Genomic DNA, 140,736 nt, shown 5'->3' with positions numbered 1-140,736 from the left:
CACCACCATGCCCACTAAACCATGTCCCTAAGCGCCTCATCTACACATCTTTTAAATACTTCCAGGGATGGTGACTCAACCACTTCCCTGGGCAGCCTGTTCCCAGGCTTGACCACTCTTTCAGTAAAGAAATTTCTCCTAATGTCCAATCTAAACCTCCCTTGGCACAACTTGAGGCCATTTCCTCTCGTCCTATCGCTTGTTACTTGGGAGAAGAGACCAACACCCACCTCACTACGACCTCCTTTCAGGTAGTTGTAGAGTGTGATGAGGTCTCCCCTCAGCCTCCTCTTCTCCAGGCTAAACAACCCCAGTTCCCTCAGCCGCTCCTCATAAGACTTGTGCTCCAGACCCTTCACCAGCTTCGTTGCCCTTCTCTGGACACGCTCCAGCACCTCCATGTCCTTCTTGTAGTGAGGGGCCCAAAACTGAACACAGGATTCGAGGTGCGGCCTCACCTGTGCCGAGCACAGGGGCACGATCACCTCCCTACTCCTGCTGGCCGCACTATTTCTGATACAGGCCAGGATGCCATTGGCCTTCTTGGCCACCTGGGCACACTGCCAGGTCATGTTCAGCCGGCTGTTGACCAGCACCCCCAGGTCCTTTTCCTCCGGGCAGCTTTCCAGCCACTCTTCCCCAAGCCTGTAGCGTTGCCTGGGACCCGGCACTTGGCCTTGTTGAACCTCATACAGTTGGCCTTGGCCCATCGATCCAGCCTGTCCAGGTCCCTCTGCAGAGCCTTCCTACCCTCGAGCAGATCAACGCTCCCACCCAACTTGGTGTCATCTGCAAACTGACTGAGGGTGCACTCGATCCCCTCATCCAGATCGTTGATAAAGATGTTGAACAGGACCGGCCCCAAAACTGAGCCCTGGGGAACACCGCTTGTGACCGGCCGCCAACTGGATTTAACTCCATTCACCACAACTCTCTGGGCTCGGCCGTCCAGCCAGTTTTTACCTAGCTTCTGTACCAAGCTCCACACAAAACTGACCACAAGTAAGCTTTAGTTCTTCACTTTGATTTCCAGGGAGTGTGAATCTAGGTGCCAATGTCTCAGCCTGTTCCCAAACTGCCCAGAAGCCAACTTCAGCACCCAAATCGGAAGACTTCCTGGCAGAAGAGCTGCTCTCACTGCAGGTCACAGAAAGGCACTTGTCCTGCCCAGAGCTTAAAGACAATGTTCCTTAAAGACAACAAATAGCTCAATCAAAAAGGAGCTGCACTGAGTTCTGACCAGGGGGAAAGAGTAATTTCTAACCTTGATGTTCAGTGTGGGTCTAACCTTGAAAACAGTGCACCCCTTGAAACCAGCTGCAAAAGGGAGCAGGACTCAGAAGTGCTTCTGGAAGTCCTTTTTTGGACTCTGAAGCATCTATTCCCAAAAACCAATGGGCATTATTAGCTAACTGCCATCATTAGCCAGCAGAACAGATTCCTTTAGGTCAGAAAACAAAACAGCTCTCTACCACACCATGCTCAGAAGATGTCCACATGCCATGAGCGGTGCTCAGATAAGCACAAGCCAAAGCAGCAGGTTCCAAGAAAGTAGGCCAAGACACAGCAGCAGCAGGAAGGACCTCTAACACTACTGAAAAAGGAAAGAACACAGTGGGGGGGGAAGGGAGTAAACAGAGACTAGAAGTTTTTAATAATATAGGTAGGGTAAAATACAAAGAACATTCTACAAGCTGTAATCCATCACCCTGAGGATGATGTACATAGCTTCTGATTATGAACAACAATTACTACATCATCAGCTGATGTCACTCCCTTACATCATCCAAGTAATTGCTAGAAGCGTAGCGTAAGTGCATTAGGAGCTGGTGTGTGGAATAAAGACCAAAGCAAGCCCAACCTTTGAGCAAGCACAATCAGTTTAATTACATAAAATTATTGATCAAATGTTTTTGAGATTAATCAGCCAGTATTATATTAATAAAGGAAAAAGCACTAACAAAGTCATAAAAGTACCAAAACAAGGGAGTAGTTTTGCAATTACTTGCAACTAAGCCAAAAATTACTATGGAAGAAAGTCATGGATGGAGGTAACCATCAGAGGAAGGTCCTTCTGAGCACCAGCATTGGCTTGGTAGAGTACCACCAGCTTTCTTCTGCTCTATTCTTCATAAACATCTATATACACCTCTTAACATTAAGAAGGGTCTTGATATTGACTTTAATGGTAGTTGTACCTGACCCAAACAGCTCAACTCCCAATTTTAGTTTTCTGTGAGGTACTGAGTACCCTGAGCTCCTCAAAGTCTAGGGAAGCTGGAGGTTGTTCTCAGTCCTTGCAGCATAATGCTTTGTTTTCAGGGCTAGCTTTCAGACCCTCTGAACCCCACCACAGACTTCTAGTTACTCAGTTTAGTAAATAACTTTCACCTCTTCTGCCAGGTGGGGACAGGGAGGAAGGTATCTGAAGTCAGGTTATTATAAAAGCTTAGACTTTCATGTAAGAAGAGAAAATATGAAAATAAGCTGCCGAATGGAGCTACTTAAGCACTAGCCCCTTTTTGACTTGATTAAAAAAGGTAATTATATGCATTTGGAATGCTTCACACAAGGGTAAAAAAACCCCACGGCAGAGGCGGGAAGGAGCTTCCTGCTGGCAGCTCAGCCCTCCTAAGAGCCAGATGCTCAATAAAGAATGGGCTATTTATCTTAAAATCCTATTTGCTATTTCCTACAATAAAAAACTATTAGCTCATCACTACTCTACAGCCATCAGGGCTGAGTAACATATTCTTTATCTGCTATTACAAGAAATCACAGCAGACTGACCTCTGCTGAGGTCCAAATCCCTGGAGGCAATTTCTTTGCCTTATTCCTACCATGCAAGAACCATTTCTAGAGCACTGAACTCTGCCCTCAGACCCTGCAGCCCTCTAAGATGCCCACTAAGAAGGCTATTCAATGCCAACTGACACCCATCAAAATCCTAAGCATGTGCCAGGCTGCTCCAGTGTCCATAAGGTAAGGGACAGGCAGAACCTTGGGCAAAGATTTATCTTGTATCCAGCTCCAACACTTTTCCCACTTTGCCTGTGTTTACGCTGTTCATTTTAATGCTCTGTTTTCCAGAACATTAGAAAATAACAAATGCAATAAAACCTGCAGAGCCAAGACCGTTAGCATCAGTGTATTTGTAGTGTGGCTTTCCCATGCCTCAGGGAATCAGATCTTTCTGTGATAATTCAAGCTGAAACTCAGAGTTTGTCCAAATACAAGAGTCAGATAAGTGCTGCTTGATACCAGCACCACTGACAGGCATTTGACTGGACCAGTTCAGTGCTTGAGTTCCTCTTGGCAGATACCATGAAAAATATTGAGAACAAAAGTGGAATTCAATTAAAAGTGAGATATGTAATAGAAAACAAGGGAAAGAGGAGTGAAGAAGGAAGAATGATAAAAGCAGAGGGCAATCCTAACTGAGCTAGCTCACCCTCAGCTGCCAAGATGGGAAGACCAACCCTTTATGTGAAGTTAGTTATCTCCACATTAGATGGTTACATCAGGCAGTGACACAAACCTTAAGCATTTGAACAGCTGTAGTAAAGGCAAAAAAAAAATATTGACATGCTTAACCTGAAGTACAAACTCATGCATTTTGCTGGGAGAAATTGAGAAAAAAGCTGGCTCAGTTCTCCCCCAAAAATCAAATCCACACGAACAGACAGCATCCATAAAGCAGCTTCATCCCTGACATGAAAGGCTGCAAGCTAAGGAGACAGCTCTTCACACCTGTAGGAGAAACTTGATCCCCAAAGAGAATATTCTAAGTTCTACCTTGCCTGGGTGAAGCCTGACCCCTAAAGCCATTTTAACCCAACACCAGCTTCCAGCAGCTCTGTAGTACAAAGAGATGCTGCTGCTTTCTGCTCCAGTGTCTTCTAAGTGGAATATAAATTATGTGGTATATAAACTTGTGGCTTGTGGCAAGCTGCAAGGACAACACTTCCCTTGGAGGTAGAGTTGTCTGGAACCGACAGAAAAGCAGCAGTCAGGCCCAGAATATGCACGATGGATCTAATTTAAAGCTCAGGGAACGCTGGTTTCCAAGCAGCACAATATCTAGAAGTGGGCTTGACCTGCCACTTGTCCCAAATCTGCTGGACACTAGGCACAGGCAGTCTTCAATGGCTTATTTAATAAGCCTGCCAAGATACTGCCTGCCTCTGCTCTTCTCTGCTGAGGTTTTACTTATAGAAAAGCTTGGTTGGTTTGTTTGCTTTACTTATATACATAAATAGCAATTTCTTTAAGCCTTGCTTTCCTTGATTGATGGGATCTCATTGAATCCATCCCAGAAGTTTGGGCTGCAACCAACCCAAACAGTATGAAAATCAGCATGCCTGACCCTGAAAGGCTGAACACCATTTGGAGGCTCTTGCTTGCTCCCCCCTTGGCAGCTGTGGCCACAGCATAGCCCAGAGGTGCAGGGGAGTTCAGCTGCATCACCAATCTGCCCAACCAAACCACACACCTTTAACCCAAGACTTGCAAAGCATGACTGCTCTACCTGGTGCGTACAACCCTCCTTCTTGCCATAGGTGGAGTAGACATAGCAACCTATAGTATTTTTTAAACATTGCAGTAGCATCTTCCAAGTGACAGTTAAATATAAATGTAGAAAATAGTGGAGATTCACGGAAGAATCTGGGATTACACTCAGTGTAGCCAGCAAGCTACTTAAATCCTCTTCACTCCAGAGCAGTTCTCCATCTCTACTCTTGTTGCAGACCTTTCAGCAAAGGATGAAGCAAGACTGAGATTACGGGCAGCATTTGTAACCTGCTGCCAGTTAGATGTTCAAATGGACTGCAGCAAGCGTAGCACTGAGTTGGAAGAACCACATGCTCCTGTGCAGATTCTTCCTTTATTCTACAGAGTCCAACACATCTTAAGTATAAGAGGTTGTTTTTTCCCCCATCATGGACAGCTGTCCAGGTTGTGTTTCAGAGGTCTTTTCAAGAACCAAGTCCAGAAAGCACTCAACTTACCACATAGATGGGATCAGAAAGACTCATGTTCTCTGCCCATCTTCCAGCATTGCCCTTGGAGATCCTGCTGGGGCCCAGAAGCCCAGGAATAGCAGAACTTTCTAGCTGTGTCAGTGCTGCACACATCTGCCATGCAGACCAGAGCTGGCCATGACAGTCATCTGAGAGGATACGTCAAAGAGCACAGTCCTGCCACTACCCATTCCAGCCATGCCCAAAGCTGATCTCCGTGTGCTTCAGGAGGGTCAGAATGGATCACCATTGCTCTTCCCCTTCAAAGCCCTTTCCGAGGTTCTCGTTTTCTACTGCATATAAAATTAGTCTTTCCTCCCCGGCATTTCTAGAACTTTTTTCTTAGCTGACTGATGAGGCAAAAGGGTATTTCTGTTTCTTAGTGAAAGTGGTTATCTTTCAAAACTAAAATACCAGAACCAAGCAGCAGTTCTAGCAAACAGTGTTAAGAGGACATTCCCCTCTTGTCAGAGGAGCAGCTGCACAGATAATGAATGGTGGGAAGAAAAAAACATCTCCTTGGGCAGTTTTACATTGCTGCATTAGTGGTTGGCTTTGCAGGAACACCAACTCCAAGAGGTATTTTCCTGAGCTAGGGAAAGGACCACCTTGGAAGCAACATTCAACATAGACAGGAGGAGCCTGAGATCACTCCCATCAAGGGGGGAAAAAACTGTGTCAATAATGGAAAAGATGCCAGGGAGGGTTTGTGTTGTGTGGGAGAAGGAACCTTACACAGTAATATGCATTAAAATAGCTGTGACCTGAGAATCCAGTGACATATCCAAGGCAAGTGACATGCAGATTGAGGGCCTGACGGCAATGTCCATTGTCACTGGGAAAGCAGGGAGCAGGAACAGACTGAGGTGAGGGGAAAATGAAGAGCTCTGCTCTAGACTGATTGAAGCAGATTGTGCAGATCTGCAGAGAGATCTTCAGGACAGACCTGTCTCCTCCTGTTCTCAGCCTGAGAAGAGGTGACAAGGCATCTACAAAGACAACTTACTGCTTGGATGAGATCAGTCAAATAAGATGTATAAGAAAGAGAGAAAGGGACCAAGGACAGAGTGATATGGGACACTTGCACAAATTTAGACTGGAAAAGGCCAAAGGGAAGAACAGCATCCTCCAAGGGACTTTGTGGAAAACAGTCTAGGGAGGGAAGGGAAGAGCAGAGGAGGAATGTCCCAGGTGATAAGAGTAAGGACATCAGAGGAAAGAAGGGCTGACTGCTGAAGGCATTTTGCAAGTCAAGAGATAGGCTGTATTTAGAGAAACATGTGGGGCCTTGAATAGCAAGTTTGTTTTGTAAGGAAGAGCTGCCAGAGAGAGGGTGGGCTGAAGGGAAAGAATAACAGCATGGATAGGAATAGATACAGGGAGTCTGGGAGATGAGAGAAGGTGCCTGTGCTTACATCCAGGAGACAAGGATGAGAAAGGAGAGCACATCATCTTGCATTTCTTTTTAAGCTTAAAGAAGTAAAAGAGATTTTGGTCAAAAAAAAAGAAATGAAGGCAGAGGAGGAAGGTTTGGACTGACTCAAGGTGGCAAGAAGCCAGTTGTGACTAAATCCAATGCCAACAAGCAAGCTAGAGAAGGAAAACCATTTAGTCAGCAAGGTGGCAAAACTGGAAAAGTTATAGCACAATCAGCATGGCAATAGGGTTTGAGACCCTTCAAGTAACAGGAGCTGAGGAAGCCAAGGCTGGAGTCAACCAGGAGCAGGAATGAACAAGCTCCACATTGCAGTGGGATAAGAAGGCAAGAGGTTCAGGGTGACAGGGGACCAGCTGTAGCAATCAAAAGGACAGAAAGCAAGGAAACAAGATGATGCAATGCCAAGGCTAAGAGCACAGAAACACCAAGTGATGGGATGTGCAGCCAACTGGCAGCAGCAAAAAAAGCCAGTAGCAACAGCAAGTGGGAAAAGCAATAGGGTTGTTTTCCAGTGGGATGTTTTCCTGCCAGCACCAGGAAAGCACCAACTGGCAAAGAGCTCCAAAATAAAAGCATTTGCTGGACACACTTACTGCTTGATCCTAAAAATTCCCCATGTCATGAATATCTAAGCAACAAAATTACATCCTCAGTGCAGTGCTCAGGGTGCCACCTCTGAGGGTACAGCACCGGGTAGGAGTCATGCTGAACCAAAACACCCTGGACCAGTGCATGCAGACTCCTTCCCAAGGCAGCCCTGCAGTCTGTGAGCTCCAGCTAAGCCATCTCCCCCATTCCCTGGGTGCAGGCTTCCTACACATTCAAGGCATCGCAATGCCGGCATCTGCACACAGACACCAGCCACGTTTGCCACATGGAGGAAAGCTCCCAGCTCCCTCCCAGCACCCAGGCTTGCCATTGCCACCTGCTATTACTCCCTTTCCTGCAGCACCCATTCTCTCCCTTAGTTTTTTCATTCCTCCTTCCCCTGCTTTCAGCATCTTCTCGCTGCTGCTCATCCCTGTGCTAGGATGAGCCTCCTTCCCCAGAGGTGGCTGAGCATTTGCTCTCCTCGCAGCTGCCCCATGCTTCCTCCAATGTCATGATCTAGGAGGGGAAACATCACCTCAGCTGTAAGCGCTCAGCCCCTTGGCAGTGATCGTTAAAAACCGTCATTAAGTATCAGCAGCCTCCCGAGGCCACACATGGTTGTGTATGAACCTCTGCCCTCTCCTGGCTGGAACAAGAAATGTCGAGCTCGGTTTTTTCCCCATCCCCTGCACTGTATACAGCAGGAGCACTTCCCGAGAGTTAGTATTTACACTCTAGGCTTATTTTAAGAGTCTTTGCAAAGTTACGAGTCTGCACAGGATACATATTTTATACCTCTAAGCATATTAGCATTGCTCAAATGCCTTCCCGTATATGCCCTGTGGTAAAAGCCCTACATAAATTGTGACGCTCGGCTATGCATGGAGCTGCTCCAAGTGCACCCATTATCCGCTAGCCTGTATCTTGCAGCATGCATCCCAAATCCTAAGGCACTACCAATCATCCTTGGATAAGACTCTGCTTAGCTACTAGGGTCAGGTTCATAGGGTACATGGAGAAAGTTGCCTTTTATATTCTCTTTAGCAGTTCTTATTCCCATGTGCACAGGCTTAGGTGGGTCTCACAATAAGGTCTTAATTCATTTGAGGTTTGGGGAAGCTGGATACATTGGGTACCGGTTTTTCTGTAAGACCTGGTGCTCCAGGTGTCAAGAAGTCTAAATCACTGCCTTTTGGACCAAATTAGATAACATGAACACAGCCCCCCCTCAGGCACTTCTACAAACACATACCCAAGCAGTTTCATTCCCAACGCACACCAGGGGAGCCTTGGCCAGAGGTGGGATCAGGACATGGATCACTTCACCCAGCCCTCCCATAGCAGTAGGCAAGGAGCCCTGCCTTTATCCAACAGGCAGGTTAACACCATCTGTTCTTCTTACTGGACTGGATCATTCTCTTTGCCATCCCAATTTTTTTAAATTGGCATCACATATCAGTCCCCTCACACACACACTTTGTGAGAATTCAAAGAAAGCAAATGCAGGAATCTGTGTCACCCCAAGCCATTCAAGAACTGACTTCTCACCTACAAACAGTGAGAAACAACAGGAGACCTCAGTTGCAATGCCAATGGCAACACAGCACTACCACACAGGTATATTTATTTAAATGCATTACAGATATTGCCACAACCAAGAAGTTCCAAGTACTTCAGATACACAAGGGGGCAATCACCCATTACTTCTGCCAGATCCTGGCCCTGCAATCCCCATCCTGATTAAATTACTGAGGGTAGAATTATCAGCAAGATAATCAGATGCGGCATCTAATCTGGATAACCCGGCATTACTGGACCTCACAACACAGGATTTCACTGACCACCCAGCCAGGGCATTCCAGAGGATTACATCTCATTTCCACCACTTAAAGGATTCAAACATCCAAGGAACTTGTGCAGAGGGGAAGGATAAGGAACATATTCACAATTTCAGTCAAATGCAATAGTTTGCTTAACTGCTGTGGTTCTGAGAATGCCCAGATCCAGCACAAACAGGACTTAAGAGGAATCACTTATCTGAGCATCTCATTGTATATTTAGAGGCTTCAGAACCTACATCTTTGGTTTTTTTAATAAAGCCTCAAGATCTCAACCCATCTGTCAGGAACAGTTAGATGCAGCTTCATCTGTTTCAAAGCAATGACATAGCCCAAATAGCTCTTTTTGGTCTGGACACCTCCCTTGACCCTTCTCTGAGCTTTCCACTTCCTTGGCCTTAGCCTTGCCAAACAATGTGCGTGCTTGTAGGAACCTGAGGAGACCCTTGACAGGGTCAAGATCTGCAAGTAAGGATTATCTTGCACTTGGAGGACTTTAATATCTCAATAAAGGCAAGAAATTTTGACAATTCTTATCACCTGCATGTAAGTGCTCACCCCCCACTCTTGCTTCCCCTCAGCTGAGGCTTTCTCCCCCATGTTTCTACAAGTTTGTCATTCTGGAACAAAAGGTAGGAGCTCAGTGATGCTCTGAAAAGAAGGTCCAGCTTTGGGCATCTGAACCTTGGCTAGCTGCTGCATCACACAGCAAGTGGGGTTTTGTTCAGAAACAAAATGGCCTGGATAGGGCACAAAGGCAGAAAACGCACCTGATCTTTCACCAAGTCTTCTATTGTTCCCAGACAGCATGAGAAGGTATTTTAAAATCTCTTCTACAGACCTGCACAGCCTGAACTCCTGTTCTGCTCGAAAAATGAATCACTTAGAGGCTTTCATCACCTTATCAAAGTCCCTAGTGGCCCCTGCCTGCCCTCCCGTGAAGAGTTTGATCTCCTTTTAGGAAGAGGATAAAGTTGTCCTTGAGCAAAGCTGCTTTTCAGTGAAGTATTGTGCTGGTTTTGTGAGAACATCAGACATCTCCAGGTGTCCCTCAAACATGTACCTATCAATAGTTGCAGCTCAGATTTTTTCCAAGCAGTTCACAGAAAACAGACTGTAGGCATCTGACTTCTGTGAATCGCATTTCTAACGTACCCTTCAAACAGAAGAGATGTCTAGATTACATTTCTCATACTGCATAACTATGTGGGTCCAGCTTATCTCCAATTACAAGGGCAAACAAGGAGGAGAGTACTGGGAAGGAAGAAGTTGAGCTGAGAACAGATGAAAATGTTGCTGGCTGCCATCAGTTCATACTCGGTGCCAAAAGCAAGGTCATGCAATACTACCTTTCTGCATTGTTAAAAATCTCAAAGGTAAAAGGGCACTATCATTTCGAGAATATAAATGGCTGCATGAAACAATCTTATCTCCTACCAGATACAATGACTTGTTACCCAAGATAACCAAATCCTTCAGCAATTACAAAAATCCACAAGATCTGGAGCATCGCTGCTGATTTAGCCCATCTCCATATGGAAATCAACAGCCCTTATTCACTAAGCATCAGGGATGGGAAACAGGAACAGCAGCTGGCTGGAGTCAGACACTGAGAAGTGAGCCATTCACATCTATAGTAAGACTGTTCATCATGCACTTATACATATCAGGTAAAACAAGAACAGATAAAGAAACACCCTTTCCATTAGATTTTCAGGTTCAGCCAGAGGTTGGAATCCTGAAAAGAGAAACACCCATTCTACCACGTATAACGAAAACCAGTAGGTAAGAGAATATCCATAAGGAAGAATAAAAATTCACCAAAAAATGTCTAGAGGCAGTAACTAAAGCCTCATGGGAGTAGGGGTACAGGAGAAAGAAGGTGGTGGCTTTTCTTTTCATACTCTATCTTTAAAACTTTGAAGTTGAGAACTCCGACTCCTGCCCATTTCCAGTGATGTGCTAATCAGGCTGTGCAGAGAGCAAGGACAACGCACCTACCACCTGTGGCCGAGAGACCTGCCTGAAATTCTTATTTCGGTACCAACAGAACCAGGCTCTCCAGCACTTGGTGGATTTACTTCTCTGGGGTTTTGTTTGCATTTTTAACAAGTCACATACCCATAGGGAAGCTCTCCCTTGGGTCCACACCCTCAAGACAGCTCAAACAAAGGCTTCACTAAGAAATCAGTCAGCAACTGCTCTCATCTCCATGTCTAGAGTCAGTAGAGATGGATAGTATAATCATACCCCTTAGCTATGCTCACAGGCAAGCAGAGCTGTAACAATATAACAATGGGATAGAAATTGTGGTCTAAACAATACTCCTTCTCAAGAGCAGGATACTGTTTTTCCAGGGTACATTTCTTACTTTAGAAAGGTAGAGAAATGAGGTGGTGCAGCATGGTGAGGAATTATGACCTTTAAAACACAATAAGCCAAAAGCAGGCTGCACTGGGTAAGCACTCACGGTGGTGGTACACTGGAGAGCATATCTTTGCACAGTTTCTGCTTTTGACAAGCTGGAAACTTTGTGGCAGCAATAAGGACTTTGGGAACACAGCCTGGGACACTCACGCATTAGCATTAAAAAAGTACAGCTGCACTCTGCTGATGACTCTCACACTGTTTGGGTCAGTGAAGTCACTACTGCAAACATTTTAGGCAGGGATAATCCAGAAGCAACAGGCAGACAACACACTCCTCAAGCTACTGAGTTTGCTTGATCAAGAGAGCTCAGCTGTCCTCCCAGCTGGGACAACCTCCTGGCTTCACAGCAGTCACCCCTGCAAGGCTAACAGTGCTGCAGCCCAATGCACCCAGCAACAGCAGAAACAGGGCTCTTCTGCCATACCTGCACCCAAACTGTTCAGATGAGCACCCCGTAGAACAGACACAAAGCACATGGACCACAAGGCTCAGCAGCTTATGCTCTCTCAACGCACAGTGTAAAAGAATGCATCCTTCCTAGCAATTTGTCACATAAGCCGAGGAAACATTTCACCTTCCCTCCCTGACACCTCACAAGGGTTTACAACCACTGATAAATACCTGCTGGTGTCCAGCTCTCTAGGGACGGTAGTAAACAAAGCTGACTGTGTGCCAGGATACGTCCTTCCTTTACAGTCTGGCCACATATTTCCCCGCAGATGAATGTGTGCGGGCGCTGCTGGCTGGGGCAGCGTTATCACACAAGGCACCAACAGCTTCAGACAGCTTGAGCCCAGCAGCATTTCCAAGGCTCCTTGCCTTCATGATCAAGCAGATCTCTCCTGCTCAGCTCTTCCCAAAACAAACTCCTCCAGAGAGCACATCTGCAAGGCAGTCACACTAACAACTTCTCCTTGTTTTGTTACCTTGATCCTTTCCTAGGGAAAGAGCAGGCAGCAGGACACTTGCTGCTTCAAACACCCATAACATTGCCTCAGGCTCTCTAGGCACCCCAGCCCCAGGCATACACAAGCAAACCTCGGCCTTTAATCTTACTCAGCTCACAAGTTTGCTTGCAGCTTTGCTGTTGTCTCTAGATAATAAGAAGGAACAGAAAGGTGAGAAAGTATGCACACATCCTCTGAAATGAGGGCTCACCATTTCACAGCTCAGGATCTAGCCCCCCCCCGACCACAGGGTCTGCCCAAAGCTCCTCAAGGGGCCAGACCCAAGATGCAGAGCTGCTTCCTACTTTATGTACAGATTCATATAGTCCTACACCAAGTCTCACTTACTTTCAGTCCATCGCTGGCCTTCCTCTGACTGCAGTCCCCATCCAATCATCCCTCAGAGCACAGAGACCCACCAGCATCACCTTCCTAGCAGCCCCCTTTCCTCCCTTATAGCCTTGCTCTGCCAAATGGCCACTAACGCACATCCCCCTCACCTGGGCTGCTGCTGTACCCAGCCCTGCTGAGCAGTCAGTTAGCTGTGCGGGGGCCAGCTGGGCAGTATAAACCTTCCCAGACACAGCAACGGCCAGGTGGGCCATAAAGGTCAGGTTATTGTGCAGAAAGAAATAAGAAAACTCAGTTCTTTTTCTCCTTCTCCTATTCCATTTTTCTGTGTGTTACAGAGGGGGAAGGAGGTCAGTACCGCCATGAAGCTCAGTCATCACTGCAATTACTCCAGATGGAGTAAGAAAGTGATCCCAGACCCTCAGGGCCTGCCTGTCAGAACAGTGGTCTCCCTCCATGTATCAGCTGTGTGTTCAGAGCAAACGAATCGGCTTTTACCATGAGGAAATTCCAGGTCCAGCCCCTGGCAACCCTGAGGACACGCAGCTCCTGTTAATCTGGTGCGAGCAGCAGGTGCTCAGCTACTTGGGCAATCAGGTCCAGCTTCAGGCTGAGCGGCTGGTTAGTGGATAACAATGTTGGAGAGGGCATGGGGGTGCCCAGGAGCTACGCAGAAGGATGTAACACCAATGCAGTGGTTCTGCTCGAGAGCCGACTCAGGGACACGTGTGCCTGCTTTGGTCTGCATCAGGATAGGGATCGGTAGGCTCTAAGCAGATGAGGGGGGCAGAACCCAGCTAGCTGTGCCCTGATGTGCTTGGAGGTAGCCCAGGATAGCCCACCTGCCTCGAGTGTGTGGGCAACACACATTTGTCCCAAGAAGAGAAGTGCTCTTTTCTTAATTTTAGCTGGTACTACCCTCTGCAGTTTCAGCAACTGTTTTTTTCATAAGATATGCAAACCACAAAAAATATTTCCCATCAGGAAATATTGGGAATCATTTAGCAAATAGAGCAGTCAATCTTATTTCTTTGCTCATTTGAGCAGGCATGCTCTCTGGTGAGTGTTAACGTTTGCATAAGGAACATTAGAGCTGCACTTAGAAGTGTGAGCCGCTGCATTTCCCACTATTGACTGCTGCCGTTCAAGCCCAGCTCTAATGCCTGTCAGCAGACATAAGCTAGGAGGCAGCTATGTCCCCACTGGGAGCAACGATATATTATTACTCTCTTCAAATGAACCTGGAGAAATACTAGATATATATTTAACAGAAATTCCTGCTCTAACAGACTGCAAAGGAATTTCAGCGGTTGCAGAAGTGCAAATCAACATAACCTTTCTGTGACTAGACTGAGAATTAGGTACTAAAAGTGAGTTATGCATACAAGAGATTATTTTACAAACACTTTCACAGATTTGTGTTGCTATTCTATCCTCACACCCCTCCCCTCGTCTTTCGAATTCAGGCTGGCAGATGTGGACATTTGCTGAAGTATGTAAAATTGAGAACAGCAGAAATCTTCCCCATCGACACCCTGACCCTCAAAACAACGTTTTATCTTGCCAGATGTGTGAAGGGACAAGGCCACAGGCAGACAACACCAGAAGGTTATTGCCAGTAAGAACTGGGAGGCTGCAATACTGCAGTGAGACATCATTTAGCTTTCTAAGCAGAGTGGATATTTCCAAACTGGTGAATGCTGTGCAGTTGAGAGATACCTGAGCTGGCTCTAAAAGAGCTCTTCCCAGAAGCAGGAGCTGCATGTGGTCTAATTAGTGCCACTGAAGGGAAGAGCAGATCAGCTTGCGTGCAGAGCTGCCTCGCCTGCGCGTGCTGGGCTGGTCCCGTGCGGGGCTGTGCTGTGCAGGCGCATCAGCTCTGCTTGCTGGATGTCGCAGTAAAAGACCTGGGTCTTATTTCCAAACCAGGCACAGGGCGCTGGGAAGGGGGGGCAAGGTGCACCCCGTCTCTTCCCGGCCGGCGACAGTCCTTGGCTGTATTACAGCCAGTCAGAGCTCTTTGGGTACGCAAATGTGAACAAGTTGGAAGGAGGAACAAGTTGCTGATGCACTTGTTGAGGGAAGTGCTCAGTGAGAGAGTGGTAACTATTGAAAGAGAAACAGCATTTGGATCTGAAGGACCTTTTTGCAGTCAGGTCAGAGGAGTACATGTGGTTACATGTGGACCCAGCCAGCCTTGGGCGAGTTATTATCTGATGATGGCATCATGCCACTAAACAAGCATTCGGGGGATCAGGTCTGTGCCAGCAAGCACCAGCGATGCATGAGGGGCATGACTCAGATGTCTAAATACCTTGCTGGTCCCTTAGACCTCAGATCTGGTTGCACAAATAGTCAAATTAACTCAGTTCTTTGTGATAAAAAAATCCCAACCCCAGTCATAAACCTCAGCAATTCATAAACGCCCCAGCTTTGTACAAAGATACGTTTAGTTCTTCAAGGTATATGCAGCTGTACAGCCGGGGTTATTCATGCCTGAAATAAAAGGTGAGCAGTTAACAAGATTTAGCCAGTGGGACAGCTGGGCTCTGAACAGACATGATCATCCAGACCTACCAATTGCTCTGCCGGGCTGAACCGAGAGCTGGTCGGTCAGGAAGGGAGAGCTGTAGCTGTCCCCAACGCCTCCAGCCCACACCTGAGACCTCTCCTGTGGGTGCAAGGGTGTGATGGCACAGAGGGGCAGGAAAGGCAAACCAGGCAGGACCCTGTTCAAACACCATGAAGATCCCCTGGCACATTGTATGGAAATTGCCTAACAAGCCTCGTCCTCGCACTGTTGCACTGTACTGTTTTTAGACCGAAGTATCAAGGTGGGAAACATTTCCTGGAGATCTTCACTGTTCAGGAGAACTTCTAAGACTCTGATGTAGCAAGAAACTAGAAGACTAAAAGGTCAAGTATCTGACAAATGCAGCCACACGCAAACTACCGCTGTGCCTGATGCTCAGTATTGAGCTGGAACGGTGGGACACGGGTTTGCATTTGCCTCCAAGACTGCATCTTTCCAAAGTTATCAGAGCTGTCTATCTAGAACAAATCCCCTTCCAGGCAGAGCACAATACAGTAAGGTTCCTCGTGAGTTGGCAACTGGGCAGGAAATCCAAGCCTACCACAAAATTAAAACTGATTACATGAAGTTCCTTTTCCCTCTCAGCTCTGCTCTGTGGAAGGGCTGTGCATGATGCACTGCTTTTTAGGTGGTTGGAGTTTTTTCCGAGAGAAAGGAGATATTTTTGTGAGTGTATTTTTTAAGCACCCACAGTTGTGTGGGCTTACATCAGAGAGCAGGCAGGAGAACTGCACTTTGTCTTGAGAAGGGAAGTGACAGGATCTGAGCTGATCCTCAGCTTTCGCAGCGCAGCCTGTTTCCCAAGAAACCCAACGGCCCCGTTCGTGCCATGCAGCTGTGAGGCTGATTGCAGGGATGGGCAAAATAATCCTCATTACTCTTTTGCACTGTTCCAGCGCTGCCCAGATATGCCCGGGTCTGGGCTTCCTACAGCCTTTCGTCTCCCGCAATAGGGTCCAAACTCACTCAGCTGCTTCAAGGACAGAGCTATGGTGTCCCTCCTGCGGTAAGAAGCAGAAGAGGAAAACTCCAGGGATGCATGAAGGGTGTAAAGGCTACAGCTAGGATCCTGCCTGGCTTTCACATGTGGAGAGCTTGCTTTCTTCCCAGCACAGATTTCTTTTATTCATTAACATATAACTTCTCTGGGCTGGGAAACAGGCTGTGTGACAGGCCATGTCCTTTGGGAGGAGCCCAGCCTGGAAGCCACCCATGTCTATTACGTTCGAATATTTAGCTTAATTCATAAATCAGCCCCCATCGGCATTTGTTGGTCTACCCCTATTCCCGGTGATTTCAAAGGAAGATACAGATTCTTTTCAACCACAGAGCACGGTAGGCTACGAAGAGCTAAAGCAGGCTGCTGGCTTATTTTGATCACATCTCTCTTCTCTAGAAGTCACCGTAAATATTCCTTCTTTTTTTTTTTGGCAGTTTATTTCTTGAGCTGTTATTCAGAAATGGCTTTCAGACTCAAGCACTGTCTCTATTCAGTCAGTTGCACAGCGATGTGTAGTAGTGCAACCGCAGGTGCCCCTGTGCAGGTACAGCAGCACCAGCCGAAGAGCCCACCCGCCTGCGCGTACTGACGCTGCTCTCACACCCTGCAGCCTCACTCCAGCCCTCCACACAGTCACACTGCTGGGTTTCCACCCGCTCAATGAGCTGGAAAGTTAACAGGCTGGAGGATTCGCTCAGTTTTCTCCATAGCTTGCTTTTACTTGGGAAAGGATGATTTCTGTGCGTGCCGGACCAGTATGCCCTGGCCGCCCTGGGTAGCACTGTGTATTAGAACGACAAGCCAGCGCCTCTAAATTATTTACTCCAACTCATATGAACTTGTATTTCTCTTCCTTTTTTGCACAGTCACCATGATGCTTGCTGCTCCACGAGTAAGCTCGAGAGACAGATGACACAGGCGATGAGGTTGCTCTAGGTGATTATAACAAAATATGACAAGGCATTTATCCAGCTCCTTTCAGCAGCATTTTATTTCATTTTAATTCATTACTGTGTAGCAGAACACCTCCGGAGAGTTTATTTAAAGACGCTGTGGAGAGGGGCATCGGGCAGGCTGGGTGCAAGAGAGAAACAGACTGGGGAAACCAGTTAAGCAGCACTTGCTTTCCATGCCTCCTGGCAGGCTGGGTTTCACATTCTGCGTTCAGAGGGGTTTGATGCTGGATAGAGCCATGCCGTGGGGAAAGGACAAGTGAGGAACTAGCTTTGTACTACCGACCTGGTAACATATGCCTTGGTGGACCTATCAGTCTTTTGGTCACAACAGGCTGGTGGGATTCAGGACTGTTGAGTTCATTTAATTGATGGGCTTGTGCTTTTTCTGGAGGCTTTCTGTAACGACTTCCCACCATCGTTGCCTCCATTTTAATTAGTAGCAGAGATGATGTTAGTGCAACCAGTTCAAGTATTCAGCAGGATAACATTTATATGTACCTATAGCAGTACAGGGGTTAAAGATAACACTTGACAATCCCAGTTTTGCCACCAGTGGTTAACAAAATAACGTACATCAACCAAGACTAGCCAGAACCATCAGCTAATAGAGGGAACATCTGAGGGAACCTGAATGAAGGTTGCAGCTTTGGTTTTTTTCTTGCTACAGCCCTTTTGCCTGTTACAGAGCATTAAGAAGTGCGGGGCTGGGAGTGGACTAGACACTCTCTGGAGCCTAAATATCAAAAACACCAGTATAGGCATTTTTGACTATAGTGGTGGCTGAACTCCATGACTGAAGTGGCTCCTCTGAGCCCTGTATCAACAATTAATAGTGGAGGAAGATTTGGAGGATCCTCACAGGACAATCACAGCTGAATGTGCACATACTGGACACCATGGGAGGTAAAGGGGAAACATGTCCTTCTCTGATTCTTGTTCCTCACTGCCCCAACTCTTCTGCATTAGTTTACATGGCTGCAAAGGAGGTGTAAGGCACAATGAAGGGCCTTGCACGCACTGAGCACTTCCCTGAGTGAGTAGGGAGGCACAGGAATCACTGGGCTCGCTGCAGGCTTTCCCTGAGAGCCATCTTTGCCGGGTAAGATCCAACCTCTCTTCCTGAAAGTTCCACAAATGGTATCTTGTCATAGAAGCTGCAACCAGTTGCTGCAGCTATGGTGGTGTTGCAGAGATTGGGGGTCAGAGTGAGGGGAGAGTGTGTCCTCAACCACCCCAGCTCCCCCTCTGCCGTCCTTGCCTAAGACAGTCCTGGTCTTGGTCCCACGTCGGGGCAGGAGGCAGAAGAGCCCCAGCACCTCTCAGGGATAGTGGCTGCTGCATGACACTCATAAGCTGTTAGACACAAGGGTGCCTTTATGGTAGCACCGGTCATGGAGTCTTTTCCTGGTCACTACAGAAGTCACGGTGCTGGTGGGAAAGGTTAGACTTTGCAGTGCTCTCCCTGGAGGAAGGATTTTCTCCTCTGTGCTGTTTCAGATCAGCCAAGTGGAGTTATCTCTTGGTGTGGCAGTTGTGGGAAGCTGTCCCCTGGCCTGCCATCATCTGCGGATGCAGGCCCGGCCTCTACCCTGCAAACACAAACAGCCAAAGTCTGCTGTGAGAGCACAGACTTCAGATAGGAGCTGACTTGCCCTGCAAGGGATGCCGAAGGCCAGGAAGGGAGCTGGCTGGTTTGCACAGAGGCACCTTGGCCTTTATTCTCCCATCAGCTGAAGCCCTGAAGTGGCTATTAACATATCGTGTGGGAGCCATGGCACACAGGAGGCAGGAGAAGGACACAAGGTCGCTAGCCCTTCATGAAAAAAGCCCATTTCTTTCTTTGCACAGTTCTGTTGTGAACTGGCTGAACAGATCATAAAACCCTCTCCCTGGTCCGCCCATGTCGTAAAGCAATAGGGAGCCCTGGAGACAGAGCCATTAATGAATGAAGTGTCTAACATCCTAAGCCAAAGCTATGATTTGTACCCACTGAAGTGGACAAAAGCTGCTCATCTCTCTCCTCTCCACCTCCCCAAAAGAAAGCTAGAACAAAGGGGTCAGAGGGAGAATCAGAGAGAAAAGTGGCCGTTCGGGCTCAATTTTCACTTTGCACTAGAGCTTGCTTGACTTCAGAATCACGTATCATGTCTTCTCTGCACCTAGCAAGACCTCAGTCATGTCTTCCATGTTGATATTCCTAACACACAAAAACTGAGAGGGAAAGACAGGGCCGAGTCAGTTTAAAGAGAGCCTGATGCCCCCGATATGCACCCACATCCCTCTGCTTGGCAAATCAGGCTGTCTGGAGACTGAATGAGAGTGTGTTCCTCTACCACAGAAGGTCAGGAAGATAAAAATAACCCCCAAAAGCTGACATTCAGCTTGGAAGCACAGTGCTGAGCCACGGACAATGATAATAGGAAAACACAATAGTTTCTCAGAACAGCCCTAAAATAATAGATTATAAATGGGCAAAGGGGGAGGAGAAGGCATGGAGGGCTATTTTATCACTATTCTAAAAGTATTCAGAGGAAATAAATTGGGATCCGTTTGACAGACAGTTGTCAAAAGCCAAAATGTGCTAACTATAACGCGGAATTTCCCTAAACACAAAACATGTCAGCAAGAGTCCCTTGGCCAGCAACTTTTTAATATCTGTGCTTTTTTGCCCCCTTCCCCTTGTTTAGCCTTTGCCCCATGATGGTTATTTGCCTTTCCGGAGAGCTTAATCAGGAGCTATTAGAGACAGTCACTCTCCAAGCTGTATAATGTTAAAAGTCCATTAGCTCACCCCAAGCAAGGCTGGCAGGAGGGAGATGATGTACTTGCTGAAGTTGAACGAGCTATTTGCATGCTGAATATTTCTAATCACTGAGCAATGCCAGGAGAATCTGAACATTATTGCACTCAGCTGCCCAGTGACCTTTCAAACATATTCACTTTAATACAAAAGAGTGGCAAAACATATCCAACACTGAACCCGCAAACAGGTACAGATGGATGTTTTTAAGCAATTCTAGGCACCAACTACGCATACCTTTAAAAAAAAAATCGAGAAATAATCATTAGCAAAGCCTATCTTCCCCTTTCCCTCTGCCACATTCACTTGCATTATGCATGGGTTGATAAAATATGACAGACGTCTGCTTACTTTTGGTCTGATCACAATCACCTTGATCCAGCAAAGCGCACACACTTAGTTTCAAGCACATTTTCAAGTCCCAATGGACTTTAATGGGATTTGGTCCCTGTCCTGTGACCCTCCAGCCCCGGCCACCACCTCCTGGACACTTTTGGTCCGATTATCCAGCTGCCATCTGCATTCACACAGCAAGCAGATTGGCGAGACACTTAAATAAACCTTCTTTACAGAAATGTTTTCAGAGGCTGCAGCTGAGTGGGGCCAGGTCTGGGCACCAGTCACAGCCTCCGGAGAGCTGAGTGTGCGACCTTCAGAAATCTCTGGCCTTCTAAGGCTTTTAAGCAGTCATTTTTCCCTGCGACCCCAGATTTACCAGAAAATTTAACCAATTGATTGGAGACTGCTCAATACGGGTGGACGCTTGGCACCAGGACAGCACCTTGCATGAAGCCAGCCACCCTATACCTTAGAGGGTATAGCTTTAGAGCACAGTGCCCACAGAGAGAGTTTGGAGATCATTTCATATGGCCCACAACACTGGCCAACAGAAGTTGAGCTGAGGGCACATCTCACATCAAGAGTGACTGCTGTCATTCAGTGCCTGTTTCAGTCACTGACCTGTCAATCTGTAGCAGACACAAGCCTGTCTCACAGGATACTATCACCCTCCATAAGGAGGCCAAGAAGTGGAAAGGCACAGAGCTCAGATGTCCCTGTCGAGCCCAGAACCACCATAGCTGCCAAAGCAAGGTTGCTCTCCACTGGAACAAGGCAATCAGGGAAAGTCCAAGAATTTCAATCAAAATTTGAGCTATTTCTCACAGTGACAGAAGGACAACAGAAAAGACATATCGTTATAAAACAGCTCTTTCAATGGCTTTTGGGGACTGGCTTCTATTCTGGGCAGTGGATGGTTAAACGTCTGCCAGTATTTTGCTGAATCTCCTGCAAAGAATGACTCTGATGCTCAGTTGTAGTTTTCTGGTTACAGCACCAACATTTCTCCAGGCTAGAGTATTGGAAAACATGGATAAACTGATTTATCACAGCCAGCCAGAAGTGACTGAGGCTTCACATAACATGCTTGAAGGAGCAGAGACTGCAGGCTTTCACAAAGCTCTTGGGCTATTTGTTGTTCCCCTCTGCTCCGAGTCCTTTCCCCAACATAGCACAGAGCGTAGCCCCCCACTGCCTGCTGTTTCTGGCAGTTCTGCAGCAGCTCAGGTGTCCCCCTGAAGTCAAATTAGCTGCTCCTCCCATTGTGCTACTGGCCACAAGCCCTATGGAAAGAGCAAAGGCAAAAGCTTGTCCCAATAGTAGGACCACAGCCAGGATGCCCAAGGAGGCCCACACTGAGAAATGGAAGTGGAGCCTCTGAAGGGTACTTTTTCTTCCTCCCCACCTTTCTGATGCCTCAAGGCCAGACCCTCTTGGCTGGAACTCTACTCCGTTTTAGCAGTGTAGGAGGCAGTAATATGCAGATAAGTAAATGAGACCTCCTACGTTCTTACACATGCGGCCAGCCCCCCCCCAACTGTCCCAGTCCTTTTGCAACATCACCTGCCAACAAAGAGAAGCCAGCAGGAAGGTAGCTAATGGGCAAAAGCAAAATAAATCTTTCTTATCCCCCATAGCAGTGGGTGCAGAACTGAAACTCCCATTGAGACACGGGCTCACAGCACTGACTTGTCTCCTCTTGACGTCAGTAGGGAAGATGACTACATTGCTAGTTTAAAGCAAATCCCCTCTTACTCCAGCGTTTGTCAGATTGGCCAAGTCTTAAACCCCATGGGGTTGGGTGCTCTAAAATGCTTGTGTGAAGGACTTTCAAGAAATCCCCAATAGGAAAAGCACTGCAGTTCCCTTGAAAGTTGCAGGGGGTAGTGAAGATAATAGGTCGTTGGTATCTAAATTCACTCACTACTTTGAAATCCCACATAGAGACCTATGCATTTGGCAAATCTGTCCCAGCATATACTCAAAGGCAAGAGGGGACAATAGGGGAGGGAGAAAATAGTGTCTTTGATGTTCTCTGATATACAAAGCACACATCACCTCTCTGGGCTGGCAACCTGCTTCATTAAGTCGAGCTATAGTATGTGGAAAGGAGAAACACTAGACTGAGATTCAAAATCTACTGGAGATTAGGATTCTGCCTCCCTAGAAAACAGACAGTCCGGGCAGAGGATATAACGTTCTCTCAGACCTACCTGGGAAATTGCTTTCCAGTCCAGTAAAAAACCAAGTCTCCTCTCCCCATAAAAAAACCCAACACACACACATTTTCCTCATAATGCAGGAAGAACAAGATGGATACTTTTCAAAATGTTTTTTAATTAAAACCAAAAAAAAGGAGCACACACCAGAGCTTGACATGGGCTACTGAAACTGCTGGTCATCGGGACGTTGAACTGGCATGAGGAAGGCTGTGTTTCTGTATAACTCAGGAGCACCAGCATGGACACTGGGACTCCTGGGAAAGTACTCTGCCTGCCAGGCTACTGCTGCTTTGTGCTGAGCAGATCTCTCTCATGTGGAGATGGGAAACTTCATCCTGGAGCCCAGACTCTTTTTCCAACAGACAGACAGAAGTCCCGGAGACTGGGGAAAAGACCATTTCAACGAATCTGCATCTTCCAAGCACTTCTGAAGAGGATTCCCAGTTGGTTCTCCTGCCTCCCCCGGCAGGTTACACAGGTTTAAATGGAGACACATCTTTGGCAATAGCCACACTGGTAGGATCCAGTTCTGCTTCCGCTGAAGTCAATACATGTCCTTCCCCGGACCGTCACCGCAGTGCACCGGGGCTCATGATCACTAGCCAATTGTGCTTTAAAGTTAAATCCTCATCCACTCCATCTAGCCAGCAACTTCTAAGAGCTCCTTCAGGCTCATGTAAGTGTGTACCAGTAAATTCAGGTAAATGTGAACATCTTGACTACAGCGATGGGGTGACGTTTTCAAATATGCCCAAGAGACGGAGGAGCCAAAGTTTCATTTTAAGACATGACTTGGGCACTAGATCAGGTATCGAAACCTCCCTGCCACCTAATAAAGCAGTTTCCAAAGCTGCTGGTGTGTTGCTCCACCAGCCTGGTTTCTTTACCAGAAAGGCTGGGCTAAAAAAGTGACACATTTTTCATACACAATTTTTATCTGTTAGAATTTACTAGATATGTGCCTCATTTGTCTGTCAAATATTTTAAAAATACTTCAACCTGCTCTAATAATCACATTTTAAAACATGCATCAAGTTTGGATCAGAACAGCTTCTCTGGGATAATCAGTAAGCCCAAATTGCTGATTTAAGGCCTAAATATCCGTCACTGGCCAGCCAGCCACAAAAAGTCACTCTATCCTTGAACTCTTGGAATTATTTTTGGCTCAGACTAACCCTTGTTACCATACATCTTATCCTACACACAAAGGGAAAGCGTATGTGTTTTTCAAGGCTACTGTTGCACCACAAGTTTACATACAAACACCACTTCTGCAAACATGAGACCAAAGTAAGATCTCATATGTCCCAGGGTAAGTCAGAAAGTCCGCAGGAGTCAAGGGAATGGTAACTGCCATAAAGGATCAGGCCCAATACATGCATTACAGAAGCAAGGTAGCTCCTTTGCTCGAGGTCTGGCTGATTCACTTTGCACATACCACTGCTTTAGCATTACATCCTTATCTAATGGTAAACCTGTTTCAACAACATGCAATACATATTAATGCAATATGCACTGCAACACACAATACGCATCCAAGGAAATATGCCAATGCAAAAATCTGACTTCTCACACATAGCAGGGCTAACAAGGAAGAGCCTTTTACAAAAGACAATCAAGAAATCACCTGAAACCATGAGACCCGAGGGGCCTCAAGCAATCTGCAATACTGAGACCTAATAACAGATGCTAATTCATGGAAGAAACACAAACAGTGGGACTGAGGTAATGGCAGAGATTTCATTAGTGCAATTAACATTTATAATGGTATGTTCTTTAATAGAATTTAAATAAGGCTTTGAATAATTACACACACTAAAACTAACATTCCATAACCTTATTCCGCATGGAAAAGCAGCAGAAACAACCCTCTGGACTGTACAAGGTCCAATTATGAACAATTACATTCAAAAAGTAGATCAAAACAGAAACAACTCTTTCCCCCAAAAGCTGCATCGTCATCTTTGAAGTCAACTTTCTCCCCTAGTGTGAGAAGTGTGAAGAACAGATGAACTGGGCTTCAGCCCAGTAGATTTGGCCTTGTCAAATTACCAGTAGTGCTTTCCAACCCAGAGTCTCTCCTCATTTCTTTAGGGGTGATGGAAGCTCATGGAAAAAGAAGTGAATTTCTGAAGCAATGGAAGGTGAGTTCTCCCTTCCGCAGGCCCAACAACGTACATAAATTATGGAAGCTTGGAAAAAAATCTACATTACACTGTGGCATGTTCTCCTTTAGAAACTACTCACAGACAATGGTGCTGGGTGGGTGAAAAAAATCAAAGCAGCATATGAAATAGTAATATACTGTTTCAAAATCTGCACCGTCCTGCAGAACCAGGAATTATAATTTATTCAGACTGTTCTCAACAGATCCAATCTACGCTGGATATGTAAAAAACAAGAGACTAAGTCATCAAGGAAAACCAAACAAAAAACCCTGCACACTGCAAGAGTTTTTAAAAACGAAACAAAAGGAAAAAAACCTAAGAAACATTGATGAAAGCTCAGAAAAATTTATCATCAATTCTGAAGTGGGGCCTTGTGACATCATCTGGGTTAATGAAGACGGAGATGGACTTCCCGGGGTTCTCAGTCACTAGCTGTTGCAACTTTTTGGCTAATCGATCATCAGGCTGGTTGGTGTCCCCTCCATCTGACTGCGGGGAGGGGATGCTGGTGGTGCTGCCCCGCCGTTGGAGCTCTAGCGTTAGCCGGTTGGCTGCTTTGACATGTTCGATGGCAGTTCGAAGGTGTTCGGCAGGGTCCGAGCGGACTGAGGACAGCTTCCGCGCATGCAGCATGACGGTTTCTTCAGAGAGATGCTCCAGCATGTTGCACTGGGGGATGAAATAGTTAGGGCACATCTTGTTGACCAAGCAGTGCTGGAGATCATCAATGAGACCCAGGAGGAAATGGGCTGCGTAATCCTCCTGTGCCAAGTAGTTGGCTGGTAGCCTGTCGCAAGCCCACAGCATCATGCTCCGCAAGTGATATGGACTAATGGCTTTGGGGCGGGACAGCAATTTGATGATGATAGCTTTGCAGGCCTGATACGCTTGCATGAGGCTGCTGGAGATGCACTTTTTCAGCTGTACTTCACTTCTGGCAAATGACAGCCTCCATTCATTGTCCTTCTTCCCTTTGTAGGAACATGCAGGCACTAAGTAAAACCCACTTATGACTTCCTCCTCTGTGATCTTCCCATCCCAGAAGTGGTTCTCCATCAGCCAGCTCTGGGCCACAGCTGGCCAACCTTTGAAGGACACCACAGGGACAATGTCGTATAGCATGCGGCTGCTGCCCACTCCCAAAATGATGGATATGATAGTCCCATTCTTTTCTACCTTCTCCACCTTTGGCATTCCTCGTTGAGGCTTTTTCTGGATCTCGGAGAGGACAATGCTAATGGAGTCATAGAACCAGTCTGCGACTTTTGTTGGAGAGAAGAAATAATTGGTAGCTCCATTGATATGGTCCACGATCGTGCAGCAGTCCTTCCATTTGCTGATAGTTCCTTCATCAAACAGACGCAGGCTCAGCCAGGAGTGGCACAAAGCCGAGTGGCGCATGTCCAGCGTGACTGGTTGGTTGCGGTCATGCAGCTTCAGTGCAGGCACAAGCAGGGTGAAATCCATGTCATAGTCTGTGCCTCGTGCATAAACATTCAGCTCATCAAGATCAATGTCCACCACACCTTCCCGCACACCGCCTGAAAGCAGCAGGTACTCGTTGGCTACAGGCAGCTTCTGGTCAAGTTTCTGAACCATGCCTGCAAAAGAGAAAGAGAAGTCCTTTCACGAGAATGCAAGCACATCTGGGATATAGGATTTAACCAGGATTAAAACCCATCCCATGCCCAGCAGGAAAAAAAGCTACCAGGGGTATCCATCGCTGTTCGTGTAAAACAAACGTACATCAAGCCCAGCACTCAGCCAACCTTTAGTATCACCTGACTCAGGGCAGGGCCGTTCCTGCACTCCTGAGAATGGGTGAAGCCCATCCGAAATATCATACTGGGAGCAATGGAAAAAAGCAGAAGCCTCTGGTAAAACACAGCAAAGCTACTTCCAGGACTAAATTTAACTTCTTAAACACCACCTAAACCAGTTTTTCACCATATTGTCACTCATTTCCATGGTATCCAAATGCTTCCCCAACACTTCAAAAAGAAAAGAAAATATTAATTGACTCACTTTCTTATTTTCTCTCTGGTATAAGAAAAAAGCTGGACTGGCATCAGGGGGTTGGTTTGTGCGTGAGTGAATGAAGAGCTACAAATGTCAAGCCAGTCTAATTTTACAATTTGCTTTACATCTACTGATGAACAAGGCAACATGAACGAAGGTAGTATGTACTCCTCTTTTGGGGGAATGGAGAGAGGTTAAACTATCAGGCAATTACAGAAGCCAGCTCTGAAATCAGTTCTTCAAGCTATAATGATGGTATCATGCCATAAAATATCTGATCAGCTCCCCAGAGCACAGACATGAAGACAGATTTCTATTTTCATCACCAAAACCAAACACTTCCCTTCACCCTGCACTGCCCGCACCAGTTGCGCAAAGCCAGTCTTTTACTGTGTACTCTATATATACCACTATACTCTGTTCACAGAACGTGAACAGCAGACTGAGAAGAGACTCCACACAGTAGCTAAGATATTAGCACCTCATTCAATGTTCAAATTAGGCTTAAAATTGAGCTCTGCACTTCAACTGCTCTGTAGTCTGCTTCTGCTATCTGGGCTGTTTCACTCCTGGTGTTCGTCTTGTGGTTAAATGCTCTTGATTCCTTCCCAGCCTCAGTTCAGACAACACACCCAGGCCACGACGGAACTAAGGCCAGTGACTCTGAATGGAGAAGCTGAATCTCTTATAAGCACTGCAAAACAGATACATCATTATTTCTTACAAGCACAAACGCAATAGTTTTTGTTGGCATGCGTTACTTACTCTACCTTTCGAAAGGCACTATAGTTTGTTTATATCAAGACTGGCCAAATGGAGACCTTCCATTACGAGGAAGCCAGTCTTAGAGAGACATCAGAGGGAATAACCAGCCAGAGGCATGACGAGGTGAGCCAGAGAGCTGCCAATCACGCTGTCAGACCAGAAACCACAGACAGATATATTAGGAGTGTTTCTTTACTGAAATGCTAACAGAAATGATGAGCACCAGAGTCCAAGCACCCATTCTGGCATAGCCCCAGGTACTGCAGAGCCTTTCCTGAGTTAACGCATCCCCGTGGGATACTGCCTGAACTGAGCGGGTCACCCTAGCAGCGTGCAGCAGCTGCGGCACCCCAAGGCGCCGAGTGCTGCAGTAGCCTGCGTGGCACTGCAGTGCTGTCGGAGAGACTCACCTGTCCTTTCTTGCATGCTAGGACAGGGGCAAGGAAATGCTATCTGCATGCACACAGGTAAGCCGTGACCGGAGCAAAATCTAAAGCTATGCTGACACTGATTCCTTGGAAGAGCCAAGGAGACTGTAGAAAGAGGCCTATGTATGAAGGGGAATGCGTCTTGGGGCAATACTCAGGGTAAGTGTGCAATCCCCCACGTGAAATTCCTTGTTAAATACACTTCACCTGTTTTATTGCTTCCAAGAGCACTGGACCCAGTCCATTTTGCTGCACTGAGCTGGGATGATTTTCCTGCCAGGCAGGCAAGAACATAACCCTTTCCATTTCATGCAGCTCCAGAGGCTGCAAGAGAAGGAAATAGCTCTGGAGGAGTGCTAAGAAACTCTTCCTGCTAAGTCCTGAGCTAATCCCATTCTGCGATCTTGCCGCACACTGCCCCATTCATCCTCAAAGGGTGAGAAAAGCTTCTGTCAACTTCAAAGACATTTTCTGAGGCTTAGATACACAGTGAGCTACGTTAACCTGATCTATGGAGTAGCAAAGCCTTGCACAGGCTTCTCTATCTCTGAGACCAAGTAAGTGGCAGTCACTCCTTTGTTGCACCCAGAAGAAGGGGATTTCTAATGGGTACCTAAATTGACATGACTTCTGGAGACAGTACTGGCACACTGCTTCCAAATCCTGTCCTTGAACCAGTGCAAGCAGCCTTGGTGCTTTACACCCAGTTGTAAGTTGAGTCCAAGACCCATGGAGTAGAGTCTGGGTCAATCACATCATAGGGACAGGGAGCAGTTGCCTTTTTCCAAGCCTACAAGTCAGTACCAACCCCCACTGTGGGGCAGCACAGCTATTCAGGATATGTAGGGTCCTGATGGCCCATCCTGGCTCTACATTGACCCAAAATTTTCAGCTCATGTGATCTGCAGCATCTGCCATGTTCCTGAGAGAGGCTAGAATGTAACTATCCTACAGAAGAAAATGTTCAAACCAATAGAATTCAATAAAGGATGTATTTTTCTAAATATTTTTAAACCTGAAGGATGAAAAATGTCCTGTGAAGTTCTGCAGTGTGCCCTTTGCACCCAAACTTCTATCCTATGGTACAGCTAGAGCCTTTGGCTGAAAAAGAAAATCATATGATTTTTCTACAAGGTAGAGATTCTCCACTACAGAATCTACTGTGGGGTGAGTTGCCCTCCTTGGCCTGAAGAGATCCTCTGTCCCTATGTGGGAGCAATAGAGTTGACAGTCTGATCCCATTCAATCAACAGCAAGTGGGACTCAAGCCCTGCTTTCTAAATGCCCCATGCTCATCTGCCTGGAAAATAACAGTGACCATGCATGATCAACCTCCAAAGCCAGATGAGAGCAGAAGCCACTCCTGCAATGTTAGTTCTACACCACCTTACAGCACTCCTGCCTTCACTAACACAAAGTAAAGCTTGCACTGGACAAAGCCTGCACAGCCTGCTCTTCTGCCAGAGTGGTTACAAAACGCCAGCTAGCAAAGAGGAGGCTTCTGCGTGGAAAACATTTCAGGAAGAACCATCCCGTAGAGTCAAAGGCACAGCTCTCCAAGCACTGTCATGTAGGTACTCCCTCAGAAGAGACACTTCTCTTCCCTATAGCAGAGAAAGAAAAAGAGAACACCCGTTTCAAGCATCCTTGCAATAGGAAATGCTTTCTGCCCACAGAACACTCTTAACACTTCCTCCAGAAAGAAAATGTTTTGAGTGCTCACCATTAAGCCTAGTTTGCAAGGCTGAAGACTCCTGAAAGGGAAAGGTGCCATACACTGCCAGTAAGTCACTTGTTTTTTCCCCCTCCAGAACTCTAGACCTACCAGCAGAGGAGGAATGTAAAAAAATAATCAGGCAATGGCTACAGGAAATGATCCAATATATCATCAATATCTCTCTACCTGGCTGGCTGCAGAGTTTAAATCCAAACCCCTGAGCTCTGCCTGGTACAGTATTTCTCCTTCAAGGCCTGGACCAGCAACATCTGCAGCTCTGTCACAGAGCTAGAGAAGGAATTTTTGCTAACAGATCATAGCAGCATTGCTGATCCAATTTAAGCTGTGGAGCAGGGGGTTGAGATGAGGTCCCCTTGAGGAAAATATATTTAGAATAGGCATAGAGTGTTCTATAAATAGTTGAGATGGCCAAATTCAGGATTCACTAAGGATTTAGGGGTTTGCAATGTGTTCAAACTGCCCCCTTAATCATAAATCTGGTTGAAATGTGAAGGGATTCCTTCAGTAGTGTATGGATTCTCAGTAGTGTATGCTAACTTCTCAGGATTCTCAGGATTCTCAGTAGTGTATGCCAACATTGTATGGCATACAATACCCTGGCACAAAGCTTTCATCCCAAGTTTCAACAGCCCAAACACAAGCTGAGAGAACCACGTGCATGTTCAACAGAAGCAGGCACTCCAGCTCAGCAAGCATCTAAGTGCAAACACAAAGAAGAAAAGTACCAAGATTGGTACTTGACCCAAGTACTTAAGATAATAGCACCAGTAGGCCGTTTGAGTTCTCTTCTTTCCATCTCAGTACCAGGACCATCTGGGAGGAGGAGGGAATAGGGGTTACAGATAACCTTGGGAAATTTGTAGAAGCCCTGTGGAGTTGTCTGTAAACACCGAACCCAGAACTTGTAAGGTCAAACACAAATTTATTTTAGCTGAAGGACCAGCTCTCATGGCATCAGAGTAGGTTCACTGATGTTTAAGAAGTCTCTTGCTGCTGCCAGGCAAAACACATAATTTGCTGTCATATCTTGTGTGACATGTTCTTTTGAAAAGGTTGTTTGGCAAAGCTGGTATTTTGGCAAGTAAGAGATTGGTGTTCAGTTACCACTTCTGCCTAAAGCACCTTAAAGAAGTTCTGTTTTCTTAGCTGTGTAGCTAGTTTAAGACCTTCCCAAGCTATAAAACTTGACATCGTAACAGGTAAGTATGTTTACAAGCATGAGAAAAGCAGGGAATATGAGAATTAGCAGCAGCACCCGTAGGCCAAGCTTGCTGGTTAGTTTACTAAACAGTCAGTTCAGAGTAACACAGGTGAGCAAATGAGTTCTACTGACAGAATTTCATTCCATCGTTGTTCCTTCAGTGGCAGGAAAATAGGATTTATTTCTATTCCAAGCACTGTCATACAAGGAGAATAAAGACAGAGAAAAGAGATTTTACTTTTACATAACACCTACATTTGGGATACATCCTTGAATGAACTGAGACTCTGATGCAAATGACACAGAGACTATTCTTCCCATCCAAAAAAAAGCAATGCAAAGATGCTCTCCATCCATTACAGAATTTCAGGTGAACTGATTTCATGACCATTGCATTGCGTGCTGGGATCTGCTGCTATTTCATGACCAGCTTTGTGTAACTAAGGAGGAACCTACAGACTTGTCTTTGAAGAAACTGACCACAAGAAAAAATTACACAAAAACTTATTTCTAACATATGCATTTCCTAATTTGGGGTTCCTTCTTGAAGCCTTCCTTCCTGATGCCCTAGATACGCAACCACTGCCACCAAAAGAAAATGTGAGCAAAGAAAAATGCCATTCTGTTAGTCTAACCTGGTCTCATCAAAGAGAATGTGGTGATGTTCAGGGCAGTCACTGAATTAAGGGACACTTCTGCTGCATGGGGACTAGAGAGAGGTCAAAAGAGCAGTGGGGTGCTCAGAAAGGCTCCACAAAGGAGGATTTGCAGAACCTTGCACGCAGAAGCATATCACGGGAGTTCTTCTGGGAGCCAAGCCAGACCTGGCACTAGCTTTGCACTGCTCCTGTTCTCCAACTTAGACCCCAGCGTCTGCAGTAGCAAACGCCTTGCTCACATTCCACACCAGCCCACCTGGGAGGAGACAGTCCACACAGTGCAGAGCCTTGATTTTCTTCCTTGACCCCTGCATCACCCACTCCTCCTGCACAGCCTGCAAGACTCCCTGTAAGTTGCTGGGACCATGAGTTACTGTGACACTCCTGTTCTTGCAGACTTTCTGTGCCAGAAAGGGTTTGCAAGCTGGCTCAGAAGGCTAATGTGGTCCCTCACAGACCATCTTCAACTTCTTAAGATCACAAATGTATGCTATACACCACCAGCACAGGAGGGAAGCAAGAAGTTACTAAACGATAAAGATACCATGGTCAGGCTGCTGAAGACCTTTAGGGGCATGATGATTCCCAGCCGCGTGTAAATGATGCACACAAGCTTATCTGTGGGGTATAGAGCCAGGAGCTTGCCCTTTCTCTCCAGAAGGAAGTGATTAATGGCAAGGGGCTGGCAGGCAGCTGTGCACTGCAATTCAGCAAGTAAAAGTGGTGTTAGCCGCTGCTCCTCATCACTGAGCTTCTCTGCTCACCTCTTGACTTTGCCATCTAATCTGATTGGAGAAGCAGCACAAGTCTGTGTAACATCAGCTGTTAAAAATAGCTGCAGCACAGAATAAACATGCCTGGTACCTGCCCTTCAGCCCTACACAGGAGTTCAGAAAATGCCAGAGTACCCTCTCCAACCCTGCTCAAAGACCCAAAGCACCGTGGGTTCAGCCGAGGGACAGAGTGCTGTCTGTGCGTGATCAGAAGAACTGGGACACTCGGATGCTTTACACACTTCAACACATGCACATGGCCAGAAGGGAGGGAAAGGAGAACTGGACAAAATTAGAAGTGTCCTTCTCCCAGCTCCTCTCTCTCCCTTATACACCAGGGGAAAGCCTACAGAATTAAAATTGAGATTTTCTCTAGAGAAATCCAACACCTGAGCTGGCATTCTCATTGCTATCTTCTTCCCCCTGTTCCTTCTTACTTTGCAGGTAACTTAATCTCCACAAAACAAGAGGTTCAGATGTTCATTTCCTCAATCAATAGCAATGATGTGGTGTTCTGGCACCGATCATCGGCTGACCTTGCATTTAAAGAGTGCCCTCTCCAAACCATTAGCTTGTGTTCTAGCAGAAGTCTCCTGTTACTTGCAGCCAGTCTTGCACAGACCTGACTATTGTCTTAAGCAACATTTTTTAGTAATCATATTGAAAGAAAGTGAGCATCATTCTGCTGCTATTGCACCCCCAGCACCTGGGAAGAAACATAGGTACATACCCCTCATAAAAGAAATCAAAAAGTCCCCACTGACATCAATACAGCTGTATGTTTAAATTTCTCCATAGACCCATCCGAGGCCCTGGGGCAAGTGAACTTCCATGCAGAGAAGCTCTCCAGAGGGGTTCCAGGAAGCAATCACATCTCTGAGGAAACCAGAAATACTGGGAATTGCTTTTGGCTCTGATTTGCCCTCATTGGTTCAGCACTTCCAGCAAGAAGCAGCACAGAGCCCTTGTAGGGAAGCTTGCCCTGTGGCACTGCATGCCCCAGCTCCAGGCATGTTTTCTGGGATATGCAGAAATGTGTCACTGGGAAACTAACCGCACTTTGCAGGGATGCAGAGCCTGAGCTCAGAATCTAAGACAGGCTGAGCCCACCCAGGTTTGCAGGGAGCTGACATACCTGCTGTCGAAGGCAGGGGTAGGGCCCATTCATCTCACCAGGCGGCCCAAAAACACTATGTTGGGTGTATGCCCCCCTCATGCCCCCTGGCAGCCTAGGGAGAAAACATATAGAAGGGATCTTCCCTGTACAGGTGATCTCTTCTACAGGGAAGGCTAGGGATCACCCACATATATCAGTGCCTCCCTCCTTTCTACTGCTTAATCCTTCCACAGGATGCAGCATAGTCAGGGCTCTTGAGTTATCCTCCCAGTTCTACCCAGTTTGATGCATAACCTTGGGCATGCCTTTTTTTCTTCTGTATAAAATCATTACCCTCCCGTAAGCCCCAAAAGCTAAGGAAGTTTGGCCTCCTGGATGCTCAGAAAGTGCTTGGAATTGCTCAGATGGCACTAACCACACACAGATGTTGTTAGCAGAGAACCAATTTGTAAGCTCATCCTAAATCTCAGGATCCTCTGCTTTGGCCAGGCAATTCTTACCCTTGACTGCTAAAAGAAATACATTAAACCCCAGGCTAGTCAAAAAACAAAAAGCTTTTGTCATTTTTCGTAAAGACACTAGACAGGTACTCTGCGGTTCCTTGACAATTCTGCTGCAAACCGCAGATCCTGTAGAAGAGGAATGTTGTTCAAAGGAAAGATGTCCGCAGAGGTCTCCCAGCTATGCCCAAGTGACGTGTGTTGAATTTCAGGGGCTGCTTTAAGACAGGATGGGAAGCTGGCTCTGATGCAGCTGGGTTGCACTGATTCTTCTGTTTCCCTTGGTAATTGCAAATCTATTTATGAGCAGCACAAGTTTTTGTTACGCAGAAGAACTGAAAGAGTCAGCTCTTTAGGAGAGTCTTTAATTACAAAGCACATTTTGAGAGGACTTGGCGGAAGCAGGCAGGGGGTGGGAGGGGAGTGGGGAGACTGAACTGTGTGATACCAGTTTAGTCAAATATGGGAGGTGAGCGAAGGAAGCTGCTTTTTGCAGACTGATACACCAGTGTCCTACTGACTCTGCTCCTTTTAGAAATCTTGTGATACGGTGACAGAACACACTGCAGGGACCCAGCACCCCCTCATAAAAGAAATCAGCTTCTTTCTCCAAAGTCTTCTTTAAAAACAATCTTAAAAGTAGTGTCCCAGTTTTTCTCAGTTCCCATGTGCCCTGGTGGAAGGCACCCAGCTACTGAAATCCTGTATGCCAATGCAGAAGGGTATTTCATGGTGCAAGGGGAAAAAAAGAAAAAAAAAGAAAGAAAAAGACCAGATTCAAAGGGTGTGCCTGTACAGCAAAAGGCAGTGCTGTCACAAACACCCAAACCCACCCTGGCACCAAAACCAGCAGTGGTGTTACTGCGGTGACCTGCTTGGCTAAAATACTCATGTCTCAGAGACCACAACATCAGGGCTAGACTGCTTCCAGAGCTGGAACCGGCACCTTCCGAGGGAGGCCCTACATCACTGTGCAACTCTGCTTTGGATAGTGAAGAGTTTAAGAGTCACCCTCCAAACTGATGTCGGGTTTCCAGCCTGCCAGTCTGCTTATCCAATGGACTTACTCCAGAGTCATGTTAGCCAAACTAAGATAAGAGTGTCTGAAAGCTGAAGCCTAGAAAGAATATGAAGTGCAAGTCAAGGAGGTGCTTTAGGGTCTGAACAATATGTGTGATGAGGTCTGAGAGCAGCTGACAAGCAGAACAGAAGGAAGAAGGGGCAGAAAGTGTGCTTATAAGAACAGCTTGCTGCTACACCCTGCTTAACACTGTACAATGAGTCCATACAGTGTCCATATTTTTAAGTGTGCATAACACATAAAATTCCCTTTGGAAATGGCAGAAGATGCCATTTATCCTGGAACTGCAATCCCAGAGATAAAATCTGCCAGGGGACAGATTGCTTTATCAGTTCCACCCTCTGGGACTGAGAGCACACATTTGGCAAGGGCTACACGGGGTCTAGATGGGCCATTTCTGCTCACACCTTTACAGAGCACTGCTAAGTACTCAGCAAGATGTTACATTGAGGGAGACTCAGCAGCACTCCTCTCTTGGATCTGCTTACAAGGTAACAACAGTGGGCGCAAATCTGGTCGAGCTTCTTGAGTGCAAACATGCTGCTCCTTGCAGGAGAGGCTGTTCTGCCCTTGTTTTCCTAGTCCCGTCACTGTTACTGTGCTCTTTACAAGAGCACAACAACCTCAGTGAGGTACATAACACGTCCATCTATCCCAGCATCTGTCGCAGGCAACTGCTGCTGACTGCTTTCAGGGGAAGAGTATAAGAGCCAGGAAAGTACAGCATAATAACTTTCCCTCTGTAACCTCCAAGCAGACTCCGGCTTTGGGATTTCCCAAACTGGAGGCAGTATTTGCAGCTTTGTCTCTAACAGCACCGATTGACTTATCTGCTGGGAATGTCTCTCATTGCTTTCTAAACAATTTATACTTTTGGTATAGTCAGTGTCCTGCAGCACCATGTTTCACAAAGTACATGTCGTGTCAAAAGGTATTTCCTTTTGCTGCCTTGCTAGGAAATGAAGAAACTCACCTAACCACGGCATCTTCCACAGATCATCAGGATTTTACATGGCTTAGTCAGTCATCTTTCTTCCACATTGAAAAGAACAACTTATTTAAACTTTGTATACCCGATTGTCCTTCTCAGCACTTGTGTGGGCCCTAGTATTGCCACACCCTAGGTGAAATGAGGTGGTCAACACTGCATGTTGCATGAAAAGGTGATTTCTGTGTGGATGTCTTCACAGTCCTCTTGGAAATACCTCAGCAGCTCTGCTTGCTAAATTAGCCCCACTCCACTGCTGGTTTGCTCAATGTAATGGAGTCCTCCTCCCCAAAATTTAATTTCACCTTCAGGACATTCTCCCTGAAGAAGCCAACACCAATCCCACACTTTACAAAGGGCGTTGATCACACTGGAAAAGAACAGTGGAAATAGGACAGGGGAAGGTTTTGGAGGCTGCACAGGAGAAAAAGTCCCCAGCCTCCCTCAAGCTCTCATCCCAATCTGACCAGTCAGCACCAGGTGCATCTTGCAGAAGACACGTGGCAGCTCTCCAGTGTTGAGCAAAGCCATTCCCTTCCAGACCTGGGAACACATTCTCCTCTCGCTCCAAGTCAGCCAGAGGGGCACGTGTACATGTTGGGCAGAACTTGACTCCAAGGTCGCAAAAGCACTTTGGGCTCCTCTGGGATGGTTTTCTGTTCTTACTAGTATCTGTTTGCCTGTCCTGAAAGGGCTAAGTCGCTACACCACTTTATGTTCAGGTGCCAGCCAGAGGGCTATGCCCAGAGGAATGCCACCACACCCTCGCATCCTGTAAATAACACAAGAGCCTCCATTGTAAATGCACTTTGAGTTGTTTGTCAAGCTGCCTGCTTACAGTTATCCAACATGCTGGAAATTCTCTCCCCAGCTGCTTAACCACCAGCTTGTTTTCTGTTCCTGTAGCAGGCTTTATTTCTACAAAGACAAATCACAGCCAGAGCAAATCACAGCACTATTCCTTATGAACTGGGCCTGAACCAACACTGCCCAGCCTCAGTGGCTGCCTATTCTGTAATAACAGCTCTACGTCACTGCAGAGCAGGAGAAGGTTTGTCCTTGACTCAAAAATTCTCCACTAAATCATCCAGCAAAGCTAAAACTTACATGTGGAGTACGCATGGCAACAAACAGCCATCAGATGGTTGATGGATAACCACAGCTATAATTCAATCTAATGTTCTTGATTTTCCCTTAAAATCCATCAAACTTGGCTCCTGGGGTCAATGACATGATCAATGGCATCCCCTTCGATCACTTTCTTTCTCTTCATCTACCAATCACTAAATCTATTTAGCTTTATACCATGGACAAGTTAGAAAAAGGGTGAATGAAGAAACCAGCCAAGACCCAAAAGAGTGCTGGACAAAGGGGAAATCCATTCTCTGTGTGCAGAAGGAAAGCATGTGTCTTCAGAAGCCTTCCTGAGGCATCTGGTGGAGAAGAAGACATGAAGCGAATCCTCTCTCCAGCCCCCAGAATTCATTGGACTCCATCCATTCAGCCCTGGCCTGGCCCCTTTGACAGATCCTATATCCAAACTTGGCTTCCTTGGGGGAAGCCAAGACAGATAGACCGAATACAGCTGAGACACCCAATGCCAGAACCATAGTATCGTTTTTCTCTGTCCTTGTAGATGAGCATGGATTGGACTAGCAAGATGAGGCAGGGAATGCAGATCCTTGGTTAGAAAGTACTGACATCAAAAAGGCTTAAACAATACAACTGTGTCTGAGATCACGAAGCTAAGAGCAAGCTTTCCTGCAGTACTAACCAAATTCCCACCCACCACTGAGAACATTGCCAAAGCCATGTGGAGCCAGATCAAGTCACCTGTATGAAATATATTTGTTAAGGCCCCACGTACAGCACCAGCTGTATGAAAAGTGCTGGTTGGCTTTGACATTCATGCAGAATACCCCTTCGTCCACATCGCCAGGGGAAGAAGTTATAGGCCAGACTTTCTGCTAGCAGAAAACAGAGGAAGCTCCCCTGAAATGACTGGGAACACTTGGCAGAAATTTCAAGGGCACTCCTCCTCCCTTTCCATGGGAGACAGACGGAGGAAAACCTAAGCCCTCCAAACCTGCCTGCCCACGTCCCATTGCTCCTATCCTCCTGACCTAGCTTCATCTTGCAGAGGTCATATTTGACAGCGCAGAAAAGCCAGCAGAAGTTTCTAAGAGGGACCGTCAGTCCCTAAATTCTCAGATTTTATAGTCCTTTATGTGCAGCTGAGCACCGTCACCTGTTAAAGAGCGTAGCAGGAAGCACTGTGCGGATTCGATCTCCATCAAGCGCCAAGCCCATGGCCCTGGCAGCTGTCAAGGATCTCTTACCCCTGCAGCGGCCAGGAAGCTCAGGAGCTGGAACAATTAGAGTAAAAAAGAAAGGGAAAAACAACCATTGCTACAGCAGAGTAAAACCTGGGCCACCTTGCGTGAAGGCACGCAGTAAAATGCCACTGTTACTCTGGCACAGGACTCCAAAGGTGAAATGCACTGTGACCTTAAGGAATCAACAGCAAGAAGTCACGTAGCCAGGTGGCCCTGCAAGATCCAGGTATTGCAGCTGCCCTTCTTCCCGGGTAAGGCGTGAATTGGCTGGTGGGAAGGAGGAGCTGGTGGAGCTCTGAGGCAGGGGCTGGCAGTGCTCACAGCTAGCTGATGCCCTGAAAGCATCTGCAGTCAGATGAGGGCTGTATTTTTGGAGCAGTTCTCTGTTACCAGGAACAGGGCTTGAAATGCTAGTAACAGTTCAGGCATGAAGCACTCAGGCCCTTTGCAAGCAGCAGACTTGCTATCCCTTGCATGAAAACACTTCCCGGCACAACAGGAATAGATATTGTTTGAATACAGTCCTGCTACACAGAAAGCAACAACTAACACTGTCCTCTGTTTCCCACTGACAGCTGGCCCCCCGCCTTGTGATTAATGGACAAACAAAGAAGATTACAGACCTCCTAAATCTGCTAACACAGTCTATAGAATTAATTGCACAAGGTAGAAGCGGGTATATGAGGGTGTGAGCTGGCCCTTTAACAAGGATGTTCGTCCCTGAAGTCAGACAAAGCTGATGTACCGCTCATGCCCAGAAGACATCTGAGCACAATCCTGCTTATTTGTTCCTGGCTGCACTTGGGGAAGGGGCTGGCAGAAGCAGAGACAGAGAAACACTGATTTGTAGCTGAAGCCAATCAGCAACAAAGCACAAGTCGTATTCTGAGCTGCTCTGCCTTTCTGGTTGGGGTTGTTCTACTTGTGCCCATGTAGACCCACTTTGTATGACTGGCTGGGCCCGCACCTGAGGCCCCAGCGAGCTCTTCTACCCAAATACGTGCTGCTCTGCTCTCCCTGGCTCCCAAAACAACCCACCAGGAGGAGTGTTGCCATCAGGCAAAAAGACCTCTCAGATTTGCTTCCCCACCAGGGATGGAAGGTGTCATGCTGGATGGGGTTTGGGGCACTTCCAAGCTAAGCTCAGACATCAGCCAGCCCTTATCCACAGACCATAGCCCAGAGGAGGGCAAAAGTATACTGATTCCCAAAGGGCAACATTTGCTTGTGCTCCGACGTGTCATTGGCATTCTCTGCCTATAGATAGAGGCACCACTAGCAGGACCCTGTAAAGTAGAATCGGTTGCTAAACCAGAACTCCCTGCCCCAAATTATATTCTGAGTACTCAGAAATTAAGCAAGAAATATTCCACAGAACTTTGGGTTTGAGGAAGAAGCACCATTTTACCCCTTCCCAGAAAGATGGCTTATGAAATCATGATGCTACTAAAACATCTCTTTGCTTTCCCAAGCTCAGAACATTCTACTTTGCTGCTGGTTCTTTAGATCATAATATTGAGCTTCAAATCTTATTTCAAACCTTACTGCCAGTTACCCAGCCACTTTAACAAGAAGACAGTAAACATTCCCCCTTGCTATGGGCATGTTCATTGTCCTTCTGTCTATGAGATCCCCACAGAAGTTGTGAAAAACTCCAGCAGAACTGGTACGTGCAATCATCTCCTCTGACAGCAGATGGCACAAACGTATCAGTGTGTCTGGGCTGCAGAGCTCAGCAGGCCTATGGGATTTGTGAGCAGAGAGAAAAAGAACCGTTCAAAACAAAAGGCGATAGAGTTTTCACACTGCAGTATGGGCAAGCGAAGAAGCCACATGCAGGCACACAAACATCTTTCCCCGCCACCTGCTAGGGTTTACAGTGAAGAGGAAGCCAGCTCTGACACAATTATTGCTATGAGAGGAAAGAGACCTCCAGTACCCGGCTATCTTCTATCAAATCAGATTTGGTACATAATTTTCATCTAGTGTATCTCAGAAGTCCTCTGATAGTATACAACATACGGGGTGGGAGCGAGATGCAAGTTTAAGAGGGGATAAGCCAGAAGATAGACACCAAACCTGTCTACAAATCCCATTTAATGCCAGATTTCCAGCTTGTGACGACTGAAGGGAAAGGACAGCATTTTGTCCAAGCCATCTGTACAGGGCTTTTTTTGTGTCATTTCTCTTTGAGTATTTATGCCACTTTACACAGCAGCATAACTGAGCAGGCAGTGTGCATCATGGCTTCAAAGCAGAACAATTGCTGTTTATAGAAGCGCTGTTAAGAATTTATTACTAATGCATTTTAATAAGTTATGAAAAGAGCTGTGCTCTGAATGAATCATTGCAGGTAAATTTAGTTTGAAATTCAGATTTTCTACCTCTTCACTGAAAAGCAAGCAAACTCACAGCAAGCACACACCTGCACACAGGCAGAGGGGCAGTTCCTATGTTCAAGAAGCAGTTTAAGAGCCCTCCGGTGATTTGCACTAAAGGTGAAGGTGAAATTAACGCCTAACTAATCAGTTTCCCTTATTTATTTTCAACCTCAGAACAGAGTAAATATAACAAAAGTAATCTAGCAGCATTCAAATTTAAATGCAAAGGTGGTCATCTAGGAATGCACATATATCCATGCTATATATTTGAAGAGCAGATCTGGGATTTTGGAGCTGTTTCAGGGGAATAAATGGAGATGTGTGTGCTCTAATACAGACAGTTATGAACATCTGGCAATACATAACACATCTGGGATGAGGGAGTATCAAAGCAACAAAACCAAGTATCCTTTGAGTTTACAGAAATAGCAAACTAGCTACCGCAAGCAATGTGTTAGTAACGCTGCCACCGCACGCACTACAGCACTGTGCCAAGCAACAGCACTCAGCTCTCAGGGGATGCTGGGTATCTCCTACAAACACTTCTGAAGCTGCATTTAAATAGCTATTGTCACACCCACAGCTTAGGTGTAAGCCAGCAGAAACCCTAATGGATGACACAAACACATATTTCTTATTAGCAGACGTACCCCAGAACACTTCCCACCCTGGCAACACCGCTCAGAGGCTCTCATGGGAGATACTGCTGGGATACCTCTGTTGCTGGCTCAAGACAAACATATCCAGAAGCAACCCACCAGTGAGCCCATATCAAGCTCCAGCACTGGTTTCCAGGTACTAGAACATAACCCCTGGACAGCACTCCATATGGCATAGGTTCCCTGATGCTCCAGGGCAGGATGCAGGATGTCCTGTCATGTTCTTGTTCCCCCGCAACCCATCCTCGGTCAGGAGTCTGGAAAACAGGGAGGTGGATGAATCTCCATACCCATTTTCCCATTCCATCCCAGTTAAAAGGAAAGGGGTGGTATATAGGGTATGTTTGCCCAGCCCCAGCAGTCAGACAGCATGAGGGGAAGTTCACTTGTTGCAAGGGGGCTGGGTGGAGGGGTAGTTTACAGACCACAGGAGGAAATCCTCTCCTTTGGGGAAGTCAGGGTAGCAGGGATGATAAAGGTCCTGAGGACAGGCACACATCCGCAAAATAGCAGGGGAACCAGAAGAAATGAATGTGGCAAACAGAGCCCTCACATGGCCACAAAGCTTGCAGATTCCCCAAGGAACAATTGTTCAATCCAATAGAGTGTGGTCTGGGTTTAAAGCAAAATTGTGGCAGTTCAGAAGATGCACATGGGTTTTAAGCATTGAACAGCAACACTCACTAGCTCCCTGACTTTGTTGCTCGCTCTACCAAGGGTAAGATGAGCGGGGCACACAGCAGAGAGGAGCCAGAGACTCTGCAGTTCAGAGTCATGCTTTTGAAAGCCCAGAGTATTTCAGCTCAGAGGCCTGAGACCAGAGTTTATGTAACAGAAGAAACAAATGTGGAAATAAGTGAAGCAAAGACTGCTTAAGGCAGGGAGGAAATGCAGGAATTGGGCTTCAGGGGAGCCTGTGTGGCTAAAGAGCAATCGCTTGCTTGCATAAAGGACGAATACTGGGAAATGGCTGGCTCTCTCGCCTGCTTGAGATGCTCAGCACGTAAACAGCCCTGGTTTAGTGAGCCCCCAAACCACAGCTGCATCCCCCATACCAATGGCTTACGTGACAGCAGCCTCTCTTACTTACTTCTCCCTCTGCTCAGCTGAGCTGACCTGAATATGTGGCCATCACGCAAGCCCTGTATCCCTTGCAAGTCGAAGCACTCTTCCTGCTTTTCCCAACACACCAGCTAGATCAGAGGCTGCTCTGCCAACCCTTGTGTTCAAAACCTGTAACAGGAGCTCATGTATGGACTTGGCCCATGGAAACATGGAAGGAACACAGGGTTCATTGCTACCTTTGCCCCCAGGCTACAAGCTGCCAGACTGCTTTTCTAGACTTCCTTCCCCTGCTCAGAAACAAAGCTGGGATTCTCACAGCATCATCTGCTGGCTCCAGAAGCTGGAGCTTTAATGAGACCACAAAATTTAACATCACTCTTGATTAAAAAAAGAAACAAAAAATGCAATTATGAGCTGGCACCACTGCAAGGCACTCAAATGATATTTTGCCCCCTGCACTGGAGAATGGCAGGGGCATGCCACAACCGCTAGAGACTTGCACCCACACACGCGCCATCCAGGTGAGGGCTGGGACAGACAGATGCACACTGCAGGCTGCATGCACGCTCTTCCCCTGTTTTACTATCTTTTAAAAGCTGTTAAGTTGAAGGGGGGAGAAAAAGAATCAATAGATAAAGGAGTTGCAATCTCTTGTGAGCATCTTAAGAGCCTGGCTTTCAGCTATTTTCAGCAAATTAGCGTGGGGCTCTTACACACTTAATTCTGCTCTCTGTGAGGTGAAAACAGGACCACCGCCAGCTCCGTGACTCACACAAACACAGGGAAGCAAACATAAAACACGCCGTCTGCTTGCTCTTTCCCAGGGCTTATTCACACCCTTCATAACTATTTGATCTGCCTGCTCCAGCGCATCCCAAGTTGCGGAATGAGAAAAAGCAGGGCTGGGGCTGGTCTTACACAGCTCTTGCTTGCAGAGTTTGAGCCAGATCTCGAATTTCCCAGTGAATAGAGAGAGGAAAATTAGAGACCTGACTGTACTTTTGAGACAGTAGCTATCAACAGCCCTGCCAGCTGGACAGTAATAACTGTTACGGTTTGTTACAAACCATTTTTGGCTATGACATAGAAAAAGATCCATTCTTATCCATCACCTCCACATACCAACCTAATAGACACCTACAGACCTGTGCCTCCCAAAACCTCTAAATCCTGAGCCATAGACAAGTGTTTGTATTGCGTTCAGGTCTTGTCACTAAGCAAAGATCTGCTGGAGGTGCTTGATAAGTTTTCGACCCTCAGCATTTGGCCATATTGCCAATTCTTACTTGTCTTCTGCATCTGTTGTTTTGCTGAAGACCCCAGTTTCTGGAGTCCTAAGACAAGGCAAAAGTCTCAGCCTAAATTTATGAAAAAAAAAGAGCAATTCCTATCTATCACAGCTGCAAATAACTGAAAATACCCTGAAGGAGATGAGGCTCAGAAACACTTAAAAAGCTGAAGAAAACAGAACAGAAATAAAAATACACCAAGAGTTTTTATTTTTAGAGTCCAACTTATAGCTTCTGAGTGCCTCAAGTTTGACAAACCAGCTCATTGCTCTTCCCACTGAGGTTCCCCTTGGACCGCTGGCATCAGCTCTCTCTACAAATTTACCAGGTAAAACAACGGCAAAGTAAAACCCACTGGGCCTCCTATAGGGAGGTGGAGAGATGGCACTGCTAGGAAAGGGATAGAAGGATCCCATGTATTGTTCCCTGAGACAGTGATGTCCTGGGAAAACACTCCAAAAAGGGATCTGCCTGCAGCCCTAGGGATGGCAAGGGCAGCGTAGATTCTTCCCAGGGCAGAGAGCTCCCATCTCTGGAGGGCAGGGATGCAGTGCATCTTTTCCCAGCACCTAATGGTCCCTGTCTTGCTGTGATCTTCTAGGTGCCCACTTTCACACCAGGAACTCTGCTGGATTTTCTAATAACCCTTCACATATCTTCCACCCAGCCAAACTCTCGCAGACTCGAAGCAAAACAGCAACAACGTACACTTGTACTGGAGGAGTTAGGAATGCCACACAGAGCAGGAGCGAAAGGCTCTGTTACAGGGACCTCTGCCTGCCTGCCAGGTCCTGCAGTGCAGCACAATTTGGGTGCCTCGGCCAGGGACAGTAGGCAAGTGGCTTCCAGGGGCCTGGAGAGCCCTCACTTGCTCACCAGCTTTACTGCTGGGCGCCTCGCTTGCTTCCCTGCTCAGCATGAGTCGATCATTCCCACCAGAGTGCTCCACTTGCCCCACCGGGGCATCTGGGAAGAAGCATTCAGATAGGGCAGAGTGCTGTGACTTGGTGCAAAGGGGGACAAAAATCCAAGTTGAGCTCAGCAGTTATTCTAAGGCAAAACACAGGGTGTATCCACATGCCAGCTCCAGCAGCACACTGCCTGCCCTTCCAGCTACTGTCATAGACCTCACCCCACGCCGGACAAGGCTCTGTCCAGAGCTCTGCACACCTCCAGGCTCTTCCACCTTCAGCTGAATGTCCCAGAACATCCCCTGGGACACTGACCAAAGGAAGGGGAGAAGCCCGTCAGCACCCCACTTCACCCAGCTGTTGGGGCTGGCAGACTTCTGCTGATACCCACAGCACAGCAGCAGAAAACCTCTGCAATGCCATGCTCTAACACCAACAGCTGCAGCCGTCATCGCTGCTTGAGGATTATCCTCCTCTGACCCCCCTCCAGCTCCTCTCTGTGATCTGCCCACCCCACTCCACAGGCTGGCGTAAGGCCAGGCTCCCCTGCCTCCAACCTCCGTTACTCCATCTGTCCAAGTCCTGGCCTTTTTCAGCACTCAGCTGATGCATCGGGGGCACAGTCGCTCAGCCCCAGAGCCCAGAGTCTCCCACCCTTCAGCCCCCTCCAGGGGCTCAGAGCCTGTGACAAAACCAAGTTTTGAACATGATGCTCCTTGAGACCACTCATTTTTCCTTCCCCCCCATCTATGTGCACACAGGGAGCCAAGAGCCTCACTGCCTCGCTATTTCTGGATGTGGGCAGACCCTCCTCTGCCTTTGCCATTGAAGATGTCTGACATAGCAGACAGGCCAGCTCCTGGCATTTGGTTACCTTCCAGGCTCTCTGTTTAGCTTCCATCCAGTGATAACAGGTCCCTGCCAAGAAACTTAGTTGTCAAGGAGACCTCTTTCAAACAACAGTTTGGTAGAAACTATGTTGTTATCTAGGGTAGCACATCTCCAAGGTAGAGCACTCAGGTTAACTGCCTGCTAGCTCTACTTCAGTTAAAATACAGGCTCAGAGACAGAAGAGAAAGCCAAAATGGAGTTGGCAGCATAACCAAGCCCCGGAGTTTGTAATTTTGCATAGATAGGATGCTTTGAAGGCAATGCAGAGGTCACCAAAGAGGGCTGTGCTCCTTCTAGTGCCACGGCTCAGCCTCACCCTCACTCTCCCACACTGATTTTATAACCCAAATTCAACCTAAAATGCAAAGAAACAGATCCTAGCCTTTCACTAACATTGACTGTGTCTCCTCTGGGAACTGCATATTTCAGGTGGCAATATTTAACCTAGAAACAGATGAAAGCAGCAGCACCTATAAGGAGAGAGCACAAGACCAGACAGGCGGGTCGGGATCGGTGCTCAGCAGAGGGCTGGCAGGCGCTTCCTATTGAAAGATGTAGCTGAAGGGCATGCAAAGAGTTTCACTCTATTAATGCAATTCTCTAGCTCCTGCTGCATGTTTCCTCCCAGTCCTAGTAGAGGACAGATCTGTAGGGCAATAAAAGCTGCTTTTTTATTTGCCTCTGCCTTCAGCAGTAACAACTTCTATTTTCTCTCTTTCCTTCTTCAGAGACTGGGTTAACTAGGAGGGAGAAATTTGCCACTTCCACCCCTCTTACACTACAAATAAAGCTACCTCACAGCAGCATTACTAGCTACCAAAAACTTCACCGACAGTGGAAAAGCAGCTAGAAAATAGCAGCCAGAAACAAAGAGTGCATGTGGGTAATCAGGAAGAGTTACCCTGCATGTAATCTTCAAAACCAGCCCGAAATGAAGCAGTTGCAGGAAAGCAAGATATATGCAAAGCCACCAGGCGTCAGCTGATCTATTTCTAATTGCCTGAAATGATAGCTCCTGACAGCATAAAGCTAATCTTTCATCTCTCGAGAGGAGTTTCAAAGGTAGGAGACATTTCCTGGCATAGGAAGAGGCTGAGCTGGGAATTCAGGTTATAAGGCACACAACAGAGTGGGAGCCATTTTAAAGTCCACAAGCACGTACTGCAACACATAGCTTTATTTGGTGCAGCCTCTTCCATATAAAGCACGTAAAAATAGCAACTGGTGAGACATGAAAATCAGAGATAGTGAGCCTGTGCCAGAGACATTTAAAGGGAATGATGATCTGATGGTATGGCTTCAAGTAGTGATTTAAGACTGCATAATTAATTATTTGCTCTACACTAGCCATGAATGAGGGGGGAAGTACCAAGGTTTATAGCTCCATCCCCAAGATAAAGCAAGCCTGAAAATTCACTGGACGTGAAGGAACAAAATTCAGCAAAGAACTCAGAATGTGAAGTTGAGTGTTTCATTCTCGTATCAACTTTTTGCTCAGTCTCCTACCGTCCCAAAGACCTAGACAGTTAAGCTTCTCACGCAATTTGTCTTGTAGATGAAATTCAGCACCCGTTTATCGCATGGCAAGGTCTTCTCTGAAGAACCTTGCACTAAAGGAGAAGGAAAGTATTAGCAGGTAAACGGTAAATCCTTTTTACTAGATAAATTTATCGAAATCCAGGGGCTGAATTCAGCCTACAGGGTCAAACCAAAGAGTACAATAAAATTTTAAGCCAACAATTTCTTTTTCTTTTAGGAAAGACTGGTCACTACATCTTCACACTTTCTTCCCAGCAATGTGCATTTAGGATCTCTGCCAAATTGTATAAACTCTACAAGTTATCACACTGAGAGCCACTATATGCCCTCAGCACCATGGTGTATGTATGGTGATTCCCTTAACCCAGGTGGCATGTTCTTATCGTGGGAAAATGGGTTCACAGCCCAGCACCAGAAGACCATTTGCTCCATTGGTGAGCCACTGGAGGCCCCAGAATTAGTGCTGAGAGGAGGGAGAAAGTAACCTTACAGTGGAGAAAGCAATTCCAGAAACGTGACTCCAGTGAAATGGTGGGTCTTAGAAAAAAATTGGAAACAAAAGGTAAAATTTGTCCTCCTCTGTGCTAAATTCTGTGTTTTTTAAACATCAAACAAATCCACAGAGCAGTACAGAAGACAGAAATCCATTATGACCAGGATTTAAACATTCTGAAATTTGACTTCCTTTTGAGTTGCAACAAAGGCCGTAAAACCTCTGAAATTATTCACAAGAGGAAGAATCTAAAAATATTTCAGACAGTTTCAGGAACAGCAAATAGAAAATACGCAAAACATTTTAAAAAACCTCAAGCGCTCTGTTCCAAAAAAGAAATGTCAAATCATGTTATTTTTCCTTTACAATGGAAAATTGAGGCAAAGCAGTTTTGTGAGTTACTCCCTTCAGCTGGAAAATGATCAAAGGTGTTTGCAACAGCTCTGCTTATCAGGTGTTTAAAACAGCTCCGCTCATGGCCTTTGCCTTCCAGAACAGGATGCTCTCTTGACTGAAAGGCCAAACTGTTGGCCATGAGCAGTAGAGGCAAGCTTTTCCCTCTCGTAAACCAGTGGAGGACACGTGCGTAGCTTCCTCTTCCCTCGCATTTACACAAGGGAGAGGTCGTGCCCATGCAGATGGACAGGAGTGGGATCCCATCCAGCAATACCGGAAACCCACAGCCAGGCTTGGCTGCCCCAACACACACGGGACAAAGGCGAACAAGCTGGAACCCAGCCTGGAGCACTCTGCCAAAGCTGTTTGCCAGGGGGAAATCCCAAAAGACTATGGCCTGGAGCCAAGGATGGGGGATTGAGAATTAAAGAAGTCCATCTGAAGTTGACCGAATTTCCTTCTCCTCCAATTGCTATGCAGTGTCCTCAGGGCTGATGGGAGGTAGCTACAGGTCTTTCTGTGAAACAGGTATCAGGACAAGAAGGGGACCTCCTTTGGAAAAACTCAGGAGAATGGAGCAGAACGCAAGCCGCTCCTTGCTTTCATGCTGGAATGACCACACAAACCACCATTTCCACGTGAACAAACATGTCAGTGTCTTGCGCACCTAAGCGACATATAATATGAGCAGGCAGCACCACATAAGGACTTATGCAAGATTTGGTGCTGAGACAGATACCAGGCAGCTGGTTCAGGACCACAAAACAGGATTGGATTTTCCACAGAGCAGAAAAGGACCCAGGCAATCTGAATAATTGCTAATCCTGGAACGTGCAACAAAACCAGAGTTTTGTATCCAGAGCTCACATCAGGGCTTGGCCCTCTCTGCTCAAAAAAAGCCCTAGAGATACTCAAACAGAAAGAAATGAGACAGGGAGACCAACCAAAACCAATTAGCAGACTCCAGCCAGAAGGCAGAATTATCCTAGCCATTACTGGCATGCTGAATTTCAGCTGCAGATGAAGGCTGCAAACTTTGACAGCAGGGGAAAATCAGCTTCAGGGCTTCCAACAGGCCAATCCCAAACCATATAGTTAGGTTTATTTAACAAACAAAACACACTACAACTAGCCTTTTCTCTTATCAGTCTTAACCGGGGATTTTCAGGGTTGGGTTTTTTCTACTATTTGTGGTTTCCTAAAAAATTACAGAAGAGGCACTGACTTTCTTAGTGAATTTATAGCCTCCAGTAAGCTTGTTTCTCCCAGCCACCCTTCACAAGCCCTGAGGAGTTGAATATTCTTCTTCTTTTAAGTTAATTGAGTTGGGCTGAATGACAATCAGCAAAGCATCGGCATGTTCTCAGGGCTCAAAGATCCAGAGGGGCGGGGTAGAAATGAAGAGCTGAAAAGGACGCGGCATATGCATCCCCAGCACTCAACATATCACTTTCATGAGATACCTCTGGCCCTTCTTTACATGGCCAGTTATCCATCCTCATGTATGTGTATGGGCAGATACCAATCCCCTTCCTCAGGATGCGGAGCAAGTAGTAATCCCAAAATAGCTCTACTGACATCCAAGAGATTTCTCCAAGAGTAAGGCACAACTCAGTGAGAGCAAGGACACCGAACACAGCCTATAGCAAGCCTGTAGCTCTCCTTCCGTGGATCAATTTATTAATTTCTTCTGTGATGGTGATTATAAAGACGGGGAAGGGGATGGGGAGACAGAGACAAGGCCCTTGTGTGCAATGAAATTAAATGCACAGCAGCAGCCATCATTAATGATGCATTATGGAGTTACAAAGGGACCCTGGTTGATTGACAGTCCCTAACAAGTTGTGTATAATAAACACTTCTCTCTAGACAGAACGTTCCTGATTATGGGATATGTTCCCCCTCATGTTACTGACAGATCCATTGTGAGAGACGCACCCCACTTCAAAGGGGAGAGACACCCAAAACAAAAGGAGGATTGACTAGGAGATGCTTGACTGAAGGAGCCACGAGGCCACCTTACTGAGGTCTGTACAGAGCAAAATGCACAAGGCTGAGAAGTCGTCCAGGAAAATAAATGGCTGCAAAAAAAGTATGAAGATCAGGGGCAAATATCATCCAGCAATACCAAAATAAACCCTTCAAATGCCACTACAGACGCTCTGGATTTAGCTTCCTCAGAACAGGATCTGAACCATATTTTTATGATCTTCTCTAAATGGAGGAGTATTAGTGCAGATCCTTGGTTCCTCACATCCCGTGTCAGCTTCTACATATAGCACAGAACCTGCCTAGGGTAGCCTGCTTGGGATACAGGCAGCCCTGCGTACCCATATGCTAAGAGGAGCACCCCAACAGAGGAGACAGGCTCCTTTCCTTCTCTCGGCACCAGCCTGGCTCGGGGGTTGATGGACCAGATCTGGAGTCTCAGCACTTAACCAGGACTGCCCACTCTGAACTGGTTATATATCCAGCCATGCTGACATTTCTGGCGCCCAGGATCTCACCTGCCCTCAACAGCCCAAGTCCTTCTCTCCCCTGACAACTCTTAGTGCAACCACTGTTATCTCCTTCCTGCATCCCTCTAGCAGTACTCTCCCACCCTTCCCATTTGACCCCAATGATTAGAGGCTGCATAGAGCTCATGAGGGTCCATGGGTGACAGAGATGTCCTACTGGTTGGGTTCAAGCCACAGCCCCTGAAGCAAGGTTTAAGCTGCACAGGCAGAGCCCATCAGCGGTGCAGTCCAAGTGGAGGGCTATAGGGTCCTAACAGGACCAGGACAGGTCCCAGGTCCCTCAAGCTATGCAGGACTGCTCCAGTTCAGACTTCCCAAACCCTGTCCCACCAGCAGAGAGGATATCTCCAACAGAAACAGGCTCAGCTAGCGGTTCCTACACCAATTCCTCAGTTACTAGTATTAAGGCTATAGCTCAGCTTAGCTGGAGAAATTGCATTTCCTAGAGGGGACAGAATTCCCTTAAAGAGAGGGGTAACATCACTATGGGTTTTAAACATCTCTTGCTCCTCAGGACTGAATCCAAAATGAAATGGGATGGAAGGACACAAGTTCAAGAGAAGCAGAGGAAGCATTCCTGACCCAGAAGTGTTCACATTCAGAAAGGCACCTGAGCAAGCACCCCGATCAAGCCTATTTCCAGGCAGAGCTACAAGCCAGAGGTTAGGCCCTGTAGCATGCGATGAGGAAGTTTGCTGGCAGATATTAAACACAGGCTGTAAACTCTGAGTTTCCCAGAGAGCGATTAAAAGGGAAAGGCAGGAAATTTGCAGCTCTATAATTAATGCCAGCGAGAAGTCAGAACAGAGGGTGACATCACCACAGCTAATTACAACTAGGGGGAAGGGTAGGACTAATCGTTATCCTGACCCTGTGATCCATATCTGACTTGCTCCAATTGTGCTTCTGGCCAGACTTCCCAGGAAGAGCGTGTTTCCCGTGCCCAGAGGCATGTTTCTGGCTCTGTTCATGCCGAGCACGTGTGAGGCCACACCCCCACGCATTTCACATGGATGTTAAAAAAGGAGAGCAGTTAGGAGTGAGACTGGGGACAGATCACAGGGCTGCCCACGGGTGTTGCAGCAGGACACACAGCCCCTTAAGGCTTCTGCTGTAAGAAGATCCTGTAAGGCACCGAGGAGAAGCCAGGCCTGATCCCTCTTCCCCCTCCTGCTTTTAACTGCCCAAATCCCTTTTTCCACACCCACCCCAGAGCTGGCATTACTCCAGAAGCCAGAAATAAGCAGACATCTGGCACCAAATGCGAGTGAAGCACTTCTGCACTCCTTGTGCCAAGACAATTCTCCCCAAGCTGTCACCATCGGTGGCCTGGAAGCTGCTGTTTCCATATCCACACACAGGATGGATGGCAGAGCTCTACAGCTCATTGCCATGGCTGGGTGCATGGGTCTCTCAGAGCAACAAAGGACAGAAAAAGCAGGAACTGCATAAGGAAGGTCTGCTCTCATCTGCCAGCAAGGCCTGGGAAGACACTAGTGACACGTCTTGTTGTCCCAATGCTATCAGCATACTGGGATGAGCCCATGAAAGGAGCTCTATTTCACCATAGGAAAAAGGTAGGTCCCCTTCTGAAAAACAATTGTTGTAGCGCTGCATAAGGTTGCTAAGACTTCAGGGTACCAAATTTTCAGCCAAGGGCTTCAGTTGCCCCATTCAGCCATTGCAGCTGATCCTCACGATCTGTTTAACCCTCTGACTCGGTTGCCTTTGGCTGTCCCACTGCCATGCAAAAGGATACAAGAAAGTTGACAAGTGTCTGCAGAAATGCAACACTACAGCAAAAAATCCCTCTGAAACAGGAACCAAAACAAGGCAGCCGGCATACTGTAACTTGTGCCCTCCCCACCCCACAGGGACATGCATCCACTCTGCCATGTAAAGGGAATTATTTAGAAAGTTGTTTCAGAGAAATGGCACATCAGTAGTGGGAGCTGTCCGTTCCAAAGAAAACTAAATGAGGTTAGAAAAGCTATATCCAGAGGAAAGGGAAGGGGAAGTTGCATGGTCTTGGTTTTATTAAGAAGATTGTTCTTTACAGAAAATGTAACATTAGTATCTGCAGCCACTATTTTGGCACTGCATGAAAGCAACAGGCTCAATGCAGAAGCAGAGAAAGTAGCCGGTTTCTGATGAACTCTTCAGGACGAATCCAGTGCAGCAAGTTAAACCTGACAGCATAAAGAAAGAAAACCCACCATATAGGATTCTACTTTGTGTCTCGATATAGGAGGTGTTAGTAACACACAAAAATTATTTTTAAACTCCTTTCTAAATCTCTGTGTATATGCAGCACTCCATAAAAACCGCCAAAAATATTTAAATATTATATTGAAATATTGTCAGAGACCCCACATATCTGTAAGTCAGTGAAAACTTCTTGGTAGCATTTAGATATGCTTCAATAATGCTACAAAGATTAAAAACATGATGGAAATCTACAGAATGGCTTCAGAGTAAGACATCAGTTAGTTTATATAGAAAACCACACTAACAGACCTGTAATACCTAACTGTTTGTCTGCAAAGCTTCATTACAAATTCCTTTTAAAATCTTTCTCATGTCCTCCTCCCCTTTGCCTATCCTAGTTTTCAAAAACACTGTAGGAATCCCCTGGATTAAGGGGGAACTCACAGTCCAATAGTATGCAATATTCAATCAATCCTAAGGCTATTACAGCACAGTGCTCCCATGCAGAGATAAGCAACGGTTTAGAAAAGTATCTGAGCAGTTCCAAACATCAAGATGATTTCACACCCCGATGGAAAATATGCAGGCTAATATTGCAGCAGTCATTATGGCATTCAGCATATAGTCATGCTAAAATCCACAGAAGAATACAGCTACATTCCTTCATAGGATTAAAAGACTGATCCATATACCACTAAACCAATAAGATTTTTTCCATTAAGTGGGAACTGGATTGGATCCTATAAAACATTTACTCTGTGAGCTTTCACGAGACATGGAGGCGCAGAATAGCTACACAGTCAATGCTGAGATACACAAGCACGCTAGCAATTTGTAACACAAACTGCAGTATGTGCTTATTTTCTTTCCTACTAGACGGGAAGAACTGATTACAGAATGGGGTCAGCAATGAGGTTACATAGCTGGGCATTGCAAATAATAAATAAACATGAATAAATAAATGAACTCATGACTAGCTAGGGAATAAAGCTAAAGTAAAACCAAGAGCACCTCTTTTGCATATGCCAGAAAGGCTATGCATGCAGCTTTTGAGAACAGAGTCACATTTTAATGGGATGTTTTGAGAAGGGAGTTTAGATGAAACACACAAGTAGTCCTAAAGGAATGCAACAGTTCTTCTTAATGAAAGAGCTTTAAGTTGCAAATTTTTGTAGCACATAGACTAGCATTTTATTATCTCTGAGCACACAGGCTCTCTAAAGTCACAGAAACACAGAAAGGTAACCTAACACATATGTATGGCCTTAAAAATCAACCCAGCCATCTGTCTCTCTCACCTGCTGTTGGTGAGGTTGACCCACTGTGCATCCACTGTGCATTTGAAAGTCTCACCCAAAGCCCCATGGTGGGTGCTAAGGTGATAGGAGCAGAGCAAGGGCTGGGGAAAAGACAGGTACATGCATCAGAAAGAAAACTGGAACAAAACCCAGCAACATCAGTGCGCTGTGTGAAGAGTTTGGTAGGAGGAAAAAAGCCAACGCTGAACATTGTCAGGATGCCTTCACCTAGCAGTCCAGGCCAAAAGGTATCCAACTGCAGCAGGTAACAGGTCACAGAGCAGCATTTCCCACAGAGGAAGACTCTCTCCACCCTGCAGTTTTGCAGGATGGACACCAAAGCCTGAACCCCCTGCTAGGAAGAAGCCATTTCAACAGAGATCCAAAGCATCTAATGAATGGCTGATGATATTCCTGTCTACTAAGAAATATCAGATAAACTTGATGAAAAGCAATTAGCAGAGGGGATAGCAGGTGGAGAAGGGGAAGGTAGAAAAACACACAAGCCAATCAGGCCCTCAAACTAAGAGCTGTTCATGTTTGGTTGTAACGTTTGTTCCAGCAAGACAAGCTTTGTGAATTACATGTTTTGGATTAAAATCCTTAGGAAAGCCTGTGCCCCACTGTCTGCTACAGAGCACATCCCTGGCTGGTCCCAGAGAGAAGGACCTACGGTGTACAAGCCACCCATCCAGACACTAGTCAAACACTAAGGAGCATCACCTTACCAGTAGCAAAACTCTTGAGTTTCATATCCAGGCCCCTTGAAAAAGAGGGTCTGAAAAGGGTGTTGGATAATACACTTTATATTCCCCTGCTATGAATGAGGGTAGTATAAGATGCCAGAAAACGGATGCATTTATCTCTTTAACATTTATCTCTTTAACATACTTTGAGATCCTTGTAGTCGAAGTGCCAGAGACAAAGGGCTTAGCAAATAAAGGAAGAATGAGAAGGTATCAAGCTGCAAAATACAATGGCGGGCACATCAAAGAAGCTCACACAGGTGAAAAAAGCAAAGCAGCTGATCTGTCTGCACAACTGAACTGCTGTGCCATTTATTTTTAAACACCCTCATTGCTCATGATACTTGTGTCTGCCTTTCCTCTCTCACCCACACTGGAGCAGCTGCCCTACTTGTGTGAAAAGGGAACTTCTGAGTTCCAGCGCTCATTAGGACGATGCCTCACGCAAGCAGGCTCTGACTGGGATGCCTGCGTGACAAGTCTCTGTGCAAAAGGCAAAAATGACAGGGGTGGCAGAGAGACTGTGACAAAGCAACAGTCAGTGTTCAACAACAGTAGAAAAACAATCCTGGCACAGTTCATCTACCACAGACTGTCTGACAGTGACACGAGTAGAAACTTCAGGGGAAAGTGTAAAAAGGCAGAGTAGCCTACAGCAATACCTCCTCTGATACACCTTCCCCAGCTTCGGCAGTGTGTGGCTGAGAGGTTTCTGCACGTGGAGTTGTAAATGCTAAATAGCCACTGACAGACAAATTCACTATGAATTTGCACAATTCCTTTTAAACTCGTTTGTATTTTGGCCTTCATGTGTCACGGGGCAGCAAGCTCCATGCTGTAACTATGGGTCATGGGAAATGCTCGCATTTCAATGGCCACCTGGTAAGGTTATTGGTGCCTGTAATTCTTCTGCAGCATGGAAGACGACCAGAGTTCATATCATAATTGCCCTTTCCACCCCACTCACTGCCATTCCCATCAGGGGAAAAAGGAGGTTAGCACAAAGAGGAGGCTCTTCTTAAAATGCAGTAGCAAATGCCACGAGTCAGGAGTTCATTATTTTAAGCTGCTTCTTTCCTAGAGCATTATCTCAACAGTTTGGGCCGCTCTATGGCTGCTTTAGAAGGAAGAGAGAGATTATGTTCTGGCCCAGGCCTGATGATCAAAAAAACCCCTTCTCTACCAGCCAATGACAGGTCTGGGCAGAGTACTTCTGTAAGTGATATCAGTATTACCAGTCCAGACAAATCCCACTGCATAACAGAGAATGGGGCAAAGAGAGGAAGGCATCAGGGCACATGCATCCCTTCTAGCACTGCTGGCTAGTAAATCCTGCTCCCAGGGAAAGAACTGACAAACTTAGCCTGTCTGGTTTGTGCACTGCTAAATTAAAGCTGATGTATGGGAGATTAGTAAGAAGAGCTGTAATAGGAGAATGCTGTCAGGACGAAAGGGAAGATATGAGGATTTGTTAGCAAAAACCACTTTCTCTGTCTATCTCACCCTGCAGATGGCTACGCATCAATCAGACTACAGCTACAACCACCTCAGAGCAGAAGCAACTGCCTATGGAGTCCTCCACCCTGCCTGTAAAACCAGCTGTCTGGTTGTTTCAGGAAAGGATGCAAGACCCTGAGGTTTCTTCTAACTGTACTACCCCAAGACACCAGAAAAGGATTATTCCTTCTGGCCTGTGGGGTGGCACTCCCCAGAGCCTGCCTCCGCCCTGGATCCCAGGCAGCCTGACAGCAGCACTGAGCATCAAGATCACCCAAAGCAGAGCCTGACAGCTCTGTGGTTCCCTACACAGTGGCTGGGACCTCATGCTTTGTGGAGGACAGCAGCTATTCATGTTCCTGAGGAACCATCTGACATGGGTCTCACTGGGAACCCAAGCTCCCAAGCGTGGGCTCTGATCCCAACTAGAGAGAAATCTGTGGGCAATGGTCTGCACTCTAATAGGACATTCATAGCACATTTTTTTTTCTTCTTTGTTGAAGCAGAATCATAGATTTAAGGTCCATTTCTCAGTCTCCACTTCCCTGACTCCTGACCAAGCCTACCTGTGGTGTAGCGCTTTCCTTGAACAGCTCAGGCCAAGCAAAGGGAAGCAATTCCAGAAACAACTCTAGACTCAATGCAACTCTCAAATTAGAAACAACCCATCCTCTGCACAGAGCTAGTCAAATAGCAAGCAGGGTGCCGAGATGTCCCTCTGCCCATCACACCCTGGCTAGTGTGAACAGCAAACTCACACCTGAGAGCACACTGAGCCTTAATGAATGGTTTCAGACTATGGCAGGGCCAGGCAGTGGCTCCCAGGACACTACTGCAACCCTGTCTTTGCTTTTCCTAGCAGCACCGCAGGGGTCCGCACCAAACTCTGTCTTGAAAGGCAGGGTGAAGAGAGAGCAGTTTTGCATAGAGACTTCCATGAAGCCAATAGCATTGGAGGTTATTAGAAGCAATTTTTCCATCCAGGACATTTCAGGCCCAAGGCTAGCACTTCAAGAAAAGGAAAAGGGAGAACAATACTTCACAGGTTTAGTTTTCCAGCCTTTCCTTTAAAGTGTCCTCTAAGTCCCAGCACACAGTGGAGTCCATACTTACTAGTGTTGCATACAAATCTTAACTACCAACTCAGTACTGGCTAGGGATTGATAGAGAAAAGAAAGAACAAGCCTGGCTTGTTCCAAGACAAACTCTCACTACAGGTTGCATTCCTGGTGTTCCTGTCAACTGAGAAAACCCCTACATGATCTGCTACCAAATCCATGGTGGCTCTTCCTCTATCTCTAGGATGGAATATAGTATGCTGTACAATCATGTTGCACCACGTTTGTGTTGCCAGAAAAGCTGCTTTAGCGAAGGAAATAATTTATTCAAGCTACCTTGCAGTGTAAAAACCTCTTTTCCATGAAAGTGACTGGGCGGTATCATAACCTGTGCTGGGCGGTGTTGTAACCTCCTCTAAATATGGTTGTAAGGTCTGCACCCATCTAGTGCCCTGACAGATGAGTAAAATTGGCTAAGTTTTGCATTTTCATGTTCATATTTACTCCAGATAAGCATTGTGTTTCAAGGACGAGGAGAGCTCCTGATGTTAGCACATAGGACCAAACCTTTCCCAGACACCCCATTAAAGTCTTATCAGCCTGAATTCCTACTCACTGGGTAGACAGAGTATCCCTTTTTATCTAACCTGTGTTCTTTGCTCTGTTCTATTTTCTATCTCTGTTAAAACTAAAACTAACCCAGCCTAGCAAATGTGCTGCAACCTATTACTGAGAGATCTGCCACTCCCCTTTAACCACCTTAATGCATTTATTATAAAGGAACTTACTTCGACCTTCATTTCCTTCCTTCCTGCTTGTCTCTGCTTATAGCTTTGCACTGAAACTAAGCAAACATACTGCTAGAGTAGCCATCTGCATAATCAGATCAGCTTGCGGTACTATCACGTATTTAATGACAGAGCAGCTCCATCCCCGACCTCACAAGGTTTCCTTGCAGCATCATTCTCCCACTCAGCTGCGCACTTCACCCACCGACTAGTACAAACATGCCGGTTTTAAGGGCTGCCTCCCATCAATTACATCCTTGGCTTTGTGTTCCTCTCCCTTGATGAGCTCTTGCACGTATTACACCCTTTTGTGCTGGCATCAAGCAGCCTTCTGTTGTTTAGAAGCATCGTTGCCTCCTCCGGAGCTTAGTGATGTATGAGTGCTGGGTTTTCCCTCCTATTCCTCTTGCTAAGGGTGAATCTGTCTCCAAAGGCTCTTCCCAGCACCTCCAATGCTCCATGCCATAAGAGAGAGAAGGGGGATAAAAACATTGGGTGGAGAAACACAGGGTTCTTTCTGGTGGTTTTTTTTTTCAATCCTGCACTCAGAGGGTCCCTGAGGTGTGGGACAATTGTGCCTACCAGGGACATTGCATTTAACACCTTAGCTGTCTCCATCTCTTAATATTTCACATGATTAATTCAGTACCAGCCTCTCCTATTTAGCTCATAAGATTAATTCAGTACCAGCCTCTCCTCTTGCCTATTGCTTTACCAGCCTCACTTGCCTCTCTTCTGTCAGTGTTTGGCGCTTACATTCTTTTTCCAGGCCACTGCAGCAGCTTAGCCCTGCTAGCTTGCTCAACTTCATAGGTTCCACTATATGTACTGTTATATTGTGGTCCCATCTCTTCCCTTCACATTATGTCACCCATTACAGTTTAGGGAGGTGTTTGGGGGCTCCTGTACTCCTTTCTCACCTCTATAACATAATATGCGGTTTACAGCCACGAATTAAAGAATCCCATCATTTTAAATCACATCATCACGCTCCAGTGCCACCTACAATAACAACGTCCCTATTTTTCCTCCACTGTGTGGGTTCATCAAACTTGCACCTTGGGAGAGAAACTGAAAGGCCAGAGAGATTTCTGACTGTTTCTATAAGGCTGTATGAGAAGTTTTTCAGGGACTGTGTATCTTCAGCTTTCAGCTGTGCTGAGCCATAATCACTAGGCATGCATTCACAAAGAAGACATCAGCCGTTTCACTCAGTGCCCTGGAACTCACCTCAAATCTTGAATGCCTCTGCTCAGCTCAGCCTTTCCATCCCACTCACTAATACAGTGATACCTCTGTGTCCATCACACCCCTAAGAGACTTTTCCTGTCCAACCCACTCAGCTCTGCAAATACCTACCAGCAGGCTCCTGGCTCACAAAGCCCTCTTTCTTCTCTCTAGCAGCTGCCTGCTTGTGACTTCTGGTTAAAGCAGAACCATTCCCATTCTGAACAAACATCCCAGGTTTATAGACTTTATACCGTCTCCCAGACGGCCGTTTCTCTGACAGCTCCTCACTAGCTAAGGGAGAATGTCATGGAAGAATACACAGGAGACTCGAAATCCACAACTTAAGAATACCCCCCATCAACCTTACTGGTGCCAGTGGGTGCCACAGACATTGGTTTATGCCTTAAGACACTTTTAAGGGCCTGGGAAAACTCTTAAGGGACCATCTGCCCCTGCATTCTGTGGCTGAGCTCATAAAAGGGTTGTCGGCCACATTTTATTAGTTTAAGATCAATGTATCACCCCCTTGGCATTTTTTAACATGCTGGTTACTACACAGCTTTTGTTTCCAGATATGATACTTAGAGGGAAACCTAATATTTGTGCATGCACCTGCTGACACAACAGGAGGACTCTGAAGCAGTAGATGTGTGCAACCTGATCTCTTACTTACATCAACCGTCCCAAGCTGAACACAAAGCACAGCACACCCAGCCAGGAGCAGGGCCACTTAAACCCATTAGAGTGGTCTTCGCTGTGACTAAACAGCACAATGAGATTAAGCAGGAGGAGCGGGGGGATGGGGAAGACCCCGCAGCCCTGTGCTTACCGCCACAAGATTTTAAGCACTACACGTAACAAGAGCAAAATGTGGATGGGAGGTAGGGCATGCTTTGAGTCCAGGGGACAAGATAATTTTCCTTTTTCTGCAGGACTCCTGTTTAGTTTGCTCCAGCCTAGACCATGGTCATATACCAGCAGTGAAGGGCTTATCCAGGAGAGGGGAGTGCAGCATCTGGGTCAGTACAGCAGAGGCACCTACCCTGAGGCAGAGGAGAGAGCGTGGCTACCACGGAGATTTGCCTCCTCTTTGAAAGGGGCACAAAGAGATTCTGAGTCTCCTGGATTTAAATCCTGGCAGAGGTCAGTGCCAGCTTCTTTTCAATATCTCCTAAGAAGGTCAACATGATAAAAGCTCACCCCCTCAGTACTCAACAATCAGCCATTAGCAAGCACTTGAACAGCAGCAATAGGTTCTCCTCCTCTCCCTCAGTTTTATTACCCAGCAAGTCTGTGAGTGGGTTCAAAGGAACAGATGTCTTCATTGTGCCTTCCCCCTCCTTTTGCTCGCAGGGAGAAGTGGGGCAGAGAGAAATTAATTTCCTCCAAATTATGTTTTTAGCCTACTGTATCCTCTCCATTATTCAATGGTCATAGAGCTAGGAAGGGAACTGCAAACTTCTGATACTGCAGCAACTTATTCAGAGTGCAAGTGACTAAAAACTTTTACACTTTGAATACACAAAACAGCCTCCTTATCCAATTAGCTTCCATTTAAAATCTTTGTGGTAAAAGTAAAAAAAGCTTGGTAAATACCTTTTACTTCATCCTTGTATCCACCTGGGCTTGGGTTTGTGTTTACTGGGTGGTTTTTAACCTACCAAGGCACACCTCAGTCTGCAATATGCAGCATTTTATTGTTTAGCACCAAAGCAGGCATGCAGTTCTGACTGAAATTCAAGGGACCACAAAGTACTCTATCATTAAAGAGAATTTGGTAGCAACACAAAAGCGCTATTAACTCTACTGCAAACTCTTCTGTCAGCATTGCCAAAAAGTGCAAGAGATGCAATTCATTATTAACAAAGTGTTGCCACTGAAACCCTGCAGTATGAGCCCAGTCTCTTTGCCACTTGGTGCCACCTTTTGCTCAGACACAGGCAAAGGTAGGAAAGAGCCCTTCTGGCAGTAACTACAAGCATCTTGGCAAGATTTTGCTGACAGAGCCTGCCCTTACTAACCTGAAAGGACACCAAGCCTCCTGCTTTGAAAGCACCAGCCCCTGCACTTTGAGCTGCATGAAAATCTTCAGTGGCTGGGTAGAGAACGGAAGACGCAACATCAAACACAAAAGAAACCAGAGAGGCACAGCTGGGACCCCAATTGCCTTATTTAATAATTACACAGAAAGAGGCAAGCCAGACTGTGCGAACACTGCCCCCTCCCCAAGCAGCTGGACTCTACAGGCACAGAGCATGGGGCGCACTATTTAAAGGACCACCATCTCCCATGGAACACCGAGGTTACATCCAATAGTATGCAGTAGTCCAAGCATGCCACGCTTGATCTCTCCCAGATTACTAGGAGGTATACCAGCGGCATTGAGTAGAGGCTGCTTTTTCGGTTGCTCTGCTCACTGGCACAGGAGGTCTGCTTAATAGACTATAGTCCAGAACCAAGCAACAATAGGGATGTATCTTGATTTCTAATGGAAGGCAGGTAGGACTGCTGAACCATAGAGAGAGCTCCCAGAGGACAGATACTGAGAGGAAATATCGTGCCAAGGCGCAAACAGCTTTCCCATGGGAACAGAATGACAACCCTGCATTTCTCATTTCCACTCCCTCCTGACTCAGCAGTGGCAGAAACAAACCACAGCTCTTCCTATAGTTAGTTCTCTTTATTAAGGCAGAATGTAGTATAGATTTCAGCAGAAGACTCAGACAGAGCTTAAGGGAGGGCAGACAATCCCTACCACCACCACCACCTGTAGGCATTTCTTCCCTTGATGCATCCATGAATGAGGCTACTAGCACCCTGTGTTCTGGCTGCTGGAGGCAGCTGGTACCCTGCAATCATTTTGCATAACTGTGATTTCTGTCAGTCATAGACACAAAACTGTAGACTCCACATTCTCCAGTGCCAAGACTTGCTACTCTGTATTCACTATAAATGCCCTCTGTGCAGTAAAAACACGTTTGGTTCAGCCGTTCATCAGTCGAGATTAATACTTCCCTATTACGGTTTACAAAACAGCCAGTTCCTGCTCTTTGGGCTGGGTTCCCCAGGCACCAACAGCAGCACACTTCACTTGGACTTCACCCATGTATAAAAGTTTAACGTGATTTAGGGTTTAAGTGCTCTGATTTACAACATCAGCAGTAAAGTCCAAAGAGCCGCGCTGGTTAAGACATATTGACTGAATTTGATCAAGCACTTCTGCTCATTCTCTGCACTTCTCAGTCTACATATAAGCAAGTTTTAAACAAACAAATGTGCATTTACAGTGCCAGACTTTCAGGCAGCTGCCCAGTCCCATCTCTGGCATGAGTCTGTGTATACATCTAGCCTCAAAAAAGCTTATTCCAGTGGCTTTCTGGGAGACTGCCAAGTGTGACTGCAAAGGGAAAAAATAGGTGAGCTAATCACATTCCTATTTATGAAAACAGAATTTCTTCCATCTCAGCAGAAGGTGGAAGGAAATATATTTGGCCAAGAAGACCCCAGTGATCTCTATGCTGACGGTATTTGACAATAAAGGAACACTTGGAGTGGGAGAAGCAGAGTGTAATTTGGGCATAGGCTATGTGTAAGCACCTCCACATATTAACCAAGCCTATTGCAATCGCATTTCTGTATTCCCTTCATGCTCCCGGGCTGGCAGCACCCAGTGCCTCCCTGGCCTCATGGCACAAGACCTCTGTGTGCCCTCATCCCATCACTGTTAGACCTTTGCTAAATCAAAGGGAACTGTACCTGACATGGCTGCACTTACAGACACAGACGGCAGAGCCAGCCCAGCATTTCTATCAAGTTATTCCTTTTCTCAACCCAACAGCCAGCTGAGACTTCTGGAAGATGTTTTGGCACCAGTTTTAGCTGAATCATCTAGTAATATAAGCCACATCTGTTCCACATACATGATCTGGAAAGCATCTTTTCTTTAGCAATTTCACAGGAGGAGAAGGTAAAATTGATAGCAGCTTGGCTTGTGGCCTTGAGCGCACAGCAGACCACGGGAATCAGCTTTTCTAGTCCAGACTGCAAAAGGGGAATCAATCCAGTTTATTCTCCGTAAGTCCCTAAACCAGCTCAATTATTGCTAGAGACAGTGAGCAAACCCCTGCCAATCTTCTCAACAGGGGAACTTTCAGAAACAAATAAGGCAAACCCTGAAAGACGATCAGCAGGGATTTTTGCTGAGATGCAAAGAGGAGCAATCAAAAAACCAAGCAACTGCAAACAGTCAACGATTAAAACAACTCAATGAAAGTGAAAGTTAACAAAGTAGCAGAAGGCACAGGACTACTTAAAATGCTTCTGCTACTTATATCCTAAAGACATCTTCAAAGCAAAGGTCACATTTTTCCATTAATCTTTGCACAGACTTGAGTACTACAGGGCTCTGTCCCCAACCAGGAACTCCTAGAGGCACTAGCAATATAAACCAAAAGCCTCTGTTTCAACATGAAATACTAGTTTAATTATTACTGCCAACCATTAACCTGACACTTGTGGGATGACTTTGCTGGATGTGTATCAGATGAAACAGTACTGCTGGTTCATTCCCTGCCAAGACCTCACCAGATAGTGTGGGTGCCTCTCTGGCCGCAGCACCAGGAGCTACATGAAGTTGTCTGTCAGCAGAACATTCTTCTAGGGCAGAAATCTTGGGTAGAAAAGCCAGCTATCATGTTGCCTCTTTTTTGAAGCCTGACATTTGGAAATCTGGCATGTACAACCTCGCCTGCAGTAATCATAAGGTGTATGCATCTCCTGATGTCCAGAAGAAAAGACTAAGAGGTGGAGGAACCGGAGCTCCTTGTAGAGTGCTCAGTACCACCAGGCACAGTGCACTATTTCAGATCAGTGACTGAGCTCTCAGCTCTTCAAAAGGCAGATTAAAACTCCTTGCTGTGTTGAGACAGAAAGAAAAACAAAGAAAAAAGACAGAGATTTAATAGCTTTGCTTACTCACACTCCTCCTTAAAGAAAAGCTGCAAAGAGTTAAGTAAAGACTAACCATAGCTTAAGTTTTTTCCTCATCAACCTTGGCAGCATGCTTTCAATACCAATGAAGACAAAAGTTAGAAGAAAAATAAAGTGAGAACAGGCAGATAAGGGGATTTCACAAGGATCCAAGCCAAGCACTGCTGTCTTACGCTGTCCTTGAAAAGGGAAGTGAGAGATCTTTTCAGAGAGTGCACTAGAAGTACAAAAGTGATACATCCAGGAGCATTTTAGTTGCAAAAGCCACATTAGGACCTGAATAATAAAAAATTCCTCCTTCCTTTTCTTTTGAGCACTAAAAACAACCAAGCAAACTTGCAAAAAAGAGTCAAACCTTCCATTTGCTTTCCTTCTCCTTCTTTAACCACCATTTCAGTACCTCCTAGATCTAGTCTTCCCTCGAGGCAAGCTAGCACAAAGAAGCGGGTTTTTTTATTTATATAGTGCTAAGGTATAGAGAAAACTGAGCCAGTCTGGACAGGAAACAAAATGTGCTGTAAACTGCTGTTTACAGAGTGATCAAAATTACTTCAAGAATGGGCTTAAAAACAAAATGTGGGGGGAAAAAAAGAGCAAACACCTTTCTAGGCAATTAACAGGACATACCACAACTGGTTCCAGAGTTAAGCTGCAAATGAGAATCTATAGTACCATTTTCAAACTCAGTTCAAGGCAGCAAAGTTTCACATTAAGAAAACTGTGGTGACTTGGTCAGGCCCTCTGTTGTGTGCATCTATCTTGTCAACTCTTCATTGTCATGTGTAGAGACATCAGTTTGTCTCACTACTTGGAAAAGTGCACTTTACAAACCTACAAAACTGTCAAGAAATGCAGGAACCATTGCTCCACTTACTATGGATCTTCCCTAGGAAGAACCTTGTATAAATCAAGATGCTGGGAACAGGAAAAGCTGAATCAAATATTGAAGAAACACTGTCCATTTCACTGACTTAGAAGAAGGAAAAGTCCAATCCCATCCTCAAAGGCTACAGTGGAAAGAACTGCATCAGAACATGTGTGAAAGGAGACAAACGCTCTTCTGTTGCAAATTGGAGCTAAACCTAAAGCACTGGAAAACCTGGAACTCCCTCCTTGTTTCCAAATAAATCTTCCTCTTTTGAATGTCTACTGTTGTTAGTTCAAGATTCGATATATAATGGGAGGGGCTAGAAACGAATTTTATTCTTTCTTAAAAAAGTAAAAATAAAAATGAACCTCCCCAAAAGCCTCCAAGCTTACCCTCTCTTCAGGAATTAGGAATTTGTACAAAGTGTCCTTGACCTGACAAAATCACAGTTTAGAAGAATGCTACAAAGCAGCAAAGAAAAGGTGGACAAAAAAGAATCTATATGCACATTATATGCCTTATGATACAGCGCCATGTACATACCATGAATCACAGTCAGCCAAATATTTTCAAAACTCAGCTTATATATTCATATCCAACCAGTGTGCACCAATTAGCCTTCCTTTCCAAATAGTGAAATACAATAGCTATTTAAGGCTAGAGACATTTTGTTTCAAAATAGCCCAATGCAAAATTTGCAACATTGAAGCAAAACAACTAGATATTAGTTTGCAAGTAATCCTGCTGGCCTAGGAGATCAGCATTCCTGAATTACTATCCTTTTATTATTGGAAAGAAAAGAGCTTTGCTTTTACAGAAAGCAATCACCATGCAGTTTGGACAGAGAGCGATCACACCTCCAGATCGATGGCGAAAAAGAAGGAGGGAGGACGGGAGAGAGGGTGAAGCCTGAGTGCAAACCCAACCCTGCCTATGAAATGGAAACAACTGGTGCGTTTTCACAGTAGTCTGAAGCTGGACAAGTGAACGTGCACCTCCTTGGTCTGTGCAGACAGATGCCACCAGGGAAGATGAAGCAGAACATGCTTGTGGTGTGTCAGTCTGGTGGCCCCGTCAGGTGTAAATCCACTTCAGGTGTTCACAGCACTTCACTACCAAAGCAGACTGTAGTCTGGCTTAGCACTGTGTGTGTACCTCATTTAGGAGTGCTTCTGGCAATTTACAGGTAAGGAAAATATGGGTGCTGGGAAAAACAGGTCATAAAAAACCAAGGCTATTTAAATATAAAATAAAATGCAGCAAAGAGCACTCTGTGGCCACAGTAAGTCCCTAAGGAATCATGAGACACTTCCTGACGGATCACTGGTAGGCACAAACTATTTTTCCCTCCCTTAGACAGCTTACAGGATCCAGCCCTTCCCACCACTTAAAATTCAATACTGTAAGAGACTGCCGACTCCTCTGTACATCGGAAGCAATGGGGGAAGCGAACAAAGCTGCTTTACTTTCCTCTAATCTTTCTCCCTTGTGTGCCTGCACCAGATGGTGCCAAGCTGCAGGTTGGAGGGAGATAATAAACCCAGAGGAAAAAAAAATGGTAATATTAGGTTATAAAACAGCTGACCTTCAAATATGACATCAGCTCCTGTTTAATTGATGGGACAGGTTCAGACAGACAGACGCACGCACCCTGGGATGTCCATATTCAGCACCTTCCTTTCTAATATGGGAAGAAGGCATACGGCAGCGCCGATAAAATAGTCTGTTCAAACTTCACAGGTGTGAGAATAAGGAGAGAAAAAGTCAGTGTCCGTTTATCTTGAGACAGGCAGACCCACTCGGGGAAAGCATTCTTGCTGAAAGTGGTTTTGCTTAAACCCTTGGTCCAGTATCACCAGTCTCTACTGATGATAGCCTGCCTCTCCCACTGTAAGCGAAGTGAAATAACCCCAGAGTTAGAGAGCACAGATCTTCTAGAACAGGAAAATACAAGACGGTTTTAATCTTCTTGCTACTCTGGCCCAGAGCTTTGCTTCTAGCTGCCATCATTGCAAACACTGCTATGAACAGTGGTTTTAAACACCGTGCTGAGGACTGGGGTTATCCTGCTTCGGTCAAGCACAAGCTCTGGAAAACTCTGCCACAGCATACTGGAAAATTTTGCAGCCTTTTTTGATATGCTGATCTCAAACATTTCCCACCAGCCTAGTGTTGGATGACTATTTTGTATGATGTCCAACTTTGGGATAAAGAAAGCAAAATACACTAAATAGTACTCCTGTTGATTGAAAGGAAAGCCCTGTGCTACTGTGAGGAAGATGGAGCCCTGTGAAATGCACAGGCCTGAGAGTGGGAAGCCCTGGGTGGCTCTCTGCTTCCCCTGCAACACAGAAGGCGGCACCTCCCTCTCCTTGGCAAGGAAGTCATCTCCTGCCCACCTGCCACAGCTGCCTTTGCAAGTAGCTGAAAAGGGCTTTAAGACTATTAAGTGGTTTGAGAAACATTAGATTCTGTTTTAGTGCTTTTAGTGCTCTCCAGGCAAAGGTGACAGAAAACAGCCTCAGCTAGAAGAGTGCCCATCTCATGTCAGACGCAAGGAAGCAGCCTGCACTGTACACTGGGTCACAGGACTTTCCGGCTATGTTTCACCACTCTCAAAGGAAATCTATACAGAGGCTCCTAGCAGCAAGGGACAAAGCCACATTGAGTGACAACACTGAACAGTTGAGTATTTATTAGACAAGTACAAAAAGAAAATAGCTTGCTGCAAGCAGCTCAGTGCTAAAACACTGAATTTCAGTTTTCTTGCTGCTTCAAAGTTGCTTCAATCGGGGAGGAACAAAGCCAAGAGCAGAGCCACTCAATCGCCATGTCCCAGTGGAGTGTCTGCACCCAGCCACCAATACAAACATCTCTCGTTCACATCACAGCCGTACCAGGTCTGCCTGGCTCTGCTCTCTAGAGCCAGACAGATGCCAGGACATTGGCCAGCGTACAGGTCCCTCACCAAACTACTGCTTGCTTGTCCTGTGAACAGCCCTGTAACTTGTTCTTGTCCTTCTCAGAAACCAAAGGTTGTCACAGGCTGCTGGCAGGGGAAATGCCTTCCGAAGAACTCAGAAATTTTGCACAGAGCTTGGAACTGGGACAGTACTGATTTAACATCTACCATTAAGAGCAGTTTAAAATTTAATGGTCAGAGCACAATAAATCCTATCCAGACATTTTCAGCTTGCAAGCCAGGCCATCAGCAGGGCAGAAACAGATTTGCTGCAAGGCGACCAGGAACAATTTTAAGTGTCTTTTGTAGAGAACACAAGCCCTGGATTGTCTCAAACCACAGCTTTGTCCAGCACCTAGATGAGAAGGCACAGGGTGAGGAAAGGAGGTACTCAAGCAACCAATATTTGCCAGTTAAAACAGATGGGACCAAGAAATGAGGAATAAGGCAGTGCAATGCTGAGCTGTAGTGCAAAACTGGATCATTATCCTCCTTGATGCAGAACAGAACAGCAACAACCCTAAAAATAACCTTACATTTTCCTCCAGAATCACACTGGGTTCTCATTTGGGTCCAGGTTGCTTCTTATACTGCACTTAGCATCTCAAATAGCTTGAATCACTGCCTAGCTATCAAGTGTGGCACTGAATGCCTGCATGTGTAGGAATTCCATGCTAACAGAGTTTGGATGGAACTCCAAGATGCACTGTTGGGATCTTTCAGAGATGCTGGTCACATGGTTGTTCTGCCATACTGAGGACACAAATTGCATTGCCTTCCTTTGTCAGCAGGTTTTCAAAGCAAATAGGAGGACTTCTTACTATCCACCAGCAGCAGAGACAGGGACTAAGGAGTACATTCCTTCACCCCTTGTTACCATATCTGCTAGAAAACAAACCCACAGACTCAGGCTGCCTTGCTGTGCGAGACACACACACAGCAAAGACACACGGGGCACAGAGCTGTGGACAAAGCCAAAGAGGTGGTGGGGCCCGTATGACCAGCTTAGTTCCTATCTTCCTCCCATATGGGTCAACAGCAGACCTCCCACATCCTCCAACAGGAACAATTCAAGTAGCTGGAGGCTAAAGACGGGGTTGCTTTAGCATGGAGGGGATATCAAAAGAGAGAGGTTTGCATCAGTGATACCAGCTCCATCCTCCCACAGACTTTCTCCTCTTACCTCCATAGATCAATTGCCCCTGTAATTTAGGGCAATACACCACTAACTACAGCCTCTTCAATATCCCAGTCACTAAAGTTTTAATGCCTCAAAAACAAAGGGATTGGGAGAGGGAATGGTGAAGGGACAGGGGTGGAGCTGTGCGGTGCCTGGGAAGGGAAGAGGCCTCTCTCCAGCTCTCTGAAGTCAGCTTCTGCTGTTGTAATGGAACCTTATCTGGGAAAAGAAATCTTCAGTTAAAGAATGCTGCAAACAACCACAATGGTTGAACAGAGGGTGAGCAGCAGCAACCCCACACCATGCTGAAGTCCGCATTCCTAAAATTCCCCAGCGCATGCAGGCATGCTCAGAGAAGGCGACTTAGTGGCTCAGGGGTTATTAGCTGAGAGTTCAGGTTCAGATGCGCCATGGGACAGAGGTCAGGGCATGGATACGCCTCCTTGTCTCTCCTAGGCTTTCATTTGAAAATCTTCAAGTGCTCTCAGAGTAGCACCCTTAGTGTCCTCTCTCCACCCACTATTGCACAAAGCAGTTTTTGCTTGCGTTCCTCCAGGGCCGGACCCTGCAGCAACCTCCTGGGAGGTCTCATGAAAACAGCAGCAAGGAGATTCCACCCTACCCCCCTGATAACCACTGCATCAGCGTGAGGGAGGAGGATAGTGTTAATGCAGCAGCAATCAACAAGCCTGCTTGTTTCTTATTCCAAAACGAAGACAAAGGTGGGGTTGTTCAGCTAGGCAGTACAGCCAAGCCTTGTAACGAAGGCAGGAAAAAATGTGGGTATTCTTGATTTTGGTTTGGACCGAGCCCCTTGAAATAGGATGGGCATAGGAGTATTTTGCAAAGAAAAGTAAAAAATTGAAAATGCAGAAGAAAAATACTTGTAAGTGCTCTACTAACAGTGCTCCTCTGGAGACAAAGGGGATGGGGAGGAGGGGACAAAATAGGGAAAAAAATCCAATGCTTCAAGCTTATTTTATCCAAACTTCAGAACAGGAAGGAGTCACTAAACTGTGCTGAGTTTTAGAGTAGAAGAGAAATGGAAACAAACATTTGATTTTTGGGTATATTTCAGAAAAAAATATGGCACACTAACACTAAAAAAGCAGAGTTAAAATGTAGCAGGGAAGTCTGGACATAAAACAACAAAATGCAAGAGTGAAAGAAGGTCCCTAAATTCCCTATGCTTCCAGCATAGGAACATGTATAGCAATTGGAGAAAATGAACTGTGAAGGCAGAGATTTAATTCCTATTATTTGGTAGAAGTTCCCTGACAAATCAGTTTGCTAGTCAAATCACACAATCCTTTTTTTTAAGCTATTCATTTGCAGTGTTTAATAGGAACATTTTCAGCTTTAGACTCTGAGCTGTATTTGGCAGCTACAGTGCTAATAATAAACTGTTAGAATATCTTGCTCCTTCAGCTGACCAACTCCCTTAACGTGTCTTGGGGCAGAAGGCAATGTGCTGTTTGACCAGGTAATTAGTTGTCTTGGAGACATCTTCACATACAACAGCAGCTCAGTCAGTCACTTTGAGTGACGCCACCTAGCAATCTGCACATTAACTTCAAACAGAAAATGAGGGTATCAAAGCCACTGAGAGAGAAATCATCACCTGCAAGAAACATGCTGTTCTTCTCCCATGCACTGCTAGCTGAATGGAAAGCTGTAGCAAGATGAGAGTTTTGATCTCAAAATGCGCTGCTACCTCCCTGCGTAATTAGGTCACTAAGAGGCTAATGGTGTTCCTGTTCATACAACCATTTGTATGAAAATTGTAATCTACGCTGTTCTTTCAGAATCAGTTTCAGGTCAAACCTGCAGGCATCACTTCTAAAAAAGAAAGTTACCAAAAGGTTAAACAAAGAGCCAATTCGGAAGTGCCACCACTTAGTTATAACTAAACCTCATGGATTAGAAAGAGGGTTATAACTACAAAGCATGTGGGCAGTTCTACAGCACCAGGCATCAATTTACAAAGACTACCAAATAGTTACTTCCAAGGTAAGTCACTAAGCCCAGGTTATTACGTGATCTGATAAAAAAAGATTCTTATCTTCTAGTCACCCTAACGGAATGCTAAAAAGAGATGCTATTCTCGCAAATAAAAAGTAGAACCAATCCTGCCCAGCTCAAAGACATAGACAGACATGCATCAAACTCCCCCTCACCAGCTCTACACGCATATGCAAATGCCAAGGTAGAAAGTGAGTGAAGGGCCAGACAAATTAGGTTATGCCAATGCATGTATTACTCCATGTTTGGGATTCAGATTTGTGAACAATAGGACATAATGTCTTTAATCACCCTCAAAACACATCTCTTACCTGGTAACAGGCCTTCTGTTGGGCTTTCTCCTCCCCCAAAAGACAGACTGGTGCTCTAGCAGGTGCTGGATCTAGTGAAACATGGACCAAAGCCATCCACCAAGCATCCTCAATTCTCTTCAGCCCATAGTCTGATGAGCCAGCATAATAAGAACTGACAGATGTTTATTCTCCTCCTGAGCCTTGAGGTCCACTGGAGATGGTGTTCCCCCAAGGCCTCATGCAAGCACAGAAAGATGCACTTAAAGCATCAACATCTTTGCTAACTCAATAGCTTCTGAAACCACAAATCTGTTAACTGTAGGTCTGCATATTTGCGGCACAGAATGTACAGGCAAGTCTCCTGCATAATTTTCTTAATAGTACCACATATGACTTGGGAGTAGTCCAATTCCTGTGCAAACAGGGTTACATGCAAAGGCTTAAAAACTTCAGGAAGAAAGACACTGTCCCTGTATAGAACATTCCTGCCAACAGCTTCAGTTAAGGCGAAAAAGAAAAGCCTTGTCCCAGCTGTAATGAAAGGTTCCCCTGGGCAGCAAGAAGAGTAGCTTTGCTCACAGAATATTTGCATCTCAGCTGAATTAGTTAATGTGTGTTGAACACTCTGAAAATTGTGAAGTGGTATATAAACACTAAGGACTCTTATTTATTATTGTCTTGGTGCGCAACAGCGGAAACTAGTGCCATTTACAGACGCGAATTAAGAACAACAGGAGGTCTATCGACATGCTGTGGGTCTGGGGATTTTGTTCATTTGTCTCCCCCACTCCTGTCTCCCTCAGACAGAAATCTCTTCCATAGGACTCCTACAATCCTTGCCAAGCAGGGCTGGCCTTGGCTTAGTGAAGCCTGTCACGGTGGAACAGCTCTGCCGGGAGGGGATGAGACCTTCACCTGCAAACCTAGGTTATATCATTTCTCAACAGCACTCTCCTACGCTCCAAAGCACTGACATCACTGCCCTTGAACAGCAAATATTTTCCATCTAAATTATTTGTTTGGGGCAAAGTAAAATAGAAAATAGAATAAAATAAAGACACATACACATTTCAAGGTAAAGAAAGGGTTAGTTAAAAAAAGTTGAGAACTCAGAGTGACATACACTAGCACAATAGAGTGATTCATATACACAAGCCATGTCTTACAAGACTGGTCTCAGCATAAGAGCAGATTTTTAGACACCGATTTCTTTACCTGCATTGTTAAGAAGCAGCTTAGATAAAAAGATGATTCTAAACCTCCTGTCTGCAGCTTGGGTGAAGGAGTGAGAGGGATTATCTAGTTTTTAAAGTAGCTCAGGAGCACCTTATGTTTCCTGAATCAGAATTAAAGAAGATCAAAATCACTTTTTTTTTAACTTTGATTTTCCAGACTAACTTGTAACTTAACTCTGTGGCGCTGATAATGTGCAAATAGTTTTGCTAAGTGCTTACATATAATATAGGAATCCCTCCCCAAGATAATTAAAATAACTGCACAGACATAGTCATTCTTTGATATCACAAGCCTGTGTCAAAGTAGTTATTTTCAGTGTAACATTGCTGCCTCAACTGCATGTTTTGCACATTCACAAAATTCACAGGATATTGGGAAAAATTGGGGGTACAGGGTCAAGCTTTTACTGACAACTTAGCACATAAAACAAGCCTCTAACAGATGCTCAGTCAAATTGTAATAGCTCCTTTTTCTCAATACTGCACTTAGATGTGCATTACAGCTTGCACATTGGAAAAAAAAAACAGGCATTTAATTCAGAAGGTACAGCTTGTTCAGAAACATGCTGCACTTGCAGAGAGACTTGCATTCCTTTTATTTTCTTCAAGTTACTGTTTGCTTAGCACATGGTTGCCCTACTGTCTATGAAATACAGATATTTCAGCAACTCAAGCTTTGAGGGCCTAATATCAAGGGGCCAATATCAATACCTGATCTGCCATTCAGCACACTGTATGCAACTTTCAAAAGGCAAATTTCAGAGACAGAAGGCAACAGAGCCCCTGAAGTGTTGTTAGAGTGACATTCCCTCCTCTATTTGCAGAGCTGCAAATTGTTTTATGAATACCATTCAACCAAAAGTTTAAAATAAACAGCAATTCACTGCCCATGCTGGAACAGAGGCAAGCTCTGCTGGTTGTATCACAAGGAATAACCACTGGAGAGCAGCTGTACAGCTGTCCCTGTGTACAGATCTGCATCCATACCCAGGCCTCAGAATAACATATAACAAAGAGCAGTGGGTTTAGGCACCACTGAATCAATATAACTACACCGCTCTTAATGCTGGCAAGGAAGAAGTGTATTTAGAAGGAGATTAGGGTATTTCTCCCCTCCTCCCAAGACAAGCCTTATTTCATTTGAATGCAGTCAATTAGCTCCTTTGTTTGCACTCAACTCCAGATTCCTCAGTGCACCAGGCAATGCTGTACAATCACATTCAAGAGTGGCAATGTACAAAAAAAGTTTACACGAATTGGTCGCAAAGTACCTACAGGAGCTTGCAAGCTCCTGCAAAATGCCCTCTAGAACAGGTTCCTGTCGCACTGAGCTAGGGACAGAGATTAGAGTTATCAGCTTTGACACTCAGCAGGAATGTGTCACAAAGGATTAAATCATTATATCATGAAGTGTCAGCAAACGCAGCATTCCTGCTGTTCTACCACCAAGTTATACATTAATTAGTGCGGTACAAAACAAACATGAAATATCTCCAAGCATCTGCCTGTGGATCAGGCCCAGCCAGAGATATTAGCACAGGATTCATTTCCAAAAGGAGTCACCCAAACCATCACCAGCTCTTCAAGAGATCCATTAAAATGCAAAGAGTAGAAGTGCTGAAGGGAAAAGCACAGAAGCTAATTGCAGTGTTTGTCTTAGCATTTTTGATAGCTGTTTAATACAACTCCTTCCTCACAACCTCAGCACCTGATTTTCTAAACAAGGTCATATATGTACCACTGAATAAAAACATCCTTCCTTGAGAGAGGTCTGGAGCAGTGTCAAAAGATCCTGCAACATGAACAGGAGAGTTGAGATAAGACATTTTAGGACAGAAAAAGCACATGGCCTAACAGACTATGTTGTAAAGCAAGAACCGGCTTTGTTATTTCTAGATTCAACTGCAAGTGTTCCCTTGCTGCTCAGCAGTTCTGGACCAAATCTTTTATGAACTCTCACTCCATCAGTGGGTGGAAGAAATTCCGCATGGTCTGACTGCAAGCCACAGGAGAGAAGATCTAAGCAGGCCAACAACACCTCACACATAAACCTGTACTTTTCATCTAAATCATGACCTTAGAAAGGTGTCATTGGATAAAAAGAAAATTATTCTCTGCCAATTCCTTATGGCTATCCCAGCAGGATTTCTAGCTTTGGGCATGTCTTGTATTTTTCCCTTGCTTTCTGTCCCAGACTGCTGCCTTCTACTGCTTGGCATTGCCTGACTCTGCCAAATTACATCAGCATGCAGACTGTGGCCAGGATGCATTCTTTAGACTAATTTGTCCCAATTTTGCTTTGGGAACCTTCAGTATAAAGTAAGATTACTTGCTAGAACTGCTTAACTGGGTCAGGTTGTAATCTGTCTCTCAGAGGTTGAACTGTACTTGATCTCGACACCACCAGATCAACGACAGAGCAACTATTTGCTTTCACTATTTAAATAATTTCTGAGGCTAGACTCTCAAAAACAGACTTTCTTTTCCAGCTTCAGTCTCAGAGGGTTGCACAGTTAAATCATCCTATCATGAAGAACAGCAACACCACAATGTTCCACTATTCTGGTACCACCCCACCTTTCATAGACCGCTGATGCGCAGGAGACAAGGAAGGCTTCTGGTAGTATCAAGGTCCCACTACATATCATTATATTCAGAAACTTGCGCAACTTTGTATAAATTTGGGGGCAGCTCAGAATGGAACGTGGGTCTAGGGTGTCCTGACTCAATGTTTTACCTACAGAGTGATTTTTTTAGTAGAAATGGATGCCACCCAGCTCCTGTTCTACGAGCTGAAGCCACCTGGTGCTGTGCAAACTTCTGCCCACAGCCCTAAACATGAGTGGAACACTGCTATTTCAAAGACATGGATATTATGAACCTTAAAGTAATTAATCACCCCCACTCAGTGGGGTTATGCAAATTGTACTTTTGACACCAGCTTGCGCGTAACAAAATGCATTAACCACCTTCTAATTAAATGCTTTAAATTAGATTAAAATCATACTGTCTGACAGATGAAATATAATGCATTAACAGGATTGTTGTAACTTCCTTAGCATGAAGTGTTTATTAAAAGCTCCAAAGTCAAATATGTTGGGGAGAAGGGAATCTATCTTCCTCAAACTGACTGCTACAGCACATGTTGATTCCCTTACAACCAGAAAGTCACTGAAATGGTGCTTTGAAAGAACTGCAGAAAGTTTATCTAATGCAGAAGTACATGATTCAGGGACCTGTCAGGTTGGCTGAAGTACTAAGGCACAGATTAATCCACTAAGTCCAGGACAATTGCTATTTGCAGTAAAAAGGAATGCAACAGAATGGTAAAAATGAAAGCAAACAGTGGAGGTCTCTTTATTAAAGAGAGCAAAATCCATAGCAGCGTCTGTCAACTGGAACATCAGCTGCTGCTGAAAGATTTATTTTGAATGTCTCATAAGCTGCCTTCCAGTTGCATTAGCAAAAAAAGAAGTCAACCCTCATATTTTTGTTAGTCAGACAGTAAGACAGGTTTGTGCTAACTGAAGTCATAAACCTTCACTGGATATAAAATCCATAGTTAGGATGGGGAACCTATGAAGTATGGTTGCAAGTTCCAATAAAGCTACAGTTCAGTCTCCTGAACTCACATCACACTACTAGTGATCAGAACAAGACTTGGGCAAATAACTTGAGACATCCACCTAAAGGTCAGTTTTCAGTTCTCTCACCCTTGCTCCCATGCAGGCACATTCCTCTTTTCTCAATAAGGGAAAGTTCTGTGAGTGCAACATCCAAAGCTGCCTTCTGCTTCAGCTCCCATGATAGGTCCTCTGCCTTTCCGAGGAAGAAAGCAGGGCAAATACCCTTCTTTGCTTCCCCAGAATTCCATCTACCCTACTGCTTGTTTTATACCCCAAAGACAGGCAAATTAAAGAAAGTCTAAATGTACTATAGTATGTTGTGCAGATGAATGGACTGTTACTCTCACGGAATTTTACTTCCTTGTTCAGAGGATAGCAGGGAAGCAATTAACGGTTTTCTTTTAGGATATGGAACTTAACCATCCCAGCTGTAAGTTGCTAAACGAAAACCCGGCTCAGGAATTATGTCACCCCACATAATGCATTCAATTCTTAAGTGTCTCTTTTCATAGGAAATGAGCTACAGCTCTTGCTTCTCAGTTAGTTTCATACACTAGCATCACCCAGCCATAGGTAATGGACTCAATGGCAGGTCATTTTTCTTAGACTCAAAGGGAGTTGAGAGGTCTATGCCAGAGCCTCTCCCTGCAGCTGCCACCACAGGGTCTCACACAGACATGCCTGGAGGTGCAGTTGTCATCTCAATCACTGTTCACAGCGTCATGCTGTAGCAGCCCTGGCAACTGAAGCCCCCTTGACTGGAGGTGAGAGCTAATCTCTTGGCCTTAACCACATTTCTTCCTGGCACTTTCTCACCTAACCGATCTTGCAGAGTACAAACAGCTAGGGTCTGACCTGGACAGAGAAGGAAACACAGGGAAGGGTTTCAGAGAGGCACCTGGGAAAACCATCTTTGCAGCAAAAGGACTGGGACATGCACAGGGGCAAGAGTGTACGTGTCAAGGCCCAAGAAAAGATGCAAAAGTTTTAGCTGTACAGGAGATGGTTAAAGCCAGCAGGAACCTGGCATTTGTCAAAAAAAAAAAAAATTAAGACAGACAATGCCAACTATCCAAAAAACTTGCACAGCTTGGAGATTCCCTTTGAGAAGTTCAGGCAGGACTATTACATCCTGAGTCTCCTCTAGGCTGGACTCTGCCTGTGGGTCTCTGAGTACACATCTGTCTTATAAATTACCAAAGCTATAATAAAACACGTCCTCCAGCCTTTCTGAGCAATGTTGTATTTGCCTTTAATTTAGCTTCACCTATAAAAATAGCCAGCTGCCTAAAAGAAAGTTGAACAACTGGTTTCTGACCAGAATTGCTCCAAATGTTTTAGCATTCATGCAAAGTCATGTGGAAGAAAAAAAGAAAAGTCAAAAGCCCAACAACTCACGTATCTTGGTTACCACCCTCCACTATAATTATAAAATTGCCCTTAAAACATAATTGCATAATTGGGCTTGGCAAGTATTCACGGAAATCTTTTACAAATATTTCCACAGACTGAAGGAACAGGCGGTGGGCAGTCTGACAAGCCTGCCATGAGAATTTGTGCCCTTAGGACATGTTCCTAGCTATTACACTAAATACTTTGCATCACAGCCTAATGTTTCAAAACAGTAGTTGAGCAAGTGAAGTACCAGCATCTTAAAACCAATCGAGAGAAAGATTTTCAAGCTATTTTCATTGCACACATGGAGCAGCAATCGCTTTGAACAAAAAGACAGAGGAGGCTTTTTAAATAGTTACACAGAAAGAATCCCCAGTTAGATGAAATTGGTTGACTTGGCTACAACCAAATAGAAGCTACCAATGGCTTGCTAGGGTTACTTTACCAGCATAGCACCCTGTCCCTTAAGAAAAAAACACCACAAAACCCCCACAACCTCAAATGCCAATACAGAAACATGTGGCCTGCAGGGAGAGGAGACCCAACAGAAGCCAGAAATGAAATCTGCAATACAGTAAGGTTGTTTTTAACAGCTGTGCATTATGCATTCAGCAGCACAGGGAATGCCAGCAGGGAGCCTTTATTAACGTAGGCCTCAGAGTACAGTGTGCTCCTATCATGATTGGTCTCTCTTGAGAAAAGGCGCACACACATAAAAGACAACCCTAGAGAGATCACTCCAATCCTGTTGCTGTTTCATCAGCTCGACACCACAACAGAATCCAGAGAATTTCCATGATGTATCATAGACAAACAGGTAACACTTCCAACAACTCCTGAAATCTAATCTACAATAGAAGGTTTCATCAGCAAGCTACGCCAGGTAGGGAAAGGGAGAAAAAGTGCTGCACAAACCCACACAACAGAGACACACTACCAATGTTGTTCTACTATACAGACCTCGGGTACAGGGGAGGACTGTGAAATGCTTCTCTTGTAGAAGATGCTAACAAAAGCAAGCTGTGGTCAGGACACCTGTGTTCTCAGTACAGCAATCTGTACCTCCACCGCACAGATTTTAGGGGCCCATCAGGCCAAGAAACAGCTGGAAGCCTTGCTACAGATGCAGGGGCCCAGCAGGGTAACTCACTCCATTTGGGAAGCTGGTATTGGCAGCAGAAATCTTTTGCTGATGCCAGCTCTGCCTCCGCTATGAGACTTGCCTCTATCACAAACACTTGTTAGCACACCCAGCTCAGCACCAGGCCGACACCAGAAAAAAGGGAAATGCTCTCAGAATAGGCTCACCACCTCTCCCGTATCAGGTGCTGATACAAGCTCTCTAGAGGTCTTGTCAACAGCTCTAAGTTGCAGCTGGCTGCAAATCCTCAAAGTGTGGCCTGTCCTCGTGGGCAGCTCCAGTCCTCTCCCGCAGAAGTGAGATGCAACCACTGAAGTGACAAAAAGACACACTAGAGGCCTTAAAAAAAAAAAAGAAAGCCACTGTCCAGTCCTTCCCCTGATTTGAGGGGGAGAGAGCAATGAGAGGAAAGAGAATGGGATGAAATTTCCTGAGCATCGCTCTTCAGACTCTACGGAGAAGTCTCATGATAGGAAAGGGAAACAAAATACCGACCTGAAGACCTTGAAAACTCCTCTAGATGACTGAACGCCAGTGTGTGCCTGGAATGGAGGAAATAGCTCTGTATCATCTGTATTTATTCACGCCTCCTTGCTCTTCTATTTTCTTCTCCTCTTGTTAAGAGGTAAAACAGAAGAGTCAGTATCCCTAATAACATGATCTGGTTTGAGGCAGCAATAGCACTAGAAATTTCAAGGGGCTGTTTAACATGCAATGTTCTAGTTCCCAAGAGCATAATATATGGCTTTTTTTAAGCCTAGCACATCTGTGCATTACAACACTTTTTTATTTAGATCTCAACAGAAGGAGACAGGTAGTGTTTATTAAAGAAGTTTCCTAGAAGTACTTGTACTGCAGGAACAATACTCTCTAGGCCAGGTACCCTAAAAGGTTTTGTAATACGAGTGCTATGCACCTCTCATCACAACAGCAGCAAGTGCTTTAAAAATCAAAATAACATTGACTGTAATATCATCACTCGATAAAAATACTCCTTTATCACTCTTCAAGCACAAAAAAACCAAAACCAAGTCACAGGGAGAGTAATTAGCTCCTTTCACAACGGGCAGGCAGAGACTTGGTCTCTCAGTCACTCCCAGCCAGCCCGCTGCCCAGAACACAAGACTCTCTTTTCTCCACTTTTTTTCTTGATTAATACAGCCTTCCCCTCCTTTGCGGCTCAGTTATACCTGTGCCAAAGAGACAAGTAATTACCAGGCACAGCTCAGTGCGAGTACAGGAAGTTACCCAGCAAAGGCACCAAAAGACAGCTGTTCTTTCAGTGTGGGGTGTTAGCAAGACCATACGGTCTTGGTGACTGTGAATGGGATGCCCAGGAATTGCCCACATTCAGAAAATACTCTTACCCCACCAGATAGGTAGGTCATTTGCAGTCCTATTCTAATGCTTGGGGCACAAGATTTTGGACAAAGGCATGACAAGCAGTACCTCTCCCTAATTTTATCATAGCCCAACTCTTGAGATCTCCCAGAGTTCAGTCGGGAATAGCCAGGGCAAGACAACACAGATGAAAAAGAGTTAATACAAATAGAAAGCAAAGATCTGACCTAGAGGGCAAGCCATGCAGAGTACAAACATCTGAGAATCTGCACAAAGTCTCCTCGCCTACCATTCATCCACCAATTACACACCAATGTAATTAAATCAGGAAAGCTACGTTTAATTTTCCTATCATCACCAGATGAGATAAGAGCAGTACGTATGGGAGGGATCAGGCACAGGGGAAAGAGCTATTTATTAATAAGTTAAATCCTTTTAGATTTAAGAGCCTCTCTGGCTAAGAAGGGTCTGATCCAAAAACACAACTTCTGGGTCTAATGCAGATAAATCAGACACCCCATCTCCATTTCTGTCCTGGGGTTGGTCCTCAAATCTCTTCTTTTATTCAGAAACAAGTCTCATTGAAAATTGCCAGGCATAACTTAAACAGAAATATAGCTTTTGTTTAAACCCCGTTTTTAGTCTATACATTTAAAACTGAAGAACGCTCATCTCCCAGCCATTATATTAACAAAGACAGCCACATTAATTTACATTATTTCTAAACAGCCTAAGGCTCCATGTTTTCATGAAAAGCAAGGCATTAGGGTGCATTTGCAGAAATAAAAGGCATGCTCCAGCCCGTTCTTCTGTCTTTCTTCTATTGCCTTCTCCCGCGTGAGGAGGGAAGAAATGCTGTGGTCCCTGTTCCCTGCAAAGACTACTAATGCTTAAACAGGATCATATAAAGCTTTCTCTACTTGCTAGCCACACACCCAGAACTGCTGCTCTGGCTGTTTTCTCTCCACTCTTCTTTGCTTCATCCCATCCAGCCCTGCTTCCTCAGCCGGTTATTTAAAGCCCTGATTGAAAAACGTATCAGATCATAATAGTGGATGACTTCCACAGGATCAGGTTTTCAATAACAAAAATCCTACAGGCTTTGATGCAACCATGGCTTCACCACATCATTCTTCTTAAACAGGAAGGGAAAAATATTTATAACAGCAACTATAAATACACATGCTACTGACTTTTCAACTTGTTGTCCTTGTTCTCAAGCTAAATTTAGTCTGCCATATCCTGTTCAGCCCTTGGTGAAAAAGCAATACATACACAAAATTGTGCAAATCTCACGGCAGGCAATTATACTTATCCAGGTACCTTACAAGATAACCAGCTGGACAGGTAGATTCTCATTTAGTGAGTGTTGGTACGTTCATGGCTATAGAGGAAGTGGTCTATTATAGTGATTACCCCCCAATACAGAAAATAACTTTTATTGCAATAGGATAGCTCTGTGCTTCTGAATGAGAAAAGTGATGTAGTGTACATGCAGTGTACGTGTAGACCATACACTTGGTTTGTGCCAAATACGCTTCGAGGGTGTATGTGCACCTCTGAGCTACAAAGAACCATTCACTGGCCACACCTGCTGTTTACCCATGTTCTTATTTTACATGCAAAAGTGTTTGAGATATTGATTCAAACTTGGATGACTGATTTCAAGGTCCAACCTGCATGTTAAAGAGCATCCTTTCATATCCTGAAGGCTCTCATTCGTGTGAGTGATTCCTTAGTCAAAACAAGGTAAATATTTATCAGGAACTGACTACCTAGAGAATCAGAGTTGTTAGTCATTCCACTGGCAATCTTAAGAAGCCTTAGTCATGCCAGAGCCCAGGTGATTTCTGCAAGGGCCAACACATGCTTCACCCTGGTTTAAGGATCCCTGCCCGCAATTCAAAGTTTCACGCCAATGAGGACTCCCCCGCCACAATCTGACTTGTTCCACTGGCAGCAAGTTTTGCAACCTAAGCAAGAAACGCAGTTCAGAGGATGCTCCTCTACAAGCATAAGTCGTTCTAATAACCAAAATAAGCGGTCCAGAAAAAAAAATCTGCGTTTCCTACAGCCTTGATAGTTGGGGGGAAAAACAATAAAGGGTCGGGCTCGCCTCGCCTCGCCTCGCCTCCAGCCCTGCTGGCTCGGCGTGTTTCTCGGGCACCGGCCAGGTCTGCGACCCAGCCTTTCCTCTGTGCTTATAAATACATCGCTGCTAAAGGCCAGGTGGAGAGGATAGGAAAAAATAGTTTCCTGGAGGTGAGACCCGCCCTGCGGCCGAAGACTTCCAGCCCGGTGCGCCCGCGGCGCGGGGAAAGGGTCCGCCGGTGCCGCACCGTCGGGGAGCCCTGCCCCGGGGTCCCCGGCCGGCATCGCCACTGCCCCCGCCTCGCACGGTCCCTGCCCTACCCAGCATGGAGAAGATGAAGTCCTTCGCCGTGTGGATCTCCAGGGCTCGCTGGTCGTCATACTCCCTCTGGTCGTGTTTGGTGAATTCCTGGATGAGTTTATTCAATTCCTCCACCCTGGCTCCCGATCGGAAATCCAGCTCCGGGAAGGGAGGCTTGCTGTTGGTGCCGGCGGACCCTGCCTTGCTGGCGAGAGGCGCCGCCATCTTCATGCAAAAAAAAAAAAAAAAAAAAAAAAAAGGAAAGAAAGGGCGAGAGAGGGGGGGAAAAAAAGGAGGGGTTTGCAATGTTGCGATGGAAGAATGCAAACGGCGCCGCAGCGCAGCGGCAAGCCCGGGCGCGGGGGCTGCCTGCGGGGAGCGGAGCGCGGCCCGGGAGGCGCGGAGCGGCGCCGGGCGCCGCGATCAACAAGCGGCCGCGCTGGCTGAGCCCCCGCCCGCGCCGCGCCCGCCCGCGGCACCGCGGAGCCGCCCGCCCGCCGCCGCGCTGGGGGGGCCGGGCTGGAGCGGAGCGGGGGCCGCCTGCTGCCGGGGCCGGGGGCCGCGGGGGGGCTTGCTCCTTTGCCGGCGTCACGGCGGGCGGGTGCTAGGCTGGAGCCAGACCTCTGTCTCGGGATAAAATTCCTTTTTTTTTTTTTTTTTAAATTTAAATTCAATTTTAAACTTCAGCAAAAGCCTTGTCCTGCAAGTGGATTAATAACTGGCTGGGAACTCTGCTCCTCCCACATGTTCCCGAGGCATTCTGCGTTTCTTCCTTTTTTGCTCCATAAGTAATCCTGAAGATTTTTTTATATGTATATATGTGTGTGTATATATATATGAAGTAATTTTATCGTATAAGTAATGACCAAGATAAAGTATCCTCACTGCTGCACTTGAGACCAACCCTGCCTAGAAGCTCCTGAGAGCTACATAGACAAAGGGTAGGAGGGGAAATGGGATGTCAGAAGACTTGCCTGAGGTCAAGCAGCCTGTGGCAAGGAGCCCAGACCTCTGATCTCCATCCATTCCCTCATCGTCAAGACTACATGCTTTTCTTCTGTATGTATTTTTAATGTCTTCTAACTTTTCAACCTGGAGTGGTTTTCTCCCTTTAGCCTGATCTTCTGTGCCTTGCCCCATCATTGAACATATACAGCGCAATCCATTATTTACCTTAGTGCATCCACTGGAAGAACTGTCCTGTCTTCCTGCCAAGGGAGCGTACAAATATATTGTGTTAGCCTTCTACAGGGCATTTCAGATGCTATGGCACTGATGCAAACTGCTTGGATATGTATTATCCTCTCAAGATTCTTGGCAGAAAACAAAGCTTTCAGCTCGGTCCCAGGCTACGGTAAAATGTGTCTACCAAAATTAGGCATGAGGAATTCAGAGAAAAAACCAGGAAGGTGGAACTAAGCTTAGTGTGAAGAGGTTACAGGCAGCTTTCCCTGATGCATAGTAAACACAGATGCTAGTGTTTAGACCTGAGCTCAGGGATGTGGCTTGGTTCCTCTGGACCATTTGATCTTAATCAGAACTGGGAGTTCAGCACCTCTTGCAGTGGGACCTTATCTGAAACAAGGATGAAAATCAAGAGTATGCTTGGACCCTGTAACAGAAACCACAACCTATTCAAAGGAAACGGCTGATGCCTCTGGCTTTGTCCTGTAACTACTTACACAGCTTCTGAGGGCACTGATATGCTCATTATCTAAGAAATGATGTCCCAAAGGAAAAGGTAGGAGTGCGTGTGTGTGCATGCACATGCCCTCTGCTGGGTACACAGGCCCTATTGTGTTCAGATACTGCTCACAGCCGACTGACACACATGAACTTCGTTCACCGTCTGAGCCTTGGTGATCATTGTGATATGAACCTCTGACTGGCACCGTGTTTGACTTTGACCAAGCACCTTTCCTTCATTTCCCTCCCCAGCAAAGCCTACAAATAAAAACAATTCACTGATAGTATTAAAATAACGCGGGATCTGACTTGCCGAAGGACACTTAGGAGTGTTCAGTGTTGGTGGCCTGCCCTGCAGGATTAGTTCGGCTAACACGGCTCAGCCCATGCCCTCCCATGCTAGCCTGCTGTGATCACTGCCTCCCTGAGCACTCAGGACCTCTTGCCTCCTGTCCCTCTCAGGATTTGAGAGCCCTGTTGCTATTTCTCTGCAGTGTGTTTTTGTCTGGGGTGACAATCTCATACAGGCGGACAGCTCCCTCTTGTGATAACACCGCTCCCACAGAAGTCACAGTAGCTCCTGAACCCCAAAGCACTTCAAGACCTTCTGTTTTGCCCTGTCCACCTCTGAACATGTGTAAGTCCCCTGTGTGCCTGCCATAACCATTTGTAGTTGTATGGGTATCCTTGTTTCACTTTCGCATGGTGCAAACTGCTAGCAGATATGATCATCACTGGCACCATTTGGCAAAGTAGCTGGACGTTTTGATACAAGCTACACTTTTCATCCCCAACCCTCTTGCCTCATCTTTTTCAAGCTGATGTTCTCCACAGGCTTCATGGACTGAGTAGCTTTCTTTCCTAACCATATCTTATTTGCTGCAACACATTTCAATACTGGGACTTCCAGTAGTTTCTTCATGAGCATTTTGTCTCAGATTCTGTCTTTCAGTGGGTCTCCAGATGGTCACGCTGACTCTCCACCCACATCAATCACAGACTTACGTTATCATTTTTCCCCTTCTTCATTTAAAATGTTTAAATCCCATTCAGTAACAGCTTCATAGCTAGCTTTGATTGCCTGAATTCACTAAACACCTATTGGAAACGTAAAGTGCTTCAGAAACAGCTAATGCCAGAAGCAATGGAGATTTCAGTTTGATTGCCTTTTTTAATGGCACCTCTGCTTGAAGTTACAGTCTCCTTCATATTTGCAGAAATTTTCCGTTAGATCAGGGTGTTAACTGCTCCATGCTTCTTGCTCATCTGGAGTGTGTTTTATTCCTGGTACCACGCGTTATTCAGAAATTGTTCAGAACCAAAGAATGTGCTTTATTTAGTGTCTGAGCTCAGACCAACACTGTTACCAAGAGCAGCATCGAGCAAGCAATTTTAATTTTCTTCAAGAGTCTCTGACAGGTATACCTGTATACAGGTAATACATACCTCTCTGCCCCACCTCAGTGCTAAGAGAAATTCTCCTTCATGAAAATTCATTGTACTTGCAAAACAAGGAGCCTTTTTACCACCTTCTCTGGAAACCTTTGAACGGGCTTAGGTCCCTCAGTAGCAAGTGGGATCTGCCGCACTGTCATACGCTTGTTAATACCCTTGAAACTGCATCAGTTTGCAATTTTTCCTCATCACATCAGTGTAATTTAAGATCTCTGAATAAATACACAGTTAATTCAAGTCTTACGTAAATCAAGCACTGGGGATTACTTCAGCAAATAAATGAGAATGAGATTGCAAGTACAGTTGGCCAGGAGTTTTTCTACCAAATCTTTTTTCTTTCTGAGATGGAACTCTGCGGAAACATTGCAGCATCCTCAAAGCTCCTCCTGTGAGCATTATTTGGGGCCTAGGAGGAATCTATGGCCTCCGCCATACTGGGCCCAAGACTTACCAATGAGGATAATCACCTTATTTGGGATAGGGATTGAACACCCTGACTACTAAACTGTTCCTTGCACTGGAATCTGTGTCCTCCCTCTCACATGCACTCTTTCTTTCTCCCATGTGTTTTCTCTTTCCTTCAAAGTACCTTCCTCTTTTTCTCCTGCAAAACAGACTTCCTCTTCCTTTTCTCCTGCAGAACAGATATCCTCTTTTCTGCTTAGAGCCACTTCCAGCATTTAGAAATAGAACAGGCCACAGAGAAATGAAGCGAAAGACAAGAAATAACTGTTCTCACTTCTGTAGAATGACCTGAGACCTCAAAATGCTTTTCACACTTGAATAGGCTGTCTCAAAAAACTGCTGGATAGCAAGTGAGTATTAATACCACCATCCTAAGACTGGCAAAACAAGTCTGCAGTAGCTATGAAGAGCAATTGGCCTAGGATACCAAGGGAGAAAGACCAGGTAACCCAGGGCCTGACACTCAGTGCATCTCATTTAGGTGCTGCAGACTGGTAGGGGGAATTTTAATTGAAACAGATCCAGAAATAAGATGGAGCCTCAGATACATCATCTTAGGATATTTCACTGCAGCTGGTAATTAGAGTATGATGCAGAATGAGCTGGATTCATCCCTCATTTCACAGAAACTGCACCCAGATTTTCTGAGGCTAAAAGTAGACTCAAGAAACACCTTCCCTTTCTGTACTTAGCACTGAAGCAGCTGTAGCTCCATGGCAAGGGGCTTCACCAGGAACAAAATTACTGACTGGAAATGCTCTATTTTTCCAGTCTGGTGGCTGCAATTTCTGCTTCATATTATTGCAGTACCTTCTAAGCTGCTCAAGGGCCCTTTGTGCCTTGTGTTGCAGAAACCTGGTCCTGGCCAGGATGGAACAGGATGTCTGTGCAGATAAGAGTGACACAGAGCAAGGAAGTGAGCCATGCACAGGGAAGGATTCTCTCAGTGGCAGACCAAGGATCCTGCTGTGCCATCGTCCTCCCTCTCCTTCACTGGCTCTTCATCCAGCTCTGCTCTTCCCACTGACAGCTGAAGCAGGCCAAGATTTCCCTCTTTTCCCTTTTCTCCTCCCTGCACACTTTCTCTGTGTGGCCTTAATTCCCAGATCTGTGATACTGCCAGGAGGAAGGAGCCCAGAGTAGCACCAAACCTAGTTTCACATTCATCAGGACCTCACTTTCATTAGGCTGCCCTGGTGATATCCTTACGTACTTCAGCTGCTTCACTGCTCTTCAGGTCTTTCCCTCCACTAGCAGTCCCTAGTCTGGTTCTGGAGTGAAGCATTTTGAGACTCCCGGACAGGATTGGAATGTCACAGCATGCCATGATGTCACCAAAGCACTCTTTGTGCTTCTCTGCATCAGGACTTCCCCTCATTCTGGTGCCAGAAACTTTGCCTCTATTTCACACACCCCAAAAATGTCTTCAAAACAGCAGTTACAGGTAGCAGTCTTCAGGCTCCACAAGGCTGGGATCAATAAAGGCCGAGTTTAGTGTATACTCAGGGCAAAGAGAGTCTTTCAGACGAAATTTGGACTCATGATCTCTCCCTAGCTCTGCTATTCAAGTTGCATGCTTTAAAGGGGCAAGACTTGAAGGAACTGTAGTGAACATAAAGTCACACAGCCCCACCAGAGCACTCACAGACTCTGAAGATCTGGAGCTCACAAGGAATTTGGCTCCTGCTCTATACCCAGGGCTCCACCTTGTCTTCCCCCATTTATAGAGGAAAGGCAGTCCCATTCTGGCCCATGGACCCCATTAATTTCACCACCTGGAGCTGTCTCCACATGGGGACATGCGTGGTACCAGCTGCGAAATTTGCCAGCCAAAGCAGCATGGATTATACTCAACTCTGTCCCTCCCCAAACACCTAGTGTGTCCCAGACGTTTCCCAGAGACCATGAGAAGCTCTGCCTGCCCTTGTTCCCCCTCCAGTCACCAGAGACTTTGTCTAAGTTAGTGTCTGTAAATAAAAATCTGGGTGATTCACAGGCACAATTTCCATATGCAAAGGATTATGACAGATCAATAGCACCCAGCACACACCACAATCTTGAGAAAGTTTTAAAAAGAGATGTGTTGCCTCCTTGACAGACTTAAACTTTTCCTCCAGATTAAAAAACCCTAACTGCCTCCCCCTGTGAAGAGTTGTGATCTCCTACATCCTGTCAGCAGAATACAGCATTGAGCCGTCCACATGGCAGAGGAGCTGTGCTCATTAAAATCTTTTGAAACAATGGCATTGCATCTGTCGTAGCCAGCCTCGAAGTACCCATACTCAGGATGCTTAAAACATTTTCTAAAAGAATAGCAAATGCTTAATGCATATCCCAAGCTGGAAATATATCTAGCTTGTATATCCACCAAGGCTTTTGAAGTAAGGTTCTAAGAAGCAGACTCCTGATTCTCAACCAGCTTCAGACGCTATTGAAAGACTCCAGCCAGATCATTTACTATTCTTGCCTCAGTGTCCTTTTTTTTTGGTGAAAATATACTGGTGATCTGTTTATCTCGTTGTTAAGTGTAATTAGATTGTACACAGACACCTTTGAAGTTGATCTGATAAACTTCATAGTCTGTAAGTGGGTTGGCTCAGGGCCTCTGTAAGCAATGTTTGGAAATATTTCTGCTGCTCGTTTCCTGGGCTTATGTCAATTTTCCGTCATTAGTTTTATTTTTAAATTGGGATTACCTCAAGTAGTAAAATTTGGATTCAGATCTGAGCAGTGTTGAGCGTTGGAGTGCTGCACTGGAGCTAATGCTCTGGTACAGGGATATGGCCAGAACATGAAATCCCCAATCTATGTGCAAATTCCGCCTATGTGGAGAGGATACAGCTTTGGTGTTTGTGTTTGGTTCCATACATAATAAATAAATTCTGGTGGGGCAGACTGGAGAATACAAACAGCAAGACACGCTCCCTTACACATCTACATGCATTATGTATGGCTTGACTACACTCGTGGCTGTTGTTCATTTGTAGCTAATTACTTGTATTACAGCAATATCAAAAGCCACAAATGAGAATCAGGGCCCTATTGTACTGGAAACCAGATATAAACATAATGAAGAACTGGTCATTAGCACTTCTGTTTAATTTCACTGTATGCTCAGAGTTCTCACTCAGCAACTCTCTTCCTACCCAGGAGCTTAGAAAAGTTACCAGCGGGTCCGTGCCTGCAGTGATGTATAGATCTAGGGTGAGAAGAACCAATTACACCATTTCTCTAGTGCCAACCCTCTGCTCACAAGGTGGCTACCAGCAGCAGTTTAACCCCCACATCGTATTCTGCAGCTCTTGAGCTTTCAACATGGTACTTTTCACACAAGCTCTGTAAAATAGCAACTGTCCTTGTGATTTAGACATACCTGCTACTCCTTTGGAGCCTCATAATGTACCATCCCAGCATCATTTGTTATTTAAAACCTCACATTGAATTCACAGGTTACTCAGTTCTCCAGACCATTGGGTAGTGGTTGTAGCTGTAAAAGATGGATATTTTTCCAAGTTTGAAAACAAGAAAGGCTCCAGCCCCCAGACTCTTTCCTACGTCCCTGGAGAACACACTTCTTACAAGTTGTCATAAAGCAGTGGGAAAAAGGAGGTTTGCAGGAAATGCTACAATTCCCTGTGGCAGCATCCACACAAAGAGAAAACACAGTCCCTTGGTCATGTGTTGAAAGCCAATAGTCCCTTTCCTCTCCCTTTCCCCACATTGTGCTTCCTGTTGAATATCCTAATCTGTAACTGATTGTCAAACCACTGACTTCTATATCAATTTCCCTTTCATTAGCATGAAGATCTAAGAGCTTTCTCAGTGTCTTTCTATACATTAACATAAAATTAAATCCAGGAGGCCTGAGCTCTGTACTGTATTTAACTGCCCTTCTTCACTAAAAACCTTTCTGCATCTGATGGCAAAAAGGATGTCCCCTGGCCACTGCAGATTTTTAAGAGCTTGTTTTTTGTGTTGCTGAGAAGCAGCATTCAGCACAGCTCTGGCTGGTAGATAGGTTCATGTCTGCAGAAGGGAAGACCTGAGATGGATAAACAAAAGGCAGTAACAATCTATAATGAAAAAAATCTCCTGTAATGCTTGTGACAGACTGCAAATGTGTCAGATAAAACATTTCAGTGGTCTATAATAAGGAGCAGGAGTTTGTGTCCTGAACACAGGACTTATCTGTCTGCCAAGACAGACAATTGCAAATGAAAAATAATGAAAAAATGGGAGGCGGGGGGGAAGGAAAGTTATGGAAAATCAAGGGAATTGTGCTTTTCACAAAAGAAAGATATTAGTGAGCCAGGACTTGGCCAGAACTGCAACATGCATGAATGTATTTTTCTAGCTTTAGTTCAACTTATAAATCTAATAACTGAAATAATTTATTTTCTACTTCCAGTATTGGGCATGCTGTTTTCTGCTTGCTGGAATGATCTGTATTTACTGTTAAGTGTTTTGTGCTAGCAGCTGGCATACAAATACCTGAAATATAAATGGGTCCCTGGGAAATGAAAAACATCCTTCAGTCTGAGATTATCGAACACTTTTTGTCATGTGGACTTTCAATGCATGGGTATGCAATGTTGGGATACCTGCCACAGAAGGACCTTTGTAACATTTTCCTAATTTAATTTTTCTCAAAAAAGCCACAATATCCTTTGGTGCTAGAATCCCTCTGTGACTCCTGTTCTGAAAGCTTGGCATGTTGTCACCTGGGAAAAAAGTCACATAAAGTCACTGGGTTTCCTCTTCCCTCCTCAGCTCTTTTGCAGACACAGGCAAATCCTGACATTGCTGCTGTCATCTTTCTTCCATTTTCCCTGCTGTGAACGTGCAAGAGGTGAATGAGGATAGATGCCTAGACATTTGCTATGACTTCTGTTGTTCTCAGCTCTGCAAACACTTGCATCTGGCAGCCTTAGCTGTACTGCTTAAGCTCGGGGGAACTCTGGCAGAGAGCACTACTTTCAGGCACTGTTCAGCATGGCCCCCATCAGGTGGTGGAATAACAAATCTGTTGAAAAGCATACAACTACACTCAGCAAGGTCTTTTCCTTCAAGGTTCTATAACAGAGAAAAAACAGTTAGCATAAGCAGAAAAAGGAACAGAAACGCCCATCAGAAATGGAAAAGTCCTAAAGCAGATATTGTGTAGCCATTGCTTAAAGCTTGTTGACCAGAGAGTTTCGAAGAGGAGCTTAGCATCACCCCTAAATACACGAAGTGCGTGACAGCACCCCACCATGCCCTGAATGCAAGAATTCCTCAGAAGCTTAAGCATGTTAACTGTGAGACTGGACCTGTAGCAAATGACTGCACAACTAAGACCCAGTTCTCCTTATAGTTATGTGACAGTATTGATGTCTGTGAGGTAGGAGTGAGGGTGCAGAGCAAGGTTCAGGGAGTCCTATTCTGTTAGTGTGACAAGTACTAGGGGAGAAAGAAACAGGCTGTGTACAGCACAGTCTGCTCAGGAGGGGTCTGTAATTGCAGTTGAAAGACCAGGCTGCTCAGCTAAAGGAAGTAAACAAGGAATTGATCAGTTATTGCTGCATTACACATGCAGTCATGGTTTCTTGCATGCAAGCTTCCAGGGTATGATCAAACTCCATTATCAATTTACAGTGTTAGTCTATGAAGCTGTAATCCAAAGCAAAGCTCTTTGCACCTCCCTAGAGCTGCACAGTTTATGTGGGAACAAGGGTCTGCCAGCAGGAACTCCATGCAGGATCAAAACCTTAGCTTTTTTCTGCCTTTCTTGGCTATGTGATGCATTTTCATGGGGTTATGAGGATGGTCTCCTGTGATTTCACGCTGTCCTTTTTCCCAGAAACCAGATCACTGGTCTCTGCTGTCTATTTTTGCTTTTCTTAGTCTAATGAGTGTGCATGATAAACAGAGGTGTACGGCATAATAGAACCCCCTGGAAGTATTTGTAAATAAAAGGCTTTTAGAAGCCTTTTATAGGAAGCCCTATAGACATTAATAGATAGTGAACACTTTTCTATAGGCAATGTTTTTCCACTGGTCTATACAATTCAATAGCAAATTATATTCCTGCTATCAAATCCCAAAGGATGATTCAGAAAACCATTAGAAAGGATCTAATTCTCTGTAATTTTCTGCAGTAATTAAGATAAAAGCCTTTCAGGGTCTCCTCTATTACAGTTCATGGGATTTTTCCACGGGAAAATAAATGATCAGTTTAAATTCTCCTTGGTTACTTAAGCAAAGTAAAGCCAGTAAATTATGGAGGTTTATTCAGACAAAATTTCCTTTCATTTTTGTGGGAAACTTACTCAATTTCGGGAGACGGTGAGGGCCAAGGATTAGGCTCCCTGTCTGTGATTTTTATAACAGAACATAAAACTCCACCTTCTGCTAGAGCCAAACAATTTCAGTGATTTTGCCGCTTCTTCCCTCTGGGCTAGCAGGGAACGTGTGCTTTGTGGAGGCATTGCACACAGCAGCAGGTCCCACTCCATTGACACATGGAGGCTCAGTGTTGTGGTGAACTCAGAGTTCTGAGGACCGTGGCATGTCTGGAGAGCTGCACAGTGCTAATTGAAACACCGCTAGTGTTTTTCCCATCATGTGCTTGGAAAGCCATCTGAGGACCAACTCAGCTCTATGCCTACCTGTATCTTGTCCAGGAAGCAAAAACGATGTTTCTGGAATGCTGTGCTGAGCTCCTGTGAAACACAAATGTTTCTTTGCCCCTTATTTCCATGTCTGCTGCCTCAGAGGAGGCACTAATGACTCTGCAGTGAACTCATGGCAGAGCCTTGGTAAGAGATCACACATATGAGAGAAGAAGGGGTCATAAAAGCCATGGTGACATATCGAAGAGCTTAAAGGCAAAAATCACTCCTGTGCCATGCTTTGTTGGAGCTCCCCTTGTGAGGCTGTGACCTATACTTCGGACCACATAAAGCTGAAGGTCAGGCCTCTGTGAAATCCTGACCTTGCTGACAACAAAGAGCTTATTCATTGACTTCCCTGGGTTTCTGGTGTGAGAGATTTGTCCATAGCCCTATCATAACCCCACTCCAGGTAGTGCCCTCTCTGCCCATCCTAATGGTTTTTCCTCCAGCCTCCTCCATTTCACCCTTCTCCTTCATCACTCTTTGAGGCTGACAGGGAAGTGCCCACAGTACAATGACAACAATAATAGCTTCTTCTGTGTGGCGTTTCTCATTCCCAGGTCTCTTCAGAGCCAAGTGTTTTAATATCACTGGCCTTTTACATGCAGCTTATAGCTAGCTCTTCCTTGGAGAAGCCAGAGACAAAGCTGGGTACAGAATACAGCACTTTGGATGTAATGGTCTTCACTGGTTCTTGTATTTGTATCTTTCCCTATCTCATTATTTGCCTCCCAGACACAGTGTGAAAGGAAGCTATTCCTATTTCCAGGAGCTATAGATGGCAGACCCGAGCTGATGGTACAAGAAGGTCATTACGGGCTAGGAGGGCTATGGAAGCCTGCAGAAAATGGCTTATCAAAGATGTTCATCACCTCTGCTTCCCAGGGGTCTTTCGGAGGTGTTGGATACACTCATCAGTAACAAGACTTCCTGCTGGAATTACTGTATCAATTAGCCGCATGAAAAATGTCTTGCTGCTCTCTCACTTCAAACAGATCCTTCCGCTCAGTGCATGGTGCCTTCTTCATCTTTATTCCAGAGTGATTTATTTCATCTGGTGGCGCTTTGCAAAATTTCCTGGCCCAGCATTGATACCAATGACCTATTTTGCCTCCATGTACCAAAGTGTGCCTTGATTACATCACTGTCCCAGCCACTCTAAATCCCAGTCACTTAGCTGCAAACTTAAAGTAGGTCGCAATGGGTTCAGAAACAAATGGCTTACAAAGCTAAATCTCCACTCCAACACATCAATGCCAGTACTGTACAAGCAAGTAAACCGTAAATCCTCACAGCACCACTACAGAATGTCATTGTAATACTCCAGAGACCAAAGAAGAACAGAGCACTCTGAATTAGCTGCTTCTGCTTTTATCAATTTCAATGACTTTCGCTTGATGCTTTATGAAATTACCATAACTCATGAATGGTGCTCCTTCATTTGACACTGGGAGGGTGGGGGAAAGGACGTGACTCAAGGATTTTTCATTTTACTCCAGACTAAACTGTTCTGTAACCTTAGGCAAGCCACCATACTTGTGTGTGCCTGTTTCCTCACTTGCTAAGCAGAAACATTATTTGCTATGCAGGTGAGTTGAGTGCTGCTGACCCTAATTCATCAAGTCCCTTAACAGTCTGCCTACCTTTGAGCTCTTGTGGAAGTCCTTTGGGGAACCTTGCTGTGGCTGTTTACCACAGTGGACTTTATGATGCTTTGAGCCCCCCTGCTAAACTGGAGGATTCAGAGCATCAGGAAGTCCACTGTGGCCAGCAACTACTGCTAGTAATTTCTTCTCTATGTTCATCTTGATTAGGCGTTTGCACACGGCTACAAAGTCCTCATTTCACAATGAATATTTTTCCATGTTCAGAGTGACAGAAGTCAGGCTGCACCAGTGCGTTTTTTCCAGGGAGCTTGTTTTAGCTAGCGGTACAAATACCCATTCAGCTGTAGCAAAACCATCATAAATCATTTTCTGCTGTTTTTATGGACAGGAATTTTGTTCCTATGTGACAGTGAGCCCCCACACTTTCAAAAACCTTCTACCGAAAGGTGATGTTTGCCTTAGTGCACAGTGTAAGCATACAAGAGCTCCCACAGTACGTTTTGGTGAGATTTTTGCTGCACACAAGTCTTTCAGCAGAATGAATTTCATTTACATGAATGAATTTCAACCACAAAAAAAAACTAGTTTCAAGATTTTGAGCTGAAAAGCACTGTGTAAGCGCCTAGGGTTATTTTCAATTAACAATATTTAATTCCAACCACACCATGAATCACATTTTTCTTCTTTTTAAAGCCAACATATTAATCCTTTGAAACAAAAATGACTGCATTTTAATGAGAGTTTGAAGGGGTGAAAGTTCTGCTTAGTACACTGAGTATAATAGATTATTTTTGTGATGTATATCTTCCATCCACTCACTTTAATTTTCAGAATAGTATCTGGAGAGCAGCCTGTTTTATCTCTGGTCTCTCCTCATTCACTCCACTTAGCTTTCAGTGTGTGTATCACAGTTAATTTGAAGTTGATATTTATTATTCCTTATGGGCAATATGTTACAATAACACCAAAAAGATTACAGTGTTGTCCTCTCCAGGTTGGCTTGCACAACATATCTCAGAGACGTATTCATTTTGTGTTTTTCCACACTACCTCCTGGCACTAAAACATGAAGAATCCCTTGTTAGATGAAGTCCTCAGCTGACGACATGGGACATTAGAACGGGAAAGCCTTCCACTGCCTGACACAGACCCCATGCAGGTCTGCAGGGGGTTGGCTCATGTCTGTCCTCTTTCAGTGGCAGCTCAAGTCATATGATGTAGTTTGAAGGGGAAGGGATAGCCTTGTCCACCGGTGAAACACGGTAAGGTAGCAGGCAATGCTAGCAGTAAGGGTAGGAGAGAAGTTGCAAACTAAGAAGGAAATTTCCTATCCCATTCATGCAAAGCACCAAGCCTCATACCTTATCCATGTGCCTTGCCTCCAAGGTTTAAAGAAAGAGCCTAACTTTCTGTAGAAAATCAAACTGAATGAATCGGCTATCTCTCAAGTTCCTTTGATTACTCCAATCAGGGCATGTAAACAACATGTTGCTACAGGAGAAGAAAATGAAGACTTTAAGTATGCAGAAGAAAGACTCTTAACAGCTGCTCATGGAAGAGAAACACAGAAACAGTTTGCAAAATGTTATGGATAAAACTACAATAAATCATGCCTTCAGCCAGGCCAGCCCAGGTATATTGTAAGCAGAAGTTATTGAGTCATTGACACCCACTGCATTGTGTGTAACAGGCAAGCAGAGATGGGCAGATCCATAATGCAGATGTGTTATGGAGGTGGATAGATGGCTGGCTGACCAATGTTTTGGCTGTAACATGCAGTGGCTGATGACTATAGTACTGTCCGATCTTTGTATCTCTACCTATCTATGGTCTCCACAGGTAATTTAGCTCCTGACTCCTTGAGCTATCCTGTTCTTCCTTTCTCAGTTCTGTTCAGTTATTGTTAATGGACTGTGACTTTTCAGTTTGCTTTAAGTATATTTACCCGATTTCCAGCAGAAAAGCTGTAATAGAAACTGTGCCTTGCAGCATGTTGGGGAGTTGACACTGATGACTCTGTATTAAAGCCAAAAGGTTGGGCAGCCAGTCAGTTGTCTGTCCATCTCCGTAACAGCAGCATGATTTATTGTAAAATTTGCGTAGCTGTCACCTGTTCTCCCCATATAGTCCCCTACAATGAAGATGTCAGGGGCAAGTTAAACCTTATTTTCTTGCTGGCAGGTTTCTCTAACTACATCAGCTTGCCTTTTCTAACCAGCCCATGTTGTGTTGGGACATTCCACTGCAGCGTGGTTTCCTTAAGCAGATCTGTGTGAGCCTGCCAGAGTAAAGAAGTTTCAAACTTGTTTATTTGTCTACTTGAGGGTCCCCCACCCCAGAAGGGAACATAGTCAGCAACTATGCACTCTCCAGTGAAAGCAGAGGGTGAAAATAGGTCTCAAAGTTTAAAATACAAATTTGTGTGTGCAAATCCTTGCAGATGCAAGAATTTGTACCTGCGCAGTTACCAAAATTAAGGATGGGATGGAACAATAGCTATAATGATGATGCAGACAATGACAACACAAGAGCACCTGCCAATTTTATTCATACCCAGGAGCCATCAGATGTTCTGTAGTTAATGTGAGGTAAGAGCGTGAGGTAAGTGGACACATCCTCTGTCAACCGTCTGCTGAAATTTTTAGTCCACTTTGGATTATAGATGAATTTACAGACTCTTGCATTACAAGTGACACCATAAAATCACATCCTTTCTTTCATTAGATTCGCAGATGTGCACAGTCCTCTCCTGGACTCATGGCAGTGCCCCCCTGCTTCTCTGCTGCATCCTGCAGCTTCCTTTCTCTGACACATCCACTTACCCTAGCTGCAATTGCTCCAGAAGCAACTGATGTCACTTGTGTCCAAATCAACTCAGAACAGGAGAGAAGCAGTAGACAGGAAAGGACAATGCTACCAATGTTAGTACACTTATTTGTAATGATGGCTGGATTCTCATGGCTCATTTAGACAGAAGCAAATGAAAATTAATTTGCTAATGGCAATTAACCCTATAGGCATAACAGAGAGCTTGCAAGACCTGATCCTGTTATCACTCTGAGAGATTTCAAATGCAATTTTCACTGAGTTCGATAGAATTTCTCTGGATTTAGCAAGGAAGATCAGTCCTTGCTTTCAGCATGCTTTTTAAAATATACATGAGAATTCTCCTCTCCATTGTGGCAGAACAAAAGCCATTCTCACAGCTCTAGCTGGAGAGGCTTTGGGGCAAAATGCATGTCAGCGTGTTACCTCAACTGACTGATTTTTCTGCTGCACAGATGAGCAAACTAGGAGTCATCAACTTCAGCACATCACAAGAATCAGAGCACCTGTCCCCTTGCAGTCTGCTCTGCATGAGATGAAAGAAAAAGCAAGTAGATCGGTGCACATGAAGCAGAGCAGCTAAGTGTAGCACTGAACAGAGTCTTGCAACACCCCTGGACTGGCCTGATCTGACCAGTCCCTTCTTGACCCAGATTTGCACCTCTTCCAATTCAAGTAATGAGCATCACTTCAGTGCTCCTACTCTGTCCTAACCAGCATTTCCCCTAAGAGCAGAGACAGCTGGCTCTTAATAAGTGGGTGGGAGGTTTTATTACTTTAAGGGGGTGAAAGAGAAACTGGAAGGAAGACAAGCCTTCAATGCATCACTTCCAGACTGTGTTTCAGCATATCAAGCGTTTAGTAGCAATACTGATTCCCACACTCAATCCAGCACTACTGCTGGTTCCCATTCATTTGCTGCAATGAACTCCCTTGGTTGTACAAAGGTCTGAGACTTTCCTTAGTGGTCCATCTGTAAATATACAGTTTAATTCTTGAGCCATTTTCTTCTTCGTAAAGCCAGATCAGTTTCCTATTCTGGTTCTTAACATGGGCCTCAGAAGCAGTTGCACTGATAAAACCAAGTGAGTAGGTGGGGTAAGATGTAGGGCATGAGAATTCCTTAAATCGTTGCCTTTGCCACATCTTCAGAGCATGAAACCTTGCCCCATAATGAGATCTCAAAGGATGGAGTTCACCTGTACACAGAAGCCTAGCACAAGAGCAACATGCAGTTTTAAAAGTCTGATTTGTTCTTAAATAGTGCTCATGTAAGAAATGTTTTATGCCAGCACACAAGAGCTGGTTATGAATTCAAACCTTAATGTGTCAGATGCTGTGCCAAAAAAAAAAAAAAAGGAGGATGTCTGCCTCAGGGAGCTCTCACACAAGCATAAGTCTGTGAAGAAACACAGAAACAAGGCAATATTGGCCAGCGTGACAGATGGAGAGTCCTGTACGCACATTCACCCAGCATCACATTCCTGTTGGTGTTATAGGAAAGGAGACTTTCGAAGAAGTGAAAATCACAAGTTTATTTTATTTTTCTCCCTTCATGTGGAAGGCCTGTAGAAATCTCAGATTTGTATCATCTGGCACAGGCTGATTGGCATGGTTTCAGTGGACCCTTCAACCTATCTAAATCTTTTGTTGTGAGACTCAGGGCATCAGGAACATGGTAGGCATTGTCCTGCAGTCCCACCATATTTGAGTCTGATTACCCTTGACCAAGCTGGATAACTGCAGACATTTGTCTCATCTCTTCTCAAAGCCAAATACTGAAAGGTACAGAAACAGAGCCAGGCTTTGGCTAACTCCTAACAGGAAAAACTCCTGGGTTTCCTTTCCTAACTAGGAAAACTCCTAACTAGGAAGTTTTCCAAGGTCTCAAAAGGCCGATATTTGCCTTGCCATATTTCGAACTGTCACAAAATGCTTCACTTTTATTGCAGAGCAGAAGTAAGTGTTGGGATTATGGGCACTAATGATGTGTTTATTCACAGGTCTATCACCCATAAATAAAATACAACCTTTCCTTGTACTACAGACAACAAACTTCATAGCAAAACTCTGTTCCTGCTGCAAACAAATTCAGTCCAACAGTTTCCTGCTCCAAACAAAATGTGTTTTTTGACATCTTGGAGACATGGCTGCAGTGTCACTAGTGTCTGTCAGCTAAAGCTCTCAGAAGGCTCTGGTGCTTCAGCCATATGCCGAAAGGAGGGTTTAGAAGACTAACTTTAAGCAAAGACACTTGGAAATGTTGCCTGGCAAAGTTAAGACACATGTTATTTAGGAAGAGCCACCAGTACATTTTGGAGCAGATCTAACACCCACTGAAGACCTCAGGGTAAATCCGTTTATTGACTGCACTCTGCCACGAACGGGTTCTCATGAGGCAGAACCCAGGATGAAGTAACAGAATGTTATTATGATCGAGAGAGCATAACAGAAGGGAATACATGGGGCTCCTGACAAAGCACTGCAGGCAGGATGTAGATGAGAGTGTTTGGAGTTGTTTGGAGATGAAAATTGCGCTCTAACCAATAGCCTTGAGCAATGTAGCAGCTATTTCCCATGGCCTTGTGGCCACGCAATTTCACAGGACTCTTCCCCTGCTCTGGGTCTTTGCTCTTGTTCTGGTAATGATGTAGTGTATGACCTCAGGGACTGCTAGTCAGTGAGATTTTGAAAGGCAGTCTGCAAGATGGTAAGTTGCAGAGTGAAAGTGGAAAAGCCATTCTTGATTCACTCCAGGTGGAAGTGCTGGTAACCCAAAAGCAGAGTGTCTTCCTCTGGGCAACCCTGAACCATTTTATGAAGCCAAATCAAAGGAAGTTCATACCTGAATACCTACTTAAATCACCTGAATTTCAAGAGGTGTTGCTCCCATGGACAGCCAAAGAGTAATGGATTTAAGAAGGTAAATGTCAGTACATCTTGGGTGACTAGAAATGCCTAGGCTCAGAGACAGGCTATGGTGAAGCATGAATTCAGCAGAGAAACATCAATATTTCAGTTCCTCAACCATCAAGAAGGCTCCTGCTTCTCTTTCCAACCAATTAGGCAATGAGGTGAAATACTGGGCTCAAGTTATTCACAGCTGTATCTTGTGTATCTTTATATTCAGAAGCAATTTTATTCATCGGTCAAGAGAAACAGGTCCAGGTAAATTTCAAAGCTGTGTGGGAGGATGCAGCCATGAAGCACACAGCAACAAGACGCCCAGTGCAGCAGCCTGGTTGCTGGCCTAAGAAGATGGCAAATGGGGAGTTGAGTACTGGGGACTGGCTGGACAGGAGCCCCACTTTGTTCCCTGCACCAGGACCCATATAAATCATGCTGCAACACTGGCTATAGAGATTTAACTTTGGGCATTTCCCCCACAAGTCTGACCTAATGAGATATAACAATACCTGCATGCTGCTTCTGCAGCTGCCTTGCCATTAGAGGTGCTCATTTCCCAGGTGGGCATGTGATTTCCCATTTCCCTGGGTTAGAAAAACAATGTAATTATGCACTTAATTCAAACCTGCTCTGATTTAGGGAGAGGCAGTGTCTGATACGCATAATTTGTAAATGGACATCACATTGCATAAGCAACACTATCAGTTTCTCCTCTGTATGAATTTTTTCTTCAGCATTTCAAGAGTGAATTCCATTTATTTTTACACTTAAAGCCCAGAATGAATCAGTGCTAGCATGAACTTTGCAAAAAAAGGTATCCCCAGTAGAAATGAAGAGATAAGTGATCATCTAGCTTACTAACTTCTATCCAAGGAGACAGACTAGTTGCGCTGGTGACCACAGGAACGTAACTGTAATCTGTCAACAGATTTTCACTTTCATGCAGGTATTTTTTTCATTTAATTTTCATTTTCTTTTCACTTTTTCATTTACTCACCTTGTACTTGACTGTGATTTTGCACAGTGAATATCTCATATTTAAAACATAAATCCATTATTTTACTGTAAAACCGTGCAGAACTCTCTTCTTTCTATGGCTCGCCCATTAAAATTTCACAGATGGGAAATTCAAGCATGAGACTCATGCAGACCTGAGCTATAAACAAACTCTCTGGATTGGAAAGGCCCTAATTTTTGCAGACACTTTATTCAGAAAGGCTTTGGGCTTAAAATGCCCATAGTTGAGAAATGGAAATTAGATTGTAAGTTGCTGGTTGGAGATATGCCAGCTCTGTTCTGCTTTGCTTCCATTTTGCAGGGCTAGAGGATCATAGTGGCCTTGAATTTGGATCAAGAGCTCACTTCAGTACTTCACTGTGGCCTGCTGCTCGTGTGAAAGGGTACTGTGTTTTAGGGATGCATAGTAGTCCAAACCTTAGGCAAAGGTTGAAGAGTACCCCCTTTCTGGGGACCAGGTCCCATTCGAGATGGCAGGGTGAGCTCCACGACTTGCACTCCTTTCTCCAAAGTCTGCTTACATCCCAGCCAAGCTCCTTTCCTTCCCTACTCCCTTCGGGGCAGCTCTCACTGCTTCTCCTACCTCCAGAAAGCAGAGTACATCCTCTTCCCAGCAGCACCCCACACTCCTGCCCCATATGCATGTGCAAGGATGTTCTGATTGCCTCCTTCATTAAGAAACAGTGAAAGTCTCCTCCCTGTGCCCTAGAAACAGTAAGTCCCTGCTGGCCTTACAAGCTGCCATGATATTGAGTACCATTAGCCTTGCTGGCTCTGTGGGTGACAGAGCTCTGCAGGCATCCCCTAAGGCCTTTCCTGCTGTCCCCTCTATGCTAACATGGTATCTGGACTCCTCTAGCTCTAAGTGGATCATTTCCTCTCTCATTTGTCTCATCTCACAGAACCCTGGCGGTCTGTTCACACTTATTTTAGGCTCTACTGGAGCTGATTTCCCTGTTTCAGTTTGATTTACCTTCATTCCCAGACAATTATGTTTCCCCTTCTTAGGGAGGCCAGTTCTTGGATTAAATAAAACCAACCTGTTCTTACTGGTATTATTTTTGTTATTAGCATTTTGCTCCTCATTCACTGGGATGCTGGATAGCCTGCCTCCATCAGTAAACTGACAACCGACTGAAAGGGTACCCTAACTACGCAGACACACATGCTGTGAGGACAGCTCCCTGTACAGCTCAGGTCTGGATTGTAGGCTCCTACAGAGCTTGAGCTGGAGGATGGATTTCAAGCATCAGCAAAGCCAACAACTCTGCCTTCACGCCCGGAGCAGACAGTGTGGCCAAGGTATGTTTGCCCTGGCACGCAAGGAGCACCTGGAAAGCCACTGAGGGTGGTTCCCCTGGGAGTGCAGGATGGTACTGAGACTCACTCCACACAGAGTACAATTTGAGGTCTCTTGGATGAAAAAAACCCACTCTGTCTCCTGCCTAATCTGGTTCCTCTGGCAACCCAACATAGCAACCAGTTTAGTGAATTTCCAGAGCACTCCCATAGCCCCATGGGGTTTCTCCTTTGGAGAAGGCTCAGCTTCTAGACTTTTGTCCTAAAGGCCTGTCATTCCCTGCATGGCACTGGAAGTGCTTTGCTGCTGGTAGCAATTGGGTAATGGGAACTGCATACTACTGCAAAGCCTTGGAGAAGGGCATGTGCTTCTGAGGGTGGAACTGCCTAGGGGTAGACAGTCAGCACAGACCAGCACAACCTTCTCTCCCTGCTCTCTGTGCATGGTCTGAGCCCTTTTGGTCAGAAGTTCACTGGATGTGGGTGCAAGGAATGGTAGATCAAATGGGAGACATAAACATGCTTCTAGGGCTGCTACGGAGATATTGGAGAATGCATCTTCAATCCTTTCTCCATTTGCACTGAAGTCAATGCAACTTGGACAGACACAGACATTATCCCTCACCCTCCAGGGTACATCTCTAGGATCCATGGACTGGGCTGACAAGGACAATACAAGGCTTATTTACTGGTGGGGGGTAACATGCTTTGCTCCCACAGGTGGAAGGCACAGGTCAGGCCCTGCAGACAGAAATACTGAGCAGAATATTATTCCCTGTAATTGAAAGAGCAAGGGAGAGCTGTTCCCTCTCTCTCCCCATGCTTCAGGACAGGGATTATGGTGTCTAAGGAACCATGAAGGAGAAACTCTCTCGACAGTATTTCTAGTCTTCTCTGCAGCCTGTTCTTGCCACTGTCCTGACAAGTGTAAATCATATTTCTGTGTAAATCTGGACCCAGTACATCTGTCATGTCTGGGTGGCAATGTTGGCTACGCTGTTCGTAAATCCACTGAGAATAATGTATGCGTACTGTGAGATGACATCCCATAATGAGATTGTGATATTCCATAGCCCAAGATTTGCCATCTGTGACAAAGACAGATTTCATGGACAGCAAGGCTGCTGGGAGACCTGCTGGACTTAGGGGACATTCATAAGCTGGGGATCCTTCTAAACTACTCAGCCATAATTCAGATACAGGGGAGATAGTTTCTTAGTGCTTTTTAGACCAATCACTAAATACCATTAGCTACATATCTGGCCATATATTTGCATTCAAAACACCACAGAGCACAAAATAACTAAATGTAGGAAAGCACAGTCAAAAACTGCATATATTTACAAGCCAGCCTATCATATTCATCCAACTACATTTAATATAACAAGTACATAGTAAAAAAATTTCCATGTCTAGAACAACTCCATTTATTCTCAGAGATTTAGAAAAATAATCCTTTGTATAATGAAATTCTGCTTTTTTCTTTGCTCCCGGTTGTAGTTTATTTATGGAAAGCTTAAAAAAATTTCTTCATCCTTATTTGTGGAAATACACATATGCCACATCCTTCCCTTCTGTGCTGTGAGCAGAAGTTGTATATGTGTGTATTTATGCATATATACAAATCTGCATGTAAATTCATGCCACTCTAAACCTCTTAACTAGTAAAACAACTTACACCTAACTTGTTTCCTCTATCTCATTGGGAATTAATCAGTCTGGACTTAGTAAAATAGGTGAATTAATACATTTATCTCATTTTATAAAAGCAGCCTCAGAAATGCTGTCTTGTTCAAGGCCAGACAGTAAGAGGAAAACTGTTAAAACGCAGCCTCTGTATAGAGCCCAGCAGAATTAGGAACGCACAGTAAGCCTCTTGAGTCTCAGTCTTTTTTCTCTGGCACTAAGACCAGCTGTCTTGTCTTTATTTAAATGCATAGTCCTTTTAGATGATTATTTTGTCCTACTAGACAACTTCTTCACTTACATCAACATATGGAAACATGGAAAAGAGTTTCATGTAAATTAATGAAATAAAAGTGAAGCCAGGGCATAACGCAAGCTCCAAATCCCCTATCCATGCACAGCCCAGGGCAAGGGAAGTGCATGGAGCGATAACTAGGTTACTGGAAGCTGAAGGCCTTCTTACTCATCTGAAGTTGTGTTAAAGTCAGTATGAAGCTGATGCTGCCTGCTCTACCAGGGAGTTGTACTCAGTGACTCAGGGCATGCTCCTAGCCCTTATTTCCCACAACGGGATCACAGACATCCCATTTTACAGGTGGGTAAAAATAGGAAAAAGCAAAGCAAAGCAATCTGTCTGTGGTCATACAACACATCTGTGACAATGCAGAACAGGTCTCAGTGTCTCTCAAGTCTGTTCTATCAGTCCCTGCAGATGAAGCTGCATGCACTCCACCTGTGCTGGGTACTGTATATTCACATGTATAAGCAAATGTATTTCAGTCGTTTATTTGCTCTGCTGCCCACCTCCACATGTCTCCTAGCATAACAGCTGACCAGGGCTGCAGATGGGTAAGAGAAATGCTTACACATGAATCAGTATATCTTTGAAAGCTGCCACCTCCCAGGACTGTCCTACAGATGTGGATATCCAGGGCCAAATTCTGCACTGGGAGGAGTGGACAGAGCTTCCCTGACATCAGCAGTGTTGTGTCTGCTGAGCCACAGTGCATGCTTGGCTCACTCTCTATGGCCTCAATCAGGCAAAGGGCTTGTAAAGTGGCCTAAAAGAAGCGTTGATGGGGTTTAACATAAAAGGTAGAATCAGGCCACTAAAGCTGACCATTTAAATCCAGCAGGTCACTGATTCTTTTGTGTTGATCTGAACTGGCATAATCAAAACCTGGCTGGGTTCCACTTGTGGTCTCTCCATCACACGTTACTTACCATCTGAATTTCCCTGCATTCAGAGAACACACCCACGCCCTCCTGCCCTGCTCTCTGAAGGAACAGTTAGTTTGAATATTAAGATCCCTTTTTAACAACATTGTCCCAGAAATCTCAAATGCCAGAGACTGCACATCAGCATGTGCAATCTCAGCCATTCACACACACACATCAGTGATTTTTCCCATCTCTGAGATGTCAATGCTGTTTACAAATTAATACTTACAGATATTCCAACCTTAATGATTCTATGATTTCTATCCTTTACAAAAATGTAGCATAGTGTGACTGCAGTGACAGCCCCACGTAACTGTGGAAGTTGTATTCCAGAGATACTACTGCCAAGGGGTGAGCTTGCCTGTAAACAAGAGTTTTGTACAGCCCATGGGCATGGTTTCAAGTCAGTGTTTGTGTGAGAAGTCCCTTAGGTTTTGTAAAGCAGGTAACGGAAGGGCTTTTTTGTGTGTTTTGTGACCATCTTTCAGGTTTATTATTACCAAAGGACAGAAACGCATTACTAATCTTCAGCAAAATGTCATGGCCACCACCACTAGAAACACTAATACCAAATTTATTGCTGGAGTCTGGAAAAATGCCATTCCAGTGGTATCTCCATTCCTACCACACCTGTCCAGACATTTGCCTGGAGATGGTTTCTGCTGCCTCAGGGGAGGCAGTGCAGTTGTGCTGGTGTACATTAGGCGACAGAGACCCTGCAGTGACGTTGGTTTTTCTGAACATTTGGCCTCAGCCAGTGTTTTGCAAAAGAGAAGAAAATCGGGGGAAAAAAATAGAAAATAATTGGGGAAGACAATCTCCAAAAACCTGGGATACTGCTGAGGAGTACTTTGGGCATCTATTTTGCAGCCAGGCCCTCTGATTTTTATATCTGATTAATGCAGCAGCCTGAAAACTTAGCAGCAGATATCTTTGAAAACTGGAAGTTTCTCCTCTATAAATGGTTACCACAAATGATGCAATGTTCGGAGAAGTGTCTGTGGTTTTTTTTTCTTTATTTATTTTAAATCAGATTTCACTAGACTCTACTCCACCTATTCAGCTTCACGTGTTCTGATCTCCATGCTGATAGCTCAGCATGGGGCTGCAGAAGCTGTCACTTGGAGACACTGGGAACAGTGGGAAGGGAAGGGAAGGCGGTAAGTGCTAGCCAGACTGCCACAGAAGGCAATTTGGGATGATGAGATAAGTAAATTAGCTGAATGCTTCTGTAATATGATCAGCGGCAAAACAGAACTGACAAATACACTGTTATGGTAGTAACAGTGGTTTTGATAACTGCATGCGGATGTCTCAAAACTAGCTTCCCACAATGTTTGCAGTACCAGGAAAAGAGTATTTCATCAGTGACATATATTCCTCTTAGATTTCTGAAGTTTCCTCTACAGCTACAAGCACTTTTGATACTTGTCCTTAATGATATCTCCCCCTGCAGAGGAATGTCATGTGGCAAGAAGCACCAGACGATTTGGCTGGTCCTAGAGCAGGGCAGTGCAGAATAGGCAGGCGTGAGTCTCTTAAAAGACTCCTGCCAACTGCAATGGGACCTACGCCTGCTTGCGTCAGCACTTAATTCACCCTGAAATAAAGCCTAATGATGGGCTGGATTTGGTCTTAGTACAACTCTCTTGACTTCAGTGGAGTTTCCCTTGCAGTGAACTTGTCCTGACACACTCACATTGTGCAGTCAAGCAGAGCAGCAGAGGCTCTGGTTGGCAGGCCATAATCAAATCCCAGTTCAAGTAACCCAGCCAGCCTGCTGCCAGGGGTTTGGAGCAAGGAGAGAGGCAGCATGCCAAAGCCATCTCCTTCAAAACTGCATTCTTCCCTTTTATTTAGTTATACCGGTGCTGACAATTGTATTTTGAATCTCTACTGTTTGGGGCTACCTCACCAGTGTTCAAAGCTCAGGGTGGCTTCTGATTGAACAGCCAGATCACCATCCATGGAGCTGAACATTCACTCTCCTGCAGTGTTTGCTGTGGTCACAGTCAGCACCAGGACTGCTGTGAAGGAGTTTGTGCTGGCTCCTCTCTGAGTGCCATTTGCACCAGTGGCTTTGGGAGGCACTAGTGCTCTCCTTTGCACGGCAAGACTATGTTCCTGGTCCTGAATGTAGCATTTCCTGCCTTAGCAACACGAGAAGGACAAGCAGAGTCTATTCCAGTTTGTCAAGCAGATGCCAAGTAGGAGATATAAAGTCATTCACTTCTCTAGAAAATTCCAGCACGAGGAAGAAAAATGAACATAAGCCCTTCTGGGATGAGCACACCTATTTCCCACAGCAGTGGCAGAATCATTAGCCATTTGTACCTCAAAGTCCTGTAGGGAATTGCTGGGAAGAAATAAACATATACTGCATGATGTTATCCCTTGTGACAGGAGATTCTGTGTAGAAACTGTTGGGAACAGACAGGCATGAATCTACTGTAGGCCTGGTATGAATTTCCCTATTTCTTGTACAACGCCGGAAGAAATCACCTCACTGTGATTTGTTAGAGCTGAGGAATAAGACCACTTCCCTTCATTTTCCTGCAGAAATACCTTTCAGAATTTCCCATGAATAAGGTTCTTCCTTTCCTCTGAAAAATTGTGACCAGGTGTCTCCTTACCCTTAAGAAAGGGAAGCTGGCCGTTGCCAAAGTATGAAATGCAGGACTTCGCTTGTGGACTTTTGATGAAAAAAAGGAATATTTTTCACCAGAAGATAAGCTCTTCCATACACCGAAAATACTTGTGGGAGCTTGTACCTTCCCCCTGCCAAGGAACAAGCCCTCCTCTGTTGCTTCTCCCTTCCCCCTCCCAATTAGTACCAATGTCAAAAATTAGCAAAAAAGAATCATGGCATTCTCTTAACAGCCCAGCTGGTGCCCAAGTCAGAGGAGACAGACTTGGTCGAGTGAGGTTTCACTTTGATGAAAGAGTGATTCCTTGTCTTCTCTGTTTCCTAACAGAGACAGACTCAGAGATTGTGTATCTCAAAGATTGCCTGGTTGCTGTGATTACAGAGAGACTGGGTTTGGTCACTTTGGGGCTCCCTCCAGGTCTGTGTTCCTTTTTCTGTTGTTGAGAAATAATGACATTTGGGAAACTAAGCCCAGACTTCCCGAATTGTAGCAGTGGGTGTCTAAAACCCACTCCTGAATTCTTAACAGCATTCTACAAATACTGTACCTTGCATGAACCACAAGTCTTGACTGAGACACCATTCAAGTTCTGACTTGCATTCAGATTTTCTGTGCTCTGTTTCTTGTGAATGCACCAGAGTAGTCGGTGTGCATCCCAGGGTGGTGTACTGGAAACTGTATCTTGGAGCCTGTGATTTAGAAAAAGCCAGTAAAATACCTTCTGATCACTGGGCTGAGCTCAGATGTGTTTTGCTCTATTAAAGGGTCCTTAATTTTTTGTGCATTTTCGTTTTTTATTGTTTAAAATTAAATTTAGCTGTGGTTGAATAGGCTAACTTCATAGGTGCTAGAAATGTCATTCTCCCTTATTGCAGGTACAAAGATTAAATTATATAGTAGCTTAGTAATAACTCTATGCTTCTAGATAAATACAATTGTGATCTACAAGTTTGTAAAGCTTGAAAGTTCTCAACATAACAAGCTAACTGTGAAATGTTAGAGGTAAGGGCCAGTGAAGGAGGACAAGAAGCAGAAAGCCTGCTCCACTGAGTCTGTTCTCCAGCTGTTGGTCTGACCCTGGCATTTCCAGATAGGTCCCAAGTGATCACAAGCGACATCAAAGGTGAGTCCCTTTTACAACTTCAATCCTGAACTGTGGCAGGAAATAGTAATGCTAACACCTCAGACAAAGCAGGTGTTATTTCACTATGGGACTATGGTACTAAGAACTGATCAGACAAGTGAAATAATGAATCTGGAAATGTGTGGAAGAACTAAGAATTGATCAGACTAGTGGGATCACAAATCTGGCAATGTGTGAAGGCAGAAGTAATGCCTATAGGTAGGGTCTTAGCCTGAATGGAAACATGCAGCTCTCTGGGCTGACACCAACCTGAAAACCTGCCTAACAAATACCACCGACACCACTGCCAGCAAGGGCACTGGCTGGTAAGAGAGCTACAAGTAGCAACATTCAGAGACACAGCAAAGGCTTCTGTCTGGAGGAGAAAAAAATTGTTGCCCTCTGCATCCTATGGACCATAAAGAATGGAGATATGTTAAAATCCAAAGAGATTGTTTGTGGTTTTATTGTTGTTGTTCTCGCAGTGGCCTTTCAGAGGATATGAACTTCAGGGCTGCCTATTTCCCGTGGCAGTCCCATAGCCCCTGCCGATTGCTATCCAGCTAGTCCCAGCCCAGTTAGCAGGGATTATACATGGCCACCTCCCAGTGCAACTGAGCAAGATCAGTGATTTGATTGCTACTGGAAGTCCCGGGGGAAAGACTTCACCAGTCCTTCTTAAATTAAAATCATAGATGGCAAAGGCAAACAAGTCTGCACTAGAACATTAAAAGCAATGGGGCTAAATGAGCTCCAGTGGAAAGGAAAAATCTTTTATTTGACTAAAATTACAATCAGAAGGAGAAATGGCAACAGGCTTTTCAGGCTTAATGAATGTGCTTTGTTGCAGTCTGAGGCAAATAGAAATGATGGCTACATCTATCTGGTGAATGGTCTCCCACAAATGGTCCCTGAGCATTCGTGCAAGTTTGAGCTGTTGGAAAACCTGTTGGCCTGCTACAGGCTGGCAACAGTTCGGACTCCTTTCTTTCACCATCTCTGCATCAGCATTTTCAAGAGAGATTCCCACTGGGCCAGTCAGGGGATGTGGGGAGACCACAACCTAGTTGGAAGTGGGCTGAGTTCACTTCATTGTTACTATGAGACTTCACCTACTGATGCAGAGGAGATTGCTGGTTCAGTGCATTCCCACTTCTCTACTGTGAGTGAATGAATCCCTCTGGCTTTTTATCCTTCACAATGATACAGAGGAAGCTATCCACCACCATATATATGTACTGCAACATCAGCAGGCCCGGCTGAGGTTGGGATGGTCACATGCCATATTTAAATAGTGGCTTGCTTTTGCTATCTCATTATTACATAAAAGTCATTAATTGGAAGGCTGTAGAACAGAGGTTATTTGAGAGAGCTGATGTCTCCCACTAGGGATCCAAGAGATAGAAGATTTCCTGACTATACTTGTGCATCCTCTGCCAAAGGCTTATACAGCCAGCACTTTCTTATGATTACAACTTTCTTTGAGAGAAAAATATATTCTAACAAGCAGTCCTTAATCCTTCAACTACTGCTACAAAGAAGCCTTAGAATAAGAGTTCCTGCAGTATAACACTTTTGAAATGTATGTGCCAGGAGTGATAAAAAACCTCTTTTATACTTGGAAAACAAATCTGTTTCAGTTGGGTGCACTCAGACATTCCTTCTGATTTGTTTAACATGCATCTTCTGTCCAGTCTGTCTGGACAAGAGACCAACTTAATGAAGCCCAAAGATGTAGGGCTTTTAGATCTTTTTGTTATGTTGTGGATGAAGCAAAAGCAAAACTGCTGTGGGGTGGTGAGCATCAGACAACAGAAATAAGGTTTGGAGTTTATGAATAGATAGCAGAATTCTCTCAGAAGTTGCCACACAGGAAATCCATGAGGAATCCTTACAGCAAAAAGACAGGTGGCCAAGAGCTGCCCCACCACACATGCTGCTGTCAGAATGGAAATACACCCATACCAGAGCTGCAGCCCTCTGCCCCACAGTAGAAACCTGTTCCTGCCTGCCTCATCTGGCATCACTTCCTTTAGGAAAGAGCTGCTCTTTCTGCTGTGCATCCCTGCTCTCTGGTTTGGGTCATCTCCAGGGCAGAGAGGAATTTGTGGAAACTGGCAGCACCTTCAGCTGCAAGCACTGAGTACCTTCCTCATCTTTAGGCAATGAGTTTTGCCATCTCCTCCTTCCCTGTTGGCATCATTTCTTGATAGGCAGTGCAACTTTGTTTATTGAGTCATCTTGTGGGTTGAACATTTTCATGTTCATGGAAAAAGATAAACCCAACTTATATATTAACATTTATTTGGTTGCAAAAATAAGCTCTTCACTCCCAAAGACCTGTGCTCTTCCCCACTCTCAGACAAAAGCCTCACCCAAAATATAATTCATGTTCATTGTCCTGCCAATTTACACAGTCTTGTTGGACTGAGGGGAGATTTGATGGTCAAAGGCAGGGCTCTCAGTAATTCTTTTGGTTCCCCAATGGACAGGTCTACTGGAGACATTATGCTTGATCTCTGCTGTGATGACACATTGGCAGAGAAGGGCTCTGTAAGGCAGAATGAGTCAGGTCCCAAAGGTTTCTTAGGTCAAAGTCAGTGAGTAAACCACTAGCAAACTGGAAACCAGTGCATTTTATCGAGTCATGACAGGTTGCAGCAACATTGCATTTGTCAGACAAGGCTTTGTTTCCACCCAAGGACTCTGTGTCTTTGCTGAGATCAGGCTTCACGTCAGAAAATGTGTAGTACAAAAGTACTTTGACAGATGGGCAGTGCCTGAAAGACCTTGCAGTCCTAACAGATGAAGATGAGAGAAAGAAAGGATTTTTGTCTCTATGCTATAGACATACAATGGAGCACGTGTACCTCCAAACTGTACACTGCCGCTCAGGGCCCTGAACCAGCTGATAATGCTTGGTGCTGCTAAAAATCACCCTTTGGACAGGCAGGGGCAGCACCCTACGACATTGCCTTGAGCTAGCACACCTCTTGTCCTGACTTACCAGATCTGTGCTCTGTGAGTATGGGTAGAGTGCTTCCAGACTGAGACTGGTGATTACACAGCCAGTCTGGCTCTCCACCCCCCAGTTTCTTTGAATTTCTTTGCATCAGAGTTAGCGTGGCCAAGTCAACATCTGGATATACACTAGAACATCCACCCATCACTATGTGAATAGGCTGTGAAAACCAGGATTTAACCCTGGGTCTTCTGTCTGGTATCTAACTGAAGGTAAACTTTCAAGTTGGCCCTCAGCAAAGGGGCATTTATTTCAAAGTTGAAGAGTAGACAGAGGGGAATACTTAGTTGCAATCATTTCACCATCAAATTGTTTTAGTCTGAGGGAGATAAAAGTTTCCCGCTGGCAATAGCTGAGCAATAAAATTGTGATGCTTCTTTAGCAATCACTGCGATAAGATTAGATTTCACTGTTCAGCATCATCCATCAACACATAAGTCACTCAAAGAATCCTGATATAAAGAGATAAAGAAACAACCTCTGATAAAAAGTTAATTTTCCTCAAAGTTTAAAACCCTTACAGAAATTTGTGGGCATTTCCTAGATGGTCTTTTATAGATTCCTTTTATATTCCTAAAGAATCTTTTATATACCATCTTTCATATACCATCTTTCATCCATACGTACCTCGGAGTATGTCTCTCCCATATTGAGAGCAGTTTTTACCCATAGGTTTCAGGAAGGGCTAATGATTTGGGATGCTCCCATGCTAAGGACCCTACCTTGACATACCTGAAAATGTTGAAAAATATTTAAGCTGCCTAAACTGCACCATCCATCACTTTCAAAATTGAATGACTACAGAACCCCTGTCCAGCCCCTACTCTGCTCCATTAACCTGAGAACCAGACAACTCCTAAGCTTTCACTTACACTATGCTCTCAGTCATGCAAGGTCAAAAGGCACCATTTAAGATAGTCATGCTACTGTGGAGGATTCCATTCATCTTCGTACATTCTACAGCTGCAATCTGAGGCAATTAAAGAACATGACTCAGGACATGTGTACACAATGAAGTGCAATGCAGAGATTTTCAGTCTACCACTGAAAGAGCACAGCAGAGCACAGGACTTTCTTCCACCTTCTGTGTGCCTGAGCCATCCTGCCCTTCCTTCGCTCTTCCCAAGGTTGCTCCTTCCTGTCATCTTACCAGAGAGGAGTCTGCCGCTCCTAGAAAGCGGTGGCAAAAGCAATGGCAGAGCGAATAGATCATCTGCAAGTACTGAAACAGCCAAAGTGTGAGGAACTAACAGAAGCTACTGGTAATGCCATGAGGCAGCAGAGCTAATGAGCCCCACCTCACTGGTAACTTTAAGGTATCATTACAAGCCTGAGGAAGTGTGCTCTAACAAGAGAGGAAATTACGACACACAAGAAAATTATTCCACCACATGCAGAACTGTGTTAAAAAACACCAAAAACAAAGGAAAGAAACCTCACAGATTTATACAATTTATAGAATCCAAGACTCAGTAATTTCATAGCGACAGAATTTAAAACTACCTTTTCTACTTCCTTCACTTTGGCCTCATTCTCTGTAGGCATTATGACATTTAAGTGCATCTTCACATATTATTTATCCAACAATATAATGTTTTTCAATATTCTAAGCTTCTTCCACCTATTCTCTTCCATTATCAATTCGGTATTTTCAGCAGGTTTCTTGAACCTCTGACTCCAGACTAAAATAACATACTCCAAATGAACAAAAATGCTTAGCTGACTATAGCTCCCATAGTTGACTCAGCATTCCCCCCAAATCAGAGCAGCCCTTCTGTTTATGATATTGAATTCTGCTGATTGTATACTGCGAACACCCAATTTTTTGGAAAACTTATTTCGCCCTGTCACCTTCCTTTAAGTATAGCCTTTATTTTGGTAACAGAAGTACAACTGTATATTTGCCTTAAGTGAATGTACGTGCATATTACAAGCACTACAAATCTCTGTAGCACTGTTCTATAGGCTTCCTTATCTAATATATCCATAAATATGTGTCACCTGCACACCTCATCAGTCATGATTTTATGGTGTCTTCCACATCATTGCTCAGAATATTGAGCAGCAGACGCCCAAGTACTGAGCCTAACAATCCCTTGTTTATAGTTACCCTCTGGGGTTTAGCAAATAATAGAGCTGGAAAAGGAACTCCTCAAAAATTAAAACTTGTTCTCACAAACGCATTTTGCATAGCGCATAGAATGTGGCTTTGCTAGAAGATTGTATTAGCTTCAAACTCTACTGGCTGCCAGGCAGGGACCATGTAAAAGTGTCTATACTTACAATGTTTATTGAGGTATTCACAGTGTGTGAATGATCATGCAAAGAAATATTAGATGTCAGACATACAGAAGCAGGGTGTCTCTTTGGAGGCATCCTTAGACATCTCTTCTACAGCCTAAGGCATCAGCAAGTCTTTAATTAAAGGACCACAGCACAGTTCAACAGCGGCCATCATCTGCAGTGCTGAGATTGCAGTGCAGGCATTAGTGCAGACTGGCCCTAATGGGTGCCCCCTCCCCGTGGTCTTACCCTTGTTTCATTTTAGGCAGACTCCTCAGTGTCTGGTGGTCTCTGGAGATAGCAGAGGTGACAAAAATGAGCAGGAATAGCATCAAACAAGTAGACTAGAGAAATTATTGTCTTTCCTCCGTTATTGTCTGCAGTTATGATGCAGGGTGTTTGACTCCATGGATTTTGCTTCAGTCTATTAAAGAGAGAAAGTTATTTGTGAAATTCAGCCCTGAAGTTTGGAGGGAAAAAAAGAGAGGACTGTGCCTAAAGATATGCCAGAGTGCGGAAACAAAACTGTTTGCCAAACATTAAGGTGGTTTATCCTCAGTTTCATAGCATCCCAGGGCTGGAGTCTGCAAAATGTCCAAGAAAGCTCAAAAGCACTCGAGGCCTTGGCTAGGCTCACTGAGAAAACAGGGCAAAACACAGAAGGTGTTCTTAAATGTCTCATTGAACCGGGTCTGAAAGGCAAAAGATTGGACGCGATCTTATCCAATCTCAGGAAATTAATCAAATGGCAAAAGTCATGATAGCTGGCTGTTTGACTTAACCTTTGAAAACTACCCATGCTTTTCAGGCCTACCCAAGCCTAATACCAACATTAAAAACTAAAGGGATAACTGAAACAGTAATTCTTATCTCATTTTACCTGCAGGTATCAAAGCAGTTAACAACTTTGCACAAACATCAAGAAGCAGCAGCTTGTGATGAAAAGCTAATTTAGCAGGTCCACGAACAGGAGCAGATAGCGAACTCCAAGCAGCTATATGCCGGGCCGTGCTGTCTCAGTGCATATCAAAGCTCACTCTTTTAAACACAGGTGTGGTGAAGATGGAGTTTGGACTCAAGGCAGAAATCACCGCCATGGTGCTTGCTCAACAATTGACTTCCCCACAGGTCAAAATCAGACCAGATACCTGAAACTAAATTAAAAAGTGACTCCAGCACGAACGAAAAATTGCTATGATGTTACTGCATGATCCCCTGATTGCATAAGCCCCATAGGGGACATAAAAGAGTCTCAAGCTGGAGAATCTCCTCCTGTGAGGAGACAGATGGTGTGAGACATTGGAGTCCTGCCCACCATGGCTTCCATCCACATACCAGTCTCTTCCTCTTCCCTATCAGGGGGCACCACACCACCAGCTCCCCTGACCGGCTGCAGCACGGGCCTCTCACGCACCCGCTCCTGAGCCAGCCGGAACCGGCTCTGACCAGCCCAGGGCAGTTCCTGACCCCCAGGCTGAGGCGTGAGCCTACACGTGGGGGCCGGGATGAGGCCCGGTGAGGGGAACCAGGGTCAGACACAGCCTGGGATGGCTGGGGCTATGGGGGCAAGCCAGGATGTCAGCCCACAGGGCCCACAGCCAGGCAGGGCAGGGCTGCGGCAAGGCCAGAGAGTGGCCCCAGGCTGGGCTGAAACGGGGCTGTGGGGCCCGTGGGCAGGGCTTGTGGGTGGAGGCCCAGGTGGGGCTGGTCGGGGCCGGTAAGATCTCTTAGTGCACTCAGTGTCCTGAGGTTATGCTCAACACAGATTGTCTTGCTTTTTATTTCAGGTTTTAAGTACCAAAACTCAATTCCTACTTACCACCAGCTTCTGTTACCCCCATCTCCGGCACACGTCTCAGCCCGCTGACAGGCGCCGGGGAGTGTCCTTAACAGGGCCAGCTGTCCCAGTGGTTTACCGCGGCGACTCCCAAAAGTGATTTACCATCATCTCACCAAAAGCACATTTGCATTTACAAAAGCCAGGGGAAGCTTGGCAGTGTCTCAGTTACTTACCTTCCAGGGAGAAGCCGCACCTTCACTGTGCTTTCCAACGCATAGTTTTTTCTTTCCTAGATGGCTGACACAATGCAATTTGACCACCTTCATGTCTTAAGGGTTGCTCATCTGCTCATGTACCCGTAGCCTCCATCACTGCCACTGTTTCACTTTGGTGAAACTTTGGTGTTTTACGAATCAGGTAAGTGCTCTAGTCCCTGAGCTAACTGGATAATTTCACTCACATTTTTCTTCTTCGGACCTGCTCAATTTCTGAGAAAAATTAAATACGCCCTGGGCCAGAAAGACAGGCTGACTCATGTGGGATGTGGGAGACCAAGGTACAAGAGCTCACTCCACAGAACAGACAGCTGAGATAAAGGAAAGGGTTTCCTTTTTACTCTGTGACCTCTGGCAAGTCCTGTCATCTCATACTGTTCCACCCTGAGAAATGGGAACAAACCAGCAGCTCTGAAACCTGAGCCTGGGGAAAAGTTTTCAGAAACAAGGAGCAAATCCATGTGGCTTCACTGAGTGAATGCAACTAGAGCAATTTATTACACCTGGTCCTTTGAGCACAGCAATATGGAAACCTGTTCCTAGTTGTCTGCATGCAAAGAGAGCCTAGAGCAATGCTTTACAGCCTATGGTTGCTTAAAAGATTTTTCTAAGTATATTACCATATTATTTTCTTCATTTTATTCCTCTTCTGGATTTACATGTTAACACAAGGCAATAGAAGAACTGTGGGATAAAATGAAAGCTATTTTCTACAGTAAAATCTTAACTGATTAGTATACTTAATTTTATTTAGTTTTTTTTCATAAAGCTTTTCTCACAGTTTATCCTCTGCTATACTCCTTGTATAGCAGGCCTAGAATAAACAGAATTTGCCAGAACTTGGGGGTGTCACACGCTCCATCTCTAAAAGGCTTATTCAAAACTAAAGGGAAGATTTACAGGTTTGCCTCTCTTGGAAGTCCTGTACTTTTAACATTAACAGTGTGGAGGGAGTTGCCTCTGCTTCTGTTTTCCAGCTTTACTCAGATGTTTCTCTATCATTGCTAACTCTGCCATTTTGATCCTAGTCTTAAGAAATTGTTTTCATAAACCTAAACTTGTGGAGTTAAGTGAATATTTTTGACTCACATGTGATGTTTTGCTTAAAAACAAACAAGGGAGAGAAGCATTCTCCTTCTTTGAAAACATAACCTGATGGTGACTGGGAGACTTGGAGCTCTTAGAGCAGTGAAGAAAAAGCAGAGATGTGAGCTTTGTGATTATTAAGCCATCACAAGATTATTTCTGAAGCCTAACATGAATTTTCAACACTTACAGTTTTAAGTCCTGTTCGTGGCACAGATGCACTATGTACTATCCAGGTAAATCATATGTTCTCTCTTGTCTGGTTTGGCTATCAAAGAAAGGTCTGTCTGCTCTGTATTGTGTTTTTTGTGGTTAGAGCACATTTACAGGCACTTCTGCATGCATTCCTGAATGTGGGTGTGAAGAGAAGCTCATTCCATGATGGGTGTATACTACTAACTATGTTAAAAAGTCTTCACAATGGAGGTGGTCAAACACAGGAATCAGAGAGGGACCCAGACAGGTCATGGCATTTTCATCGTGTTTGAACAAGGCCCAGACCAACTTAACATAATTTTGAAGTTACTTAGGCTTTAAGCAGGGTGTGAACCAGGTGACTTTCAGAGTTCCCTTCCTCCTTTAATTATTGTATGGTGCTGCAATTTGTATGCATTGCCATGGGCCTGTCCAGTTGGAGAACGCCACAGTTTTACTCACACAATTACACACGTGGGCATACTATCCTGAAATAAGGGTAGAATACTCCGGTGTTATTGATCTGCTTTGGAAACTATAGTATTGTTGAATTTCCCTATGCACAAGAAAAGAGAGAGGAAGGAAGATTGTATGTGGCAGATATATCTGTTCTCAATGAGGCATCGCTGCAGGGGTCTAGTGAAAGTGTTTTCCAGCTCTGCATTGTTAAGTATGCAAAGGTTGCTTATTTCTGTAGAAGCTTCTAGATTTCTGGGATCATATATGATTTTAGTATAATGGCAATGTATTTTATCTTTCTGAATCATATTAATAGCCACTCACCTCCTTACTCTTATCAGTATAACACAAATCAGCGATGCTCAGCAAGAACTGGATGTCTAATAAATCACTGACTTGGCTGGCAACGGCTTTGGCATCCCTGTTTCGAAGAACTACTTGCTTCCTAGGTTTGGTGTTCATTTCCCAGGTCACATCCTCCACTCAGGCTCTTTCTTTCAGCAGTGAGAGGTTATATTGCCACCCCCTACTGCCTACTAAAATAGCATATCCAGAGGCTTTCCTCTTGGGTCCCTACCCACTGCTGTGGGTACTCTTTTTCAACAGATTATATCATATTTAAAGGTTGAAAGATCATTTCTTAGTTTAGATCATAAAAGCAATTTATATGTATGTGTCCTGTTTGATAATCAGCATTTCACTTTATAGCAGCATGATAGTTGGTATTCTTCATCTTTTATCTATATGTGTTTGACTTTGATTTTCCATGATGTTAAGATTCAGTGGCAAACAGGGAAGCTTGGAGGCCTGAAATGTGTAAAGTTTCAATTTTGACCAGTAGAACCCAAACCAAAGCATTTTAGCTTGATCAAAATACAATTATGATTTCTAGAATGTCACACTTTGAGTGGACTCAATCTTATAGAAAATCCTATCCAACTGTCTTTGGTTTCTGGAAAAGGAAATCACAGTCATACACTAAAAAACAATCATCTCCTCTGGTCAGCTGTATTTCCTAAACTTTGTTCTCACCAATTTTTATGTATATATAAACAGATGACACCCAGATGTCATCTAGAGTCCTAAATGCTTTGCTGATAAAGAACCTGCTTACCTCCTGAGACATAAGCCTTGTTTTCCTGCATAGCTCAAAACTGAAGTACTCTTTTATAAATACAGTTCACTCCAAAGCAAACAGCAGAATGCTGATCACTCACACTGAACCTGTCAATGACACAAGTGATCTCCATTTCAGTTTAGTTCATTTCAGATGTACAGCTTGTAGAACAAAGTACAAATAGCAATGCATTTCACAAGCTTCATACCTTGCTAGGGTCCGGAGTGGGTTTAGTTTGTGATCCGGGGATAGACTGAGCAATAGGTTAACTTTCTTGTCTCTCTTCACTTGTAAAAGTGGCAGGATCTGCCAGACTGAGATTTCTTTAGCTCAACTCCGTCACCTCTCAGTGGGTTTTCCTGTAGACTGGGCAGGGACGTGTCTGTAATCTAGGTAATGGAGAGCAGTATATAGCTCCAGTAGTCATGGGAAGTATAGGATTTAGATCAGAAAAGGCCATATGAATAGATGTTGACAAGTTTCTTCAATTTTAAGTAATTTATAATTGTACATCTCTATATATTTACATAAAAAGGAAATTGTACTAGGAATTTTTGTGAAGCAACTCTAATAACAAGGTTTAATAGCTTAATTGCAGAAGCCATTGGATATCCAGAGGGCTCTCTTGCTGTAAGAAGTAACCATACCTTAGGACTATACCGTGAGACGAAGCAGCCTTATCCAGGAGGTAACAGATGGGAGAATTCCCCCTTCCTGAAACAACCAGGAGGAGGTAAGAGGTTTGCAGGATTACTCAGGACATGAGGAATTGGGTTGGAAGACAAAGAACTGCACCAATTCATTTGGGATCTGTAGAAAAAATCAACCAGGCACAAACAGTTGTTTAAAATGAGGTTCAAGTAAGTGAAAGGCTTGCTAATGCCAGAGTGCTGAGGACAGAGGGACAATGCAGGGTTCATCAGCGTCAAAAGAGCGTGCAATGGTGAGTTGAAAATTCAAACAAACTTCAGCATTGATTAAGCCAAGCCTGAGATTTCTAATTTTAGCATCTGTAATACCAGTTAAAGTTATAGAGAATGAGCCAGGAGTCCCTTTCATTTACACTAGAATGAACTAGAACCAGCACCACCAACTTTTACAGTAGAATATTGGAATTGAATATTGGAATAGTGAAAGATCAGATTCAGACCTTTGCAGTAGTCTAAATGCTTTATCTCTGTAGATAGCTTGGTTTTACAAACCCATTGACAGAAATAGAAAGCACCACTCTGCCTCTGGAAGAAACTACTGTTAGAGAATGGTCTTTGCACACCACAGGTTTATTGTGTATTGTAGATCTAAGCCAATAAATGTAAAATACATCAAGATGCAGATATGAAATTGCTCAACTCCAGTGAGGCAGAAGCAGTTGATTAGATTATCACTGAATAAAAAAAAACAACCCTACATAAAGAAGGGAGTTGAAGAGAGAAATATCAGCAGTTTCCTCCTGCCAGAGATCTGCTCCCAAAATACATATTCAAAGTTGTCTTTTATCTCATTTATTATTAATAGACAGCCTTGGAAAAATTTCTAGGTTTTTATGAACCGATTTACTGATCTCATGATCACAACTGTAGCACCCCAAAATTAAGAAGAAAGTAGTTTTACCTATGACAGTCTTTTCTTTATTCAAATATCCATTGGAATGCCAACAAAAACTCTTTATTGCATTAATCGGGAAGAATGTTATGTTCTTTATGTTGGTATGCTGGAAATGAAATACATTGTGAGTGTATTTCAACTCAAAGATAAGAAAAGCCTTAATAGTTACAATTTTAGTAATACATTATCCATATAGTACACATTTGTAAGCACCTAATAAACTCATGAACATTACTTTGAAAATCCATTTCTTTTAGGTCACTAAAAGAGTACTATTTGCATGCAGGAATTTTGTCCATAGGCAATTGACAACTGAGAATACTGACCAAAAAGCTGCTATCTTTTTATTTCCATTAGCTCTGCACTGTTCAAAGCATAAGAAAGAGAATGAAATTTTAATCTGGTGCCTGCTCTCTAATAAGAATGCTACTTTCTGTTTTCAAAATCATTACAGCTCTCGGACTAGGAAAAAGACAGCTTGAATTTCAAATCTAAGCTTCAGTTTGGAGAGCCAACAGTTAGAAAAGCAACCTCAGCTTGTGCTCAACAGAACACAAGTACACTTTACTCATCCATTTATTTTCCAAGAAACATCCATTTACTTTCTAGCAACAGAGATTTTTTTGTGTATTTCCTCCTCAGCCTATCAAAACATGTTACTCAACAGAGCAAAGACGGGATTAGTTGCACTTCTGTATAATCTAAATTTATGTGATTATGGATTTATGGGTGCTGACTGTTTGTTTCCTAACTCCTTAGTTGAAGATTTACCAAAGCAGTGACGAGAGTCCAGCATAGAGAGATTTCTGAAGGAACCAGAGATCGGCATTGCCTTCTCATACACGACGTCAGTAAAGGCAGAGTGGAGCCCCAGAGGGCACTGGGCGTTCCAGAAACAGTGACAGAGGTATTACACGCTGCAAAAGCTGACTCAGTCATTTGTTAGGACAGAGGAAGAACTTAATTATTACCTGAATAGAAACAACAGAGGGATCCTTTTACTCATGCAAATTGTATCAATTTAAATGAATTGATGGAAAACCCCAATGCAGTTAAATCTGTGCAAAGCCTAATGACACACATTCATATTGTCTGAAAATCAGATAAAGATGTTTAGTTTTTATGTGCAAATTTACTGAACCTGATGTATTCCAAATTAAAAGAATCTGCACAGAATTCTGCCATTTAAGAACAGCTATTTAGATAATCCAATTAAAATTTCTTCTAGAAATAGCCTCAGACAGAATAGGCCCTGAGATATACGTGTGCTGCAAGTGCATCCCAACAAGACATCAGCATTTCCTATCAGCCAGTGACCTCTCTGCTTTGTGCTAGGCAGCAGTGTAGCAGTCTCCTGTCACTATGAGGCTCAACTAGCCCCAAACCTGTGGCTTAGGAGAAAGAGGTTTTGTATAATTTTCCCCATTCTTTAAGCTTGCCAAGCTCCCTAGCTTTCTACTGATTACAACACCACAGACTGAGCATTAGCAACACGGCAAAGTGCAATTGCTATTCATCAGAGAACACTTGGATTCAAGAAAATGGAGTAACCAGGTTTAGATACTTGAGGACAATTACATACGTTGGAATAACTGTGCAGCAAAAGCTGCATTGGACAGCACTCATTAGAATGGATGAACTGTTGAGTTTGCTTCTTTTACTGTTTGACTTGTCTTGCTTGGGACAATTTTTTTTTTGCTTGTGTCTTCATTGGGCTGTCCCTTTGCAGGGGATTCTGTCTACTGGGAAACATAACTTCATCCTGCAAAAATTAAGAAAGTCTCTTTAAGAGCCCTGTTCTGACCAGCAGCCAGAAGTGAAGTTGTATGCAGTATTATCTCTGTCCTTTTGAGGATGTTGCATGTCACACTGTTCATTGACAAGCCCTACTATTGGCATCTTCTTCTGCAGATTTTATATGGGAAACTTGTTTGTGTCACCTAAAGGCAATTAGTTCCCATGAGTAGCCCCAGTGTGCCTTGTCAACAGGCAGCAGGTGAGGAGAATTTCTAATGCTGGCTGCAGATGGGGCGAAATCTGGTGTCTGGTTTCAAAAAGAAACACGGCAGTACAGAGCACTAGGAAGCCAGTCATAAGGATTAGCTGCCAGGTGTGCATCACTTGCATCTTTGGTTTAAGGCAGAAGTAAACCATAACTTGTTTGTAAGATTGTCTGCAAATGCCCTTCCTTGGAAAGAATTCTAGCTTCATTGTATTAGAAAGGAAGAACTGCTGTTGTTCTTCTTCCTCAGGTTCCTGTGCAGTCCAGACCAGTATTTTATACAAATGGCAGTGTCTCCCAGGCGCCTTTCAGAGATACAAAGTATGCAGAAGAGAAACAGTAGGCCTGCAAGGTGATCAGTTTCACTGTCAGGAATGCAGGATACTGTCACATCCCACTGGAGTCAAATGACAAGTCATTTCCTTGTCATGCTTCCCATATGTAAAAGAGGTTATTAATATTTGTCCCTCACTGAAAAGCCCTAATCAGTACTCCAGTTCACCTTTCACAGAGTACCTGAGCTGGCATTAAACAGGCAAAGTGACAGAAAAGGTCACAGAGCATGGCTGGAGAGCATGCCATGTTCTATTGACAGGGGTGTTCATGGTGCTGCAGTGCCTCATATTTGCCGTGAGTGAGGAGGGGACAAAGACAGTGCATCATCTGGGTGGATGGATTTACCAGAGGGTTGCTTTCTTTCCAAGATGGACTCATGCCTTCTTGTCAGAATCATAAGAGCAGCATCAGATTCACGAGGAATCCCTAAATTGTCTGCAGAAGGAAAGCATGTGCGTACATGCAGGGCTCTTTGCTACCCATTACAGTGCTAAGGACAGCTATTGCCCAGATTGCTGGACCAGCGTCTCAGCAGCCCCACTGAAAATGCAGTGTGCTCAATGCCACTTTTATCTGAAGACCACTTGTATTCTCCCCCTCACACTGAGCTCACCTTAACTGAACTGGAAAAGTGTGGTCAGTGGTTTTGTACAGGGAATGAGTCTTTTTTGTCTCTAAATCACAGAAATCCTCTTCCCTGTTTACCGATTGGCAAAAATACACACATTTTCCTAGGAAAGGATTTTCATTGGAGAGGGATGATTACCAGTCAAATGAACATCCACCCTCTGGCTTTGGAAGGGCTTGTGGGGCATGAGCTTGTGGCAGAATGCAGCCCCAGACCCATGGTCAACACATCAGTTAACATCTAACTTGAAATATGTTTGTTTCTGCCTAGCCTCCCTTGATCCTTCCTTATTTCTCTTGTTTCTGTAAGCAGCCTCCTCAGTTACTTGTTAATGGCAAATGAAAATATTTTGTGCTGAGCAGGGGGAAAGAGAGTTAAAGAAATTCCAGACTTAAATTATGAAGCCTCATTGGAATATAATCACAAAGGGAAAGTGAATGTAACTAAGAGGCCGCTTTTCCAGAAAGCGCCACTCCCAGAGACATCTTCCTTTTAGACAAAAAGAGAGCCATGGTTTGGGGTTTCCAGGCAATGCAGGGAAACACTGTACACTTTCTGATACTCCTTTGATTCTCATCACTCATGCAATTCAGGTGAAGTAGGGAATTTGGCTGCCTTTGAGCCATTTCTTTGCAGACCCCAAAGCAAGGAATGCTGCAAAAGAACAGAACAGCAAAGGCCCAAGTGGCAGTGGGAATGATCTGCCTGCGTTTTCTGTGCCAGCAACCAACACAGAGTTCATTGCAGCCCAGAAAACGATCCTTTTATTTTTAAGGGTCAATACAGTAGCAATAATATTTCAGCAAGTTCCTGAATTGTGCCCACAACAAAATGACTGTTGTGAGTAAATGGAAAGCTTGTATCTGCTCTGCTGAATGCTAGTTTAAGAAAGGGAGAAAATTCAGTCAATATGAGAAATCTCACTTATACTAGCAGTGAAAGCTGGGCAGGAGTTTTAAAATGAAGCAAGTTGTCTTGGTATCAATGTGAGAAAAAATCCCTTTAAAATTGCAGACTTTTTTTAATATACAACAGCAGCAATAGAAATTGCTAAAATCAAATCAATTTCTCCAGCAAACAACAAACAACTTGTCAAAGCAAGTGACACAGAATATGAGCTTTCAGTTCATAAGTGCTTTTCTCAAGGTAGATAACCCAGGGAACATAACTGATACATGGTGGGACAGATTTTTATGATCGCCTCCACCCTCTGGGCAATATATTCTTCTGTTTCACTGTAGCTCACCCTCATTTCCTCCTTGCTGAGTACAGCTGGTGGATTACTATGCAAACTGTACCACACGGAAGACTTAACCCTGTCTTCTAGCATGGGGACCCTCTGGCACTTACAATACACTTTAATTTTATTCTGTATTTCAGTGCTGAATACTACAGGGTAAGTAGCACAGTACTGAATGTAGCTTAATTCAGGAAGGTTAACTGTTAATGATAGATATCTTTTCTTCACTTTTTAAATGTGGAATGTTTTTTCACTTTTTAAATGTGGAATGTTGTACAATTAAACCATGTCATTTTTGAAAAGACGAAATAATTGAATTTTTTTGTTGCCTAATTCTGCACTGGCTCCTGTCTATGAGAGAAACCTGTAACATGTGGATTTCTAATGGCACATCTGAAAAGGAGAGATCTTGACAAAATAACCGCAGTAGTTATAAAACACTTTTGACTCTGAATATACCTACAGTAACCTTTGCCTTAGGACTTGCCTGATGTGTAACGATTTAGAGGTAGCACTGAATAGAGACCAAGTGGCAACTTGTCACAGTTTTCCCTTTCTCATGGAAGAAGAAATCCAGGAAGGAACAGCGAAGAAAATTTTCTTACTTTATCTATCTTCACATATTCTCTTTCCTCCTTAGCCTTAGCTCAGTCCGTTTTCCAGTTGCTTGCTGTATTTCATTGACAAATTGATTGTGTGATATTTGCTCCTATTCTCCGGAGTTTCTCTGAATGTCATTGCTTAGATTTTTGGGGGGCAGTGGGGATATTCACTGCAATGCATTCACTTAAGGGCAGATTATCTGTACTGTGTCAAGTACAATAAGGGTAATTAAGAAGGGGGCACCACAGAGGTTGGAAGTGAACCCTGACTCCTGAAACTGTGGACCACCATCAAAGTATGTCAAGAACTACTGTTGTAGCTTTGCAGTCCTGGAAATCCCTTCCCTATGCAAAACATCCTAAAAGCAGAGCCATTTATGCCGTGAACTGTGGTGGGATTTTGGTCTTGTGTCAACTCATCTCTGCAGGACTTTGTAGCACCACAAGGACTATGCATTTGTAACTGCTTTTGTTCTGTAGCATTTTCAGGGTAAGTTAGAAGATCTGAATGAGATGACAAATAACAGAGTTACATGGCACACTAGTTTACTGGCATTTACACACTTTGCTTTGTGTGTGGGGGTGACAATGCCATGAGCAAGTTAATAGCTATTACCCTGGTATTGTCTGAGCTGAGCTGCATCCATCCATCCCTTCTGTAGCTCCCTGTACCTTGGAGAGCTGGTCTCCTTTCAGTTCAGTGGGACACACTAGATGAAGTGAACATATCCCACCCTTGACTCACTCTCAGAGCTTTATCATGAAAGAGTAAGTACATATGGGAAGAGAAAGAGTCAGACATGGATGAAACCCTGGGTCTGTTCAGTTATTCAGTGATACACCCAGAGACATATGTTGAGATCCCAACATGATTTCTTAAACAGTTTTTGAGTCACTAATTCCACAAGGGCTTCACTGTGTTGTTCTTCTTGGCAGGATCAAGCAAAGACCAACTGGTGGCTTGAGAACATGGGATCCTGAAACAGGTAACTGCATGTCATTAGTGCTGTTAATATCCAAGGCAGATTTTGAACATACTAGCTCCTCTTCTTACTTTAATGTGTTGTATTTCAGCTTACCTCACCAGATGTGATTTCAACAACAACTCAAGACCATTTTGTGACTGGACCCAACCTTTCAATGTCAACCAGGGAATGTGGATACGAACCAACCATGACACTCCGACTGATGGAACGGGTCCTAATGGAGACTATCCTGATGGAAGTAAGTGCTCGGTTGTGGCATTGTTCATTTCCTTTTGAAGACAGCTTGACTACCTTTATTCTTCTTTCTTTGAAAGAGAAAAGACATTTATAAAGCCCTTTGAAATGTGTCAGTTTCATTTCATGCTGACACCCGTCTTTGACTTTTCACCGTGTCAGTTAGGAGTAAATTAAACTGGGTTGCACCATCATGGGTTGGAAATCTTTATCAGTGCATGGAATTAGAAGAAAGTTAATTATGTCATGCCTAAGACCTCATAGAGAATGCAGTGATGTGCAACAGATCATTATTCAAGAGAGGTCTTGTACTGGCACTAGATAATGCTCACGTTAGCAAAGTGTTAGAAGATCAAGTTTGAAATTAAAGAATATCTTTAAAAAGCTTGTCCTCAGCTACATATGATTGAAAAACTGGGGCCTAACGTGGTCATATCATCAAATGAGTGCTTAGTATGGCTCCATCTCTATCTGTTTGTACCGCTATCCTTGCACGAGCAGATCCATTTATAGGGGATCAGTCTGCAGTTATACTGCTTTCTGTAATTACCTCGAGACTGAAAGGTCAGCTACTGTCAGACTCGGTAAGTAGATTAGAACAGTATTAGTTGCGTTTTTTGCTAAATAATTTTCTGCATTTTTAGTATTTTGAAAATAACAATTAAAATTGCCTGTTGAAAGAAGAAATTAAATATTTTTAATTTGGATTCACACAAATAATAATGTTTTGCTTTTTGAATTGACACAGATCATATAAGTTTAAACGTGACTTATATTTTCTTGCCAACTAAAACATATGACTGAATGTTAGATGCTATGTGTAGAGCCATACTTTACCATATAGAAATGGTCATTCATTTCTTTTTGATTCTTTTCCATAGTCAGATGGGGGAGACTTGACTTTAACTGCAATGGGGAAATGTAGCTTTGATCTTAGCACATGGAAAGCAAAAAATTTCAGCCCTAGTAAAGCAAAATATGATCTCATTGAACCAACTCAGACTAAACCATTTCAAATCCTAAAAGAAATACTGTGTGTTTCTGAATTTTGAAAATTTCCTTCCTTTTCATAATGTCAAACCTAAATATTTTGATGGCAATATCTGCATTGCTTTCTATCCCTTCCATTTTGAGACAAAACCAAATGCTGACAGGTTGGAATTTTCCTTGTGCTAGGGATTTGCTCATTTTGAGACCAAAATTTTTAGAAAAAAATATATCCCGCAAGAGAAGGTGTATAGCAGATTGCATTATTTCCCCTTGAGAAAAGAGGAAACTGAACATGGATCAATGTCTGGAGGTGCTGTCTCTTGAAAGAGGCCTACATCTTTATTTGTGATCCCAACATAACTGTTCATGCAAGATGGGATATATTTGCTTTGTTCTCCAGCTCACATTCTAGTTTGGATAACTACATGGTGCTAACCATTGCAATGTAAATTCCAAACACCCTCTACTTTGCTTCTTTGCATTGCTAATGATGCCCTTGATTACTTCCAGAGTTGGGTTGTACTTCGGTTTTAAATGACACCTAAGAAGTTACAAAGATTCAACCATATTTTAATTTTTTTTACTCTGCAGAAGGCTATTTCGTCTACCAAGAAGCAAGTAATCTGATCCCATTCGACACTAACAGGCTTGAGAGCCCAGATACTGTAGTTTCTGAAAAAATATGCATAGACTTCTGGTACCATATGTTTGGGTCAGAAGACATGAATGAGCTGAGAGTGCTTATCCAAGACAACGCAGGGGAGTCTGTGGTGTGGAGTCGGAAGGGAAACCAGAGTTCCTTGTGGAACTATGGTGCCATCACTCATACTTTTCCAGCACGGAGAAAGATAAAGGTAATACATTTTCAGAATAAATTTCTTTGTAAAGTATCAGCATTTGTTCTCCCCTTGCAGGCTGCAAAACTTTGTGCATGTAAGTTAGAAAATATAACCAAGATTTGCTTGGTTTATATTTTGTGAATAAAATGGCCTCATGCTCTGAGCCAATGAACTAACAGAAGAAACAAACAACCCCCTGTGTTTTACTGGTGCTGTTAGGGGATAAAATATATTTAGTTTTCTCTATTTTTCCTTCCTTCCCTCCTTCATTTTATCACGAAGTCAAGGACTTTAGGTGCCTTAATTAAATGCAGGTTTGTTTGCTGTGAGTTAAGGTTTGAACTTTGGGATGCTGCCTACATTGGACTCCTCTGTAGAATCCAGACAACTAATTCTCATAAATCATTTATCAGTCAGCAAAATAGAGGACAATGTTTCTTGAAGTTCTTACCTTATTACAGAATATATATGTTAGGCTTCTGAGGGAAGCTAGGAAAACTGTTATAGCCTCAGTTTACTTGGTGCCTTTAGAGATAGACCAGAAAGAATATTTTGAAAACATGCTAAGGGAAATGGTCTTATACTTGCCTAAACAACTCTGATGCAGTGATTCACTCTGCGTCCTGCCTAGGTAATTTTTGAGGCTGTCCGAGGACTGACAGAGTATGGGGATACAGCACTGGACAATGTGAGAGTAAGGGACGGATCCTGTGGTAAGTCTGCGTTTGCACCATAGTGTATAATCCTTCCTCATCTCTGTTTAAGCTGTCAATGGATTTGACCATTACTCAATTCCATATATGATATAGCAACTCCTCATAACTTCGAACCACAAAAGAGAAATGGCAAAAACTTTACAGCTCGCTTCATTTGAATGTTATCTGTTTTGTTGTAGTTTCTTCCTAAATCTTTCCTCACCACCTCAAACATTCAGAATAAGCTACCCCCTTCTCTGCAAATGTGACCATTTTCACAAGGTCCAGCAAACTTTAGAATCATAGAATCATAGAATCATAGAATCATACAGGTTGGAAAAGACCTCTAAGATCATCGTGTCCAACCGTCAACCCAACACACCATGCCCACTACACCATGTCCCTAAGCGCCTCATCTACACGTCTTTTAAATACCTCCAGGGATAGTGACTCAACCACTTCCCTAGGCAGCCTGTTCCTAGGCCTGACCACTCCTTCAGTAAAGAAATTTCTCCTAATGTCCAATCTTCACTTTAAGTCTGAAGTGCATCTCTAAATCCAGCCAAGGCTATGCATATTGGTCTTGGATTCCAGATTAAATGCTCTAATCAGCATTTTACAGCCTATGAGCTCAGCAAATACAGAGCACTGCCATATGTCACAAAAAGTAATAACAGTGAGTCAATAAAGCCGAGTTGCACTACCATTCCTTGACCCTGTAACAAATCAGCCCAGACTGGCACAAGCTGTGGATGACTAGGATCTGGAAGTGAATTACAGTTTCATCCCATCTTTACTGACAAGCATGCAATACTTACTTAGAAAATGTGAATTGAACAAGAAACTTGCTGAAAACCATATAGAAAGTGTTGTTATGTCTTAATAGGCCTCGCTCTCTGTGAAATACTACTCATATAATGAAAATAAAATGTTTCAAATTTACACTAGCCAGAACAAAGATTTCCATTCAGGTCCACACGCTCAGAACATATAATTTTCTTTAAACTTCTGTGAAAAATACTTGGGGCCCTTTTTTTTTTTTGAGGGCTAGGGAGAGCCAGTTCTTAATTTTCCCAGGTGTATTAGCATATGATTCCGCCACTGGATGGTGCACTAACGTAACTCCAAGAGACAAGAGAAAAGTGCTCCTCTCTCTGTTCAACGGTACTAATATGGCTACTAATATGATGAAAGTAAACGTCAAAGTTCTCCCAACCTTTTTGTTTCTACAAGAATGTTTGATTGAGTAGACATTTTCATGAAACTAATGAAAAGCTAAATATATGTCCATTTGTCACATGAAAAATTAGCTTCCAAGGCAACTTTAGCAAGCAGTCTTTAGATTATGATGTTTGATATTCATAATGTCATTTGCAGAACTTCTTCACCTTAGATCTCAAAGGACAATATAACCTTAGGAAGAAGTTTTCTTCTGTTTTTTTCCTCAGCACTACAACAAAGTTAACTTAAAGCTTGTTGGGAAATATCCATTATGAGAATAGAGCCATTATCAGGATTCCTGTAATTTTTCACCAATGTTGAAAGAGGAAAAAGAACAATTCTGGGCTAAATATGCAAAAACTGCATTTACACTGGAGTAGGGAGCTGGATGTGAAGAAATGGGCATATAAGAAACAAGTGTACAAGAAACCAATGCATACAAAGGAGCTGATCCCATTTTGCAGGCAGGTTATTACAAAATATCTTCAGCTTTGAAGTTAGAGCTGTGAATGGGATCATTTTGTGCAGAGATTTGTCAGTATACACTAGACTTCAAGTTATGTGAAGTCTATTGGTTTCTTCTAAAGTATAATCATAAGTATCTTGCAAAACCCCCACATCCAGCTGAGTTTGAATCCCATAGCTAGCACAAAAGCAGTACCATCATAGTATGCAGTTAACTGCATCATTCAAAAATCTCTAACTTGTTCTCATATGACTTGTTTTCTGTATTACAACTTAATCCCTATAAATAATGTCCTTAGCAGTGTCAGTAATAGAGAAAACCAACTGCCTTACTTGTGGATTCATTTGGATGATTATATACCTATAGTGCATCTACAAGTAGGTTGGAAAGCATTGTTCTCCATGAATCAATTCATCACTTGGTTATTTCCTTGTACACTGACTGTTATTACACACTCCGAGCACAGTGGAGGGCTCACGAGGGTGCAATAGGAGAGTACCTGAATGAGCAGAGTTGTTCTTTGTTCTGCAAAGGGGCAGGAGTGAATGCATGTGTGCTCTGAAGGTTTTAGTCACTCTGTTATACTTCCAGAGATTCAGATCCATCACTCATTTGCATGTCACCAGGTGAAAGAACATGAATGAAAAGAATACTCACTCTGGTGTTGCTAGCTCACACATACAAGTACGCCAAGAGGACCACTTCTTTTAAAAGATATCTTTGTGATGGATAAAGAATAGATGGAGAAGATGCTAATATTTGTTAGCAAGCAGAAGCAGGCAGGAGGGAAGACTCCACAACACGATTGTTGTGTCTGTTGGTAGAAAGCTCTTACAGCTGTCACATTCCTAAGAAATAAATATAATTTTGAAGAAACAACAAAACTCTCTCTGATTAGAAACTACCAGTGCCCTGAGAGTTATTTGTTTCTTCTATATGGCATCTGCTGGCAGGCTACTCACGCCCAGACTCGCCAACACTTGCAGACAGTATGACCTTCATGCCTTAACATACACACCAGAGGGAGTCACATAGCCAATTGTAAATACACTTCAAGCTCTAGAGAAACATGCTGGCACAAGCTCAGTCACTGTCAACAAGCTAACAATCAGACAAGCTTTCCTAAGTGCTCAAAAGACCCACACATGCTCGTTTTTAAATACAGGCAGTTCCACTTGCTTCAATGAAAAACTTCTAACTTTATGCTGGTGAAGAATAAGTGGAAATTCATGTATGTTGATGTGTAAGTAGTGCTCATCCTGTAATGTTATAAGTCATTATATTGCCTCGTCTTTTCTACTTACAGAAGCTGTCCCTACCCCTGTTCCACCAACACCTACACCAACAGAACCTACACCACCTCCAGTGACAGGTAATTTTAGCCAATCACATATGCTAGTCAATGGGTTGTAGAAGGGCACCTATACCTGTGCTACTTATTTGCTTCAGTTAATTTCTTTGGGTATCTCTCTATGGCATTGCCTTATGCCATATAAATCTGCCTTTTCAGTTTCTGTTCTTCCATATGTAATCTATAAAATGGGGATGATTGTGTTTTCCCACTGCACAATGAGGTGGCTTTTCTGGATGTATCCATATGTTAATGAGAACATACTTCTTTTTCTTGTGTCCAGAAGCAATTTGCAGTATACATGGGGATCCTCACTATTACACATTTGACAAGCAGCGTCATGACTTCATGGGCACCTGCACCTACACCCTCTCCAAGCTGTGTGAGAGAAACAGCTCGTTGCCCTATTTCAATGTGGAAGCAGCCAATGAGCACAGGGGAGGCAACACTCGTGTGTCCTATGTCCAATATGTGGACATTGATGTGTATGGTTACAGGATCAATCTGGGTATAAACAAAGTTGTTAAGGTAAGGTTGGAGCCCACTATCTTATCATCAGTAACTCATAGTGCGAATGACGAAATTGTTGCACAATGACTACAAATTTCCAGCATGCATCTAGTAATATTTAAAGGGCAGTCACATATTTAAGAATAGGAGTAGTGTGGAGTTCTTAAACATTGGAATTTCAGGACTGAAAACATAGGCTAAAATTTTGTGCGGTGTTGCTAAAAGGTGGGATTAGAGCTGACACTCCAGATGGGGTTGGTGGGCTAGCCTACCTTTCTAGCTCACCCCCCATGCTCAAGCTTGGTCTGCATCAGGGAATAAAAAGGCCCTGCATTAACCAAGTCCATGCTGGTGGTTATTTCCCGATCCTGTGTGGTAGCCTGTAAAGCTGCATGCTCCTCCCTGATTTCTAGATATTCCACATCACTGCTAACTTCACTTAACACCTGGCATTTGCCATAAAGCAGGGCCAGATGAGAGAATCCTAGAGTGACAATCTGATGACTCTCCTCACACTGATTGTGTCACTTGGCCAGCTATTGTGTTTCAAGGCTTCTTTATGGCTCCTTTCCATAAAGGGCCCAGTCAGCAGATATATTTGATTCAAACCCCCAATAAATGAATAGATCACCTTACTTCATTACCACCCTTCTTATAAGAAAATAGTACAGTGATTTATGTGACAGGAGATAAAGGTTTAAATGTACACCGAGACATTTCCCCTCTGATCTTAGAAACACAGTGAACTCATATATCCACATTTGTGCAACAGCTTCTCTTTTATACCTTTCCCCTGTATTTACTGTTTTTATTACATAGGTGTTTCTAAGTAAACCAAACTTTCTTACTTATGTAATAAGGACAAATGTTCAAAGTAGATACTAGTTTTAGTAAATTTTAAATAAATTGAAAATTTTACTTGGATACTTACTTTCTATTTTCTGGCATTTCAAATGTGAAAAGAGAAAGAAACAAAAAGAAGCTTTTTCAAGATTTGTCCAATCCTGAAAATTTTCTGAGAATCCGTTCTAACTACATTTTTTTAACCTTATTTGATCCAAAATAAAAGAGGTCTGTAAGCAATTACGGCTGATAGACCATGCCAAGTCTTGGACTTTTGCCAGCTGGGTCTGGTTCACCAAGCTCACTTTGGCCGCACTTGGAAGCTACGTAGCTATGTATTATGGCCTCAAGGCCCTAGATTATGTGCCCATATACACATTCATGCTAAATAATACTTAACACAATGTGAGTTCTTACTGCTCACTGTGCAAGTCCTATGCTCAGTCTAGGGATGTGATCTAAGAGGGTCACCATTAAAAATACTTATTTTAAAGTGATTATAATGATTGTCCTTCTGTGTGCCTGCAGGTTGATGGAGTCAGCCAGGTGCTCCCTCTGACCTTGGCGCAGGGTGTCAGTATTTCCTTCAGTGGGCAGTATGTTGTGGTTACTACTGACTTTGGGCTGAATGTCAAGTTTGATGGAAATCACAGAACAGAAATCACTCTTCCCAGTACCTATATGTCTAAAGTCTGTGGAATATGTGGAAATTATAATGGGCACAAAGCAGATGACTTTCTTAACCCAGATGGAGAGATGGAAACAAACTCGGCCAGCCTTGGCAACAGCTGGCAGGTTTACAATGACTCCAGGTAGGACTCCAACCGGGATGTTAGGCCTTAGCTGTTGGGTATGCAATGACCAGTGTTTTAAGCAACTGTTTTACATGGGCCAAAAATGTCAGGCACATAGGATAAAATATATTCTTGTCACTGTACTTACTTCATCTGGGTAAAGTTTCACGCAAATTTAACTGTGCTTAAAAAGAGAAAATTTGAATAAAACACTGCAGATGCCAACTAAGATTTCAGTTATTGTTATAGTATATTAATGCTAATACTTGAAGATCTTGTTTGAACTCTTCTGAGATACTTTGCTATTTATTTTATAATTTCACAATATATTATCTAATTATAGTAGAGGCTTAACTTCAAATCCTTTTACTTTTTGTTTGCCCTTCCTAGGTATCTTCCATGTAGAAAGCTTGACTTAAAAGAAAGCCAAAATAAATATTTGGGTTTCTTCCAGGCCTCTTAAAGGTTATGAGGTTGAGATCATATTAAAATCTGAATTTCTATCCTAAGTGTTTGAGATGTAGAGCTTTAAAATATGTCATGCTTAGCCTGGGGACAGGCCTGTAGTTTTGTTAGATGTGATTTGAAAAGCATCTTACGTGCTAGTGCATCCAAAGTTCATCAGTGAATTTTTCCACATCTTTTTTTTTCCACACTAGGTGCTTGCCAGATGATGGCCATACTCCAGATTGCACTGCTGATGAAAAACATATGATCCAAAGCTATAAATACTGTGGACTTATCACAGACCCCAATGGTCCATTCCAGAATTGCCACTCAGTAGTTGATCCACAAAGTTATTCTGAAGCCTGCCAATATGATCTCTGTGAGCTTCATTTGAACAACACAGCCCTCTGTCAAAACCTGCAGGCTTATGCAGACGTGTGCCAAGCTGCAGGAGTCCAGCTGACACCATGGAGAAATGCAACCTTCTGCCGTATGTATCAAAAATTACTGGAAATTACCACTTTTCAGGAGGATATAATTAGGACTTCCTGAAGACAGTGTGTTACAAGACACTGTTTTGAATTCATGTAACATTGTGGATCTTGACTGATCAGGCTAAGGATTTCAGGGTTACATATAGTCCTCAGTTTGATTCCTTTGGGAAGATTCTAGTTAAGCTGCTTCGGATGAAAGGAGAAAATACTGTCTAGTCCATCTTAAAATAGAATTGGAGGCTTTTTCCTTTGAATTCCTCTAGCGTCCCTATATTTTTGTTCAGGGGTATTAAGTGTATCAGGGACATTTGACTTAGAGCGTTTTTTACCTTCTGAAGAAGCTATGCCTAAACTTAAGTGTCTTTGAGAAAAAAAAACTCATTTTACATATGCTTAGTAGACATGTAAGAATTTTACCCACCCTCCTGCTGAGAGCCTAAGCTGCCTTCTCCTATGCTCCCAGCCTCTCTACCCTGCAGGGTGGCCAGGCACCCAGTTAACAGAAGGGAAGCTGCGTCTTCTCCTGCAGCAACCTCAGCAAAAACGCACCAAGGTGGATACCTTATATGAAGATAGAAGGAACATGAGTCAGAGCAGATGAAAGGCAGAGCTGTAGATGGGGATAAGAAATACAGGCAGTCTGGGACAGTGAGAAAGGAGCTTTGACTAGGAACTGGAGAGGAATAATGAATAGGCTAAATGGAAGACCCTGGATTTAGAGAAAGCAAATAGGAGCTAGAAAGGAAAATGGGAATTTGCTTAGAAGTCTATGGAAAAGAGGAAGGACAGGTTGAAACTGTCTAGGCAGAGAGACAAGGACAAGGAAGCACAGACTAGGAAGTTGGTCCAGGGGTCAGAACTTGTTGCTCTTGCAGGAATAATGAAATCAGAGCTGATGGGAGGAATAAACCTGAGATCAAACAGAGAAGATGTCTGAAACTCATAGTTTGTAGCAGTGCAAAGAGAGGAGAATGAAAGAGGAACACATCTGACGACCTAAGCAGGAAATCTGGGATAAAGAGAGAAGGAGAGTATTGGAAACACTATCAGTGGCACAAACTCCCATATGTGTAAGAGAGGAGGGAGTGCCGGCCATTCATCCCTATGGATGTGGAGGAAAGCATCAGTGTCCTGTACAGGCATAGTGATTCATAGTTTCAGACGGGAGAGGAGGCAACACAGGTAGGCAGCCTGGAATTAAAGGCCAGGACCGAAGTAAGAAGCCTCTGCAATGGAGATTGCAACCACACTAATGGAAGTGGAGAAGGTAGTGAGGGTGGGGAAGAGACAGAAACACACAGAGGCACAAGGAAAAAGGTGTCAAGTATTGAAGTAATAGACAGAAGTCTGTGCTGGAGATTAAATGGGAATAATGACCTTTCTTCTGTGAATGTTGGTAAAGATTAAATAAAGAATATTTCTCATGCATTCAGGCATATATTATAGGAAAAAAAAAAACATGTTATCTTTAGCACAGGATTTAAATACTGTCTGAAAGTCCTGAACAGATCTGCTCCCACCAGAAGCAATGCAAGGAACATGAAATAGTGATCCAGTCCCTATGTGCCTTCTGCGCTGAAAGAGATGGGGAGACTAAAGAAAGAAACTTGACTGTAAACACTGGAATGACTGAAGCCTGATTTCTTTCTGACTTTTGTTTCGCATTTGACTGCAGTCTCTAGCTGGAGCATTTTCTCTGCTGGGGACTTTACTGAGGTTTTCTCTCACATAGATTCTATGGTTTCTAATCAGGAGTGAGCCCTCTCTGTAGCAGTTCTTTCTGCTGAAGGAGCTTGCAGGATCTCTCCTCTTTGCCTTGTGCCTGTTTCCTTTAATGGACCTGAATACGTTTTTGTCCTCTACCAACCTCACCAACTTATTTCCAATAAGTCAGCTGGGTCAAATTTAGTAATTGGGAGAATGAGCAGAGAAATGTACTATGTAATGGTGTGATCTCTGTCACCTTGGGAAAGGCTAAAAATAGAGTGAGAAAATATGTTATTAAAAACTGAACTGTATCACATAAACATATAGAAACTGAAAAAAAGATTGTTCAGGAAACTTCAGTTCTGGCATCTTCTCACCTGAAAATGTCAGTGTTTAAAACCTCTAACTAGCTTGGATATCTACATGTCATGTATGTAACAAGATCTAAAAATAGAATATAGCACTTGTACATCCTGATTATTTAACAAACATTAAAGACTTTGGTGAAGTGAAAAAATATGAATTAAGAAGCTACAATATGACTAGAATTAAATATCAGGAATATAAACTAAATATGGCACATGTTTAGGACAAATAATTAACATGACACCAATATCCTCAGCCCAATGCAAGAATTCAAAGCAATCATCTCTAGGAATAAGAGGTTTCCTAGGAAATTCTCTACATGAGTGAAACTTTAACTATCCGAAATCTCAAAAGAAATTAAAGGGTGGTAAGATAAGACTGCAGAGGCATGCATCAAACTGCCTCAGAACTCGAAGATGTCCCCAAATATTTCAGAACAAAACCCAGTACAGATTTGCAGGTAGTTGCCAGTATTAGAGGCACCATTTTCTGTTTCATTGGATCAGGTATGACTTAGAATTCCCATGGAGCCAAGCAGACCACAGAGAAAATATAGACTCTTAGTATTTCAAAGGGGAAAACGCAGCTCAAAGAAGTGTTATGTTCTCCAAGTAATGGCCATGTCTTCTGTCTCGGCAGCCATCACCTGTCCGGTCAACAGTCACTACCAGCCCTGTGCTGCAGCCTGCCCTGCCACCTGTGTTGACCCGATGGCTCCTGTTACCTGCAGCCTGCCGTGCGTGGAGGGCTGTGTGTGTGACAGCGGGTACCTGCTCTACAATGACCGATGCGTGCCCAGCCAGCAGTGCGGGTGCTGGCACAACGGGCAGCACTACCCCGTGGGCTCAGAGTTCTGGACGGACAACACCTGCTCCTCAAAGTGCACGTGTCCCGCGCGGGGAAGCAAAGTCCAGTGCTCCAATGCCTCATGCCCCGCGGGACAGTACTGCGGGGTGCAGGATGGAAAACCTGAGTGCCTCGAACAATCCTACGGCACCTGCCACGTCCACGGTGACCCTCACTACAACACCTTTGACAAGGTGACGCACAACTTCATGGGCAACTGCACCTACACCCTGGCCAAAGTGTGCTCCAACACCACCTCCCTGCCCTACTTCAATGTTGAGGCCAAGAACGAGCATCGTGGGAACACCAGAGTGTCCTATGTGCGCAAAGTCCTGGTTGAGGTGTACGGAGAGCGCATTGCCATTGTCAAGAAGGAGAAGAGCCAAGTGCTGGTAGGCAGTGGGGCTGGCACGAGCGTGGCGCGGCTGCGAGGCAGGGCTGGCTTTTCTTGGAAGAGCCTGGCATGTACCAGACACCTCCATTTTCCCAAGCCCGGGTGGGTTCCCCTGAAGCCACTGGGTTGCTTTGTTTTCTCTTTCTGGAGGGGTTGGAGGAGGAAGAGGCAAATGGGGAACGTGGCCCATGTTGTACAGAGGCCCCTGCAGAGTGCAGAACACAGACATGGCTCTGCAAGCCACAGGGGCGTCTGGGTGTGAGGGCATCATAGGCACCGGTTTTCCGTGCCTGGCCTGGCAGCTGATTTCCCTGGGGCAGGAGACCCCAGGGAGGCCAGGGCCCATTGTGGTGTGTCTGCCCTAGGTGAACGATGTGCGCCGGACCTTGCCGGTGAGCGCAGCGGGAGGTGCCATCACGGTGAGCAGGAGCGGCCGCTACACTGTCCTGGAGACAGACTTCAACCTCAGAGTGTCCTACGACACTGACCACTCGGTGGAGGTGAAGGTGCCCACCACCTACTTCAACCTGACCTGTGGCATGTGCGGGAACTTCAACAACCGGAGAGAGGACGATTACATGATGCCCAACGGGCAGCAAGCCGCAGACTCCAATGCGCTGGGGGAGAGCTGGCAGGTCCCAGACGACGACTCTTCTTGCGGTGTCCCCCTCCCCTCCCCACCCTGCAGTGCAGAAGAGGAGAAGCTCTACCGATCGGACCGGTTCTGTGGCCTGCTGACTGCCAGGCCTGGCTCTTTTGAGAGGTGCCACGCCGTGATCAACCCCCAGAGCTACTTTGAGACCTGCTTCTATGACCTTTGTGCCCTGAATGGTGGCCAGGAGGTCCTGTGTGCTACCCTGGAGGCCTACGCTGACGCGTGCCAGGCAGCCGGCGTGACTCTTCTTCCCTGGAGGAATGCCACCTTCTGCCGTGAGTACCTGCCTTGCAGTTGCCAGAAGGGAAATGTGCTGCTCCCCGTGCCCAGAACCTCTGGCCAAAGCAAGTCTTTGGTCTTACCCTTCCCAGAAGGTCGTCCTTCCTTGAAGGCTTGCTGGTCCTAACTGTCCCCTTCCCATTGCAGCCCTGCTGTGCCCCGTCAACAGCTACTATGACCCTTGCATGACCGGCTGTCCTGCCACCTGTGTTGACCGACAAGCCCCGCAGAACTGCTCCAAGCCCTGCATGGAGGGCTGTGCATGTACCTCTGGCTTCCTCCTCAGCGGAGACACCTGTGTGCCCGAGGCCCACTGTGGCTGCCTCTTTGAGGGCAACTATTACAGCGTGAGTGAAAACCCTGCCCTGGCTTGCACCCCTCCCAGGGCACTCCCTTGCCTCTACTTTCCTGCCTGATACGCTGACGCTCGGTGTTTCTCTGCCTGCAGGAAGGCGAGTACTCTGTGAGCGAGAACTGCACTCGCCAGTGCCGGTGTGAAGCCAACGGCCAGATGGTTTGCTCTGCATTGTCCTGTGGTGAGGACGAGGTCTGCAAGATCCAGAACGGCCAGAGGGGCTGTTACCCCGCCAGCACTGCTCTCTGCCACATCTACGGCGATCCGCACTACAGCACCTTCGATGGGACGCTTCACCACTTCCAGGGCTCCTGCAACTACACCGTGGTG

The 140,736-nt window shown here is 44.6% G+C and overlaps 1 protein-coding gene across 1 annotated transcript; it reads right to left on the bottom strand.

Annotated features, from left to right (window-relative positions):
• Nucleotides 1-24,280: 24,280 nt before the first annotated feature.
• MB21D2 (Mab-21 domain containing 2) lies at nt 24,281-83,126 on the bottom strand. The gene is made up of 2 exons (XM_075158428.1): nt 82,732-83,126; nt 24,281-26,295 (listed from the first exon to the last, which is right to left on the bottom strand). The coding sequence occupies exons 1-2, from the start codon at nt 82,940-82,942 to the stop codon at nt 25,031-25,033; spliced, it is 1,476 nt and encodes a 491-aa protein (XP_075014529.1). The 5' UTR covers nt 82,943-83,126; the 3' UTR covers nt 24,281-25,030.
• Nucleotides 83,127-140,736: the final 57,610 nt, after the last annotated feature.

The sequence above is a fragment of the Calonectris borealis genome, chromosome 9 (genome assembly GCF_964195595.1).
Source record: "Calonectris borealis chromosome 9, bCalBor7.hap1.2, whole genome shotgun sequence".
NCBI classification, from domain to species: Eukaryota; Metazoa; Chordata; class Aves; order Procellariiformes; family Procellariidae; genus Calonectris; species Calonectris borealis.
This window is presented reverse-complemented; position numbering and strand designations above follow the sequence as displayed.

Excerpts from the sequence above, each read along its gene's own strand:
- MB21D2 (XM_075158428.1), bottom strand. The coding sequence starts at position 82,942 with ATGAAGATGGCGGCGCCTCTCGCCAGCAAGGCAGGGTCCGCCGGCACC. Across the intron at positions 26,296-82,731 it reads CTTCATCTTCTCCATGCTGG|GCATGGTTCAGAAACTTGAC; the intron begins GTAGGGCAGGGA and ends TCTCTTTTGCAG.